We start from the raw sequence: 144,179 nt of genomic DNA on the forward strand, positions 1-144,179 counted from the left end.
GTGAATAGATGATCTGAAGTCGAACATGGGAAGACATCTTCTAATTACCAACCAATGATGTAAGCCATTAACAGACGCAAGAGGAATCACCAATAAAGATAATGACCCTCAAGGTATTATAGTACATTTCGCATGGTGCGAATAAATGATTTGATATCCAACACCATACAAATTCTTTCGGTCGAAGGCCAATGTTGTCAACCTATCGCCGAAAGCGAGAAACCTGCCATTGATGTATGCAAGCCTCAAGGTACTGAAGGGATGTTTCTAAGTCAACTTCTTGGATAATGTGCTGATGTCGAAAAAAGCGACTCGTCGCAGGAGGGCCTTGATGTATCTCACATCAACGACACGAAACAAGGTAAATGATTTTAGAGATGAAAATCGACTAACGACAGAAGGTTCAGGAATGGCGGTCATGAAAATGAAGGTTTACGGTATTGCAAATGATGAAGTTTGAATTGAATGACTTCTCTTGAACATATCGGCGACATTAAAATGAATTGGTAGCATTGACCCAAAACAAAGTAATGGATGGTATGATAGACCAACAATGTGATAACCATCAAGCTGAATGACCCAACCCACATAGTCACGGTGATGAGGTGAAAGTGTCATGTTCAAGAGCGACTTGCTACCATAAAGTGTTCTCCCCTTTTTCCGATTTTCCCAAGTCATGCTGACCAGTACCTCTTTATTTTTATCAAGCTTGAGGAGGATAACATATTCTTGTTGTATAATTCCACCCTTCGGGTGAATCCATCGCTATTTGATGCTTTAACGAGTCTAGCGAAGGTGAAACACGGTCTTGTCTATATAGACAAGTTTGTTGCTATTTTATGTTTTTAACGAGTTTAACGACAAAGATAACTCGGTCCTTTTCATGTTTAGAGAGTTTGAAAATGGACAAAAAGGAAACTCCAAAAGTTCTTTTTCATAAATTTGTCTCTCTAAGTCCGAAAAACATAAAACAATACGAGAGAGAACCTATTGACCATGTTCGATCAACATATTCCTTTTTCATAGTTAATCTATCTCAGCCCGAAAGGGTTAAACTCGTACTGAGTAGATATCAATTCCAATCTATTAATGAGCTGGAAATGATAAGTGCTCAACAATCTTTTCATGTTTAGAGAGTCTAAAAAGAGCTTAAAGAGGACTCCATTTTGAGGAACGAGTGGTGTCTAGGGTAGCAAATGGTTCCGGTGATGTTGGAACTTCTCAAAACATGTTGATTTATGTGAAGAGGCTAGCTAATAAGACCACTCATTGCAATTGTTCCTCAAAAAAGGTAAAACAACCAAGTGAAAGCGTATGATCAGCCAAAGGGATGGTGGCGATGGGATGAAAACAACCAAGGCTTATCTGACAAAAGAGGCTGATAGAATGGCAATCACGAGGGTTAAAAATGGTAACGGGTTCATTTTTACACAAGCTTGAACCATAGGGAACTATGCTTGGATTCAGTTTCATGTTTACACAAGCTTGAAATGAAAAACCATGCTTGGATTTAGTTTCATTTTTACACAAGCTTGAAACAAAGAACTATGCTTGAAATTTTTTTACATGCCCCTAACATGATGAAAAGGAGAGTCTCCTGTAACCAGATGGAAGTTGCTGCGGTGAAGCAGGATGGTTATCCAGCACCTTTTTGGCTTCGTCGAGATAGAGACAAAGGTGAATGGAGTGATTCCCTTCACATAACCTATAGGGAAACTTAACTTTACCATTAGGTGCATTCCCCCCAAGCTTCATTACATTCACCTAAGTATACTACTCGTTTCTATCAAGTGGATGGAATGAAGGTTCATTTACGAGATCAAGTGAAAGACTCGACTGAGATTTTACGAGATCTACTCAAAGACTCGACTTGGAACTTTGCTCCAGGGGTCCTTGTTTCATTTTTTAACGAGCTTGACACAAGACAAAGAACTTTGCTCATAACCTTTGTTTAATTTTTTAACGGAGTTGACATAAAACCAGGAACTATCCTCATATCCTTGGTTTCATTTTTTAATGAAGTTGACACAAGACAAGGAACTATTCTCATGGGAGTTGTTTCATTTTTTAATGAGGTTGACACAAGACAAGGAACTATCCTCATGGGCATGTTTCATTTTTTAATGAGGTTGACACAGTAAAAGAACTATCATCATATCCTTTGATCACAACTCATAAGAGGTCATGAAGGAGAGATTTGGTTCCAATGCCCCCAATACATGATGTACAACATCACTGAGTTGATCGTCAGTTGATGTAGGTATGGAACGGGTTGCCACATAATTAACCCGTGGCAGGGATGATACCATTGGTACAAATGTACCATTTAGGGAAGATGGTTGACTGGAAGCCATATTTGGACCGGGAAATGAAAGCTGGTCAACAGTGATAATTCTGCCTTTATGCGGGAAACAAATCACTTGAAATAGTGTTGAAACAATAGCTCCCATGTCATAAACATAGTCGCACCCAAGACGTAAATTGTAATCTAAAGGGGCTGGCACTACCATCACATTCAGATAAACAATTTTTCCTCACAAAGTAATAGGTAATTGAGGGAGGATCCCTAATGGTTGACTGGTTCCTCTGTTAAAAGCCAATAGATTCTGGGTAACAAGCACAAGTGACGGCGAACTGAGTGCTTGCCAAGAAGTTGAGGAAAGGATACTCATTGATGCACCTTCATCTATAATAGTGCCAGATACAATCATATTACAAACCTGTACTATGATCTGGAAAGGCACATGGGAAGAAAGGCAGAATCCTGCCAGTCGATTCCAATCAAAGGAAGTGACTAGACTACTTGGACGGGGTACCGTAGAAACAGGAGAATTAACCCCTTGAGTTACGAGAACTGGAAGATTTTCCTCCTGTCTTGATGGAACAGGAAGACTTCCCCCAAGCTCATTAGAATCTGAAGAAACAAAAAGAACTTGAGTGGTATCATATTCACTTTCTTCAGGAAATGTACGATTTACTGAAGGTGAAATCGGGTCAACTGTTCTCTCAACCTGTTGATTTGGGTCGGGTATATACTCATAGGATTCACTTTCAGAGAGAGTGGGTTTGATCGATAGTTGATTTTGGTCAGTCAATTCATCAACTAGTGAAGGATTTAGGGAGAGTGTCCTATGACCAGATGGAAGTCGCTGCGGTGAAGCAGGACGGTTATCCAACACTTTTTTGGCTTCATCCAGATAGGGACAAAGGTGACTGGGGTGATTTCCTCCACATAACCTACAAGGAAACTTAACTTTACCCTTCTTTCCATGAACTTTACTACCACTAGTTGAGGGTGTGTCACTAGCATGATCTCCAGAAGTTTATGACACGGGATGATGTGAACGAGAAGATCATTCTTTTAAGATCTGAGGAATATTAGGACAATTTCGAAGAAGATGGTCTCTCGCACAAAGTTTGCATGGATATCAAACTTTGTGAGGCTTGACAGACGGTTTCTCATTAAATGTTGCATTCAAAGCAATGGTTTCTTGGTTCGCCCTCTGCTGAATTTTCTTCTTCTTCTTCTTCTTCCCTTTCTTCTGCTTCTTAGCCACCTGGTTACTAGTACCAATACTTTCACCAGACGAAGAGGAAGAAGGGGAGGAAGAAACAACCGAGGAATAAGGGTCAACTTTAGGATCAAGTGGAGATTGATTTTGTCCAATCCGAGGTGTACTCGATTGCAAAGAAATCACGACATTTTGAACCAAGGAGGTTTAAAAAAACCATACTGGCAAGCCAATGGTAAATCCCGAAAGGGACAATGTAACCATATATGGAGCACCAATATTTCCAAAAGGAGGAAAAGGACTAGGATTCCCATCAAAAGGAATTCCTTGATTGGTGGACTCCAGATTTGTCGCCATATGTTTTAACCTAAGATCAACTAAGGAGTGAGCGTAGAGGACGTTATCCACGGTCAATTAATTTTATTTTAATCTAAGTAACATAATAAAACAAAAGAGGAATAATCTAGGCAAAAGGTTTACCAAGAAACTGTGAACTGTAGAATACCTCCTGGCGAACCAAGAAGTACGGGCAGGCAATCTCCCCGAATGTTATGTTTGGTGTGTCACAGTGTACAAGGTGGCCGACTTGGTTACCTAAGGATGGATAGCAACCTAGTGTTGTCCTCCCATATATACCCGAAGGTACGTGGATGCCTAGTCCGTATAAGCATTGTCTAATGCAAAACCACACAGTGAGAGCATTCCCATATACTTTACGTATTGCAACACCGCCCTATATACCCGAAGGTACGTGGATGAGCTACGATATACTCACGTACGTGGAATGAGGTATCGCACTCGGGATGTATTGTAGGCAAGTTAGTGACACCTGCTTTGTTTTACGACGCCGGAACATGTCTCTAGCCTAGAACCACTAAATGTTTTTCGTTAGGTGACAATGCTCCATTAGGTAAATTTAGATAATTTTAAGTTGATCTTCTTTAAAATTTTCCTTTCAAAGTTCACCACGTGATGTATGTTTGCAATTCCTAAAATGCCACTAATATGATAAGCATTCTTTCCATTCAATTTGACAATGAAAATCCTTAGCTAGTAGGAATAGAGCATTCAGAGTTTTGACAAAGAACAAAGAACACATCTAATGCAATTTCCCTAGCTATACCTATCAGCACACAAACTTTTTCAATGCAACATGTGTGTATTTCTTTTCGATTTTCCTTAATGTGAATGAACAAAAAGGAAAATTAATACACAATCGATCAATAAACTCTTTTCATAAAAATGACGATTTTGTGACAATTTTTTTCAAGGAAAGGAAGACTTTACGACACTTTCGTTTTCAAAGAAATGAGGAATTATGACACTTTCAACGAAAAGACGAATCATATCCACACATCAATCAATCGATCTTTCATGAATGAAGACTTTACGACAATTCAATTTTGGAAGGAAAAGACGATTTTACGACACTTTCTTTCGACAAAGATCAATCGACCAAAAAACTAACTTTCATACTATAGATTGAAAAAGACAAAGTAAATACATAAGAAACATTTATCAATCCAAGTCTAAGTAGAGCCAACTAAGGAGATGAAAAACTATTTTCAGAGACAAGACATCATTGACATTCAGCAAATCATTCAAACAGGAGAAAACTGTCAAAAAACTTCAGCGCTTAGAATGGAAACTGACCCTCAAGGGATTAGCGCAGGCTGCAGTGAGATACAGTGCGCTTCAGTGCACTGGCTCTATGCGGGAAGTGCATTGTAGCGCACTGTGTCCTTCACTGGGATGCATTGGTGACAGTAAGCCATTTTTGAAGGTAATTTGACACAGTTTTGACTCAATTTTCAATGAAATAAGACTGAAATTCAATCAATGACCACAATTACAGTATGTAAAAATGTCTTAAGAGGCTAATAAGCTACTAAGATGAATAATCGATCCCCAGTGGAGTCGCCAATTTGTTTTGGGAAGTTTTAGTGTTTATGAATAAACGCCTAAACCCCTAGACTAGTAGCTAAGTCTAGAACAACAGTGCAAAGAATTCTCTATTTTCTCTATAACCAATAGATTAAATAAGACAATAAAGAAGCCTACCTAAAGCTTTAGCTTACTCCTTATCTCCCTTGACCAATTCTGTCACTCATTTTCGAACTTAATCCGCTTGAAAAGTACCTGCACACAGAGAGAAGACAAAAATTGATCAAAGGATATGATAATGATCTATTAATTAAACATAAAATGGAATCAAGTGCATAATACACATATTAAAGCATCAATAAACAATACAAACATATGAAAAAAACTTTGAACACTTTATTAGTAAAAGGAATATTTACAACCCAATTTGCTTGATTCAGTGCCACTCTTTTAGTTCAATCCCATCCTCTCCTCATAACAAGAAAGATATTTTGACATCATTACAATACTTGAAACCAACTCAAGTCTCATACTAACATCATCTCCCTATAATTCAATGATTTCCATCCCCTGATCACTTAGATGAGTGGTCTTTTTATAGGTGAATGAAGGAAGTTATGCCATAAATGGTGACAATGAATGCCCTCCCAAACTTAGGATTTAGTTCTATGGAGGAAAGGATAAAGGGATTGATGTTCCTTAACTTCTTTCCTCATCCAATTTTGAGCCCAAAGGAGTGAATAGCCTTGGGAAACTTCTAGAAGCATTCTATGGATAAGAATATTCCAAACCCCAATGAATATTTCACTCGAATTCGCCCAGTGTAGGCCAAAGAGGGCTCAAGTGCCCTGCAATGCACCCTGGCAGTGTATTGGGCTGCACTACAGTGCACCCTGATAAAGGCCTGCCTGCGCTGATCTTCTTAGAGGATATTTTTGGATGATTTCAGTCATGGAATCTCTTGGGAAGGAGGCATTCTGATGGTTGAATTCATTAGGGAATATAACAACTGAATTAGGGTTTGATGAGCCCTAATTTTACTGATCTGTAAGTCGGGGTTGATGTGCCCAAATGGATCTGTAACATATGCCAGAAGAGGTCATTCATAAATTGCCTTTGTTCTCGGGCGGTGATTCAACAACTGCTAGAAAGCATCTCTCCAGGGTTACTCATATAATAACTAGATATTTTCTTCCTTCACAATATAATCATGAAGATGTCAAGATGTGTATATTTGTATTTTATTTAGAAGGTGATGCTTTGGATTGGTTTCGTAATTGTTCTGAGGATTATTTTGCTTCTTTAAAATACATCATCAGTGCTTTTAAGATAGATATGGAAATCAAAGTGGCTTGCCTTGTGCCCCTAGTACTATGCAAAAGCATGAAAGTGATATTATAAAGAACCCAACTATCAATGAAATATTTCAAAACAATTCTCCATATCAAAATATGCCATATTGCAGGCATTGTAAATGTTCTCATGATGAATCCAATTGTACCATTGCAAGACAAATCCATGATAATGGAAAACCAGAAACAAGTTATCAAGTCAGTATCGACAATGAAAGGGAAAATGATAAGCATCTTATTAATGAACTAAAGCAGCTGGTAAAAAACATGGAGCTTAATCAAGAAAAATTTATAGCTGATTACACCAAGGATATGAGAACTTTATACACCCAAATAGAAAAATGTGATGAGGAGATAGAAATCATAAAAATTAATCACTCTAGTCACATAGCCACCGAATTAGAAAAGTATGCTCAGAAGATGGAGGCTATGAGGAATGACATGCGGAATCATCATGAGAAAGAAATGAGTACTATACAAGTAAATCATAGCATAATGATGAAGGACATGGAAGCTAGTCAGATTTCTCTTCATAACAGATTGTTAGCCATGGAGGAAAAGCAAGTGCGATTAATGAAAGATATGGAAGCTAGTTAGATATGTTTTCAGAATAAATTATTGACCATGAAGGAAGTTCATGCCAAGGAAATCAATGCTAGGAAGGTTGAACACTTTAACCAGATTGGTGCCATCAGAATCGGAAATACCACTCTTCAAGATAAGTTGCATAGGATGAAAAATGCACAAGTTCCAAGATTTCAGGTTAGACCAAAGCACAAAGGGTTTGTCACGACTCACAAATCTCCTGGTCCACTAAATCATTTCCCATCTCATTACAAGGAGGTTACTTTTCCCATTAAGGAAAGTCGACTTTGGTTAAGGAAGACTGAGCTTATGTATCACCATTAACAGAGTATATTCATAATAAGATTGGGCATACTTCAGATTCTTCAGATCTTTCGTCCAAACATCTTCAAGATCAGGACATGAAATCTATAGTGGTCTCATTGTTGACAACAAAACCCACCTAGAAGAAGAGAAAAAAGGAGAAAAGCATAAGAAAGCGATTTGATGCATTTGATGGCCGAGAGAAACTCGATTTTTGGATAAGACATAGTCTTATGATATGCAGGATTGGGCATGGCACATCCAAAAAGCAACCAATAGATTTTCCAGAAAGCAGGTAAATTCTCAGTATGCGCTATATTGAACACATCTGATGCCATGGGGAATCCTTTGTATTGTATTTCTAACCCTACACCTTGTCATTTTAGCATTTTATTTCTGTTCTTATACTAAGTTTAAATTTCATGTTTATAGAATTGTTACAGAGCTTTTATTTTATATAATGTTATATGATGATTTTTGGATTATATTTGGGGACACTACTTATATCATTATGTGTTTTCTTTGGGTGCAGATTATGGATTCTCACATTCCTTCGATGAAGCAACATGTCCTCAAGTAGAGCCAGATGTTGACCACTCCATGTCAACTACCCATTAGCTATACATCTTTTCGCGCATGGATTTTCACCATGTCCTAGCACTCAGATGATCCACAAAATCATCATTATCAGAGATATGTACACTGAAGTTTTGTAAACCCATTCTACATTTTGTAATGTAAATGATCCTAGTAAGACAAATGTATGTAACAACCTAGGTAAATTTATTTTTCTGATGATAATTTCTATCCTAGGAGGTTTTTAGACTCATTGATTCATGTGTGTTTCTAAACACGGATGATCAGCAGAGTTTTCCCCTCCAACCTCACCCCAAAGCTAGGGTGGATTTTGTCGTCGGGATTTTAAACGAGCCCTAGTGTTATTTATCGAGTCTCTATAAAAGTGATTTGGAAATAATTCTAACTATTTGGTTAAATTATTTTATTACAAGTCACTTAGTCTACTAGATCATATTTTGTGTCACAGAAATGGGTAATTATTGAGGGTCTATAACGAACGAGTGTTCCCCCTTCATGGGTTAGAAATGTAATATTTTATATAAAAAATATTTAGTGCATTGTCCCTCATAGTTAGAAACCATGGCTAAATATTAGAGAGTTGGAAAAATTAATAATCCCCTCCTCAGTTAATTAATTAAAATTTATGGCTAAAATAAATTAAAATGCTAAAACCAGAAATTTAATTAATTTAGGTCTTAAGAAAAATTAAATTTTCCAACATTTAAAATTCTTGGGTTTTAAAGTTTTTAATTTTTGGAAGTCACCGACCAAGGAAATATTGAAAACTTCAAGATATTTTGAACCCTTGGGCCATAGTAGTTAAGTCAAAGTCCACTTTCTTGTGGCAATTAACTCAAAATAATCATTTTTGAGTTAATTAAAAGGAAATTAAAAGTGAAATTTGAATTTCATCAAAAAGTGACTTATTTCAACGGTGATGATTAAAAGATCATTTGATCTTCATCAACAGTTGAGATTGCTTTGACGGGGATCAAGCCAACTAGCCGTTGGAGAATTTTCCTATAAATGAGAGACATCTCTCCCTTATTTGCATCCGATTTTTGAATCGTGTACTTGCTTTAAGAAATCTCTTGTAATTTTTTTATGGTTAATAAAATGCAAATACTTTCGGGTTTCAAACCGTGGTGTTTCTCTTTCAGATTTATGTGGTAATATTGTTCTTAATACTTTGTCATTTTTATTGGCATTCGCTGGTTAATAGTCTTTGAGGATTGATCTGTGTACAAGCATCTTGCACAAATTTCTGGACTTTTTAGAATATCATTTTAATTTGATAGAAGTAGCAGGTATCTCTATTTATTGATAATTTTGTGATCATTTTTTAAAACTCTATTAATCTAACAAGTAGATTTAAGTGTGCAGAAGTTATTATTCAGAATTTGGGCGTTTGGGAAAATCTTCAGCTGGACCAACTAACTCTCAGTTTATAGAATCTAAAAAAGCCCACTATATTTTTAATTTTTGAAAGTCATTTTATAGAATATCTTACTTGCGGGGTTTTTCTTGGGCTTGTGTCTCTTTAAAATTTCAAATTTAATTCTAAATATTGTGCAAAAATTTGTTTAAATCTGGCTAATAGAGGGCTTTGATCTGCATATCTGTTAGATCTGTAGAATATTATTGTAGATTTGTAAATATAATTTTTTTTTATTAATTGGGGTTTTGTGTATGTCATAGTTTTGTATATACATGCTGTGGGGTTTTTTCTATTTTTTATTTGTACAAGAACAGATCTGAAAATTGCAGGTGATTTTTGTAGATTCCGGAGAGAGATCTAAGCCTTAGAGGGCATCTCCATTTTGTTTGCAGGTTGAGGAGAAATTTCAAAAGGATCGTGGGCAAATTTTTTTAGGGCCTTGAGGCCCAACGCTGGGCATATCTAGCCTCATTCTCGATCTCTATCATTCCACTCTCGGGCCTCTCATCTTTGCAGCCTTCTTCAGCACAATTTTCTCACTAAATTTTTCCTAAAATTTCCCAAAAAAAAAACAATTTTTTCTCAAAATTTTCCAAGTTTGGCATTTGCATTGGAGAATTTTCAGTGACTTGGACAACCCATCTTCAAGTGTCTTCAAGCCCCTAGGGATTAAATGGTGCACATCTTCTAAACCCTTACCTTTTTCATTGATTTAATTGAAAGCAAGATTAATCCTAGCATAAAATTTTAGTTATCTGAAATTTAGCAGCAAATTAGTTTGCATCTTTCACTGCATTATATTTCAGAAATATAATTACTTTCAAAAACTTTTGCATGCTATTTTCTGAATATTATTTCATTGTTTTTTTAGTAATTTTCCGAGTTTTTAGATCAAATACATCAATAGATCATAAAGAATTAAACTTGAAAATTTTTTGAATTTAGCAGCAAATTTAATTTATATTTTACTGTTGTATAATTGTTGAAATAGAAGTAAGTTTCAACAACTTTTGCAAACAAATTTCTAAAAAATGTTTCACTGTTGTTCAGTGGTTTATTTATGAGTTTTTTAGATCAAATACTTCAACAAATCAGAAAGAATTAAACTTAGAAATTTTCTAAATTGTAGTTATCAGTTTGTCATTTATAATTTTATGTTGTTATACATAGAAATTTTTTAATATTGCATGGTTACAGGACTGTTGTTTTAAAATATATTGTTGGTTTTAACATTTGATGTAAAAGCATATTACTAGATTGATATTTCATTAATGTGATATGAGTTTAAAACAGTTAGTTTAATTTATGAAGTTCATTTGTTCTTTACATTCTTATTCAAGTAGAACTAATCTAGTTTTACTCATGCATCTAATGATTTTGGTTGAGTATTTCATACAAATGAATTTTTGAATTTAAAGGTGTTTTATTCCATCATTTTACATTTCAGTCCATTGTGCATTTCAGCGATTATGTGTGCAGATTTTACAGTTTGTAGTGCTGGTATAAGTACCTGCTTTCACATTTAGATCACCACTTTTCTGAGCCTTAAGTTAAGTAACATTTAAAACATATTTCAGAAGTAATTTTAGGCTTTCATTTAACTAAAATTAACCAAGCCCTTACATTTCACATAGTTTTAATTTTGCATTTGCATATGAGACAGTCGAGTCTTTTCAGCCGCAGTTTCTCATCCTTTACTTGAACCTTATTTTCTTCGCAAGATTTGCATATGAGACAGTCGAGTCTTTTCAGCGGCAGTTTCTCATCCTTTACTTGAACCTTATTTTCTTCGCAAGATAGTTGACTCCACAAGGCACTGGTATCACTTTCTTCAAATCATTTTGAATCCTTAAAATCTTGTGCAATCTAAAACAAGTATTGGTTGCTTAACTATGTCTCCCAGGTTGGTTGGTTCCCAACTAATCTTTCATTTTTCCATTTCCATAGGGTCTACCCCCCTTAGTCTGCTATTGGGAGACAACTCAAACAGAGTGATTGGGGATTAGTGTGACAGCCCCAATCTGAGTCGTTGTCGCAGTGCCTAGACATTTTGTGCAACAACATGGCCCAACAGCACTTCCGCATAACTTCTTGAAGTTAAGTTCCATTGGAGTAGTCACGGACTTGCAACCCACCATCCCAAATCTTTCAAGGAGCTTCACAACATATTTTCCTTAAGAAAGGAAAATCCCCCCTGGTTGTTGCCAGACCTCCAACCCTAGGAAGTAATGCATCAGTCCTAGGTCCTTCATATCAAATTTGGAAGCCCACTCTCTCTTACATTGATGAAGGTATGCACCTAACAGAAAGAGATCGTCCACATAGAGTACCAAGATGAGAGGTCTATCATTCTCAATCTTAAAGTAAAGATTCAAATCAGCTTCACTTCTTGTAAATCCCAGCTTCATTAGATAGTTATTGATCCTCTCATACCAAGCTCGGGGTGCTTGCTTCAACACATAAGAGGGATTTCTTCAACTTGCATACATGTGTCTGACGATCTTGAACTCCAAACCCTTAAGGTTGTTCCACATAGACTTCCTCCTTAAGTGAACCATGTAAGAAAGAATTCTTGACATTCATCTGATATAGATTCCATCCTTGCGAGGCAGCAAGGGCTATAATCGAACGGATGGTGGTGTAGCAAGCAACGGGTGCAAATATATCATCATAATCTGCACCTCCCTTTTGAGATAAGCCTTGAACAACAAATCTGACCTTGAACTTCTCAGTGCTTCCATCAACGCCATGCTTGATCTTGTATAGCCATTTAAAGGTGACAACAGATTTGTCCTAGGGTCTAGGGACCACATCCGAGACATCATTCTTCATAATTGACTCGTACTCTTCATTCATAGCATCCTTCCATACTTGTTACTTCACAACTTCTTCGAATGAGCAAGGTTCAGACTGCATAATGGTGCTCATGGCAGTTAAGTACCCTTTGTACCTATTAGGCTTGCTTTCACGAAATGCCCCCTTCAGTGCAACATGTCTCTCGACATCTTCGAGAGTTTCCCTCAACCATGAGGGTATCCTTTTGGAGGAGGAGAATCAATGGGATCCATCGGTTCTTCAACCTTGGGCATCGGCCCATCCTGCGAATCTCCATAATTTCCTGCATTTGCTTCTTTATCCTTCTTTGGAATAGGAAGGTTGCTAATCTTCCTTAGGGAAGCATCCTCATCGAAGGTGACACCATGACTTAACTCTACTTCTCTTTGACCAGGCAAATAGATTCTATATGCCTTAGAAGTTTCACTGTAGCCCACAAAATTTCTCTTCATCCCAAATGCCTCCAATTTACTTCTCTTTTCTTTCAACGCATGAAAGTATACGAGACTACCAAAAATTATAAAATGAGAAACATCAGGTTTCTTACGAGTGAAAAATTCTTTGAGAGTTTTGGAGTCCCATGCTTAATGAGGGCATTGATTTTGAACGTACACAACAGTGTTGGCAGCTTCTCCCCATAAGAACTTTGGAGGTCCTTGATCATGAAGCATGGCATGAGTAGCTTTTATAATGGAATGATTCTTCCTTTCAACAACACCATTTTGCTCAGGAGTATATGCAGTAGTAGTCTCCGTCTTAATGCCAGCGTCCATCCAATAGTCATTGAATTCATTTGATTCATACTTGGTTCCATCATGGGTCCTCAATATCTTGATCTTATTCCCTGTTTGATTTTCCACCAAGGCTTTGAAGGCACAGAACCATGAGAATATTTCGTCCTTCCTCTTCAAGAAATATATCCAAGTTTTGCGAGAGAAGCCATCCACAAAGACAACATAATATAAATATCCTCCTAATGATGTCACAAGCAACATACCAGATAGATCAGAATGAACCAATTGCAAAATGTCTGGGATCTTGCTATCAATTGAGGGGAATGGTCCCCTTGTATGTTTTCACTTGGCACATCCCTGACATACACCATTAATGCTATATTTGGAATTCGGGCAGACCTGTAACCATCTTCCTTGCATCGGGTAGAGCCTTGATCCAAAATGGATCCTAAAACCTCTAAGTCTTCATGTATATTAACTATCGGAAACACTATCGCAAAGGAAAACAGTGAAGGAATGGTGGAAAAACCCGAAAATACAAAGGAAAGTGGAAGCACAACCGGGATGCACCAGAGCCATCGGATTGGACAGATCAACGGCTTGGATCAAATCGGAAAATCGCATCGGAGAAAGCAAGTTGAAGTGTTAACGAGCCTTGAACTTGAGAGAATTGCAATGAGCAATCAGCGATACAACGTGAATCGTTTGATCAAGCGCTCAGATCAACGGTCCAGATTAACCACAATATCGCATCGCATGGAAACTAAGGGAGAGGACTTAAACAAGCACAAAGGCTTTCAGCGGACCCGAAGGATTTATGAATAAAACAGCAGAAGATTTGAGTTCCGTGGTAAATGGTATTTTGGGCAGACCTCAGGTGGTAAGTGGTATTGGACGGCCTCCGCTCGATCCCATACACTAGCCGACACGTGGCATGGCGCAAGAGATAGAAAACCACCTTTTTGGGTGGCTAATCCTCGTGCCAATGGGCCAGCCGAAATAACCATTTGCCGTCGGATTAACAATGATAGATCAACGGTCCAGATTAACTACGATATCGCATCGCAACACAGCCAAAGGAAGGACTTACTGGGGACTGAAGACATTGCGATATGCGATCGCCGATCGCAATATCGCATCGGAGAAATATAAAGGAGCGGGGCCTATGCAACATGCGACTTGCAATAGCTGAACCCGAAATGGTTTATAAATGCGGTGCTATATAATTTGAGTTCTGATAAAAGTGTTTTGTTCGGTTTTCAATGTATTCTATGTATTTCCTTGTATTTCCGTTATAAACCCAAATACAAAGGAAACCATGGCATATGGGCACTACGACTTGCGATAGCGATCAAGCACGGACCCGATAGGGATTATGGACGCGATTGGATATTATTGGAAATCTGATAGAAAGTGTTTTGTCGGATTTTTCTATGTTTTCTGTGTATTTCTCTGTGTAAACAGAGAAACGATTTTTTGGGATTTCACCTGCACTGGTGGTCCTTTCTGTTACAAACATGTGGCCACCATACCTTCAGTATTTTACAATGATTGTTTAACGCTCGAAAGGGAGATGAATGGATAGGGGTCGGGAGCCAAAAATCCCAAGAAAGGAATGCAAACCGACAGTGTCGATAGGCTTAAAAGCCATTCAATGGCAGAGACAGAGGAGGCAGTTGCTAAGATAGAGATAAAGCAGGAGACAAAGAGCAAGAGGGAGAGTCTATGTACTCTTATAAACTTGAGGATTTCAAGTAAACCCCTGTTGTTTTGTCACTGTTGTGTTGAGACTCAGTTTGAGCTCACACTTGTAATAATCTGCTCTTGAAGACATAATATAGAGGTCGACACTGAAAGCTGGACTAGGAGACGTAGCCAGAAAGTCTGGTGAACTCCTTGATTATTTGTTGTGTTGATGTGTGTGACTGTTATGTTTTCTAGCTGCTCATTGTCTATATTATTCGCAATCTTTTCGATCTGTTGCACTAAGTAATATAGGCATTCCTTCACATGATTCTGTAATACCTTAATATTGATTTAAGATCTTGTTTCAGATCAAGTGGTATCAGAGCATTTGGTTTTGTTAAGGTTAGACAAGCTTGTGCTGGATTTTGAACGCTAACTAGATTAAAGCTCAAATTAAGAGAATGAGAACTTGTTGAGGCTAATCCAGAGATTGGAAGAGTCTATTCTCAGAGGAGAATGGCAGAAGAAACTCCATTTGGATCAGAGTCTCAGTTTATGGAAGGTTTTAAGGCACTCCAAGCCATGGTGGAAGCGATGTATCTGGAGTTTAAGAAGAGTCGAATTGAAAGCACTTCAACACCCAAACTAGACAAAGAAGCAGAGGAACTTTTTCTAGTTGCCCATCCAAAAGGCAAAGGAAAAGGAGAAATGCCTTCTCCACCATTTCCTCCGTCATCACCTTCATCATCCTCATCATCTTCTTCGCATAAAACTAGCCCTGATAAGAAAAAGAAGAAAACTTCTTTGATTAAATTAGATGTGAAGTTTGATTTGCCAATTTATGATGGAGAACTAAATGCATAGAAACTATATAATTGGATAAGACAGATTAATGTATATTGCAGGGTGAAGAACATTGATTCAGAAAGGAAGAAGATTCAGCTGGCTAGCCTTCGACTTGGAGGAACGACACTAGTATGGTGGGAAGGCAAGACACAATCTGATCTACAAAAACATGGTAAAATCATTTCTACCTGCAATGAATTTGTTTCTGCTATAAAAAAGCAATTCTATCCTTTAGCTTACATGCAGCAGGCAATGATGAGCTGGAAAACTCTTTACCAGTTGAAGGGTCAAAGTGTACAAAGTTATACTCAGGAATTCAGAAAGAGAGCTTTAACTCTAGGAATATCATTAGACTCACCTGAGACTTTATTGAAGTATATTGGTGGTCTTCATAGCTATTTAAAGCATATTATTCTCATGTTTAATCCCACTAGCTTAGATGATGTATCAATTCAAGCCACACATCTATAAGCTAGAGGTAAGAATGTAAACCCTGAGGTTGGGGGAACATCTAAATATTCTGTAAGCAAGAACAAAGAAAAGAAGAAACTGAAATGGAAGGAGAGGAAAGCAAACACTGTAAAGAAGGATAAGCCTTCATGCACTCATTGCAAGAAAGAAGGACATGATGAGGCACAGTGCTGGTCTTGCATCCAGAACGGAGACCTAAAAAGTTCGGTGGTAAGGAGAGAAAGAATGTTGCAGTTGTTCAGCAGGACTTGGAATCAAATTCAGGCGATGAAACAACAGTTAGAGCCACAGGTATTAAAGGTAAAGATTCTAAAGCATCCACAAGTAATTTTGCACAATCTGTTGATAATGAAAATAATGAGAGAGAGAAATGAGCTTTTTCGTATTAGAGTAATTTCCAAGCACAATAAGATTGATACTTTGTTTGATAGTGGATCACAAGTAAATTTGATTTCTGAAACAATTGTAAAGAAGTTGGGATTACAAACAAAACCTCATGAGAAGCCATATCCATTAGGTTGGGTGTGTCATAAAAAAAAGCGACAAGTAACGAGACAATGTAAACTTAGGTTTGCTATTGGATCAACATTTGTAGATGAGGTTGAGTTAGATATAGTTCCATTGGATATATGTGGTATTGTTTTGGGAAGTCCAGACTTGTATGATATGAAAGCTATTTTCTATAAAGCTGAGAATAAGTATCAACTCACTAAAGATGGAATTGAATATATTGTAAGAGTTCATAAACTCAAAAATAACTATTCTCTCATAAACTCAGGACAGATGAAAAGAATTGTGAATTCAAGTAAGCAGTTTTTACTAATGGTTGTAAAGGAAAATGATCTTGAAAAATCCAATGCATTTGAAGGTTGTGATTCTAAACAGAAAGCTGATTTAGTTAAAGTTGTTTTAAAATATGATATCCTATTTCAAGAACCTAAAGGCCTGCCACCCAAAAGGAAAATAGTACATGATATTTGTCTGCAGCAAGATGATCCATTACCTAACATTGGAATGTATAGGTTGTCAGCTTTAGAGAATGCAGAGATAAAGAAGCAGGTACAGGAGTTGCTCAATAAAGGGTTTATATGACCAAGCACATCACCATGTGGATCTCCAATCGTGTTGGTGAGAAAGAAAGATGGATTGTGGAGAATGTGCATTGATTATAAAACACTAAATAAAATAACGATCAAGAATTATTATCATCTTCCTCGTATTGATGATCTATTAGATTGAAAGAAACAATTTACTTTTCTAAGTTAGATTTACGAAGTGGTTCTCATCGGGTCGGATTTGCAAAACGGGATGCATGGAAGACTGCTTTCAAGACAAAGCAAGAATTGTATGAATGGTTGGTTATGTCTTTTGGCTTAACTAATGCGCCTGCTACATTTATGAGAGTTATGAATGATGTACTCAGACCTTTTATTGATGATTTTGTAATTGTTTATTTAGATGACATTCTTGTTTTTAGTAAGACATGGGAAGACCATGTAAAGCATGTAAAACAGACTTTAGATGTTTTAAAAAGAAAAAATCTCTATGTAAAACGATCAAAATGTGAATTTGGCAGAACATCTTTAAATTATTTAGGTCATATTGTAGGGGGTGGTGAATTGAAGATAGATCTCTCTAAGGTTGAAGTCATTGTGAATTGGCCTAAGCCCAAATCTGCTACAGAGGTTAGGAGTTTCCTAGGGGCAGCGCAATACTGGAGAAATTTTATTGCTAACTTTTCTTTGATTGCAGCTCCATTACATGCTTTAACAGGATTGAAACATGTGTTTCAGTGGGGAGGCAAACAACAAAAAGCCTTCGACACCTTAAAAGAGAAAATAAGTACAGCACCAGTACTAGCACTATCAAATCTTCAATATCCATTTGAAATTGAGACAGATGCCAGTGACTATGCCATGGGAGCAGTGTTGATGCAACACAAAAACCCATATGTTATCATTCTGAGACATTTACTTCTACAGTAGTTAATTATCTCACATATGATAAAGAATTGTATGCATTAGTACAAAGTGTGAAAAAGTGGAAACATTACCTAATGGGTAAAAAAACAATCATACATACAGATCATCAACCACTTCAATATTTGCACTCACAAATTAAATTGCAGCAATCAAGACATTATAGGTGGATGGGTTTTCTACAAAAATTTCATCTTTTCATCAGATATAAGAAGGGCATACCCAATAAGGTTGCAGATATGTTGTCAAAACCAATCATAAATGCATCTACTATACTTAAGCATAACTCAGTAATGCATGAAAGTTACATTGAACAATATGCTTAAGATGTAGATTTTAAAGATGTATATGCAACTTTAAGTCATGGCAAACAAGTAGAAGAATTGGATTATTATGTAAAGGACCAACTCTTATATCATTTGGGAAAGTTATGCATTCCACAAACTGAAAGAGTTAACATAATTCGAGAAGCACATACTTCTCTAATATCAGGTCATTTTGGTATAAGTAAAACAGTTGCACAATTGCAGAGGTTTTGTTATTGGCCCAAAATGCATGAGACAGTTTCTAGATATATTAAAGGGTGTACTATGTGTGCTGCAAGCAAGCCCAGTAATAGAAAATTAGGGTTGTACACTCCACTTCCAATTCCTGCTCGTCCTTGGGAAAGTGTTTCCATGGACTTTGTTGGGGGATTGCCAAAATCTAGAAAAGGTTATGATTATTTGTATGTTGTTGTGGATAGGTTCAGTAAATTGTGTATTTTGATACCTTGTAACAAGTAGGTTACAGTTGAACAAACAGCAAATTTGTTCTTTCAGAATGTATGGGTTCATTTTGGTTTACCCACTTCTATTGTATCTGATTGAGATTTTCGATTTGTTGGGAAGTTTTGGTCAAGTTTATGGGAGTTGATTGACAGCAGGTTGAAGAAGAGCACAACATTTCATCCACAAACAGATGATCAGACAGAGGTGGTCAATAGGACAGTGATCCAGTTGCTCAGAGACTATTGCAGCAAGCATTCCAAGCTTTGGGATGAGTATTTGTGTTATGTGCAACATGCTTACAACTGCGCCAAGCACTCTTCTACTCAGAGATCTCCTTTTGAGACTTGTTTTGGTTTTATACCACAGTCTCCCTTGGATTTTGTCTTTGGTAAAGACATAGCAGTTGATGGACACAGTGATGTGGACAAAGCATCCAAGTTCATTGAACAAATCCAGGAAATTCACTAGGCAGTGCAGGAACAGCTGGAAAGAAGTCAAGACAAGTACAAGGCAAGACATGAAAAGCATCGGGCTGAGCATAGTTTTCAAGTTGGTGATCAAGTCTGGCTATACATCAACAAAGATAGAATGGAGGGTGAAGGTAAAAAAGCTAAAACCAATAAGGTATGGACCTTTCAAGATACTTTATAAAATTGGGGAAAATGTTTTTCGCCTTGGTTTACCAGCGTATATGCAGATCTATTCAACTGTCGTTAATGCAGAAAACTTGAGATTGTATGAACCTTCATTGATTGAAGATCCTGAAGAGCAAAGTCAGTTGCCTTCTATTGAGACTCTGTTGCCTGAATATCTAAATGAGTTACAGGAAGATACAGTTCTAGACAGGAAGGTGAGAACTATGTGAGGAGGGAATGTTGAGTACCTGAGAATAGAGCTCAAAGGTTCAAATCCAAGCAAAGCATGATGGATAGAAGTTAAACAGGTGAGGGAGTTGTATCCTCACTTGATCGATGCCTAAAAACCAACTTTTGGTGGTCCAAAATCTTTTCAATCGGAAGGTGTGATCCAAAATGAAACCTAAAACCTCTAAGTCTTCATGTATATTAACTATTGGAAACATTATCGCAAGGGAAAATAGTGAAGGAATGGCGGAAAAACCCAAAAATCTAAAGGAAAGTGGAAGCGCAGTCGGGATGCACCAAAGTCGTTGGATTGGACAGATCAATGGCCCGGATCAAATCGGAAAATCGCATCAGAGAAAGCCAGCGAAAGTGTTAATGGACCTTGACCTTAAAAGAATTGCGATGAGCGATCAGTGATACAATGTGAACCGTTTGATCAAGTGCGCAAATCAACGGTCTAGATTAACCACAATATCGCATCGCATGGAAACTAAGGGAGAGAACTTAAACAGGCGCAAAGGCTTTCAGCCAACCCAAAGGATTTATGAATAAAACAACGAAAGATTTGAGTTTTGAGGTAAATGGTATTTCAGGCAGACCTCAAGCAGTGAGTGGTATTGGACGGGCTCCGCCCGATCCTATACACTAGCCGACACGTGGCATGGCGCAAGAGAGAGAAAATCACCTTTTCAGGTGGCTAATCCTCGTGCAAATGGGCCACCCGAAATAACCGTTTGCCGTCGGATTAACAATGATAGATCAATGATCTAGATTAACTACGATATTGCAGCGCAACATGGCCAAAGAAAGGACTTACCGAGGACTGAAGACATTGCGATATGCGATCGCGATCGCGATATCGCATCGGAGCAATACAAAGGAGCGGGGCCTATGCAACATGCGACTTGCAATAGCTGGACCCAAAAGGGTTTATAAATGCGGCACTATATAATTTGAGTTCCCATAAAAGTGTTTTGTCGGGTTTTTCAATGTATTCTATGTATTTCCTTGTATTTTTGTTATAAACCCAAATACAAAGGAAACCATGGCATATGGGCACTGCGACTTGCGATAACGATCAAGCACGGACCCAATAGGGATTATGGATGCGATTGGATATTATTTGAAGTTCGATAGAAAATGTTTTGTCGGATTTTTCTATGTTTTATGTGTATTTCTCCGTGTAAACAGAGAAACGAATTTTTGGGATTTCACCTGTGCCAATGGTACTTTCCGTTACAAACAGGTGGCCACCATACCTTCAGTATTTTACAATGATTGTTTAACGCTCGAAAGGGAGATGAACGAACAGGGGTCGGGAGCCAGAAAGCCCGAGAAAGGAATGCAAACTGACAACGCCAATAGGCTTAAAAGCAATTCAATGGCAGAGACAGAGGAGGCAGTTGCTGAGACAGAGAGAAAAGCAGGAGACAGAGAGCAAGAGGGAGAGTCTATGTACTCTTGTAGACTTGAAGATTTCAAGTAAATCCCTATTGTTTTATCATTGTTGTGTTGAAACTCGGTTTGAGCTCACACTTGTAATAATCTGCTCTTGAAGACATAATATAGAGGATGACATTGAAAGCTGGACTAGGAGACGTAGCCAGGAAGTCTGGTGAACTCCTTGATTATTTGTTGTGTTGATGTGTGTGACTGTTATGTTTTCTAATTGCTCATTGTCTTTATTATTCGCAATCTTTTTGATTCGTTGCACTAAGTAATATAGGCATTCCTACACATGAGTCTGTAATACCTTAATATTGGTTTAAGATCTCATTTTCAGATCAAGCCTTATAGTAAAGATGAGCAAACCTCTAGTGCCATAGTTCGGATTGAAGAGATATGTCACAAGACATGGCTCCCAGTGGACTTCCTCCAACTTGATATAAATTGTTAACCCTGAATCCAAGAGTAAATGCTTCTTTGAAATTTCTTTTCCACACACATACCTTTCCATCAATGAATGCCACCTTGAATCATTTGTCTTCCATCGCCGAGATAGACACTACATTCTTCTTTAGATCAGGTACATATAGTACTTCTTGAAGATGAATGGTGTTACCTTGATTCAATTGAATGGTAACATTCTCAACTCCCTTCATGGGATAGGTGGCATTGTCTCCAAGGATAATTTCCAAAATTGTATCCTTCTCTATCAGATTTGAAAGAGTTTCCTTGTACCCGATGAAGTGCCTTGAGGCACGACTATCAATCAACCAATTTCCCAAAGTATCAGGAGGATAGGCAGTAGAGAGGGAAGATATAAGATAAAATTCCTTTTGCTTAGAATTTACAACATTAGACTCATCATACCTAGAGTTTCTTGTTCTTTTAGAAGTTCGATCATTTCTGAGTTGAGTAGCAGAAGAATTCATTTTCCCTTTGTTGTCGAATCTGTCATTCCTTTGATTGTTGTTGTTACCCCTGGAATGATTGTGACCATCATCATGAGATGTGTCCCTTCTATTTGGACACTCCCTGGCATAGTGACCAAACTTGTTGCAAATTAAGCATCTTCCCTTCCTTCCATTTTTGAATCTTAGTCTTCCTTAACTTTGCTTCTTTGAACCTGCATTGTTCTTCCTCCTGGCATGAGTAGAGAATGCAATAGGATTATTCCTATTCGAAGGCATATCCAATTCCATCATCCTTGTTTCTTCTTGAGAACATCTAGTCAGCAATTCTTCAAAACCTTGAATTCTGTCGTTATTGAGAATAGTAGTGTTGAACACATGCCATTCGAGAGGAAGACCTTCAAGGACAATGAGAATGAGCTCCCTGCCAGCAATAGCTTCACCAATTGAAAGAAGATCATTTTTTTTATCTTGGTAATCCTCATGAAGTAGGATTGAATATCCTCACCTTTTCCCAATTTTATATCCTTCAGCTTGTTCTTGAGAAAAAGAATTTGATTTGCATTACTAGATTTGAACATGCCAACCAACCTGTCATATATCTCCTTTGATGTATTCAAATCGGAGATGTAAGAAACTAAGTTCTTATGAATAGAATCCCTGATGATCTTCTTGGCTTTGACTTCACCCTTTTTGTACTTTGTCTTCGCAACAACCGATGCATTTGAAGGAGGTTCTAGAATCTTTCCCTACACATAATCCATGACATCTTGCTCTTCGAAAGTCAAATCAAGAGACATCTTCCATGCATGATAATCAAACTTATCATGAAGCTTATCATCAGACTTAAAGTAGGATGTGGAGGCCAGTGAGATTTGTTCTTGATCAGTGATTGCTCTTCTTAGTGATTGTTCTTCACTCTTGCTTGGGCTTTGTCTTCACCTCCGCTATGATATCATGTTAATTTTAAGATAACAATGGTATGTTCTATGCTTAGAGAAATTTTACTTCACTTTTATTTATTAGCCCAATATCATATTCAGTGTAGAAATCACATCAACATAATAGTAAAATGAAAATAGAACATAAACAATAACAATGGAAGACAAGCCAACACAAGAGGCCACAAGATATGGCACCAACCAGTGACAAACCCCAATGTGGGAAAACCCTTGACCAATTCTTCTTATAATTCTTCAAAAGTTCAGCAAAGAAAGAGTACAATTTACAATATTCACTTGCCCAAACTGATCAGTCAAAACAACAGAAACAAAAAGCCCTAACCAGAAAATCAATGTTGGTCAACAGAGCTGAAATTGCCCTCCAAAATAGCTCATTCAACCTTGGTCAACTCGGCCTCCAATAGTAAGATAATGCAGCCCAAAACAGTCCAAAAATAACCAATCAAATATGGTCAACAAAAGTCAACACAACAACTTGAATTAGGGCAATCAATGCTAGTCAATGCAAGGGTCAAACTGCCTTGATTTTTGTGCCCAGAACCGCGCCCTGCCCAAACAGAAGTCTCCCTCACAAAACCGAAGTCAAACAACGTCAACGTTGGTCAAAGACAACCTCCTGAAATTTCGGTCAAATCTGGTGAATGCAGCTGCTAGAAAAGACAATCTTCCTTTCACACGTGTGGAGAGAAAGAGTCCCAGAAATCTATACCCAATCAAGATGAGAGAGAAAGATGAATGGGATGAGATGCCAAAATGAGGAGGAAACACCTTGTATTTATATGCAACGTTAAAGGTTGGAGGAGGCTAATTTGATGGCTGGCCGACCTTGACAATTTGTCCATAATCAAAATAAATTCAAAACTTCATTTGTACATGTCAAAATGGGATGATCTTTAGATCAATCCTACACCTCCCGGAAAGAGGAATCCAAGAAAAATATCAGTTGCCTCATAAGAGTTGTCCAAAGTGATGTTTGGCCCTAGTTGCCAAATTTAACAAAATTGCTTCAAAAATTTAAGCCATCGGCTCCATAAACAATTTGCAGAAATCGAACTACAAAATTCACAACAAAACAAGGAATGCTCCAATACCACTATAATGTCTGAAACAATAAATTTGTTGGATATTGTTTCAGAAATTCTGTCATTAATTTAAATAAACAATGTGAACACTTTGAATCACAAATCAACAACAAAAACTAAAAATATAAGTTGCAACTGAAGAATGGACAAGATAAATGTGCAAAAGAATTTTGCCTTATTTCATTATATGCAACATAGATTATATGCTAATACAATAATATGAAAATGGTTGAAATAATGGCTACTCAAGAAATCTACAACAATACTGCACTAGCCTCCAAAATAAAGCTAAACTAATCAATACCCCTGTGAATTCTGGATGAATCCACCAAGGAGAGAGAAGGCTTCTCACCCACTCTCACTGCATCACCCGAGGGTTTCCGTCCTGGGGCTACAACTGAAGCTAGGAACTCCCGGTTCTCCAAACCTCTCAACGAAAAACAAATACAAAACTCCAAGATGTCTCCAAATGATCTCCTCTTTTATAGATTTGATGGATAGATCACCAAGCCTCTAAAAGCATCTTATTTTATTATTTTACTATTATTCTAGAAGCTCCTCCATTGACTTTATCTTAAGTGAATTTTTATTTTATTTTATTTCGCTTAAGTCACTTTTGGCCTTTTTTCCTCCAATTAATTATATTTCCTTAATTAAATCACTAATTAAAGCCATTTTTAATCAGAGAAAATGGTAAATCTCCCACCATACTCTCTCCAGCCACTAGAAGTCACTTCTCAGCATCTCATCTTGTAGATCTTCTCATTCTGGTTCCAACGAGCTATTACACTGAGGTATTCCATCAAATATTTCTCTCAAAATGCCACCTCAAGCGAAATTAATTAAGTTAGGCTCCATAATAACCTTTGTTTTCCGAAAGTTGTCGAAATGCAACGAAACGAAAGGCAAGTTGTGTAGATGATAGAATATGCCAAACGAATGCCATCGAATCTCGTAAAAATCCCTCAAAGCTCCCCCTAAACCCTTGATGACATTAATCTGCGCCCATGACCTAGCCATCTCGTGCCTTGGAAATCCACCTTAGTTGTACTATAGAGGAAAATAAAAATGGGAACATGACAGTCACTTCTTTCGAAACTTTTAGTAATACTTAATTTGAAAGACACAATTATATTGTGCTTTTTGTCTTCTTATCCAACTTGGTTCGGTGTTTTGTCGACATCCATATCAGTGCAGTACCCAAATCCACAGTGATCCACTTATCTTTCCTACTAAACGATCTTCCATTTTGAGCTTGCACACCTCGAAACTCTATCCATTGAATTTCTCAATCTCTATGCTTGAAATATTCACTATTTCCTTTCCCCGTAAGAATTGATACCACAGATCTCGCACAACAAAGTATACTACAGGCCCACGCTAAAACCCTTACCTATAAATCCATCCTCTTGAATTCAAACTATTCTAATACTGATGTTGGTTTTATCCTTGTACAATTAATTGCTACAAAGAATTCTTAATAAAAATAGAAAAGATGCAATGACACACACCCACACATTTTATAGAGAGATTCTGCCCTTAAAACCTAAAACTGAGAAAACCAAAAGGATTTTTCAATATATTATATCTTTACAATGCTACAACACAATATGTACATCATGTGACATCCATAAAACCCACAATCCATTAATCCTAGATTAGAATACAACCATAGTTCCTAAACTGGAATTACATTACCATGGACCACAATAATTGTGCACCATAAAACCACCAAAAGAAAAAGGACTGTGTGCCGAAACCAGAAAAAATGGACAAAGAATATAATTGCTAGTCATGCCAAGAATATAATATAACACATACCTAATAGTAATATCCCACGCCCAAGAGTGGCAACACTTACTAGAATACATATGATGGCCACCAAAGTGAAACAAAGCAAAAAGCATAACTTCCAAGCATCATGATTCATTAGTTGATTTCAACCCATGATCCTTACTTAAATGCCAAAAACACTAAACTTAAACACTTCGTATGAAACAATGGCTAATGTGTGGTGTGTTGGTTCACCATCATTATCAGAAGGGTGAGTTGAGCATGACATATGAGGCACCTATGGACAATTGTCATTGGAGAATGCTGAAAATCATCTCTGGGACCAGTTTCTACAATATGGATCACCAAAAAAATCTCCTCTAGTTACACCTAAATGTGCTGGGTAGCAGGACAGCATCATACATTTAGCAAATGTAACAGTGATAATCAAATAAAGAGTACATGCATGAGCCATCCATTGGTTTATTCTAGTTACAACTGTTATCATAAAATTAGAACAATGCTTGCTTTCTTAATTTAGTTGTTCCAAATCAACATATTAGCTTCAGTTCTATTTTAACTTGCTTTTCTATTTGTGAATTACTTTTCCAATTTCAGGAAAAGAGCACTAAATAGGTTGACTTCCAGTTTAGAGGACAGGAAATTGATCCCAAAGTAAAGGTGAGGGCAAGGTGCAAGTGTATTCTACTGTGGTCTAGGCTCCGTTACTGAAACTGTCAGGCTTGGGGGCTGGATCCACAAATCCCTGCATTCAGATTCGTTGGGATCTGCGTGTGAAACACTGCTGTGATGTAATCCAAAAATCTTTATGCAATGCAAGATTCTTTATACGGCCCCCATGTAATCCAAAATATTTCACACATGGCAAACTCATTTTAGAAATGTTAGCCTTACACTAAATGGAACGGTAATCTATCACCCTGATAAAATTTGATGCATGGTTCTAGAATATATTAGAAGTAAAGTTTAATGTATAGTTTTGAGATATATTAAAGATAACCATCGTTACAATATTATTTAAGCTTCTCTCCCCAAAAAGGAAGGTGTTGAATCATTGTGTGCCAACTAAAATAACTATATGAATACGAAAGTGGTCTAAACCTGTAACGTCCATCAAAACATCTACTGGTTGCAACTTCGCCAAAGAGAAGATATCATGCCTAGGGCCATAAACTTAGTCCAACCTAGCTTGCACCTTGGTCTTTTCCCTGTTGTTAATTAGTCCATGTGAACGTACTGCCATAATCTACACCTTTTTGTTTCCAATTAGGGTCAGAACCCCCGAAACTCCTCAATGTGTTATGATAAAATATTGTTTAGCGCCCCTCGTTCGTAACTCTAAAGTTTATATAACAAAAGTGAAAGTTTAAGTTCATAATTTAACTTATATAAAATAATTAATGTAGAGTATTTATAAATAATATGTTAGTTATATATATATTAATTATTTCAAATAAGTATTATATTCTTAGCTAGACTCGTGAGGTTTTCAACCATAAACCAGCCACTTTCACAGGAGTGCGTTAACAGTACACTCTACTGGACTCTTGTGCAGCCATGGGCCTGTAAGCATTACATATTATGTATATATGTTTGTTTTATATTTAAAGCCGTGGGCATGTAAGCATTAGATATTACGTATATATGTTTGTCTTATATTTAAAATTTTATATTTTTTTCATAAATTTTAGTTTTTAAATTCATATTTATTTTTTCTGTACTTGCCGTTTCCCTGTCATATCTGGATCCTGGAAGACTGACAGATCTATTATTTAGGAGGCCAATGCATCATGTACATATGCGTGCTGAGCACTCTAACTCTAACCTAGGCAATTAGGGTTAGGTTATTTTTAGTGTACAACTCTAGCCTCCTTAGATATAAAGAAAGGGAGGGTTTCTATTGTTATTCATTTAGTTCAGTAGAGAGGAGTGAGTAATTAGAGTCGGGGTTTTAAGCTTCCAGTTCATTTAGTTCAGTAGAGAGGAGTGAGTAATTAGAGTCGGGGTTTTAAGCTTCCAGTGTTTCCTGTTTTCGGAGTAATAAAACAGTGATGTGATTTGAGTTTCAGATCTATTGTACTCATTGCTCTAGTTTGCTGTGCTTCAATTTCTAGGAAAAATCTGATTGTAGATGATAGTTTTCTGTTGATCCTAGGTATGCTAGATCGATTGCTAGAACTGTTACTCTCTGCTAAGAATTTCAACACTGGTGTTTCGACCAGCAGGGGCATCCATTATAAAGAAAGAAAAACAAAGATTAGTCTGTAAAGGGTAGTGGGTTAATTTTAGGGTCAGTAAGTGGTTAGTGAATTTGTACATTGTTTCGAAATGTATATGATCCCCAAGAGTGTTTGGGGGCATTGAGGGCATTGCTTCAACAATCCTGAGATGAGGGGTCGTAGCCAATGAAAAGGGAATGTTTCTCCCCATCCCCAGTCCCCTGGGGGCACATCGCATATGCAACTGTGGAAAACCATACACTCGGAATTAGATTAAGACTACGAAAAAGTTAAGCATTCATCCAGACTAAATATAAGGAGTTGTATGAGTAAATCCTCCTATAATGCTATTGCAAACATTGTGCTTTTGTTTTACTATCACTTGCACTTAAAGCTGAATTGCCGGTTATGCCAGCAATCTGAACGACTGCAAGAGATTCTCCCATATGAGAACAGCAATTAGGTAGAAAAGGCGAAGGGGCTACTCAACGTAAATGAAAGGCTGAAGAAGCCCAAGTTTGTAAGGACCAGGCACGGAAAAATAGTACTCATATTAACTTTTGTGTCATAGTTTTCATCAGCTTATCTGCAACTCTTCTTCATATCGTAAATCACTATCAAATAAGATTCAGTTCCACATTTTATAGTTATGTAAACTAAAACGGAGCAATTAAAAGGTTACTCTGGGCAGACTTTCTGTCATTTTGCATGTGTGCAGCCATGGAACTTCAATTTTGTGATCTGCTTGGCTGAAGTCTAATCTGAAAACTTCCGATTTAAGCAGAAATCTTATTTTCAAGCGTTCATTCGACAAGACAACAAAAGATAATAACTTGCAACGTTACTAGTTTTCTCTTTGACAAGAGTATAGCTGCTGAATGTCAAATAAACAAGACGCAAGAAAAATGGGCATCTAACCTTTGAAATTCTAGTTAACCACGTATTCATGTCTAAATTCAAAATGAAACCTGCACTATTAAGAAAGCCGTTAGACTAGCAAAGTGCCCTTCAATGTAAATTGGAATTGCGAACAAAAGATTACCATGATGCTGTATCCATTTGATCTTAGCTCTCTTTTGATTAATTACCCCAGGTTGCAGAAAGATATGTCGATTAATTCTCTTCCAATGCTCTTGATCACATGTGTGATATATGGGAGATCAGGTTGATTCAGGTATATCCACATAGCTTGTGAAGTTTGATCTAATAATCTCAAACCTTTACAAGACTATAAAACCAAGCCATCCTTTTATACAAAAGCATATGGATGCTGAATTTATTTCTTCATATACACAACAAAATGTGTACCTAAGACAATGGGTGAGGAATTTCCTCTGCATAGGTTCTATTTTGTACCAGAAAAAACATTGGTGTATTCATGATCCAATAAGTTGGTCCGCTGACATCATTTCAGGACTCTACCAAACTACATCCATGACTGTAGCTTCTTTGGCTGCAGAGACTGACAAGATGTCCAATTGAAAGTGATATATCAAGTGCAGTTCTTTTCTTGAAATGGATCAATTTACTTTAAGGCAATTACCAAAATCACCAGATGCAGACTATGAAATCAGTTGCCTAAGGTTATTGTGGCTCTAACAAGTAATTTTCTCATAAAACAACAGGTAAGCTTCACTCTGGAGAACCTCTGAAAGGGACAATTTACGCACAAATGTGTCGCTGATGCGATACCATGTGCTTTCAGCACAATGGCCATCATTTTCAGCCTTTTGGCAATCTTCAGCTTCTGGACCCCTGATGTAAGCAACATAATGACCACTTCTCATCGTACCGGAGTGTTCAACAACTCCTGTTAGACGATAGATACAGCTTTCTTTGTCTGGACACCTGTAAGCACAAAGTTGAACATAGTTACACACTATGTGACAGTGGACTAAATTTATCTAAACATAAGCAAACAGTTCATCTCATGAACGCATGGTTGCAACCTTCCTAATTATATCAATGTTGAACTGTACTTCAGTCTATCCACATGTAGATAAAAGCTACACTAGATAAGACAATGCCCTTAGCTTTCTCATTGTAAAAAACAACCAAGTAATGAAGTTTGCATCAATCCACAAATTAACTTTTTAGGTTCAAAGTTACAGTACTATATATATATATATATATATATATATTCAAGGGGCAATCAAAGCGTTTTACATTTACAAACAAACTAGTAGTTTTCATATTTATAATTCAGCCTGTTTATTTCATTTTCTTATCTTAATATGCAGGAGAATAAAGATGATTAGAGGGAACATACAGTTTGTGAAGAGAAAGCACAACTATGGATTATGGACATCAATTACAAGTTTGTAACGAACAAAGTTCATATGCGCAGCAGAATACTCAGAAGATCCTGTATATGTAAATATCCGTTTAGGACAAATATATTTTATAAGAAATGTACAGAAGATATGAGATGATTATAAATGAAGGTGAGGGTTTGCTTATATACCTAGGCAAGTACCCCTTCACAAACGGTCATGTCCTTAGAGACATGCCTCTTCAATACTAATCATCTAATTAATTAATCATTATTACAATTATCATCATTATTTATATTTATATTATTTTTATATATATTTTATTCATAACATTGTCTTCCTCTTCAAAAAGCTTTGTTCTCAAAGCTTATTGCTGACAAGGCATATCATTTGTTCTTTGTCTTGTAATTCTTCAATTTGTCATCTTCATTGATACAAGGTGATAAGAACTTCTGAGTGGTAGGCAAAATAGTCAAACTGAGAAGGAATCTGACCATCCTAAATCAATCCTTTGTGGAATCTTGCAGTTGCTGGAAATTTGTGATGAATTGTTATAAGAGGATTGGATTGTGCAAACTTCAGTATTCTTTGGAACATAAGTTTGTTGTTTATGTCCCTAGTGATACAGATTTGTAGATTGATTGAGATGTTTGTTCTTGTGATTCGGATGTAGATAAAGAGTTCTTTTGATTTGTCTTTCCCTTATCATGTGTGTGGTAATATTCTGATTTACTTCAAGTTCTGATGTTGTTGAGTTAGTTACAAAATCTTCACTTGGAATTTTCATTCTCTGAACTGCAACATTTGAGTGTGTTTTTTCTTCAATTGGATTTGGATTTGTCAGAACTATAAAATTAATGGAATCTATATTTGTTCCATTTTCAACTTACACTGCTAAGTCTGGAGATTTTGATGCTTCTTTTGCAACAAGTTCTTCAAATTTATTCTTTAATGATTTCTTATCATCCTTAAGTTTCTTAATCTGATTAAGCAAATTTTGGCTATGATTTTTTAAACGTGAAAGTTTTTCATATTCTAGATTGTTGACTTTATTCTTAGTGTCTTTCTCTTCTTTAAAATTTTTTATTTGTTTTAATAACCTTTGATTAAGGGTTTTTAAGCACAAATTTTCTTCTTCTTTCTCTGATAGATTCTCATTGAAATTTTTTCTTTTGACTTTCGTTTTCTTGTTCTAATTTTTGTTTTGTAGCCTTGGCCTTCTTGATCTTTGTAAGTAATTTTTGACTATGGTCCCTTAGACGCAAAATTTCTCTGTTATTTTCCATTGATGCTTCATAAAACTGAGCTTCGAGATCTTTATATTTCTTTTCTGATGCCTCATTTTTTTGTTGAAATTCTATGAGCTCTTCTTTTAATCTTTTAATTTGTGTATGTGGATTACTTTGATATTCTTCCAAAGTAAACAATTTCCTACATGTTGGACAAAATATTGTGCGATTTTTAAAAATAAATGAATACTCATATTCTATTCGACAAAACAGACATTTGGTCCAAAACATAAAATTATGTATGGAATCCACAACTCCTTCATTCATCTTCGAATTAGACTCCATTTTGCTTGACCTTAGGGTTTTATGGTAACCTTTTTCTAACTACTATTATTATTATTATTATTATTTATCTTTGTAATAATATATATATTTTTGTCTATAATATTATTCTTTTTAATATATTTCCTTTTTAGTATACTTGATATAATATCTTCCACACTTATAATTTTTATTTATTTATTTTTTTTATTTCTGAAATGTCCTTCTAAAAATTTTATATTGCAATGTGCCCCTTTGGAACACTTCTTTTTCTTTTCTATTCTTTTTTAATTATACACATTATATATGTGTCCCTCTGTCTTTTGTATATTACTTTAAACCTTTCAATCTAATGCCGATCAACTTGAAATTTAATTGATTATTATTTTTTTTAATTCGATCTATAAGGGTCGATCATCATACCCCTTCAGTCAACTCTTTATCTAACCTTTTTGTTCGTGATCAAATACAGTCGCAATGTAATCTGTAATGCATAAGGATCTTTTCTTAAACAAAATTTGACTGGTATGGTATGGGGACAGTCGCAACAGGATGATTTGATAGGCGGAATAGAAATATGCACAGTTGAGATGTTGAATTAAACTAATCAGATATCGACCACGAGAATTTACATTTTTTGGAGTGCACAAATTCAATCAAAAATGCCCACTAACTACCTACCTTGTGAGTAGAGGAGACACTGGTTCGACTCTTTCAAGGTTTCGAGTTTTGAATTAGCAAATGTGCCTATGCACTTTTGTTTAGATTAACTTTAGTTTCTTTGATCACATCAAATTACTTGCATGCATATCAATCTTGTAACGACTTCCCTTTGTCCGTTGTGGAGATCTCGGCCGAGTTTGCAAGGCATTCCCGAGGCCGAGTTTGTAGGGCGTTATGCACCTATGGTTGTCCGTCAATTGCAGTCCCAGCAGTGGTTTCAACAACGTTGGTGACTCCCTATGCAGCAGAATTGATGTTGTGTTTGACTAACCACAGGTATATTATTTATCCCTCTCCTTTGTTCTTTTAATTTTTTTTAATTTTTTATTTATTTTTTATTTTCTAAATAATTTATTTTTTTTTTAATTTAATTTTCTTCTTTTCTTTTCTTTTTTTCCAATTTTTTTTTACTTTTTTTTTTCTAATTTTCTATATATATTCTGAATGACAAAACTAGCGAAACAGAGAAACTCCAAAACTTGTGTAGTGAAACACTTGAATCACAGCGGCACAGAAGTTGATGACAGGTTAATGGCCAAAGGTCGATAATCGGAGGATGTGGCTCTGATACCAATGTAACGAACAAAGTTCATATATGCAGCAGAATACTCAAAAAATCTAAGGCATGTAAATATCCATTATAGGACATATACTATATAAGAAATATACAAAAGATTTGAGATGATTACAAATGAGGGTGAGGGCCTGCTTATATACCTAGGCTACCCCTTCACAAACGGTCATGTCGTTAGAGACACACCTCTTCAATACTAATCACTAATTAATTAATCATTATTACAATTATCATCATTATTTATATTTATATTATTTTTATATATATTTTATTCATAACTTCAATTCAAACCAATGTTGCAAACATCAACATCAAGATAAAATTGGCAACAGTTTGGAAAACCAAAAGATCATAAAAATCAAGAAAATATCAGTAAAAATCAACAAACATCGGGAAAATTAAGATACCACCAAAATATTGGTAAAAAATGGCAAACATCGGCTAGGCCAAAAAATTGTGATTTCGCGATTTTTTCACGATAAAATCAGGATGTTCGCAACATTGGTTCAAACAACTATGTAGATCGACCTCATTGCAAAAAATAATTGTATCCTACTTTATTCAATACTAGATCTAACAAAGTTGCACGCATAGCAGCAATGTCAAAAGATACTCGTCATTTTTAAATATACAATTTTTCCATAAACCTCTGATTCTCAGCTTGTAACCCAAATGTCTTGTATATATCAATCAATGACTGCATTATTTGTAGTTTTCATTATTTGAAAATGTTGTAAGGAACTAAACTCTCCAGCGAAGGAAGGTTATGAAAATAAAGATACCAATCAGGCATGCACTAACAAGTATAATCCATGAGAGAATTATCACAAGAATGTATTTTCATGTAGTAATAAATGATCTCCAATGCATTTATCTATTACTATAACATTTCTTAACTGGATTGGTTTATAACTTTCAAATTGAAACAAAAAATCTGCTTTGGGTCGATTCCAGAACTCAAGTCTCAAGAACACGGTAACATGATAATGCTTAAATATAGTATGATCCCAATTAGAGTGCATTGTTAGTGCCAATCGTGACATAGCAACACTTAGCGGCCAGTGGTATAATAACATTGATGTATTATTAGTATGTGACCCCAGATGTCAATTGGGTCTAGCCCAAGTAGTTGTGTGACGTAGTGTTATTCACCCCACCCAGGTTCTACTCCTTTAAGTGATGTGACAAAGATTCAAGCCCCTATAGAATCCAATTTATCCTCATTACCATTCTCAGAAGGAGAAGAGCCCGGTAAGTTCCCCAGAAATGCATCACATGGAGTATGTGTGTGTGTGAGACCTTAGGGTTATGTCTTTTAGAGTTAGATCCAGTTGACCTAGAGCTGATTCTATTTAAATGGGTCTTCTATCCCATTGTACTTGCAACACAGAACATGATTAAATATATTTGCTCATTTGAATAATTATTGTTTATAACATGGTATCAATGTAGGCTTTAGCACCTTGGCATTTTATGATATACCTAGGGTATATTACCACCAATATAATAATAATTCATACCAAGGATATATTGTACAATATAATTATAAGACTCGTAAATGCATATTTATTATTCTTTTGTAAGTATGATAAGACAACAAGCATGACTTATAAGTTATCATCCTTCACATGTACTTACACACCAATGCAATTGTATCACTATCCATTCTATATATCAATGTTGCACGACTCGTACTCGTATAAGACTCGTCACACTATTGACTCGTCGCCTCGTATAAGACTTCTATATATCAATGTTGCACGACTCGTACTCGTATAAGACTCGTCACGCTATTGACTCGTTGCCTTGTATAAGACTCGAGAACGACCCATATAAGACTCGTCAAAATACAAAAAAAAAAAAGTTAAAATATGGTAAATTTTAAGCACAAAAAAGAAACTAACGACAATTCCAATCCCCATAAGTTATAAAAACCACAATATATGCAATAATTCATAACATCATCTCATATCTATAAAAGTATGAAAAAAGTATGACATAACATATTCGATTTTTATAAGCAAAACATTTAGATACTAAATAAGAAAAGGACTAATGATTCCATAATTAAAATAAAAAATGTCAGCAAGTTCAAAATTCAAATACTTGTCATAAATGATAAATGATTCTCATACCAATCTTTCTAGCATTTAGGATCACTGGCCATCTAAAAACCAGCAAACAAATCAATGTGAAAAGTGCCCAAAATGCTTTTGGAACACTCAAAATTGTTACTATACAAAACCCAAAAAACACCAAGTGAAATGATAGAATGAAAGATATCAATTTCTACACTATGCAACTAAGGAAAAGCCAAGGTAACTTAGCTTTTTCATAGCTGATTTTATTGCTATTAGGACAACAGCTAATTTAACCTTCAAATACTAGATTTAGCAATGAAATTCAAAATCAAACCACGAGATATTGAACAAAATTTTATGTGCAAGAACAGAAGGAAATATCTTAGAGAAATCTTCGAAGGATTGGAGGTGAAACTTGGTGCAAGGTGGTAATGAGCTTCTTTTGTATTTGAAGATGGGTACTCCAGCCGAGGAGGATCCCAAGACTTCAAATTTTGAGGCATCTACTATTCCTTGAGATCTTTGCCAAGAAAAATTATTAGAAAATAGGTGCCCCCTACACATGAAACCTTGAAAATAAGTCAGCCAACCGAGATAAACATATAATTTAGGATTTCTAACTATAAGAAAAAGAAATAGACTAATCAAATAACCAAATTTGAAAAGTCTATTCTTACTAGGTGACAACACCCCTTCAAAGGCCTATTACAACAATAATAAAGCATTTTCTTCCCTCCAATTTCCCTTTCCCTCCACCTCATTTCCAAAAAAGAAAAGAAAAATAAAAATAAATTAAAAAAAAAAGTGCCTTTTGAGGGTCAACGGGTCTTATGGCAAACCTGCGGGTTTTACACGGGTAGATGGGTTTAATAAAGTACCCGCCGAGTTCGGGTCTTAAGCGCGGGTTCTATGTGAGTAACCCGGCTTGCTACTCGCGGGTCTTATATGGGTGGTGCTTCACTGCTATATCTATATATATATATATATATATATATATATATATATATTCTTATTCTTGTGTGCTATGTGTACCATGATTTCTGTGCTTTGTGTGTAAACTGGATTATGAACCACCCAATTCATAACATATTGTGTTTGCATGAAGCACGTGGAAAGTCGTGCAGCGTTTGCTGAGGTTGCAAAGAAAATCAATTAGCTCAACAGGGGAGAAGACTTAATGTATGTCTGAAGTTTCAAAAGACACTCACATGGTTCATAGGCATAACCTTCTGCGTACATTTGTTTAAGGGTGAATTGTGGTAAACATAAATGACATTACCAACAGCTCAATGCAATTGATAATGTATGGACCCCAAGGTAAAGAGAATGACATGTCACATGTCAGTGCTCTTGATTCTGGAGACCTGTTCTCAAAGCATGAGAGGCACTGCATGTGAAATTCACATCCTTTAGTTAATAAAATGAAGTTGTTTAGATGTTTTTTTTCATGTGGTCTTGCATCATCCTCAATAAACTATGAATCAACTAAGCATTCATTCTTCAAGGAGGGTGTGAAAACATATATCTAGGATTTTGTAGCATCCTGTGATGCTTGCCAAAGAAACAAGGGAGAATCAATAGAGATACTAGGGGCATTGCAACTTCTACCAAACCCAAAGCAGATTTGGACGAACATTTCAATGGATTCTATTGAAGGACTCCCAAAAGCGAGCAAAAAATCATTCATCGTGGTGGTGGTAGACCATCTTTTAAAAGCTTCTCATTTTGTGCCTTACCTCATCCTTTCACTCCTTCCTCAGTTGCCCAAGTTTTCATGGCTTAGATCTTTAAGCTACATGGTATGCCCACTTCCAATGTTCCAGATTGGGACCCCACGTTCACCAGAAAATTTCAGCAGGACGTATTTAAACTTCAAGATACACAGTTAAATATGAACATCGCATATGTTGCTCAAATTGAATGACTATGATATGATGTTTGAAAAATAGGGTATATCCACACAAATCGAACACCTTAAGACAAATTCACTCACACAAATATATGAAATATTAGTACATTGTTGTTTACATGACTAAAACCCTAGAGGGAAACATCCCATGGCCCTGTTACCCACCCATGTGGGTGACTCCTAGGAGAAAAAAAATCTCCTGATGTTTCGGCTTGCCAGCCAGCAGCCCTATCATGAGCCATAATGTTAAAATGCAAAAGATTGGCAGACATAAATGAAAGTGCATGGACAAAAGCCTATCCTAAGCTCTACTCCCCTCATTAGCCCTCACCTAGTTCTAAGCTAAAGCATGAGCTAAAATAAAGGGAACTTTGATATCCCAACCTCAATGAGCAATGAAACACTTCATTTATAAGGGATCAAAGATGATCAATGAATGCTTGTAACCCAAGCCATATCACCATATCTATAAAAGAAAAAGAAAATCAATGAAGAAAAAGGCGCACAAGCGGGGTGGTAAAAATAGGCCAAGGAAAGGGGTAACTTAGGTCCCACAATGGCTCCCTCTTCACATCATAACGCTCAAGGATGTTGGAATTTCGTAGTGGATACAAGACAGTGGCATCCTCCACGAAGTAAACCCTGTACCATGTTATTGATCATTTGCACCTATTGATAAATGGGTTAGCATAGGAACCATTCCTCCCCTTAGGGATGGAAGCACCTAATAGAGCCTTATAATGACCCGCCCATATCTAAACGTGGTAACTTGTTTACAAATCATAAGCTAGAAATACATTTGAAGATGACGCTTGTGTAAAGTACTTTGATGCCTTTTTCATTAAATATGGTCCACTCTTGACACTTTTAGGGTTTGTGCATCGGCGATGTTGATCTCACTTGATTCTATGAATTTTGTTAGATGTTTTTGCTCACATGTACAACTCTTATCCTTGACGGATGGTATGATGTTTCTCCAACACTTCAAAGAGGATGTCCAACTCCACTTAATGAGTTCACTAAGCACTAGTGTTGAATTTTCTATAAGATGCACAGTAGAAACCAATCTTTTGATCTAATAATTACTACGTAATGATCTTCAAACAATTTATCTTATGCCACTGATATCATTGAGAAATTATACACAAAAAATATCAATAGGAAATGAAGCAGAAATAGTAAAGATCATAAAGAGACAACGATGCACAATATAGAGTGTTTTCAACCTGGGAATCCCAAACTTGGGAGAAAACACAACTTTTCTTAGGAGAAATTATTCTTCAACAAGGTTTACAAATCAATAATTTGTCTAGAAGTCTATGCCAATACCCAAGTCAAAATACCAAACAAATGTAGTCAAAATACAAGTCAAGGTTGGTCAAACTGCCCAAAATAATCAAAAGTCAACACTGGTCAAACTACACAAAATCTATGGTCAAACCAGCTTGTTCAAACTCAGACCTGCAGTCAACTCTATGAACAAATTTGGCCCTATGGTCAACTGCAATTGACTGCAGTCAAATTCGGCCCTGCGGCTCATGTGGTCAACTACGATCAAATTTGACCCTACTGGTCCTGCAGTCAAATTCGGCCCTGCGACTCCTGCGGTTGACTGCAGTCAAATTCGTGCCTTTTCCACAATCAATTCCCAATCAAATAATTTGGTCAAACAGCCAATAAACTCGATCAACAGAACAGTCAATGCTTGGTCAAACATAGTCAAAAGTGTCATCCTCCACATGTGCGACTGTGAAAGAGAGAGAAATAGGCCTCAAAAAACATATCAGACTTGCTTCCTCGTTGGTGGTGAAAATGAGACATCATATCTTCTATTTATACTTGTTGAAATGGGTGTGACACCCCTAGGGACACGTCCCTTCACTCGACAGGCCAAGTTGACTTTTCTAGGCTGACTTGCACTCAAAAATAGATTTTTATTTTAATTTTCGTAGGTTGACTAGGAGACCTCTTTAGCATGTAGGACTACCTCCCAATGCTACACAAAAATCACACTCCCTCTTAGCAAGGGAGGTATTCTTCTTCTTCTTACCTGCAATGCATTTCCCCTTGGCTGAAATTTCTCCTCCACAAGAAAAGTTCATGTTGATGCATGTCTATGGATTACTCCATCCTGGAGTAGGAAATGTGACTCCTCACATGCATGTTTATAGATCACTCCATCCAATAGTAGGCAATGTGACTCTTCACATGCACGTATATCGATCACTCCATCCCGGAGTAGGCAATGTGAGTATCCTTGGATAAGTCACCTGACACAAGGATTCGGGATTCGACAAATACGGGGATTCGAGTGTCGGATACGGACATGTTTACCCCCCCGAACAGGACACGTTCAGATACGTTATATATTATTTTATTAAATATATATATATATATATAAAAATTAGATATTTCTTACACAAATTCTCATTCATGATACAAATTCATTGATTCAAACTAGATCTTCATCTAGATGTAAGCTTTACAAAGTAACATTATGCATACAAAATTACAAATACAATTACATAAATGATAAATAATAAATTATAAATTTATAATACATATTCAATTCATCAGTGATCCAATAGGAGAAAGACAAGACAGTAAGATAAAGATATTGTAGTTTTCTCAAAAGCCATCAAAATCAAAATGTGTTACTGTTTACATAGGTAGTGCAATGCCAATGGCAAATATAAATAGAAAATACAAAACAACTACAACTACAAGTCTACAAGTATAAAAGCCTCAAGGCAGTAGGTAGCTCATGACTCATGAGTCATCATCAAAATCAGCGTCACTGTCCTCATCATCATGGTCACCACTGCTCTCTATTGCATCATCCTCCTCTGTATCCAAAGTCATCTCTGCATCTACTGGTGTGGAGGATGAACACTCTACAGTATCACCATCATCAAATCTAACAACTCTAGCACTTACCTGTTGCTTGAATCTCCTTGAAAATGCTCCCACACCCTTTGCTCCTTGCTCCCAAACACCACAACAAACTAAACAAGTGAATGTGCAAATAGAATGGGGAAATACGCCTTCATAACGTCGCACGGGTTCTTGATTTCTAGATTCGAAGTGCCCTGATCGGGACACGTTTTGGATTCGATGTGTCTTGATCGGGACACGTTCCAGATTCGAAGTGCCCTGATAGGGACACATTCCGGATTCGAAGTGTCCCAATCAAACATGACGTGTCCTGATTTTCGGACACGAATCCGCCCGAATCGTGTCCGATTCGCCGAATTCAGGACATGTAGGGCCTAGGGGATGAATCCGGTTTCATAGATCATGGGCCATTTACCACTGGACAAATCAGCATGACACAACCAAAGTCCTTTATGGCTCCTCGAGTGAATGTATCAATCTCCTCTAGTCAAATTAGCACAACCCAACCAAGGTCCTTTATGGCTTCTTAGGAGAGGATCTGCCCCTAGACCATTCACCCCCTGGCCAAATAAGCTTGGCCTAGCCAAAGTCCTTTATGGATTCTCATGTGAATTTCATCTATCTCCTCTGGTCAAATTATGACCCAACCAAGTCCTCCTAGTTTCTCAAGAGAAGATTTGTCCAATCCTGCAATTGCTCTGGGCAATTCACCCCTGGTCAAATCAGCATGACCCAGCCAAGTCTATATCACTTCTCAGGAAATGGTCTGCCTAATCTTGCAAAGACATCAACACTCCCTCTTAACCAGGCAAACATCCTGCATCATGCCAAGCTTGTCTCTAAAGTATACAAACTTCGTTCTAAATAGAGGCTTGGTGAGAATGTCTGCAATATGCTCGTCTGTGGATATGTACTAGAGCTTCACTGCTCCCTTCTGCACCATGTCTCGAATGAAGTGACCTGATCAAATAGTCTTGCAAGAAGCTTCCAAAGCCACACTGCTTCACGACTTGCAACACTGGTTGTGATATACTATGCCTCTGTTGTACTGAGTGTGACAAAAATTTTCTTCTTGCTAAACCAAGATATCATAACCGATCCCAAGCTAAAGCAACACCCTGAGGTGTTCTTTCTATCCACTCCACTACTGGCCCACTGAATCTATATGTCCCTGCACCCTCACTTCACCACCTGAGACATATCTCAAACCATATCCAACTGCACCACACAGGTACCTCAACACATGTTTTGTTGCAACCCAATGTATTTGCCTCGACTCAACCATATTCTAGCTTAGGGTGTTCACTACAAATCAAATATCCATCCTAGTGTTAACCAGGTACATCAAGGATCCAATCAACTGTCTGTACATCATGGGATCCACCAAATATGAATCTGAAGCAGAATCATTCAGCTTCTTTAAATTAGTCACCATAGGTGTAGTCGTGGACTTGCAGTTCATCATATAGAATCTTCTCAAAATTTGGACAATGTACTTTCATTGAGGAAGATCTCATTTGCTCTCTGCTACACCTCCAATCCCCAAGAAATAGTGTATTTGGCCAAGATCCTTTATTTCAAACTCTAAGGCTAACTCCCTTTGACACTGAAGTAGATCTTCTTGAGGTAATTTTGGTTGCTCCCTCTATCATGGAGGCAAATCCTCTTGCCACTGTTGCTCCCTTTATCACGTCAGCAAGTCCTTTTGCCATTGTTGCTACCCTTTGTCACGTAGGCAAGTCCTTCTGCCACTGTTGCTCCCTCTTTCAGGAAGCATATCCTGTTGTCTAACATGGTCCCTTCATAGAAGACATACAGCTCCTAGAGACCTCTTGTTTCTGAGCATCTGACAAATTCATGACGTCCTCTCGAAAGGCTACTCCTTCCATTTTGCCTCACTGTCTACTCCTTCAAAACTAGAAGCTCTTCCAGTCATCTGGCATTGTCATGGATGTCCGAACAATCTATACAATCCTCCCTCTCAAACATCAATCGCTCATACTGAGTCTATGCTCAAACCCAAGAATATGACCATCTGGGAACTAGACCAAAAATCTTCTCGTAGTCCACTCCGTCTTTCTGGGAGAACCCTCTTGTCTCAAAACTTGCTTCTATGTTGTCATTTGTTGTGTGCATCATTGCCTTGGCAATCTCCATAATGGATCTATTTTTCCTTTCTGCAAACTCCATCCAGGGGGCCATGGAAGGAAAAGCCATAACCAAGCCAAATACAAGGGCAAGAGGTTGAACAAAGAATAGAAACAATGATAATAATCAAGGGAATATATATATATATATATATATATATATATATATATATATTCTGTGTGCGTGTGTGTGTGTGTGTAAAGTACTTATCTCTTGATCAAGGAAGAAATTTGTTGAGGCTTGTAGGGAACTGTCAACTCCTTCTTGATCCTTGCCTCCTTGTAGAAATCACTGAAGTCCATCTGCAATCTCATCATGCTTAGATTCCTTTGTCTTCTTTTGTAGTGGATGTTGATCCTCAACATCAATTGTTGATGCATGTTGCTTTCCTTCCCCTTTTCATGCATGAACTGTAAGGGTTGGGGTTTCTTCATCATGTGGATTCATCGAGCTATCTAGCCACATCAAAGGCTCAATAACAAGCTAGCATCAACACCAAGTCATTCCACATGCTATCAAGGAGATAAACCAAGTATGCATCATACAAACTTGCATCCAGTGTTCGAATTCTTGCTCTAGGGTTTCATTCCATAAACCCTAGGACTTTCTCATCGAAGACTTCAATACAAGTCGTAACCTCCAAGTCTTCTCTAGGTTTTACAAACCCTAAGCCTTCTAACTCTTGTACCACACAAGCATAAAGACTCCAAGACGAATACATCAATATTATAAACACATACTTTAACATAAGTGTTATGATAGCCTCTCTTCTCGCTTTATATAAAATTGGGTGAGGGAGGCTTTCTCCTCAACTCCCTCTGGCTTTGAAGTAACTTCCTTCTAAAGATTTGTAACACTATCTTCCATTCTGAGACTTGGCACCAATTGACAAGAAATCAAAATCTAGTCAAGTTGTTGAACACTTGTCTCTTAGGCTGACTTCAATGGTTGCTCTTTCAACAAAGCTCTGATACCATGTTGAATTTTCTACAAGATGCACAATAGAAACCAATCTTTTGATCTGATAATTACTACCTAATGATCTTCAAACAATTTATCTCATGCCACTAATATCATTGAGCAATTATACACAACAAATCTCAACAGTAAATATAGCGAAAATTGTAAGTATCATAAAGAGACAACCATGAACAATAGAAAATATTTCTACCCTGGGAAACCCAAACTAGGGAGAAAACCCAACAAAATTTCTTAGGATAAATTATTCTTCAGTAAGATTTACAAATCAATGATCTGTCTAGAAATTTGTGGCAATACCCAAGTCAAAATACTAGACAAATCTGATCAAACTCTAGTAAGTCAAGGCTGGTCAAACTTGTTGATTTTCTAAGTGCAATAGAGACTAGTACAAGATTTCTAAAAAACTGATAATTACTTTTGATATTGATATTCTTTTAATTATTCCATTATATCATTCAACAATTATACTTCAGAAATTCAACCATACAAGAACAGTAGAACAGTAGAGATCACAATGCACAAAAAGAAGACAAGATTTACACTGGGAAAACCCACTAAGGGAAAAACCTAACAACCTTTTCAATAGAGAAATTCTTTTGTTCAACAAGAGACACACCTAGACCTTCTAGTCATTAATTAGGTCACACCTAGTCAAAACCTCTGAGTCAAGCCTCCCAATCTGATCCAGGACTTCACTCTATTAATCTGCCCCAGAATTTCAGCCCCTCCTACAACTACCAGAATCCCAAAATTTTGGCCCCCAGTAACTAACCAAAAAATTTGGCTCCCGTAACAAAAACTGCTCAAAAATATGTGAACTCCACACAGAGAGAGACTATCCACATGGGTAAGCTTGAGAGAGAGAAAGAGATGTAATTCGTCCTTCTTTTTGTCCTTCTTGTTCTTCTTGATCTTTGCTAGGATACCCAAAAACTGTCTTCTTGAGAGAGTGTGAATTGGTGCTTTTGAGGAGAAGGTCGAGCTGCCTTTATATGGTGTTATGCTTGGGTTGCATGGGTGTGACTCTGCCCGAGCCGACTTCACTTGAAGGGAGGCCAACTTGACAAACTTGGAGCCAAAGATTTCAAATTCAAATTTTCTTCTTTCAAAAGTCCAAATGGGACATGACTCAAAATATAATTTTCTTTTGACTCTAGTATTTAAAACATGGTTTACAATAATCAATATAAATACATCAAGGGCCAAATATATATTATCAAGACCAACCATAGTTACAAAATTCAACACTCCCTCTTAACTAGGGAGGTATTCATAATGAATATCATAGATGTGCTCAAGTTGACAAATTTCTCTAAGAAAGGTTATATCAAATCATCATCAACATCATCATCATTAGCATCATCATCTACCATCGACATCCGCTAGTAGCCATACCCTGGTTGGTGCCTAACCCATGGCTTATCATCAACACATCAGGGTTCACTCTTCCAAAGTGATAGGTCCTCAAATCTCAAAGCCTCTCACTAGGCCAAAAATGTTGAGATACTTACTCAACTAGCAGGCACTCACTCACCCCTCTTGGTGAGCACTTTGGGTCGAGACCTCATTCAACCATCCATGGTGAGTGATTGGGTCTAGATGCTGAAAGACCTCACTCCACCCTTCCCTGGAGCGTGATTGGGTGCAAATGTTGAAAGACCTCACTCCATCCTTCCCTGATGTATGATCGAGTCCTGATAATGGAAGACCTCACTCCATCCTTCCCTGATGTATGATAGAGTCCTGATAATGGAAGAGCTCACTCCACCCTTCCTTGGGGTGTGATTGGGTCCAAACCTTACTCAACCCTTCATGGTGAGTAATCGGGTCTCCTCACCAAGAGGCACTCACTCCATCCTACCTAAGGAGCACTCTAGGCCTCTCAGACCATTCTCCCTATTGGGAGAATGTCCATCCATGTTGTTATCAGAGCAACACTCCCTCTCAGTGAGGGGTAATCTCCACAAGCCCTAGCTTATCTCTTAAATACACAAACTTCTCTCTAGGAAACGGCTTCATCAAAATATCAGTTGTTTGTTCATCAATGGAGATGTACTCGAGCCTTATTACTCTCCTCTGTACCATGTCATGGATGTAGTGGTACTTGATCTCCATATGCTTCAACCTATCATGGAACATGGGATTCTCTAAAAGCTTCACACAACTTTGATTATCACGGTGAATCACGGTTGGTTCTAGCTCTTGGTCAAATAGTCTTGCAAACAACTTTCGAAGCCACACTGCTTTTGTACATGCTTCATTCGCTGCAATATATTCTTCTTCTACAATGTTGAGTGCGACAGATCTCTGCTTCCTACTAATCCAATATATCATAGCGGAGCCAAAGATGAAGCATACCCCCAATGTGCTCTTCCTATCATCAACACTTCTTGCCCAGTCAGCATTTGTATATCCTTGAAGTTGTACATCCTTGTTTGCGACATATCTCAAGCCATAGTTCACAATACCATGTAGATATCTCAAAATGTGCTTTGCTGCAATCCAATGCTCATGCCTTGGTTCAACTTGGAACTGGCTCAAAGTGTTCACAACAAAGCAAATGTCTGGCCTGGTGTTAACCACATACATCAATGGGCCAATCAATCGGCGGTACATAGATGGATCTACCAATATAGATTGAGAGCGTCTTAACTTCTTCAAGTTATTTGAAGAATTTGTTTTCGGAGTTTTATCCACAGTGATCACTTTCAATCGACATTTCAAGTCTAGACCAGGACCATCATCAGGATGTAAACTGTTGAGGAGAGGAGAGGGGAAAAAGGAATAAATAAATAATAAAAAGGAAATAAGAAAATAAGTCGACAGGAGGTAAAGCCCAAAAATGAAAGGGGCAAATCTAATAGATGAAAGAAAAAATTATTAATTAATAATATATCATGATAATATATTAAAAGAATTAGAAGCATTTGTAATAATTATTACAGAAATAATAATATATTAGGACATCAATTAAAGAACAATTAATAAATTATTAATAGTTTTAGCATAATCTTAATACAATGATAATGTAGATGTAATTATATTAATATATTATAGATAACATATAGCATTAGAGAAATAGATTAATGTACTTTTTATTATTAATGAATTAGTACAACAAAAGTATTAATTCATTAATAATAATACAATACCTTGATCTATTGGTAAATATGTTAATAGATTATTGCTTTATATATCATTTACTAATAGATTCATTTATTATTATGCTAATAAATTAATATACTAGTATTCATGTACTATGTTAATAAAATTAGTTATATATTTTAATGTAAAATGGATAAATACCTAAGAGAGTTGAGAGAGTACCAGGAGCCAACTCTTACTAACTTTGAGTCCGCCATCCCAATTGAGGTTGTTTGGATGTCTTAATATCTCTACAGCCTCTCTGGATCTTCTTTTGAAGTAGTGATTTTCCTTTGCAATGATAGCAGTGTCTTCCACGCAGATGTGATGCTTAGTGTGGAGGGAATGCTCTGCAAGAGTGTTGATTTTTAATGTCAACACAATGCTCCTTTATTCTTGTTTTAAATGATCTCCCAGTTTCACCAATGTAGATTTTTCCACGGGAGCAATTAATTTTATAGACTCCTTTTAGCTTATGCTAATTAATGTTGTCCTTAATAGATTTCATTTTTTGTTTTATAGTTTCTAATGGTTTGAAAATAGAACCAATATTCCTTTTTCTGAGTACTTTAGCTAATCTGTCAGTTACACTACGTATATAAGGAAGTTGTGCTTTTTTGCTAGAAGGAAACAAATTAGTTGATTTTTGTGAGGGGTTCATCTTTTCTTTTTCTCTCTTGATGGCTTTAGAAATGTCTCTATCCTTGTATCCAATCCCTCTGAAGACCTTACTAAGGTGGTCCAACTCTTGATCCAAGTGATCTTTATCAAATATCCTAACAACTCTTACGGTCAACATATCCCAAATTTCTGAGCTAGATAATGGTGAGTGTCTGCATGAAGGTAACTGACAGAATGAGTCTTTTTTCTGAATACTTGATGCCCCAAGGTCCCATCCTCATTTCTAGTAATTATAATGTCCGGGAAGGGAATACAATTATTGTCTTCCAGTTCCATTGTGAATTTTATGTCATTTGATATTCCATTTAGATGTTCTAGGAATTTATTGAGTTCTTCTTTACCATGCTTCCATTTTACATTAGTATCATCAACGTACCTTTTCCATCTTCTAGGTTTCAACGGGTAGGAGTCAATTGCTTTCTGCTCAAATTTTTCCATGTAGAGGTTAGCTACAATAGGAGAAAGGGGGAAGCCCATTGCAACACCTTTGACTTGTTTATAGTATTCTGCTTGGAAGCTAAGGAATGTTGAGCGTAGGAAAATTTCTACAAGATTAGTTGTTTTAGTGTTAGTTGTTTTAGTGTTTGTTACTTCATAGAGGAGTCACCATGGGAGTAAGCATGGATTTACAGTTCATCATGCCAAATTTCTGAAGGATCTCAATAACACACTTTCCTTGACCAAGGAAGACTTCGCCAAGTTTCTGCCATATTTCTAATCCCAAGTAATAATGCATCAAACCAAGATCCATCATATCAAATTCTGAAGCCAACTTCTTTTTACACTGAATGATGAGAGGCTCAGCACCTGTCAGAAACAAGTCATCAACATATGGCAATAGAATCACAAGTGCATACTTCACATCCTTGAAATAGAGGTTTGGATTGACATCACTCTTGGTAAATCCCAGTCTTGTCAGATAGCTACCAATTCGAGCATGCCAAGCTCTTGGAGCTTACTTGAGTCCATACAAAGCCTTCTTTAACCTGCAAACATGAGATTCTTTTTCATGCACCTAAAAATCTTGAGGCTACTCTATGTAAATCTCTTCCTCAATCACACCACTAAGGAAAGTTGTCTTCACATCATTGATGTAAATTCCATCCCAATGAAGCAGCAAGAGAAATAATAGATCTAATGGAGGTGTACCTGACAACTGGAGCAAAGGTCTCATCATAATATTCTCCCTCTTTCTGGGAGAACCCTCTAGCCACAAATCGCACCTTGTATTTGTCAATAATTCCATTTGCAACATGCTTGATCTTGTATATCCACTTGGAAGTCACCACTGACTTCCCTTCTGACCTTGGCACAATCTCCTAGACATCATCCTTCATGATAGATTGGTATTCTTTATTCATGGCTTCCTTCCATACTTGCTAGTTGGTTACTTCTTCATAAGTGGAAGGCTCTACATCAATAATGTTAGTCATAAGAGTTGCATAGCTAGAAACCATTTTAGGTTTCTTAATTTTTATGGATGTGCCATCAGGAGCTGCATGTCCTTCTGCTTCTTCCAATGTAGATCTAAGCCATGCTGGTCTCTTTTTTATTTCAGGAACAAATTCTACTAGTTCACAAGGACCTTCTGGCTCTTTAGGACATTCTGTAGAACTCGAGCGCTCTTCTTTCGAAGCCTCATGCTTGTGACTTCATCATAGGAATCTATGGAGACTTCCTTAGACTTCCAATATGCAACTTTCTCAACAAGTGACATCCCCCCTGACCTCAATTCGTCATTGCTCTGAATGTAGACCATATAGGCCTTTGATGATTCACTATAACCAACAAATATGCCTTTCTTTCCTGAAGGTTCTAGCTTGTTCCTTTTATCCTTAGGAACATGAATGTAAACAAGGCAACCAAAGATTCTCATATGTCCAACCTTTGGTTTTCATCTAGATAACGCTTCTTCAGGAGTCATATCTTCCAGAATTCGATGAGGACTTCTATTCTAAATGTATACATCTGCCAATGATGTTTCTCCTCATAAGAACATCAGCAAATCCTAATCATGCATCATAGCCTTGACAGATTCTTCAATGGACATGTTCTTTCGTTCTGCCACACCATTTTGTTGTGGATTATAGGGAACAATCAGCTCCCTCTTAATCCCAACTTTCTTATAGAAAACAACAAGTTCTTTCGAGGTGTACTCTCCTCCATTGTCAGATCTCAAAATCTTGATCTTCTTACCTGTCAAGTTTTCCACTTCAGCTTTGAATTCTTGAAACTTAGTGAAGACTTCATCCTTGGTCTTCATGAGATAGATCCATGTCTTATGAGAGAAGTCATCAATAAACGTCACATAGTATAATGAACCTCCAAGTGATCTCACAGGCATCGGACCACATACATCAGAGTGAATCAAATCTAAAACTTCTTTAGATCTATTGTCATTACTTGGAAATGGTTTCTTGATGTTCTTTCCAAGTGCACAACCTTTACAAACACCCTCATGATCTATCTGTAATTCAGGAACACCTGAAACTATTTGATTCAATTCAAGTAATGCTCTATAATGAAGGTGACCATATCTTCTATGCCATAGCTCACTTGGATTGATTTCATCATGTACTAGGGCTTGAGCTAGTTGATTCGCTAGCCTATACAATCTTCCTTCACAACTTCCAATGACTCTAGCATCATCCATACTAGAACCTTTGGGCCATACATGTACTTTTCCATCCACAAAAGCTACTATATCTCCTTTATCTTCTAAACATGAAATAGAGATTAGATTCTTTTTCAAACCTGGTACATACAGAATATTGTTGAGATGTACATTGTTACTAGATTCCAGCGCGAAAGATGCCTTTGCAACTCCTTTGGCTGCGTTGTTTTGGTTGTCTCCAAGCTCTACCCTTTGAGATAGTCACTCTTCCATCATGCTAGTGAGATTGCCACGATCTCCTGTCATGTCCCTTGAAGCACCGCTATCTACCAGCCACATATTATCATCATCTGCAATATAACCTATTAGAGCAGAAAAGAAAAAGAAATATTTGTCACCTTTAGGCTTCTTTGGATGTTCATCTTCAGTGTCAGTTGCGGAAGCATCTTTTCCCTTTCTCTTTTTGTTATTATTCATCTTAGGACAATCCCTTTTATAATGTTCAAATTTTTGACAACCATAACATTGAATCTTTGACATGTCATTCTTCCCTTAGGGAGGAGGTGATCTTCTTCTTAACTTCTTGTGTTGAAAGCCAAACTTCTTCTTTCCTTTATTCTTGAAGTGAGTTGCAAGTGCTTGAGAAGCTTCATCCTTTCTATCTCTCGATATAAGCTTTGATTCTTCTTGAGCACATGAGGCCCACAATTTTTCAAACAAGGACATTTCCTTTCTGTTGCTTATACTTGCTGCAAATGCATCCCATCATCTAGGTAGACCATTGAGTGCTATAGTCATAAGCTCTTGATCAGAAACAGTTTCTCCAATTGCTTCAATTTGGTCTCTTATTTGTGAAATCCTTACGAAATATGAAGCTATAGTGTCATCATTCGTCATTGTTACATCACGAAGCTCATTCTTCAAGCTCATGGCTTGACCAACATTCTTGATAGTAAATAGATTAGTTACGGCATCGTACATCTTCTTGGAAGTATCGAGCTTTGCAATATAGGAGATTAAATGATCTCTGATGGAGTCCATAATAAGACTCATGGCAGTGATGTCATCCTCCTTAAACTTCTCCTTTCTTGCAGTATCTACTAGTTCTATAACCTTCCCTGTCACAATATCCAAAACTTTGTTCTTTGCAAGAATAAGATCAATCCTAAGTTTCCAAGCTCTAAAGTTTGAGGCTCCTTCCAACTTGTTCTCAAATTTCATAGAAGAAGCCATGGATGCAAAACAACAAGGACTTCAACAATATGATCTCAATGTAGGGTTTCTTCAAAGGTGATCTCAATGTTCCTTCACTAAAGCTCTGATACCATGTTGATTTTCTAAGTGCAATAGAGACTAGCACAATATTTCTAAAAAAATTGATAATTACTTTTGATAATAATCTTCTTTTAATTATTCCAATATATCATTAAGCAATTATACTTCAGAAATTCAACCATACAAGAATAGTAGAACAATAAAGATCACAATGCACAAAGAGAAGACAAGATTTACCGTGGAAAAACCACTAAGGGGAAAAACCCAGCAACCTTTTCAATATAGAAATTCTTTTGTTCAACAAGAGACACACCTAGACCTTCTAATCATTAACTAGGTCACAACTAGTCAAACCCTCCAAGTCAAGCCTCCCAATCTGATCCAACACTTCGTTCTGCTGATCTGCCCCAGAATTTCGGCCCTCCTGCAACTGCCAGAATTCCAGCCCCCAGTAATTGCCCAGAAATTTTGGCCCATACAACAAAAACTACCCAAAAATATGCAAACTGCAGAAAGAGAGAGACTATCCACCCGTGCGAGATTGAGAGAGAAAGAGAGATGTAATTTGTCCTTCTTTACGTCCTCCTTGTTCTTCTTGATCTTCACTAGGATGCCCAGAAACTGTCTTCTTGAGAGAGTGTGAATTGGTGCCTTTAAGGAGGAGGGTCAAGCTGTCTTTATATAGTGTCCTGCCTGGGTCGAATGGGTGTGACTCTGCCTGGGCCGGCTTCACCTAGAGGGAGGCCGACTTGACAAACTTGGAGCCAAAGGTTTCAAATTCAAAAATTCAAATTTTCTTCTTTCAAAAGTCCAAATGGGACTTGACTCAAAATATAATTTTCATTTCACTCTAGCATTTAAAATATGCTTTACAATAGTCAATATAAATACATCAAGGGCCAAATATACATTATGAAGACCAACTATAATTACAAAATTCAACAAAATTGCCCAAAAAAATCAGAAGTCAACATTGGTCAAATTGCCCAAAATCTGCTGTCAAACTGGCCTAGTCAAACTTAGACCTGTGGTCAACTTTTTAGTCGAATTCGACCCTGTGGCTCCTATGGTCAATTGTGGTTGACTATAGTCAAATTTAGCCTTGTAGCTCCTGAGGTCAACTGCAGTTGATTGTGGTCAAATTCGACCTTGTGGCTCTTACGATCAACTAAGGTCAATTGTAGTTGACTACAGTCAAATTCAGCCATGCGGCTCCTACAATCCACTGTGGTCAAATTTGGCCTTACAACTCTTGCAGTCAAATGTTGTGTTCACTGCGGTCAAATTCGGCCCTATGGCTCTTGTGGTTGACTGCGATCGAATTTGTGCCTATTCTGCGGTCAATGTTCAATCAAATAGTTCGATCAAATAGCAAATAAACTCAGTGAACAAAATAGTCAATGATTGGTCAAACATCTCGGTCAATGATAGTCAAAAGCATCCTCCTCCATACGTGTGGTTGTCCAAGAGAGAGAAATAGACCTTAGAAAACAGATAAGACTTGCTTCTTCGTTGGTGGTGAAAATGAGACATTATATCTTCTATTTATACCTGTTGAAATGGGTGTGACACCCCAAAGGACACGTCCTAGTTTCCATACATAAATGAATAAAATAATTAATTAATAAGCAATAGACAATAAAAAAAAATTAATTAATTAATAACAAATTATTAGTAATGAAGGGAAAAGTCATTAAACATCACAATTCAAACCTTCGTGACCACTCAATGCCTATTTAGGCACACCATCACAAAGGCATGTAATCACCAATTCATTCATTGAATAAAAAATAAAATTTATATATTTATATTTGTTCTACACAATTGTCTTCTGCTACAGTGGTATCAGAGCCATTTGACCTTCGGCTAGACACGTTGCATAGTCTGTACTTCTTGCTACATACAATCTTCTCATCCGTTGCATTTGATTTCCCGTTTCCCCTAATGCCACGCCCCCCTCCACTCCCTACATTACCACTATCTTCATCATCACAAAACAGAGATAGAATCATAGAAAGGTTAATTCGAGATTAGCTAAAATGTAGAGTTATTACAAGATAGAATCATAGAAAGGCTAATTTGATATTTGCTGGAGTTTTTACAAAAAGAAGAATCTTGTATGTAGCCCCAATGGTATTGGTTCGAAAGAAGGATGGTTCTTTTAGACTATGTATAGACTATCGAGGGTTAAACAAAATAACTATAAAAAACAAATTTCCCATTCTATTCATAGATGAGTTGTTAGACGAACTCCATGGTGTAGAGTACTTTTCAAAGTTAGATCTGAGGTCAAGTTATTATCAAATATGAGTAAGGCTAGAAGATATTGAAAAAAACTTTGTTCAAAACTCATGAAGGACATTATGAATTCAAGGTGATGCCATTCAGATTAACAAATGCCCCAACTACATTCCAAACAACTATGAATGAGCTTTTTCATCCATACTTACAGAAATTTGTATTAGTTTTCTTTAACGATATCCTTATCTACAACAAAACCTGGAAGGAGCACCTAGAGGATGTTTTTTCCTTACTAGAAAAGAATCAGTTTTATGCAAAATTATCGAAGTGTACTTTTGGTAAAAAGGAAGTCGAATACCTCGATCACATCGTATCCAAGGAAGAAGTCAAGGTAGACCCTAGTAAAATAAAGCAATCAAAGAGTAGCCTAAACCAAAAAATATATCGAAACTAAGAGGGTTTCTAGGATTAACATGGTATTATAGAAGATTATCAAAAACTATGCGCACTTGACTACACCCCCATCAAACTTGTTAAAGAAGAATGTCTTTCATTGGATAGCAAAGCAGAAGAGTGTAATGTCATCTACTCCAGCACTAGCAAACCTAGATTTTAATGTGATGCTTCAGGCTTCGAAATTGATGCAATATTAATGCAAGACAATCATCCCATAGCTTTTGAAAGTCGCAAACTCAACAAAAGGGAAAGCCCGAAGTCTACTTATCATAAAGAAATGATTGTCAGCATACATGCATTGAATAAATGGCGCCAATAACTATTGGGAAGCAAATTCTCGATTCATACAGATCACAATAGTCTCCAATTCTTGTTACAACAAAAGACATTATCTACGGAACAACAGAAATGGATGGAGAAACTCTCCACGTTTGACATGGAAATATTACATAAAAGAGGAAAGAATTACGTAGTCACTGACGCACTTTCCCGAAAAGATGACACAACAACATGTGCAGCATTAGTAGTAGTTCCTGACTGGTTAGATGAGATTCAAATTGAATATGCCAAAGATCTGAACGCTTGCTCTATAATAAAAAATGTGGATCAAAATCCAAACTTTGAATGGAAAAATGATATATTATGGTATAAAGGTAGAATTTATTTAATATCTTCCTTCAAATTTGAAATGGAGACTTTAAGGATAACGCACAGTTCGCCAGCAGCAGTGCTGAAGAATGTAACTAGTGTCGGTCTTCATAATTGTACGTGAGTCATGATGTAATGTATTTATCAAAAGAAAGAAAAATAAGTTTTATTATTAAATAAATTAACTTATTGAAGCATGGGTTTCATGCTTAGGTCAATTATTTTTAGGTCAAAGCCTCCATTGCAGGCTTCTAGGATTTATGTCAAGTGTCCTTGTCCATGTCATATTGTAAAAGAAACTTCCTGGGATTTGTTTTTCAAAGAAGAAATTTATTTTACTGTATTTTCGATCCTCTAGGCCTCCACCAAGTCAGCCTCAAACAGGGAAATTCAACCTCACAAGAAGCCTATATATTGGAGCAACTCGACGTCATTTGTAGCACCAACTCAGACTGTTCGATCAGCAGTTTATGGGCAAAGAAAAAGTGTGAGCTTCTAAGGAAGAAGAGGAAAAGAATAGCGAAGGAGGTCTCTCACAAGCATTAGAAGTTGAAATTTCTCTCCCCTAGTTCACACGTACGAAGATCTAGAGTGTCGCAGGGGGCCGAAAATCTGCAGTAGCTGGGAGACTGAAATTTTGCAGCAATAGCAGTAGCTGGGGCTGAAATTTCTAGGTTTTTGTTGGGCTAAAGCTGCTGGACAAGAAGAGATTATTGAAGGTTGTTGTTTCTTATTAGAAGGTTGACTTGGTGGAGGAGGTAGGTCTGTTAGTTTAGGGTCTGGGTCTTTCTCATTTGAATTACTGAAGGAAGAGTTCTTGACTGGGTTTTCCCCTATATAGGGGTTTTAGCCCTCGCGAAGTGCCTATATAGGGGTTTTATCCCTCCTTGAGTGCCTATATCTAGTGTTCTTGATCTTTGCATTTTGATTTTGGTAATTGCTTGATGAACTAAAATAAAGAGGAACATAAGAAAGATAATAAGAATTCAAAGATATCACAAGTAATTATCAACAAGAGAAAATATTTCTGCCTTTCTGATTTTCTAAATGGAATTAGAACTGAGGTGAAGGAAGAAAAAGGTAGATTAAAAGATCTATTGAACAAATGTAGAATGCATGCGGTCAAGAAGAAACTCCAGTATTGTTAGTAGACAACAAGGAGGATGAAGAAGAAAATACCTCTAATGCTTACTCCAGTCATCATAAAAAGAAAGGAACCTTCTGTTGATCTAAACTGTCATTGATGTCAATATGGCAATATTCTGGATAGTAAATAATGATGTGAAGCCAAGCAGAGCAGATCCATGAAGCAACAGGAGTAGGAAGAGTTCATCGGAAGCCATCAAAGAAGAGCTACTGGAAGAAGAGCTATCGGAGCAGAGAAGAGCTAATCAGAAGAAGAGCAATTGGAGCAGTGTATCGGAAGTCATAGGAGTAAAGAGAAACCACATGAGCGACGAGCCAAGACAATGCAGATCTATCGCATATGCCAAGAGTAAGAGCCATATCGGAGGAAGTAATAAACCATGGGAACCCTTTCGACAGTATATAATATCGACAAAAATCTTATCGGCAGTTCTATTATATTAAGTTATGTAAACAGTGATAAAACCCCCAATTGCGATATAATATGCGGACCCGATAGCTCCATAGAATATGCCTTTATGTAATATTGCATCCAACTAAGTCGCCTGACACAGGGATACGGGACACGTAGGATTCGAGATTCGTGGTGTCGAATTCGGACACGCTGACCCCCCAGAACAGGACACGTTATATATTATTTTATTAAATATATATATATATAATATACATATATATATATAATATATATATATATATAATATATATATATATATATTAAAAATTAGATATTATCATATTTCTTACACAAATTTTAATTAATGATACAAATTTATTGATTTCAAACATAGATCTTCATCTATAGCTATTAGCATGCATAGTACATACAAAATTCAAATACATGTCAATCTATTATCTATTTCTTATGCTTGGCCCTCTTGCCACCACGAGAAATGTCTAATTTTTTAGTCTTGTTGGAAAATCAGGATCTTTGTCATTAATATCACCCTCTAAGCATTAATATCCAGAGTTATCTTTGTCATTACCTCTGTATCTGTATAGGGATCTTTGTCATTAATATCACCCTTTAAGCATTAACATAAGATAGAACAAGCATAACATGTCAAGTCAAGATTTTGTTTGAGTGATGCGTACATTTTTAGGAGGGTCATGATACAGGAGTTCGACAACCAATGTCACTAACATCAAGGTACATAGAGGGATTGGTGCTCTTGATTAAATACAAGTTCCATACCCTAATACATGACAAAATTCAATGGAAACATTGCAATCCCCCAATCCTAAAACCCTGAAAAACTGATAAGTTTGCTGGATTTTGAATGAAATCTAAAATTCTACTTTCTCCATATGAAATCCAATGAGGTCGGAACCACTCTCAAACATCCTGAGTCATTTCATGGTAATGTTAAAAATTTAAGTAAAAGGATGAAAATGAAGATTAAGGAGAATGTCATTTTTACTTTAAGAATTTAACATTACCATGAACAGGACACGTTTCCCAAAATCGTGACACGCTTTTGAAAATCGTGACACGACCTCAAATTCGACATGTCAAAAAAGGACACGACGTGTCATATGATTTGGACATGAATCCGGACTGAATCGTGTCGGATTCGCTGGATTCGGGATTTGTAGGGGGTTTAGGACGAATCCGGTGACTTATATATATATATATATCTATATCGTGTCGGATTCGCTGGATTCGGGATTTGTAGGGGGTTTAGGACGAATCCGGTGACTTATATATATATATATATATATATATATATATATATATATATATTCTTTTTTAAAGGCAGAGGGAGCATTCGCTGCACCAACAACCATCAAACCAGATGTATCAGAAAGATGTTTTATGAAGGCATCTTTAGACGTTGGACAATGGTATAACTTCAAACGGTGTCCGTTCACAAGAAAGGAAGTACAATTTTCATCTACTGTAACCAATCTAACTGTGTTATTGGCAAATACAGCGTCCACTTCATAGGGTCTCATCCAACAAGTGCGAAGCTTTCCTTTAAAATCTTTGAACCGAGTGTCATAACAATGCCCAGTCCCCTGTACGAAACACTTGGTTCTTGATAAATTTATCGTGCCATTTCATTCTCTGTTGTTGAACAGCAGTAGTTTTCTGGACAGCTTCTGAATGAATCTCGTCTAACTCATTGAGTTGTTCCAGCCGGTGTTTCTGGGCCTCTGATAAGTCCAATCCTACTTCCAACGCTGTTTTGAGCATACTGATCTCAAATTCAACCGGAAACAAGGGAGATTTCCCGTAGACTAGCTCAAATGGAGAAAACTCGATTGTATTTCGCCATATCGTCCTATACGCCCAAAGAGCCTCTGGCAGTTTCTGTGACCAATCCTGACGATGACTTGCTACAATTTTTGTCAAAATATTTTCCAACACCTTGTTTGTACTTTCTACTTGTCCATTCGCTTAGGGATGGTAAGGAGTTGTAAGGAGTTGTCACTCTGTATTTGACCCCATATCTCTGCATAAGCCTCTCTATCATGTGGGAAGTGCACTGTGCTCCTCCATTTGAAACAATTTCTCTCGGGGTATCATATCGGGCAAAAATCTCTTCAAAAAGGAAGTCTGCCACCACCTATTCTGTTGCTTTCGTAACCGCTCTGGCTTCCACCAACTTAGTCACATAATCAGTACAAACCAGCATGTGAACCTTTTGATGGGAAGGTGGGTTGATGGGTCCAACAAAATCGATAGCCCATTTCTCAAAAGGTTCCAGGACTATCTGGGGCTGTAATGGCATTTCGTCTAATTTCTCAGGTTGTCCCATACGTTGACAGTTGTCACATCTTCGGACATAATCTCTAGCATCTCGAAAGATAGAAGGCCAATAGTATCCCATTTGCAGCACCTTGTGGCCTGTTCTTTTATCTGCAAAATGTCCTCCACAAGGCCCACTATGGGCGGCCTTCAATATCTCATAGATATCATCCTCTGATACACAGCACCGAATCTGTTGATCCACCCCCGTATGAAAGAGGTATCTTGCCATCCATGAATATCGGGTATTATGATGAATAATTTTCCGTTGGTCCTTGTATGACAAATGACGAGGTACCTTTCTTGTAGCAAGATAGTTAGCAATATCTGCATACCACGAAGTGTTAACGAAAATTGCAAAAAGATATTCATCTGGAAAGCTATCTTCGATAGGTGTACCTTCGGTATTGTTTTCTAATTTAGACAGAAAATCTGCAACCACGTTGTCCTTTCCTGGTTTATCTACTATGGTATTATCAAATTATTGAAGTAGCAAAGGCCATCTTGTAATACGACCAGAAGTAATGGGTTCATCATCAGATACCTGATAGCTGCATGATCCGTGTGTGCAAAGGTGGGGTAACCAGTGATATAGTGCCGGAACTTGTTGATGGCGTAGACGACAGCAAGGAATTCTTTTTCAGTCACTGTGTAGTTTAACTCGGCAGAAGCCAAGTTCTTACTAACATAGTAAACTGCATATGGTACCTTATCCACCTGTTGCCCTAAAACTGCCCCAATTGTTGTTTGGGAAGCATCAGCATGAATATGGAATGGTAATGCCCAGTCTGGTCCTCTAAGGATCGGAGCACCACAGACCAGTTTCTTGATCTTCACAAAGGCTGCATCACAGTGATCTATCCACACAAAGTCTGCATCTTTTGTCAGTAATTGAAAAAGCGGATGTGTTGTTTTAGCAAAATTTTCTATAAAGCGTCTGTAATAACCAGCACAATCGATAAAGCTACGTACCTGAGTGGGTGTTCTGGGTAATGGAAAATGTTGTATTACCTTTATCTTGGTTGGATCCATCCGGATTCCTGCAACCGAAAGTAAGTGTCCCAGGACTATTCCTTCATTCATCATCATATGGCATTTTTCTGTACTTAAGGAGACATGTGTCTGCTTGCATCTTTCGAGAACTTTTTCTAGCTTTCCTAATGCTTCTTCGAATGAATCCCCATATGCCGTGAAATCATCCATGTAGATTTCAACACTATCATCCATCAGATCAGAGAAAATCCCCAAAATTGCCCTCTGAAACGTTCTAGGTGCATTACAGAGACCAAATGGGAGGACTCTGTATGCAAATGTTCCCCAGGGGCATGTAAATGTGGTCTTATCCTGATCTTCAGGAACTATCTGGATCTGGTTGTACCCAATAAATCCGTCTAGGAAGGAAAAAACTTCTTCCCTGCTAATGTATCCAAGACTTGGTCAATGAATGGTAACAGAAAATGGTCTTTTTGAGTTGCCTTGTTTAATTCTCTGTAGTACACGCATATTCGCCATTTACCATTTTTCTTAGGGACCATTACCAATGGGGAAACCCATTGGCTATCTAAAATGGGGTAGATAAATCCCACGTCCAGCAGCTTCTTGAGCTTTTCCTTAATGATGTTTTTCAGGGCAGGGTTCATTCTTCTCTGGGGTTGCCTTACAGGACGATAGTCTTCTTTAATGTATATGTGATGAGTGCACAGACTAGCAGGAATTCCCTTCATATCTGAGTAGTCCCAAGCGAAGTCTTCTTTCTGTTTCCAAAGAACATGTAGGAGTTGTTTTTTCTGGGTATCTAATAGCTCTGGATTGATATTCAAGGCTTTTCCTAGTTTTATTTCCATGGAAACACTGTCATGGGGCGTAGCTGTAGGTAGCTCCTCAAATCCATCTACTACTCCAATACTTTCCTGAGTCTCACAGCTCAAGACGAATTCCAGGATTTGCTGATTCAAATCTGAAATAGAACAAGGATCACTGATAAAGGTAGTAATTGTGTCATCTTTTGTTTCATCTTTCAACTGGAGGGCCTGCCCAATAGTGAGAACTGGTCTTAACTCCTCATTCTCTGATTCGAACTCTTTCTTGTGTATAGATTTCTTATGGCCTGCTGGTTTTGTTGATGGGTTAGGTTCTGCGGGAGGATATAACACTAGATTCTTAGTGTTTTGCCCATTTGAGATGATCATATGCCCAAACCGACACCCAATATAAGCATCTGCGGTTGCCAACCACAGTCTTCCCAGAATCAAGGGATGGCCTCTAGCTGGAAAGTGCATTTGGAGTACTAGGAAGTCCACAGGGTAGTGCCATGAATCCACTAAAATCGTGATATCTTCTAATTTCCCTACTGGTTTGACTGTAGATCGATCTGCCAGTTCTAACACCGTAGGTGTATGTTTCAGGTTACGAAGTCCTAATGCATGCATGGTTTCCGCGGTGATGACATTTATGGCAGCGCCCAAATCTACCAGTACATTTGGAATTTCTACCCCATTAACGTGCACAGTCAAAATTGGGTTCCCAGGATCCCCATACTTTACAGGCATGGACCTTCCCATCATGAAATCTAATAGTTTCCCCATTACATGAATGGTGAGCGGATCTCTCGATTTCTTTTTAGGCTTCTTAGCACAATATTCCCTAAGGGTCTTTGAATATATAGGTATGTCCTTCATGGCTTGCAGCCAGGAATCTTGACAAATAAATTATGTAACTCCCCTAACAAGTCAAACTCAGTTTGAGGGGTTGGTTTACTCACAGCCAACCTTTCTGGGTATGGCGGTTTAGCTTAGTGTTTTTGAGTAGCTAACGGTTGAGGAGGTGTATGATTTTTGTTAACTCGGTTTGGTTCTTCTTCGACCGTCTCTGGTTCTTTCTCCTCACTGTCAATCTGCTCAATGATAACTGGTGAGGGCTGAGCGCCTATGGGCCACCCAGATCGTAAATGCATCTCATAAAATTCCGCGGTGGAGATGCTGTATGAAGGCAGGTTGAGGGTGTCAGCTTGCTGAACCCCTTTATTGTTAGGATTCGGATTGGGTTGGATAGGGAGTTGAGGACGAATAGGCTGATTGCCAGGGGGTACATTAGAGGGCAACTGAAGTTGCTGTTGTGGCATTGACTGAGAAAACTGACCAGGAGGAGAAGGTCCTCGCCAGTTCGAAGCCCCACGAGGAGCTTGAGGAGCCCACTGCTGCCAAGGTGGAAACTGGTATTGGGGCCATACAGGCGGATAAGACATAGTCTAGGGAACTATATTAAAATTTCTAAAATATTGAGATGGATCTGGAAACATACCTTGATTTCCCATCGACAGCGAGGTTGCCATGGCTTTTTAGGTCCCATAAAGTACAGCTGCTCCATATCTTCTCCTGTCCCTTGAAAAACCGCTTTTAGCCCTGGCAAAGATGGGCATGAACTTGTCACGTGCTTCAGTTCACAGATTGCACACTCCTCTACAGAGTTCAACAGACATTCCCTCTGTGGATGTTTCTTTCTGCATGTGGGGCAAAATACAACCATAGTTCTTTCTAATTCTAGCTGTTTCTATTTTACCTGCAGTGTGTCTATCTATTCAGACAAGGTACTCAGGATATCAGTCCTCAGGCTGTCCAGCAGGTTCCCAATTTCTACTTTTGTAACACCTCCACCAGATACCTTTGTTGATCGAATCCCTTGTTTATTTCTTGCAACCCCTCTTGAGCACTAAATACACAAATCACAGATGGTATCAAAGTCCTCCTTTGATATATCCCCCTTTCCAACTATATTCAACAATTCCAAAGAATCTTCTCGGAAGGCCCGGAGAAGGATAATTTTCAAAATGTTTTTATCCAGGTCAGAGTGACTTGACCTCTGCAATGTGTATTTAAAGTGTTCCACACAGTCTTCCATATTTTCGTCCTCTTTCTGTATAAATTTAAAAAGCTCTTCTTTAATATCTCGTGATTTACAGTAGTCTTGGTATTTCTCCAAGAAAGCAGTTCTCATTGCTTCCCATGTGGTGATAGACCTTCCCCCAAGACCCATAAACCACTGTAGGGTTGTTCCTTTTAGCGTAGCAGGGAAAATTTTCAATTTCTGAGCATCCGTTATGTAATCATACCCTCGACACACAATGTCAAATTCAAACAAAAACGTGTTAGGGTCTTCTGAAGTAAGCCCATGGAAACTAGGTAAAGCTGTTAAAGGGATGGGCTTTGTTGGTGCACCAGTCCCCAAATCCCCAATTGGGAAGTCAATGGTAGAGGTTGTAGGTGCCATGAATATCCTCCAATACTCACTAGGGATTTCAGCTGGCTCCGCAGGAAGGGCTTTTATCACAGGGGTTCGAGTTGCCTTAATAGCACTTCCTCTATCCTTTGGTGATAGAAATGTTTCTACAATCTCTTCCCCCTGTCACCATGGCTGGACCCTTCAGATATCCTCTCTGCAATTTCTTCTGCCCTACTGGGATGGACAGTTCCTCTGGATGCTTTACTTGTAACTTCTTCTTCTTCTGTTGCAAGCAATAGGACTCCTGTAGCAGGCGTACTGTTGCTTGTCTCACCATCTGCTGGGACAGTCTGTTGTATCGAACCGGCAGGGGGTGTTGTGAACAGCACTAGTTGATCTACAGATTGTCCCTCCGATTTTGTTCGTGCACCTGGCCTCACGACTGCACCAGAAGATGCCTCTGACTCAGCTTTTGCAATGATTTGTTGAATGTAGGTGTTCCTTCCCAAATCCTATCTTCCCTTCTTTGGGGCTCTCCCTCTACCGCTTTTATTTGGCTCTTTGTTCATACAAGTTGGTGTGGTGGAAAAAATCAAACCACAATGCTCAAGGCCTGGAGTAGGGTGTCAGAGGACCATTCCCTCCCCAGGACGAGAGATCACTTTGAAGAGAGGGCAGTTGACGATAGAACAAAAAAAAAATAACACAAGAACCTAGGGTTCAGGACCTGGAGCAGGGCGTCAAAAGACTCCTCCCTCCCCGGAACAGACCCTAATCAAGAAATAACACACACACGAGAAACCTTAACACTTCAAGACCTGAAGTAGGGCGTTAAAGGACCCTTCCCTCCTCAGGGCGAGAGATTGGGTTTCTCGAAATCAAAACAAGAATGCTAGGGAAAAATCTAAGCTCAAAGCCTGGAGCAGGGCATCAAAAGACTCCTCCCTCCCCAGGGCAAGAGATCGGCCCTACTAAACAAACAAACAAACAAACAAAAACAATAAGAGCTCAAAATAAACGAAATACCTGCGCTCAGGACCTAGAGCAGAGTGAGAAAGCTCGTTCTCCCCCCAAGACGAGAGATTGACCCTCTGGTTAACACAGATCGTGTCTTGCACCTCATTAGCCTCCCTGGCAACGGCGCCAAAATGTTGGTGTCCAGGTATGAACGGATTATCCACTCATTTCCCTACATTAATGTATCAATCCAGGTGCGTATTCTTTTCAAGGCAACACGCAAGGTATATGCAGGGGCAAGGTTACGATCTGCCCTCAACCAAGGGTTCGTGATTGGCAATCAAAACATTGTTGAGACAAAAGTAAAACTCAACTCTAGAATGTAAAAAGGTATTCACAGTTATCTAAGAGATCTGTAGCAGCAACAAGAAATAACACAGCAAATATAAAATACACAAAACACAAGGAAACACGTAGCACCTGATCAGAAGAACAGGCCCAGCTCTTTGATCAGGGCTGCGTTACTCACAGCGAACAATAGATCAGCAAAGGGTTTATCTTATTAATCTAGATAATGCTATTACAATATCATACTGAGGTCCCCTTGATACAGGAATGACCCGTCTTTTATACAATACAAAGGAGAATAATTCTCCCTGAAACCTGGCAACTATATGCCCAAAGATATACATCAGTTGTATCACAGCACTGGAGCCGAGAGAACCAAGAACAGGAATGGTCAAAAACAGGTTGAGAGCAGCTACAATCAATTAGGCTGCTTTGTCGTGGTCGATCAACTGCTATGAATTGCGGAACTACTGCGAAATGCTACACGGTCAACACCTGTGCTCCATAATCTGCGGTCATCACAAGTTTTAGTGGTTTGTGTAGGTAAAAACTTTCATGACTCTACTTCATTAATTAAATATCCCAAGAGATGATAAAGGGGAATTACCTCATAATGTTACACAGCGAATGAATGCAAAAAGGGTGAAAAGAGGAGTGGAAAGGTAGGGAAAAGATATGCCAATTTGGTGCCCAACAAGAAGAAGGAGAGAAGATAGAAGAAGAAAATCGAGTTTTTGGGCTACCTTTCTCTCACACGTGCGAAGGTATTGAGCTGAAGCTAGGGCCGAAATTCTGTCTCCATTGCAGGATCGAAATTCTGAAGCTGGGGGTCGAAATTTCTATAGTAGTTGCAGTAATTGGATTGAAGTTTCTGAGATGTTGATGGGCTGAAGTTGTTGAACAGGAAGGGAAGATTGAAGGTTGTTACATAATAGAAGGTTGACTTGGTAGAGGAGGAAGGTCTGTTGGTCTAGGGTCTTGGTTGTCTCTCCGTCATATGAATCTACTAAAGGAAGAGTTCTTGACTGGATTTTCCCCTATATAGGGGTTTTTCCCTAGTTGTCCGCCTATATTTGGTGTCCCTAATCTTCATGTTTTGTTTTTGATAATTGCTTGATGAAACAAAGATAAAAGAAGAACACAAGAAAGTTAATAAGAACATAAGAATATCACAAGTAATTATCAACATAAGAAAATCTTTCTGCCTTTCTGATTTTCCAACATGGTAACGGAGCTAAGATAAAGGAGGAGGAAAAAGGCAACTTGAAGATCTATTGAAAGGAGAATAAGGAGCCTTAAGAAGTTAAATAAGGGTTATCAGGAAAAAGGAATCATATAAGGGAATAAGCCTACTATCTTCAAGAACCATGTCTAACTCATTGAAGGGAGAAAACAAACTAGAAGGAGCCTCCAACTACAGGGCATGGAAAAAGAGGATAGATCTCATCCTCGAGAAGAATAAAGTTTTGGATCTAGTCAAAGGAAAAGTAAAGAAGCCTACAGATGAATCAAGTGAAGCAGAGAAAGCAAAGTTTAGAGAAACAGAAATATTGGCCATGAGCCTAATAGTGGATGGAATAAAGGACAACCTCATTCCATATATATCCAACATAGATTCTGCTCAAGAAATGTATGAGGCCCTATCCAAATTATTCACAATCAAGAACATTGGTCAAATTGCAAGCCTCAAGAATGAACTAAGAACTATGAAGATGAAAAAGATGATATTGTGGCATCCTTCTTTGTAAAGATAGCTAGAATCAGAGATGAACTCCAGGCAATAGATGAAATAGTACCTGAAAAGGAGCTCGTGATTACTGCCCTTCTAGGATTACCAACATCTTGGAGTGCCTTTGCATCAGGAATCAACAGTTGGAAGGATACTCCTACATTCGAACAATTATGGAATGCATGTAGTCAAGAAGAAGCCAGAATATCATTAGTAAGCAACAAGGAGAATGAAGAGGAGAACATCTCAAATGCCTATTCCGCTCATCACAAGAATAAGAGAAGCTTCAAGAAGTTCAAAGAACCAAGGAAGCAAATAGCCCTATCTAAGATTGAATGTTACAATTGTCATAAAATTTGGTCATTATAGAAACAATTGTTCTGAGAATCCAAGGATCGATAAAGATAAAGCAAATGTTGTCGATAGGGATCAAGCAAATGTTGTCGATGAAGGTTCACCAAAGAAGAACAAGATGGAAGAATTTGAAGTCAAAGACTTATTTGCTAGGGACTCCATCCCTTACATATACCTCTATTCTAAGTTTTGAATTGTATTCCTTTATGTTTTGATTTCTAGTACTCATAGGTCTACCATGCTTTTGTAGAACATTTTTGAATTGTTTTGATAAAGTTATAGGTATCCCTCGAGATTGGATTAAGAGGAAGCCCTTACCATTTTACCAAAGATAAGTATCTTACTCCTTGTACTATCTTTTTATGTTTGGTTTCCTCTCTTATCAAGATGTGTTTGTATTATATGCTAATAACCTTTCTTTTTATATTTTCCTTGTTTAGGAAAGCTTGTTGAATACACAAGGGTTATGGAAGACAAAGCATGGTAGAATTTCGGTTGCAAAGGAAGCTCTTCAAGAATCGATGTCCTACATGAAGAAACAACTCAAAGGTATGTCTTATAGACGATAAGCTTTGATCTCTTCATAATAAAGGTATATTCATTCATTTTTAAATTTGCTTTAAATTACTAACATCGTTATGTCTAGAACATTGAATCACAACGATTCTTGTTAAGGTGATTAATCATTATATTGAATCTACCCTCATTAAAATCATAATTTTTGTGGAGCCATAGAAGGTTCTCTGTAAAACCCTAATCTAAGGGTGTGTCAATATTGATTATGAAACCCTAGTCTACTTAGGGTTATTGATGAAATCTAGAAAATATTATTCTTTTGATGTTTAGGGTTTTGGTATTATTATAGAAACCCTAGTCCTTTAGGGTTTGTTGTGTTATGTATTGAAATCCTAGACCTTTAGGGTTTATGAGCAAAACCCTTATAATATCTATAGTAAGCTCCTAGGAATGAAACCCTAGGTGTATATTTGTCTGTCTGATCCAAACCCTAGCCTGATCAGAATTGTTATATGTCTAACTTTAAATGTATTGATATTTATGTCTTAGGTTTGCCTAATAGATATTGATATGCTTGTGCGTGATTATGAAATCCTAGATATGTATATATGCTAACCTAATTGTTGATGCTCATAGTTCTAGGGTTTGTAACAAAGCCCTGGTAGAAGTTTGATATTCTAGGATATGGTGATATTGTTTCCAACGTAATGATAAAATCAAATGTAGAAGTTGGTCATATTGTTGAAACCTTAGAGTGTGCTATGATTGGTTTTGATTGTTGATATCTAAGGCTTAATGTCTCAAACATGGACTCAGGGTTTACAATATATCATAGAAGAGTTTGTCATATCTTTTAAAGTAATATTGAAGCCCTAGATATAATGAGACTGATATCTTGATTGAGTTACTTTAAAGTTTTAACGATGTGATCTAGGGTTTATAACAAAACCCTAGCAAGAAGTTGAAGTACGTGTCTCTTGATTATGAACCAAACTATGTTTAGGTATTTGATGTCTAAAGTCTAATGCTTTCGTTATTGTATTAACATAATTCTGATATAGTTAACTTTTTTGAGAGATCAATGCTTAGTGGAATTAGGGTTTGATTCCTCTTTCTTGATAATTGCTTGTGAATTATGTTGGCTTCTTTTACTTCTTTATTATATTATCTTTCATCAAACAATTACCAAATTATGTGTGTATGAAGATCAAGAAACAAGAGACACGAGATGTAGACACTCAACCAAGGCAAAACCCCTATCTAGGGGAAAACCCAGTGAAACCTCTTCCTTCAATAGTTTTCACAAGATAATCCAAGACTCTTTGACCTAGACACGAACTTCCTCCAATCACCAAGACAGCGCTTCCTTCCAGCATCTTCGATCTAGACCTTCGACCTTGTAGCAACAAAACTTTGATCTCTGCAGTAGTAGAACTTTGACCCTTGCAACTTCGACCCCTGAAACTGCAAAATTTCAATCCCTACAACAATAGCACTTCAGTCCTGCAATTACCCAGTAAATTCGTAGGAAAGAGAGAGAGAGATAACCCAAAAACTTCAATCCTGCAATTCTCCTTCTTCTCCTTGAACTTCGCACTTTTTCCTGCACTGCTTCTTGTGTATATCGAACTTGTTGAGTGGATGAGCAAATAGATCGAACTGCACTTCTATATATAGCCTTCTTATGGGTCGAATTGCTCTCATGTAGGTTAACTTCATCAAGCAAAGGCCAACTTGGTGTGGAGGTGACAAATTACATATTTAACTTAAAAATAATTCTTTTTACATCATTCAAAAGCCTAAGAAGGGTCTCATAAAATGTACAATGACTCTAATGACTCAATATAAATCCTACAAGTCCTCAATGGTGACTTTGACCTATATAATGATGACCCAAACATGAAACCCATGCTTTAATAAGTCATTGTAATAATAATAATAATAAAAAAAATCATTATTTTGATAAATATGACTTAGATACAAATATGAAGACGAAACCTAATTACATTCTTCAACAAACTTCATGCTTCTCTATATGTATTTGGTTGTACTTGCTATTAAGTTTTGCAAGTACACAATCTTCAAGATAATGAAGATCTCTATATAAGCATGATGAAGAAAGCTATAAGATCAAGATGACTTTGATAACAAGTAATGAAGCCTTGAAAGACTCTCTGATGTTATAGAAAGTAGTTGATCTCCCTAAGTTAAGAGGGAGCCTGGATAGAAGCAAGGATATATCTCCCCAGTTGAGAGGGAGGGCATATCATGATAGTCATGATGGACACTTTGAAGTAAAATCAAAGAATGAATGCACTACAAAGTATTGAGAATGTCTTGGTGTTGTGACGAAAGAAGAAAAGCTTTCAACTAGTTGCATATGAATAAAGTGGCATCAAGATGATTGAAGACCCTGAAGGTTTGTGTTTACTTATATGTATTTGAAATTTTGTTACGGATTGGGATTGTTTATGTATAGGTAAATCTCTCCTCAAAAGGTCGAAGTTTTGGAAGCATGTTTGGACTTGTAATTTAGTCTATAAGCATGCTTGATTTATTTGTTGTTACTGATCTAATTGATCGGGAGAGATTTGATGTTACCGATTTGAATAATCAAGAGTGTTGAGGCATCATGTGTAATACAAAATGCCTGGGAGGACATGTACATGTGTCTGATGTCTAGATCTCGAAGTAGGGAGGGTGGCGTTGGTCATAGAGCTTTGACCTTGAATTACGCACCTAGATCCCTGGGTTGATGGTTAATAAGTAAGCTTGATGGTAGCTATAGTGGTTGAAAGCTCTAGTCCATCTTAGTCCCACCCGATTAGATTACCCTGGTTAGGAATCTAGTTTGTGACACTAACTGTGCCTAAACTCTTCATAGTTCATATGTTTTGAGATCTTCCATGCACTTGTATATATATGTAAATTATGAATACCTCCCTAGTTAAGAGGGAGTGTTGAAGAATGTAACTAGGTTCAGTCTTCATAATTGTATTTGAGTCATAATGAAATATATTTATCAAAAGAAAGAAAAAGAAATTTTATTATTATATAAATTGACTTATTAAAGCATGGGTTTCATGCTTGGGTCAATTGTTTTTAGGTCAAGGTCTCCATTGTAGACCTCTAGGGTTTATGTCAAGTGTCCTTGTCCATGTCATATTGTAAAGAACCCTTCTTGGGAATTATTTGTCAAAGAAGAAAATTATTTTATTGTAAATTAGGTCAATTAGGCCTCCTCCACCAAGTTGGCCTCAAAGAAGATCAAGTTGGCCTCAAACAGGGTAATTCGACCTCACCAAAAGCCTATATATTAGAGCAACTCAACCTCATTTGTCACACTCTCTCATCAAGTTCGATTTGCAGTAAAAGTTGCAGTAAACTAGTTGCAGAAAAGAGTGTGAAGTTGTAGCAGGAGAGAAGCTGGAAGAAGAAAATCGAGTTTTTGGGCTACCTTTCTCTCACACGTGCCAAGATATTGAGCTGAAGCTAGGGCCGAAATTCTGTCTCCATTGCAGGATCGAAATTCTGAAGCTGGAGGTCGAAATTGCTGCAATAGTTGTGTTGACCCTGCCGCCTACAACTACCTACAAGTCAGTGAGAAAAACCCTCAACCCCACAAGGTGTGGTTGGTGGCAGGGAACTCAGAGAAGGGGTTGTCACACTAATCCCGACTCTCTCTGTTTGAGCTATCTCCTAGGTTAGCTAAGGGGGGTGGTCCCTAAAGAAAAGTTAAGTTAAAAAGATGTGAGTTTCTAGAAGAATTGTTAGAGTTACATAGATTATTTTTTTAAGATTTATAAGAAAAACTGATATGAGCAATAACCATAAATACATAAGATAGGCATGAAATACATAAACAACCAGTGCCTTCAAAGTATTTCTATTTAGGAAATGAAATTGTATTTGCTTAGAATGAAGTGAAATGCTTTCAAATGGAAAGCCAAAATAATCCAAAAAAGTTAAACAATAAATTGTTAGCACAAGATATTATAAACGTTTTCAAGATGAATAAGTCTACAAATCAAAGCATGGAAACTATCTTGCTCAAAAGGATAAAAATAACTCAAATGTTAGACCAAGTTGACAACATGCAATTAAGTATGCAACCAAAAATAATAGTACTTGAAAGTGAAATCAACCATTTATGACAATAATTAAACCACAAGATGAGTCAATTTCCAAGTACAAGGAAAATTAGACTTGTTGCAAAATTAAAAGGAATTACAATGCTTGCATCCAAAGTGCCTCTTGAAATAAGATTTGCATGTGAGACTTTAAACCACCAAGATAGCAAGAAATTTAAGAACTTTGCAAACAAAGCAAATATGATGGAATGAGTTCTTGGTTTATTTTATTAATTAGTGCTAAGGCACAGTTATAATTGAACTCTAGTCCTCAGACCTCATCCTCGCCCAAATGTTTGGATCTCACAATGAGTGAATAGAGGTAGAGGGTCCCTAAAAGTCTATTCAACCAACTTAAGTTGGAGATAAATTTTAATGAGGTTTGGGGTCTTTCTATACTAAAATACCTAGATTAAGTAGTGCAAATTGTGTTAGTTCCCCAAATTAAACTAATGCTTCATGCAACTGCTTTAAAAAGAAATAGTTTGCAAAACTTGAGAGCGTATGCATGTGGGAATTTAAATACAAGATTAGTAAAAATTTGCATGTGGAGTGAAATGTATTGATTTTAAGCATGCACAATATGAAATTTAAAAGCTAGAAAACCAAGAAAAAAACTAAAAGCAAGATTAGGCCACCCACAAGAATCCCTCCTCTAAATGAGGAAGGGGGATGCCATAGAAAAAATCCCAAGCTCCCTCCAACAATTTTTTTTAATCTTTTATTAACGCTTAAACTGGGTAAAAATGCCTCTAAGAGCGCAGCCCACAATACGAGAGAGATCTTTACAAAGATGAGACTCTAACAAAACTAGACTCTCTCCCCAAAAAATATAACAACAACAAACTTGAAGATGGAAAAAACTCTCCAAAAGAGATTTACAAGGCTCAAAAGGCCCATGGCCTCGATGATTTTGCAACTCTCTCCCAAGTGCTTATGGCCTCCCCATAAATCAGTCTTTGGATAGCATGAGGGGGTCCTGCATACACACGAGTGAGTAGTTTTCCAAAGCTTTTCCTCAAGCTCCTTGTTGCCCAATGCTCAAGCCTATGGGCTACAAAACACAAAAAATACCAATTGTCAGTGTAAAATTAGGAAAAAGAAACCAAAACTAAATTTAGAATTTAATTTACGAAGTACTAGCTCAAGTAATGGGAGTGAACCCCCATACTTGCCTAGCATTAGAAATGACTCTTGAATAGGAAAAATAACTCTGAAAGAACTAGAACCAAAAAAGTATTTTGAATTTTAAATGGATGATCAAGTAGCTATAGACTAAGAAAACTCCATTTTGCTCTTCATTGGATGGCAAACTTGTAGCGAAAAAAATAGCTGAGTCTTAGATCACTGTGAATCTAAAAGTGAGTTGATCTAATTGAGATTTCTTCCACTTCCAGATAGATTCCTACACACAACACAAAAAAATCTTTCCTACACACTTGAACACGTATTAGTTTGCACAAGATTAGAGCAATATAATGAATAAGATAAACCAAGCATTTATCTTAAAATGAATTGGCAAGCTTATCCCTAGAATACTACTCTAAATCAATGATATATGCAAGATAACTTGCACACATCAATCCAAGCAAAACGGCAAGCATAAACTAATATTAATTCAACATACGAAAGCTAAACACAATAGCGGTAGTATGAAAGGACATCACCTCATAATGCCAAAAGAACACCAGCCAAATAGCCCCAAAGTCTTGATTATATTAAGAAAGTATGCAAGTACAAAATGGCAGAATTTCCTCAAGCAAAATAACTTATTACATGATTATCATATGAGAGCCCATGGCTCTATTATATAGACAGTTGGGAGAAAATCCCAATGAAGAATGACAATGACAAATGGCATTAGAGCCAATCCCAATGTAAAAGTGATTAAACAAGTGGCATGAGGTGACAATCACAAAGAGAATTGTTGAATGGTGTAAAAATCGAATTTTGGCAAGTGGACATCATTTTCTTCTTCCCTTATGTGCCAAATTCGAATTTTATGATAGAATGACAAGTGTATATGGGTGGTAACCCATGTGGGGAAAATTTCTCACAAAAATCTCCACCAAATATTTTCTAAAATCCTAACAAATGTGCATTAACTTCAGAAATTCGAATTTCCAAATAAGCAGCTTTCTCCTTTAATGCCAAAAATTCGATTTTATTTGAGCACATGTCCTTTCCTTGATTTTAGGAGTCCACATCACCTTGGGACTTCACTTTAACTCCCCCATAATTGTCCACCTCATTTCCACAACATTTAGCATGAGTGGATATTTATTTTTCTCCATTTATTTAATTTCTGACTTAATTAATTGTCAGATTTCCCACTAAACTTGGGAAAAGTGGGTTTTGAGGGTTCAAAACACATTTTTAACCCATCAAAGTGTGTCATAGTAAAAAGTTGATGGTGAGAGGTGCAAATTTCATTACTCATACCCCATACAACTTCTCTAGACATCACTTATTACATTACAAGTATAATTTTATTAGCAATTTCCACAGTGCGAAAAATCTAAAAAATTAAAATATAACTACCTAGACCTAACTAAATTCCACGAAATTTTTTTTGTTATCTAGTATGGTAATATACATCGACTCTAGACACTAAGATTTGTTATGGACTCAACCTTCAAACTGTCACCCCAGTTTTGGGGTATAACGTGAGTGAAGAAACCCACAAAATTATCTGCCTCTGAAAAATAAGGGATAATTAACCAAATAAAAAAACACTCCAAGGTGTACTCGTTTGTTGATCGAATCCCAACATCCTAGGCCTGTTACAGACTCAAAAAATCATCATTATTAGTATCACTTATTACAATTCCCCACAGGGTTGTAATCTGGATACAAGAAAGATGATGAGAAAATAGAAGTAGAGTTAAAAACTTTGTTGCCTAATGATATATGATGGTACAAATGTCCTCTAGATCATCCTTGGGCATGGGGTCTTTATATAATCATCAGGTGCCACTCCGATGGTCAACAAGTTGTAGTAACTGGATCGAAGTTTCTGAGATGTTGCGCTGACGCTTTTGAATAGGAAGGAAAGATTGAAGGTTGTTGCATCATAGAAGGTTGACTTGGTGGAGGAGGAAGGTATGTTGGTCTAGGGTCTTGGTTGTCTCTCTGTCATATGAATCTACTGAAGAAAGAGTTCATGACTGAGTTTTCCCCTATATAGGGGTTTTGCCCTGGTTGTCCGCATACATCTGGTGTCCCTGATCTTTATGTTTTGATTTTGATAATTGCTTGATAAAACAAAGATAAAATAAGAACACAAGAAGGTTAATAAGAACATAAGAATATCACAAGCAATTATCAACATAAGAAAATGTTTCTGCCTTTCTTATTTTCCAACGGGAGCATCATTGAACATTATTTGGCATTGGTTCATAATCATTGAATAAAAGAATTTGTGTTTATTTGGCTAACGCTTGGTTTTGCAAATTAACTAGCCTCTTGGGCCAGGGTTTCAAGGGCCAAAGTTGCCAAGCAAGGCCTCGACCAACCATTAGTGCCCTAGTTTCAGTCATAAGAGGGCTGATCCATTCATTTTCCGCTGACAATTTGTGTTGCAGGTCATTGGCCCAAGTCTCAAGACATTTGAAGGACTAGTCACCAAACTAGGCCATTAGGCCTAAGGATCTGCTATTTTCCCTCACATTTTCCTTCTTGTTTTGTTCTTCAGTTCTGAGTCATTTTATTACAGCAGTGTATTCAGTACTAAAACACTCTAAATCTAAGCCTAAATCCACTAATCAATCACATAAGACATTAAAAAAATAACCTCAAGTCACTAAAGATCAAATCTCGAGATCATATTGACTGCATGCAAGTGAATTTAGTGAATTGTTTGATTAGTTTTCAGACCTGATTTATATGCTACAGCCATCTACATTTAGCCTACAGCAGTAACTAAGTAGCTAAATTCATAACAGTGGCATAAGAACTCATTTGCAATCATATTCCATCATTATATTGTGGGTTTGCATTTGTTGGCATAATTCATTGATTTCTGAAGGATGTAATATTAATTTAAGATTTGATATAAACAATTGCAGCAGTGTTAAAAGGGTTGAAGCTCATCTAATTTTCGATTGGTTATCATTCCTTATACTTTGTGAAACTTGGATAATCATTTAAGAATGTGATTGGGTGATTTTTCTACTGCTGCAATCTTATGTTTATTGGATGATCTATAGTTCTCTTTTGCACTATTGGCATCTAATTTCACTCTTGCATCTTCACACGAGTGCTCTAATCAAGTTAATAAGTGTTCGATCTAATTGGCTAAATTTCTCTAAGTGATATTGTGGATTAATTGCTATTATCATTGTTGGATAAGTAGACACATTGCTCATTGGTAAATTGGATATCTCTTGTGGATTTCATTCAAGTGTAATCATAAGTGTGATAAGAGAATCTATTTGTGCATTTTGGCATATTGGTAACATTGATCTTGTCTTTTAAAGCAATTGTCCATTGATATTACTTGTCGCATTTTATGGCACTGTTAAGCTTAAGCACTTTCTCTTGTGGTTGAGATTGTTATTCATTTATTTTTTAAGTACTCCATTGTTATAATTGAAGATCATTTGTAATTTAGTACTTAAAAGCATTAAGTAATCTCACCTTAAGAGCACTCACATACTTCTTGCACTTGCATACTAGGATTAGTATCTCGCATTAATTAATTTACTTCCAAGCATATGCTTGGTCGATAGAGAGATAGGCCCACCTTTCCCAGCTAGCTTGAGGAGTCTAGAAACTCTTTAGTGGTTAACACGGTCACCTTGCAGTCATCAGAGCCACAGTCCCTATAGTGTCAGAGGCATCGGGTGGTTAGAACCCCAAGGGAGGTATCATTAACCAAGCCTCAGCTTGCTTCCCCTTGGTTTCTCTCTCACAACCTACTCTAGAGACTAGCTTCAAAACAGTTAAGGGAAAGGAAACACTTAGAATAGGCATATAATCTAAAATTAACCAAGATTTTGCATCTCACCTAGTTTGTAGGATTTGCATCTCATTTAAGATAGTGAAACATCCTTTAAGCAACAACTGTTCATCTGGTTACTTGGTAATAAATTGTAAAAGCAAATATTTGACTCCATCTAAGGCACTGGTCTTTCAAAATAAATCTAATATAATCTTTAAAACTTGCTAATTCAACCAAGTGGCTAGGCCATTCAATTGTGTCTCCCAGATTTGTTGGTTACCAACAAATCTTTCATCTTCACATTTCATAGGGACTGTTGTTGAGAAATCTAGGGCATCATGAATTAGGTGATTTATCTTAATTAGTAACTGCTTGTGAGTGCCTCTTACTTTATTAGATTAGGATCTTCTTTTGCTTAAGTTATTAGTGTTATTCTTCATCAAACAGCTACCAATGCATGAACATAAATAGACAAGAGACACAGGATGTAGGCTATCTGCTAGGGCCAAAACCTCTCACTCTTTGAGAGGAAAACCCGCACAAATTCTTCTTATAGAGATTCCAATTGACAAATACCAAGACCAAGACCCTTGACCTATTTTCCACTCCAAGACCAAGACACAAGTCCTCTTCCACCTTCTCGTTTACTCTCTCTCGGTTCCTTCTACTTCAAATTTCGCACCACATGAGATCACTATGGTCATGTGATGACACTGAACTGAGGTCACTGTAATGGTACTGAATTTTGTGGTCAATGAGTTTATCAAGGATACCGAACCTCTCCTTCAGCAGTAGCACTGAATCCTGAAGTCACACCACTGAACCATAGTCATTGTTCTTTGAGGTAGCACCGAGACCTTCTTCATGTAATAGCATCGAGACCCTCTGTGATATATGTGATTGAAACTGTGTCTAACTTCTCTGCTCCAATCCGTACTATGGTCTCTGCAATTAAACCGAGATTTTGTGTACCCTTACCCGAGCTTCTTTCCTGAAATGATATCTGAACTAGTCACTGCAACTATCCAAACTTGCCTCTACAGTTGACATCCAAATTTCAGAGAGATCTGAACTTGCTTCTGTGGAATAGGCCGAGCTGCCTATTTATAGTAGTCTGCCCATGAATATTAGCCAACATGATCTTATGAAGGGTTGTGTCTCCAAATTAGGTGAGCCGACATGAGTTTCCTACTTCATCTTGAAGCCGACTTGAAGAGGAGTAACTTGTGCTTGTCTTGGAGGGCTATTTGACAATCCTATAGACTTATATACATTTGTAACATGCCCAAGAAGGGTTCTTCATACATGACATTGACTCTTTTTTACTTTTATGATAAATCCTAAAGGCTCTCAATGGGAGCCATCTAAAAATAAAATCTCTTGCTCATGGAACCCACGAAGAAAGCATAATAATAATTTTATTTTTCTTCTTTACAAAAATCACAATTACATGTCATTATGAAGACCGAACCTAGTTACACTTTCCAACAACTATCCCCCATAGTTTGTTGTAGGGAGACAACTAGAACAGAGAGGGCAGGGATCAGAGTGACATCCCCCGTCCTGAGTGTTGTCACATCTTGCTTATACAGTTTGGGCGCCGACAACAGGATGATCAGGGACAATAGGGTAGAGTGTGATCCTTACCTCCAATAAGTTGATCTCACCTATTGTCAGGGACTTTGGGATAGTGTGATCCCTATGCATTGGGGTAGGTTGGTTTCGCCCATTGTCTTTGGTTCTGAGTGGTAGCCATGGCTCCCCGATGATGACGATGATATTAATGATGATGATGATGATGATGATTCCAGGTGGTAGCAGAGTCTCCCTGATGGTGATAGAGACAGGGTGGTAGTTGGAGCTCCCCTATAACAATTCTTCTTCTTTAGATTCGAGAATGTTCAACATGAGACGAGCAAGGATGTACATGACATAATGACGAAATACATATGACGATCACATGATTTGGTTGGAATTTCTCCCAAGCTAAGAGGGAGTGTTAATTTGGTAGCTCAATGACAAATTCCAACCATTGCATCAAATTCCTCTTTTCGAGAAGACCAAAATTAACTTTTGAAGCACTCAATTTGGATAAGGGAAAGTGGATTTTTGAGGTCAAGCCCACAATTGCTCAATTTATCAAGGTCAGCTTGAGGTCAATTAGAACAAATTAGCCCTCCATCTCATATAAATACAAGACAAGTCCTCCTCATTTGGCACCTCATCAACTCACAACATATCTTCTCTCTCCTCATTCTATTGGTTCGTACAACTCAAAATTGCAAGGTATCTCTCACACGTGTGAAGGACAAAAGTCATTTTCTGATTGGGTTAAATTTCAAGACTGTTTCTAGGCGTTGACTAGCGTTGACAAAGGCTTATTTGACCATCTTTGATTGCATTTTTGGGTGGAATATCTCTGTTTCTCTAGGTTGCATTGGAGGACGCACATATCGAGGAGATCTGGGTAGGTTTACTGGTGTTGACTTCAGGGCTGACAGCAGGTTTGACCGCAGAAGCAAGTGCAGAGTTTGACTTAATTTGACTAGTTGTTTTGGGTCTGTTTTGGGTTGACTTTGACTAGCATTCTAGGCTGCATTTATTGTTGCCTTAACCAAGCCCTTTTGGAAGGTTGACCATTGACTTTGTGGACTGGTTAGGGCTGACTTCATTGTTGTTGACTGTTGTTGAATTGCACAGAAATACGGTTGACTTTTGTTGACTCTCTCTCTTGTCTCTAATTTGACATATAGCATGACATTTTGACTTGATTGAATGTTAGATATTGGTTGTGGATATTGGCCAGTCAAAGTTTAACTTTGACTCTTGGATGATGTACTCTCTCTTTGCTGAACATTTGAAGACAATCTAATAGAAGAAGAATTGCAAAGGATTTCCCCCTTGGGTTTTTCCCTAGTCATTGATCAAATATTGTGTCTCTTGTCTCTTGGTTGTTTTTCATTGTGCATTTGAATAATTTTTCTATCTACTATTGCTCTACTATCATAAGTTAATTGAAGAGCTGGAAATTATTAAATTGGATGCTATTGGATATTATTGAAGTAATAGTTGCAGCATAGAACAATTGATGAACAATTAACACTTCTTGTCTTAATTGAACTTGTTGGATGTCATGCAAATGACGTCGACTACCTCTTATATATATGCTTTCCTTGAAGCCGAATTGTAATCATGAGGCTGACTTGTCCTCTCTTGTAGGCCGACTTGTTGATGGCTAGGTTGACTTGATCTTGGAGGGTCCTTATGACATAAATAAATTTCTTTAACTTGATACATGAATCCCAATAGGGTCTTTACATATTACAATGACTTCTTTGACTCCTAGATTTTATGACAAAGCCCTAGAAGCACTCAATGGGTGCTTGACCTATAAATAAAATGACCTTGAGCATGAAGCCCATGCTACAAAATAACAATAATAATTTTTCTTCTCTCTTTTCATCAAATACATAAAATTAAGATTACATTGGCATTATGAAAATCTGAACCTAGTTACATTTTCCAACAGAAGATGGATAGGAGGCCTCTTCCAGATTTGTCGGAACCAATTGGTATGAGCTAACATTGATGGATGCTCAGAGCAGCCTCCCAGGAGCATGGTTGGGAGAAACAGGCCTTCAGTGCAAATTCCAAGGCAGGTAGCAGGGAAGCCTTCCAATTCAAAGGGAGTAGCTACAACAGTGTATGATGTGGTGGGATTGGATACAGATCTAGGTGGAGAAGGTTCTTCCAAAAGTACCTCCCTTGCTAAGAGGGAGTGTTCATTTTTGTAGCTTGGGAAAGTACTTATACATAGGCCTTGTGTCCAGGCATGTAGAAGTCGCCCACATTCTCCTTAGAACACTTGCTCTAGTGTGAGCAAGTTGCCTTATTAATATGTTGCCTTTTTGAGCTGATAGAAACTTAGGAAAAGAAAATTAATTTACTTTAGTGATTTTATTTAGTTGTTGATCTCAAGTGAGGCAAGATCTAATCTAGGTAGTTAATCACTTTGAGATTAAATTTAGGGTTAGGTATTTAGCTCAATGTAAATTTATAAAAGAAAGGTTGGAGAGAGGAGAAAGAAACACTATAGTAGCACAAGATTGAGAGAAGCATCTCAATGAGCGTTGTGTTGGGTCCAAGGGAGTGCAGAGAGACTGGAGATCTAGACCTGTAGGAGAGATCGAGCATCGATCTAGGGCAGATCTACTGGATCAGATACAGGTTATTGTATTATGTATCTCCTCAAGTGGGCCATTATCCCAGGACAGGAGCTCACATAAGTTTGGATTTGTTAATGAAAAACTTGTAGGGCAAAAATCTGTGTGTTTCATTGTGATTGAGATTGTTATATTTGCTTACGTTGAATATTGTGTTAGGAACCTAGCTATGTGTTTATTAAATAAGTTTTCTGCTAGGAATTAAATACTAGGTGCTAGGTTTGCATAAATTTAACAAGGTGTTCATGGATGAAGGTCTTGCAAAACCCATGTATAAGACTATGAGACCTCTCATGAAGTCCACCCCCGACCATATCACTTATCACTTCTATTTATTAAAGGGTCCTAAGAATTGTTCCTCCCTTGCTAGGAGCACCTAATAGGGATAATTGATGAACCTCCCATACCTAAATCTGGCAACTTGTATAAGGTCTTAAGGTAGTGTGAAGCTTGAAGAAGATACTTAATGAGATGTACATGTGTGGCTTTGACATTAGATATGATCCACTTTTTATGCTTCATTGACTCTTGTATGCATGTTGACCTTACTTGATTCCTTAAGCCTATGCTTGATGATGATCCATACATGGTTATGCTCATTTATAGGACATTGACGATGTTTATCCTACACTTGATAGATGATGCTACACACCCTTTGGAGGATGTTCCACTTGATGATGGACATTGGACACTTGCATGATGAGTCTTGATGATGACTTGGCACACTTCCAAAGACACTCCTTCATCCTTTGGACTTTGTACATTACCTTCTTGAGCTAGGCCATTGCACATATGAGATGATGCAATACTTTTTGCATGACATGAAGGCTTGGGTGGATGATGTTAGCCTTGAGGAGGCACCTTTTGACGATAAGACGTGTCTTTTGGAGTTGATGAGCCCTGCCTTGTGGAGATGATGTCACCCTTCCTAAGGCATTACACTCACATGTGTGACCTTTTAAGGGCACTTTTCATTGTATTTTCATCTTTGAGGCTACTTTAGGGATCGACTTAATGAAGCACTCACCTCGTTTTGGATCATTACACACTTCAGAGATATCACTTTTCTTATATTTGTCTTTTCTCTCTAAGTTGACTATGGAGCACTAATTGAGTGACTTTTCTCTTAGGAGATCATGTGATTTAGATGGTTCTCTTTTCATGGACGATTATTGGTGAATTATATGTGCTATTCAATGTGAATTATCTTCTTCCAATCTTGTTTATTGTTGATGGATAAAGTTTATTAAATATTCACCATAGTTTTCTGGTATTTTTATCTCTTCATTCTCCTTGAACAAGATTTTTCATTGAGTTCTCTTGAGGTGACCTAAGTTAGGCTCCCTCCCTTACTTGTCTAAGAAAATAGAAGGATGCTATGGTTAGAGGATTAAGGGACACAAGTTAGGCTACCTTAGTTTCTTTGAATCCACATCCATCTCCTTTCTTCCAAAGATTGTTACTCCTGGACTCCATTAGCCCTAGATTGAGAAAGGAATTAGTCATATCTCTTCTGTCAATCCTTTAACTCTCTAAAACACATTTTTCTTTTTGTTCTAAGGTAAATTAGGGTTTCATTACAGTAAAATCATATATTTTCAGCAGTTATTATCTTCGATGTTATTGTCCCAAGGTTTGAAATGTTTTGAACTATATTGGGAAATCAAAAGTGTCATTTTAAGTGTATTTTTCAGCCATAAATTAGGGATGATGTCTAGGGTTTTAATTGTTGTTATATGTCTTTTCATCGCTGTAAATTGTTTTAATTTTTTCTCTTGTTTACTCATATATTTAGCCCTCCTTTTCCGCTTTATTATCATAGTTTCTAGGGCTAAATTTGCTATTGCTATAAACTAGTTGATTGCTGTAATTTCTGAATTTATATGCTAGTTTACTTCAGCCAAAGGTGATTTTTTGATTATGTGTGTTTGGGGGCCTTCTTTGAAACTTTTTTTGGTTTCCATAAGCCTCTAGAAAAGTCATAGGACCTTTTGAACTCAAATCTGGAAATTACAAATTAGACCCTGATCTATTAACCTTATTCCTTGGTGGTAAATCATTGTAAAACTCTTAGGGGGCACCTAGCTTAATTTGATTGGTTATTTGATCCACAAGATCTATTAGGGAAGCCTCCCTTGTATTAGACTATGTCCATCACTAAAACAAGAGGAGTTGTTGCTAAGGTGACAGTGGTGACACTTCCATCGTTGCACATTGTCTAGGTCACCTAGTGAGGCTTTCCACTAGAGTGCTAGATTTTGTTGTAAAAGGGGCCGCATACAATATAAGTTGTAACATAGCCTATCTTAGATTTATCTCTCATGAGATCTTATTGATGGTGATGTAGCTCTTCTTTTGTTAGATTTGTTAGGTACTTTTCTCCATATATTTCAATAAGGGTTGGTAGATCAACCTCTTGCCTTTTTGAATTTTCTATAGGCTCTTGATATTTCTCCTCTAAGCGAAGTTTGTCCTACTCATTTTCTTCCATTTCTAAGTTATCAAAGCATACATTTTCTCCTTCTAGAGATTGGGTAGTTGTTTCTTTTTTCCTTCTTTTTCACTCTCTAGAGTAGGTTTGGGAGAACACATGACTATACCTTCAATTGTAGCTTCCATTGATTTGCTCTTTGTGGGTTCCTACTCTAATGTCAATGCCTGAAAGCTATTGACCACTTTATGGCCATCGGTGGTTGCTCAATTGGGATCTTTCTTACCTAACTTTCTTTTGCTTGAAACCTTAACAAAGCCTTCCTCATCTAGTCCCACTTCGTGTTTTTTGCCATTGGCTACACCATTAGAAGACAGTGTGAGAACATAAGTCCATGTTCATGGCATTTCCTACATCTAAAGAAAATATGTTCATAATCTAGAATTTGTGTCCACGCTAAATCTTGGAAATAATGCAGATAGATTCAAGAATGGCTCCCAAAACATTCATATAGATGCAAATTCGATCATATGCCATATACCTACATGCTCTGCTGATTTCAGAGGTTTTGACAGAGCTTATCAATTTATTTCCAAATCCTGCAAATGTTTCTCCATACCAAAGTTCTTGAGGTATAAAATACATTCGTATCCATACCAGTGCTACTATAAAATCCTTCTTTTTAGGGCTGAACTTTTTTGTCCATAATTTCAAATGCAAACCTTGCTGAGTTGAAGAAGTAGGGATTGTCCTCGAAGACATGTTCTCTATTCTCTATGCTTGCAAAGATAGCTGTAAAAAAGCCCTATGAGCCAAATCTTCTGGCCCTTACACTTCCATTGTGAATTTATCCACCAAATTAATGTTTTCTCTACAAACCAAATCCCCATGAACTTCCATATCACCACATGATCCTTCATGCATTGTATGCCATTGCCAATTTTCAGTGAGATGGCTTCATATCTAGGCTTTTTAACTATTTTGTCTAGGCAATCTCTAGGGCAATTATAGGCCATTTTGTTAAATCTGCGAATTGGACGGTGCTTTCTTGCCTTTTTGCTTCCATACTCAAAGCATTTGAGCTTCCTTTTCCTGCATCACCCACTTCCTTCGTCTTACTCGATTCCCTTGTGTTGGAAAAAGTAACTATGTTCAGTCTTCAATAATTTACTTAAGTCATTATGTAATGTAATTGTCAAAAGAATAAAGAAAAGAATTTTTGTTATTGTAACAATGACTTATTAAAGCATGGGTTTCATGCTTGGGTCATCATTATATTAGTCAAAGTCCCCATTGTGGACTCCTAGGATTAATATTGAGTTTATAGAGTCATTGTATATTCGAAGAGACCCTTCTTGGGCTTTTGAATCATGTAAAAAGGTTTTGTATCAAGTCAAATATGAATTATGTGTCCTCCACATCATGTCGGCCTAAGGACCCCCATTCGACCCACTAGAAGCCTATATATTGAAGGAGGTCGAAGTCATTTGAAGCACTCACTCTCAAGCAAGTTCGATATCTCAAGAAGAGCTAGAGAAGTGCAAAGTCTGTTGTCGGGAGGACGAAAGAAGTGCGAGTTTGGGGGAGTCTCTAGAGAAGAAGAAAATAAAACTTTTGGTGCCTCTCTCTCTCTCTCTCTCTCTCTCTCTCTCTCGTGGTTTGGATTGGAAGATCGAAGTCTCCTAAGATTTCATTGTTGTCGTACGCTGCATGTTGCTGAAAACTGCTGCCTAGTCGAAGTTGCTGGAAGGGGTTGAAGATCTTAGAGGCTGACATGGTGTGGAGGGAAAGTCTGGTCTTGATCTAGGGTAAAGAGTCTCAAAGAATACTATTGAAAGGAAGAATTATCTTGACTGGGTTTTCCCCTCGAGGGGGGTTTTGCCCTGGCATGTGCCTATATCTTGTGTCTCTTGTTTTGTGATCTTCATATATGTATAATTGCTTGATGAAAGATAAGATAATAAAGAAGTAAAAGAAACCAACACACTCACAAGTAATTATCAAGAAAGGAGAATCAAACCCTAATATAATATCCTTGATTTTCCAACATGGTATCAGAGCTAAGGTCAAGAGAAGTCGAAGATCACTTTGTTGGCATAGATTCTCCCTCTATGGTAAACTACATAAGATTGGGTTTCAACTCTGCTGGAAGATGGATCAAGAAGATCATCTACTACCTATTCAACAAAGTCAAGAGTCACGGATTCTTCGCTGCCCTTACAGGCTCTTTTACTGATGACAATGCATGGATCATTGATAGTGGAGCATCAAGACACATGACAAGTGAAAGCAGACAACTACACACACTATCAAAGGAGTCATCCTCTCATGCAGTGGAATTGGGTGACAACAAAAGCTATGATGTTAGAGGCCTGGGATCTACATCATTAAAGTTGGACAATGGATCGAAGATCTCAACAACATTCTCTATGTTCCAGGTTTGAAAAAGAATTTACTTTCTATTTCTTGTTTAGAAGATAAAGGGGAAAGGATTGCTTTTGTTGATGGAAAAGTATTGGTTTGGGGAAAGAACTCTAGTATTGACAAAGTTAGGGTTATTGGAGTTCATGAAGGAAGTCTTTACCGGGTTATCACTCCATCTCCTCAAGCTCTGGTTCATATGGAAATAAGTCCCATTGAACTATGGCATTGAAGGTATGGCCATCTTCATTATAGGGTCATCCCTACTCTTAGTCAATTGGTTCATGGTATTCCTGATATGAAGTTAGACCATGAAGGTGTGTGCAAGGGATGTTCTCTGGGGAAGCATACTAGAAAGCCATTTCATCATAGTGAATCTAGATCTAAAGAAATATTAGATCTCATCCATTCCAATGTATGTGGGCCCATGTCTGACAAAACACTTGGAGGTCATCTCTACTATGTAACATTCATTGATGACCATTCGAGGAAGACATGGCTCTACTTACTCAAAACTAAAGATGAAGTATTTGATAAGTTCAAGGAGTTCAAGGCTGAGGTGGAAACCCTAACCGAAAAGAAGATAAAGACTCTAAGGTCTGACAATGGTGGGGAATACACCTCTAAAGAGTTAATTGCATATTGTAAAGATGCAGGTATTAAGAGGGAGCTCATTGTTCCCTACTATCCCGAACAAAATGGATTGGCCAAAAGAAAGAATAGGTCAATTGAAGAAGGCATTCGAACTATGCTCCTTAATCAAGATCTACTGAAGTTCTTATGGGGTGAAGCAGCGATGACTGTTGTGTACGTTCAAAATAGAAGTCCTCATAAGAGTCTTGATAATACTACACCCGAAGAAGTATTCACAGGAAAGAAGCCAAGTGTGGATCATTTCCGCATATTTGGAAGTCCAGCATATGTCCATATTCCGAAAGAAAAGCGAAAGAAATTGGACTCGACAAGCATCAAGGGAATATTCATTGGTTATAGTCTTTCCTTAAAAGCATATAGAATCCACATAAAGGCGGGAAGATACATTGAAGTAAGCAGGGACGTCATAATTGATGAGAATCAAGCTTACAAGAAATCGAAGGATATTCCTATTGATTCTGATGACGAAAAAGTTCCCATATTTGAAGAAGATAAAGTTCATGAGAATTCCACTGCAAATGATGAAGAAGATGGACCAAGGGAGCCTATTCAATCAGTGGTTATCCCAACCACAAGGAAGAGGCCAAATTGATTAAAAGCTTCATTAGAAGATGTTGAAGGACACGATGCAAGGAAAGTAAGCAACCGAAAAGGTATTTTGGTTATGATGCATATATGACAAAGTTGATTGAAGCCGAACCATCTACATTCTAGGAAGTTGAGCATGAAGAGGTTTGGAAGAAAGCCATGCATGAAAAATATCAATCCATCATGAAGAATGGGGTTTGGGAAATCGTTCCTAGACCTAGTGACAAATCGATTGTCACATCAAAGTGGATCTATAAGATCAAACATGTTGTTGATGGAAGTATAGACAAGTATAAAGCAAGGTTCGTCGCAAGGGGTTTCTCTCAAAAGGAAGGCATTGACTATGAAGAAACATTTGCACCTACTACAAGGTACACTACCATTAGATCGTTGGTTTCATTGGCTGCTACAATGGGGTGGAATATCCATCAAATGGATGTTAAGACCGCATTTCTAAATGGGACCATTAATGAGGAAGTGTACATCGAACAACCTGAAGGATTTGAAGTGAATAGTAGGGACTCTCATGTTTGCAGACTCAAGAAGGCTCTATATGGTTTGAAGCAAGCACCAAGGGCATGGTATGCAAGAATGGATGCATATCTTCTCAAGATTGGGTTCGTGAAGAGTACTGCTGATCCGAATCTATATATCAAGGTCGTGAATAATGAGCCAGTCATTATTCTACTATATGTGGATGATCTATTCATCACTGGTGTAGAATGAAGGATTCAAGAATGAAAGAAGATGTTGGCAGTTGAATTTGAAATGAAGGATCTAGGACTGATGCATTACTACCTAGGTCTAGAAGTATGGCAAAGACCTGGGGAGATATATTTGGGGCAAGGAAAGTACATCATCAAGTTATTGCAGAAATTTGGGATGATGGACTCCAAGCCGATGATTACTCCTATGATCACCAACCTCAAGAAGTTGAGGAGATCCAACTCTAGTCTCATGGATCCTACCTTATATTGTTAGCTGGTGGGTTCCCTGATGTATCTGGTAAATACTAGGCCAAATATATGTTTTGCAGTAAACATTCTTAGTCAATTTCAGTTGGAGCCTCGTCATGATCACTGAATAGCTACCAAACATATATTGAGGTATCTTCGTGGCACTATATATCACTGCCTAAAGTATGATAGTAAGGAAGTCAAGCTAATTGGCTTCACGGACTCTGATTGGGGTGGCAATGAGACCGATGGAAGGAGCACTATCGGAGGATGCTAGTGTGGGAGTTGTTATGATCTCATGGATGAGTAGGAAGCAAGATCTCGTTGCATTGAGTAGTGTCGAGGCAGAATATGTGGCTACATGTGAAGTAGGAAAAGAGGTTGTTTGGTTAAGGAAGCTTCTGATAGATTTGTTCGAGAAGTCTCTGGGTCCTACTGTGATTAATTGTGATAATCAAAGTTGTATCAAGATGTCTGGAGATCTCGTGTTTCATTCGAGGACAAAACATATCAATAATAAGTTCCACTTTATTAGGAACTTGGTGCAGGATGGGATCGTGAAGTTAGAGTATGTTCTGACAGATGAACAGGTAGCAGACATATTGACAAAGGCTCTTCCTAATAAGAAGTTTGAATATCTAAGGAACCTGTTGGGTTTGGTAGATATTGGTGATTGTATTGATGATAAGGAAATGGAAGAGATTTGTTGAGGATTTGCGAGTGAAGCATTGCCTGGGGAGACATCAAGCCGACACTCTATGTTGATGTCTGGAATCCCGGAATTGAAAAGGTGGTGTTGTTTATTGAGCTCTGTTTTGGATACACACCTGTATGTTTGGGTTGGTGGTTAGCAAGTAAGCCTGATGGTACCTAGAGGGGCTGAAAGCTTGAGTCCACCTTAGTCCCACTTGGATAGATTGCCCTGGTCAGGAATCTAGTCCATGGCATTGTGGTGCCTAAATTATTGAGTGACTAGTAGGATAGATTGCTCCTGGTCAGGAATCTAGTCCATGTCATTGCAGTGCCTAAAGGTTCTTCATGTTTTCATATAGTTTGATATCTTCCATTGTATTTGTACATTATGAATACCTCCCTAGTTAAGAGGGAGTGTTGGAAAAAGTAACTATGTTTGGTCTTCAATAATGTACTTGAGTCGTTATGTAATGTACTTGTCAAAAGAATAAAGAAAAGAATTTTTATTATTGTAACAATGACTTATTAAAGCATGGGTTTCATGCTTGGGTCATCAATATATTAGTCAAAGTCCCCATTGTGGACTCCTAGGATTAATATTGCGTTTATCGAGTCACTGTATATTCGAAGACCCTTCTTGAGCTTTCAAATCATGTAAAAAGGTTTTGTATCAAGTCAAATATGAATTGTGTCCTCCACATCATGTCGGCCTAAGGACCCCCATTCTACCCACTAGAAGCCTATATATTGAAGGAGTTCGAAGTCATTTGAAGCACTCACTCTCAAGCAAGTTTGATATCTCAAGAAGAGATGGAGAAGTGCGAAGTCTGTTGCCCGGAGGGCGAAAGAAGTGCGAGTTTGGGGGAGTCTCTAGAGAAGAAGAAAATCAAACTTTTGGTGCCTCTCTCTCTGTTTCGTGGTCTGGATTGGGAGATCGAAGTCTCCTAATATTTCGTTGTTGCCATAAGCTGCATGTTGTCGGAAACTGCTGCCAAGTCGAAGTTGCTGGAAGGGGTTGGAGATCTTGGAGGATGCCATGTTGTGTTGGGGAAGTCTGGTCTTGGTCTAGGGTAAAGTCTCAAAGAATACTATTGAAAAGAAGAATTATCTTGACTGGGTTTTTCCATTGAGGGGGGTTTTTCCCTAGCATGTGCCTATATCTTGTGTCTCTTGTTTTGTGATCTTCATATATGTATAATTGCTTGATGAAAGATAAGATAATAAAGAAGTAAAAGAAGCCAACACACTCAAGTAATTATCAAGAAAGGAGAATCAAACCCTAATATAATGTCCTTGATTTTCCAACACCTTGATAGTACAAGAATGTATCTCCATGTAGCCTGTGAGACCCATGACTACCTCTACTTCCACCAGTAATACTCTACGAACCAGTAATGTTGACCATGCAAAACAGCTCCACCAGCAAACCCTAAACCTCCTGCTCCCACCATGGAGATAAACTACTTCATTTTCTTAACCATGTTTGATCCATAGGAACTTAAGGTTCTTGGGAAAGACTGTCCCCTAACTCTCTCACTCCCACAATGGAGATTCACTACTTCGTTTTCTTAATCATGTTTGATCTATAGGAACACTTAAGGTTTTTGGGAAAGCCTGTCAATAAAATAAAAATATTACTTTTAGCAACCTAAAATTGTAGATAATTACAGCTGTATCTGTATCTATATCAAGGAAAGAATAGTCATGAAAGCCTAAAAGCGCAGAAAAGGCAGACAAAACAAAGAATATGGAATAAACAGCCTATCATCAAATTTATACTTTAAATAGTTGGACTTATCACAATACAGAAAAACACCATATTATAACAATCCAGACACCTATGGCTGTCTGCATATACCATAGAACATAAACAACAAGTATTTCTAACTAATAAGGGTTCAGTTACTCTATGAGAGAAGTAAATTATAACAAATGGGCAAGTAAATTAAAAACCCAGAAAATTTTCAAGAAATAGCCTGAAACCAAAAGGTCCCAAAGGACTCAGAGAAACATACCTCGGGTCTAGGAATGGCCTCAAGTCAAGCCTCTCTTGAAAAGTAACATGGCCGTTCAATTTGACAAGGCCATGGGTGAACCTCTTTAAATGAATAGTTAGAATGTGTGGTGCCTTGCTAATAAGAAGTACTTTCGTTGCACAACGCTTTAATCCCTTCATCCCGTGATTCTTTTCCTTGGAATTACTTCCCTGTAGTCTTGCTTTTCCCCAAGATGATCTCAAAGCTTCATTTTGAAGCTCATCAACCTTGAGGACAGAATCTTTGAAATCAAATACATCTCTGCCCGAGACTCCACAAGTTTGTTTACCCTTCAACATGTTGCTACAGATAGCAGGGTCTATATGTGGGACTGCTTTGTCATTTTTTGGACGTGTCTCAGCCTTGGTAGCTAGTTGATCTTTAGCATCGAAAATCCTTCCTGTTTTCACAGTAAATTCCCCTTGACCAGAAAAATTATTTGAATTATTGTCACAAGAGTTAATTACACCAATGTCTCTACTTGGAAAAATATAACTTCTTTGATTGTCTGTATGACTAACATCCAAATCATTGAACCTATCAACATACTGAAGCATTTTACCTTCCTTTTCTGCGAGCTCCTGGGCATCAGAATTCAAATTAGACATTAATCTTTTATTGAAATATGCTGAATGAAGCTGTTCATAGATATCTCCTTCAAAATCTAGTATTCCATCATACCGTAATGAAGCCAGTACTTTATCATACCTTACAGTAGTTGGATCTCCTGAATTTATCAACTGTTTCTCAGGCAAATTACTAAAGTTGCTGTCCATTACTCCCTCAATATTTCCCCTGCCAGCTGCTAAATGCACTTGTTCCTTGTATGTACCTCTACCATACCTCGCTGATATAAAAGTTTGTTTATACTGAATTTTCCTGTCTTGCTCTGGCTTTGCCTCTAGCTTGAAAGAACTCTTGGAACTCCTAGAAAAACAATTTTCACATTGCCATGCATTTTCACCCCAAAGGATCTCTGGCCTTGTAAAAGCAGCCAAACAACCATCAATGGACATTGGAAGAATACCTTCAGGCTCAGCCTTCTTTGTTTCATTGTCTTCTTGAGTGGCAATGGCCAAACCTGTTGCCAATGTACCATCTCCACCATGTTTTTCATTTAACTGAAAACCCTCAGATTCACCAGCTTCTGTTCCTGTGTTCCGAACAAGGGAAGTTTTTTCTTCATCAAACTCTCCATCAATAACCTTGGGATCTATTTCAGATTCAGTTGAAGAGAGTTTGCCTGAAGTCTCAACAATGCTTCCTACACATAACTTTTGAAAACGTTCCGTTGTTTGAATACATTCCTCTGCCACGTTAAGATCCTTGTCAGGATGTGGCAGAACATCTGAGTCCCCAATTATTGAAAGAGGCTCATTCTGTTGTCGAAGTTCATTACGAGCTTTCAAGTTAGGCATGGGCAGCACACCCTGGCTATTGTAAGCACCCAAATCCTTTTCAGCAGATGGCACATGTTTCTTCAGAATCCCTGGCATTTCTAGTGGAGAAAATGCAGTTCCCTGATTTAGAAGACCTTTAGTCTGGAAAGCAGATTTAAAATCAGAGACTCTCATGGTTGATGCCCTTTCAGACACACATCGAGATATTCCATTGTGGTCAGAAGTCCCCATTATTTCCGATTCATCCAAAGTCCCACCAAGCACAAAATTTCCAGATCCTGCTGCAACATCCAAATACCCTTTCAATCCTAAATCTTCTGCAAGATCAGATGTGTTTGGGGTTGATGCATCTTCTCCACAGCCCATGTTTCCAACTAGAAAAGAGCTTGACATATTTTCAGTGCATAGAGGCACCTCTGTGTTTACCTCTGATTTATTTATCGATGAATCCCAACTGCAATTTATCTTTCCCTTGCCTTCCTTCCTACTTTTATCATCGTTGTATGAATCTGTCTTTATTGATCCCTTTCCCAACCCTGATGAGAAATCACGATTACTATATACTTGAGAGAAAGGATTTTTCTGTCGTTCTCGTTTTGATGGAATAGGTAAAGACAGATCAAGATATGACTCAAAAACTACTGAAGAATGTCCACACTCACAGCAGCATATAGTGCTAGACAATTCACTGCAGAATACACTTTCTACCAAGGTCACAAATTCACAGGAATTATTCTTCTGGTTTGCATCCATATCTATGTGCTTTTGCATACTGTCATCCCCTTTTCCAGATGAAATCTCAGAACTTCTACTTTCAGCTTTTCTTGCATTCAATTCCTCTATATGTAGGCAGTCAAGTAAGAACCGCAACAACTCATGGCTATCCTGTTGCCGATATCCTCTGAAGCGTGGAACCTTATCACAAATAGCAGTAAAAAGTGTTCTAGGATCTATGACTCCATCACTGCTCTTTTGTAATGCCCTTCCCTTTCCGCTCCTTTTGAAATGAGCACTTGTGTCGCTTTGTCCTACATCCTTGGCTGCTTGCCCCTCAGCTGCCATTTCGAGATACAATTTTCTCAAACAGGCAGTCAGATGCCCTTCAGTAACTTGCGCTGGTTTAGCAAAATGATCGTTAAGCACATTTATAGCAAGCAAATTCTGCAAAACTGCATTGAAAAAGCAAGTGTTTCCCAGATTTAGTAGACCCTTGACCATACACCTGCTACTAACTGCACCCTCTTGGGCCTCTACAACTGCTGCTTCCTTGACTTCCTCCTTATCTGGCTTCTTCTCAACAACCGCATCAATAAGCCGAATCTGCTCAAACTTTGCAGACTCCTTAATGAGCTTCTCCTGGACAATTTTCAAGGCCTGCAACATCAATGGACTTGCTGAAGGACCCACCATCACCAATCCTTTCTTGTCCTGTTCTGCATCAGGAGACCTCTTGATAAAACGAAATTCCAGATAAGACCTACAAGGAAAACACCAGCACGAAAGCTTGTGGCCACACTGCAACACATAGGGATGGAATACATAAAGCCAGTGCTTCCAAGCATGACCAGTGCCTATGCTCTCTTTCACTCCTCCACCACCTTCGTCAGAAGAAGGGCTAGAAAAAGAAATGCTTCCACAACCCACAAGACCACAGGCCAGACACACCCACGTCCTGGGCCACCCATCATCATTACACGAATCTGAAGCAGAAACTCCCTTCTTCTTGGATTGTTTCGATGACTTTCCCTTCTTGTCTTTCGAGTTTCTACTGTTCTTGGTGGCCTGTCCACATCCCTGGCACTGCAAAAGCGAAACTCGTGCAATCTGCGCTGTAAGCTTCTCTATGTCGATGCCCTTTGCTAAATGCTTGCAAGGCTTCCCTTTCCATTTTTCTTGGCTTTCGCTAATTTCAGCGTTGGTTATAGGAATCTCCACGGCAGGTAATGAATCCCCCTTCATTTTGGTTTTCTTGGTAAATAGGCTCTGCCTCTGATTACATTCCACGAGCTAAAGATCTCTATTCTGTCAAAATCATCCTAGAATTGTACCTACCCTGTTTCTTCACAATCACTGCCTAGGACAGCTCCTAATCTCAACTAACTTGGGGCATTACAAGAAACACTTTGGTTGCAATATTAGGGCATCATGTGTGCTGGGGATTGAAGAGGGTCTCTGTAAACAGAGATCACTTGATTTGCCACTTGATCACAACCCGTTTGACACCGTTCTGTTTGTTTTTAATTCTCGGTTTTCAATCCTGATTCTTACTTCCAATTAAAACTGCATTGGTTGTTTTTGCAATTTATCAATTCCAATTCCTACTGCATTCATTGTACACGAGATTCACCCTACATCATGAAAACCCATTCTGCCAACCTTGTGTAAACCCCAAGGGTAGAGGACGAGTTACCTGTAGGACGGCCCAAGGCTGTGATAAGTACCGACTTCTTGCAGTAAAACACCATCACCAACTGTTCACAACATCAGCCTGTAATTGCTATTGCCGGAAGATGATCGTGGATCTGTTAACAACAACAACAAAAAAATAATTTCCTCACACCTGAACGTCGAAATCATTTTGACTCCGCAGTCTCAGTTTGAAGTTCCGAAGCTTGGTTAGTTAGACCAGGCATACACGTGTGCATACTCCATGGATTTCTCACAGCGCATACACCTGTGGACAGTCCATGGGTTCGTAGTGGGGCACGAGTGCAAGCCACGTTCGCGAACCCAAAAATATCAATCAATTTTCTCATATACCTAAGGCGGTGACACTAGAAAGCAACATGTCTTCAAGATTTAGTGGAGAGAGATGGCCTATGGGACCAAGCTAACTTTGGGGTTTTGCCGTGCAGATTGTCACATGGGCTATCAACTCTTTTCGCAAAAGGAGTGGAACGCACATGATAGGTGCAGGCGAGTGTTGATGTGTCATTAAAGGTCCCTTATTTAATATTATTTATGTCTAGTATAAAATTTATTTATTTATTTATTTTTGAGTTAATTTTGTTAAAAAATTAATAGGGTTTTGTTAAAATTATGAAAGGAGTTTTTAAAGATATGGAATTTATTTATAATTTTAAATAATAATAAAAAACTATAATTTTATTAAAAATGAAATTAAAGGAAATAGTTTAAATATTTTATGTATTTTTAAATAAAATTATAAATTTGATTTATAATATAATTCCAAGCCGATCATAGCCAGACAGGAGGTCATAGCTTATAGCCGGTTGTCATTGCCGATAGCCACACATAGACACGGCCCCTACAAGCCAAACATAGCCAAGAGGTCATAGCCATTCAGTACCGAGAGAGAAGGAACACACGTTACCACCAGACAAGAGGGAAGTTCACTAGCCGAGAGGAGAAGGAAGTATCACATCACAGGATATTCGATAGAGAGAGAAGGCCTTACCCTCGTCAAACAATAGGGAAGGACTTACCGACAGACAACGATAGAGCCAGGTTGACCATACGATAGAGTTCAACATCACACAATAATCGAGGGAGTAAAGTAGGTGCCCCCATATCCGAACTTACCGCTTATGATCTTCAAATTTTGAATCAATTGGTTTTCGCGTTCAAACCCTTGCCCCTCTCTGCACGTCCCTGCCTGGGGCCTTTTCATTACTTAGTGGGGGCTGCTGGTCATGAATTATATACGTAATTACTGCTATAATTCATCTATGTAATGACGTAATTCCTTATATATGTCATTACGCATCAAAACCTCCGCCTCCTCAAATGGCAAAACGAATAGTGTATTCTGCTAAAACCTCCGCCAAGGATGCGTAAGCAGGCTCGACTGATAAGGAGAGGACCTTTAGGTGCTCGACCATAAGGACCTTTAGGTGCTCGACCATAGGGAGAGGATGCGTAAGCAGGCTCGACTGTTAAGGAGAGGACCTTTAGGTACTCGACTGTTAAGGATGCGTAAGCAGGCTCGACTGTTAAGGACCCTTTAGGGTGCGTTAGCACACTCGACTAATAAGGATGCGTAAGCAGGCTCGACTGTTAAGGAGAGGACCTTTAGGTACTCGACCCCAAGGATGCGTAAGCAGGCTCGACTGTTAAGGAGAGGACCTTTAGGTACTCGACCATAAGGACCGGAGGGGCTCGACTGATAAGGACCCTCACCATATGAATAGTGAGTGACTCCGTCCCTTTAGGGGGCTCGACTGTTAAGGACCTTTAGGTACTCGACCCCAAGGGAGAGGAGAGGAGAGGGCTAGGAAATTGAATTCATATATATATATAAATACAATTTACCCAAAAAAAAAAAACTTTATTGAAAAATGACAAAGCTTAAAAATAATTAAACTACAATATTATTTTTATTTATGGTTCAGTGGAATTTAACTTTATATATATTGGTGTATTATATTATATTATATTATATTATATTATGTATATATATTGGTGTATTATATTATATTATATTATATTATATTATCTATTTTTAATTGAATTATTGTTGTGAAATTATTGCTTTTATGATTATATAAAAATATTTTTGAATAATAAATTTATTTTATTTAAATTATATTATTTAATTTTAATTATAAAAATTAAGTTAAATTATGAATCATAAGTTTTTAATTTCAAAATTATATTTAATATTATATTATTTATGATGATGGTGGTGGTGGTTAACACTGAGACCAAATTTTGGTCTATCAGATCTAAAGAAATGAATTATTTAATTTTATTTAAAATTTTATTCCTATGCTCACAAAGCTTGGAGAGAAACCTCCCGAGCTCACTATAATTTTGACATCATAAAAGGCTAGGAAGGTCAGTATTGCAACAAAGATTATGAAACTGAGATCTAATGTGGTTGTACGCGCGGCACTCTAAGAGGAAGTGATTTTCATCCTCGATGTTCATATTCTCACAGAGATGGCATATCCTTTCCATCCATGGTGTTTTCGGAACTACCCATCCTTTCCATCGATGGTGTTTTAGGGATTGCCCAACCACCCGTTTCACTCTGGAGCTCAAGAGAGTTTGTTCTAATCTTGGCTATATTAATTTTCTTCTTTGAGCTAGTTAAAACAGAGAGATATTTTGATCTTCTAGGGTGGGGTTGATGACCTCCTTATAATATCTTAATTTTCTTTTAGCTACTAAATCTTTCTCACACCACATTTTTTCTTTGAACTTAGAAGTAACAATATGCTTAATGTTATTAATGTTTTGCGATGCAACATTCTCGTCGAACTCCCAATGGTTTAACCAGGCCCTGGTGTCTTTATACCAACCTCGTTTGAGCCTTAGGTGATTTTAGCTAGAATTTAAAGCTAGCTTAGGAAGTCTATGGTCTCCTATGTTATTGAGTTTGTGCTTGTATAATAGAAGCCTAGTCATAGCTAGGCTCTCGATAAGGGAAAGATCCACTTCTATACTCAAAAAAAGATAGGGTGTATTGCTTTTAATTTTGAGGTTATACATTATAAAACGCTTTTGGATTTGCTCAATCTTTCTCCAAGATTCTCTAGAGATGCTGCAACCCCAAACCTCACATCCATATAAGATATCAGGAGTGACTAAAGTTTCAAAGAGGAACTTCTTTCAGGTCTACCGCTCTACAATTATTTTCAAAACCAAAATAAGTTTTCCACCCCATTAATCATTTTCTCATTACTATATAAAATGTATATATAATTGTATTTATAATTTAGTAGGAAGAAGATGTTTTTCATAATATTATATCTATAGATAATAAACCAATTATTACAATAATAAATTTTAAAAAAATGATATTTACAATAATAAATTAAAAAATATTAATAATGAAAAAAAAAAAAAGTGGGCTATAAGTAAAATACTTCAATGTTCACTTTGAGTAAAATATTTTAATGTCTATTTGACTTTAAATCAAGTGGCAGTGGTGTGAACATTCCTCAACATTTTGGGTTCAAGTCTTTCTAGGGTGAACAATGTAATGATATGTAATATAGTATCATCTTACAAAAAAAACTTGATAGAGAGCAGTGTTGCGGGGGAGCGCCCCCCCCCCCCGCTCCCGCTCCCGATCCGCGCTCCGGGCGGGAGCGACTTGGGAGCGGGTCGGGAGCGCGCTCCCTAAAAAAAATTTCGCTCCCTGTCTTTTCGGGAGCGTTTTGCCTTTTTTGCATTTTTTTTTGTAGTAATGTTCGAAATGCAATTTTTTTTGAAAGAAACAAATAGTTTTTGAGTGGGGCAACTTAATGATCAAGTCTAGGCCCTAGTATTGATATGCTATTCATGGTAATGTTAAATTCTTAAAGTAAAAGTGACATTTTTTTTAATTTTCATTTTCATCCTTTTACTTAAATTTTTAACATTACCATGAAATGACTCAGGATGTTTGAGAGTGGTTTCGTCCTCATTGGATTTCATATGGAGAAAGTAGAATTTTAGATTTCATTCAAAATCCAGCAGACTTATCAGTTTTTCAGGATTTCAGGATTGGGGGATTGCAATGTTTCCATTGAATTTTGTCATGTATTAGGGTATGGAACTCATATTTAATCAAGAGTACCAATCCCTCTATGTACCTTGATGTTAGTGACATTGGTTGTCGAACTCCTCTATCATGACCCTTCTAAAAATGTACGCATCACTCAAACAAAATCTTGACTTGACATGCTATGCTTTTTCTATCTTATGTTAATGCTTAGAGGGTGATATTAATGACAAAGAGCCCTATACAGATACAAAGGTAATGACAAAGATACCTCTGGATATTAATGCTTGGAGGGTGATATTAATGACAAAGATCCTGATTTTGCAACAAGACTAAAAAATTAGACATTTCTCGTGGTGGCAAGAGGCCCAAGCATAAGAAATAGATAGTAGATTTACTTCTCTTTTCTAGTTTCTAGTAGCTTTTATAACTATTGACTCTTTCATATTTATTATGATATTTTTTTAAACAATATATGACAATTTAAGTTTGAAGTTGGCAATTATAACTCATTAGTAATGAATTATGAATATGATGCTTCATGAAAGTTGAAAGTTGTTTCATTTCATTTCATTTCATGTTAGATATTATTTGTTGTAATGGTTACACTTAGCTTACAAGTACAACTTTGGTGATCAATGATGATAAATGTTATATATTGAATTTTGAAAGCTTGAAACTTTAAGATTGATGAATCATGAGACTCAATATGTTGTATGTTACTATGTTACTAACTTGCGGACGTGGTTGATGAAGATTATAACTTCTAGATGATTGTTGTTATATGGTTCAATCTATGCTTTTTTATGTTTTTTATATCTAATTCATCATTCTACATGTTTTTGTTGACATATATGTATCAAAAATTAAAAAATATAAAAAATATATATATTTTTTAAAAATCGCTCCGGGATTCGCTCCCAAACCGGGAGCTTCTGAAAATGGTCGCTCCCGCTCCCACTTCCGCTCCCGCTCCCAAGTAACATTGATAGAGAGACATAAAATTCATTTATTATATATTTATTTTTTACTTCTTAGCTAGAGGTAGATGTCCTTTTAGATCTATAATCTTTTACTACTCAATATGGAGTTGACACATGACATCTAAAATAATATTTATATTATAATTGTGTATGAAAGAGTTGCGAAATTCATTAATCTAAATTCAACATATTGGTAACATATGTTATTTTAAAAAAATATTAATAAAAAATATATATATTTCAATATCATTAAGTAACACGATTTTATATTAACTTTATCCAAAAAAATAAAATAATTGAAAATAAAATATATGTTAATATCAATATCACCTTTAAATAAAATGTTTTATTATCCATATTAATTAATATATTTTAATATCTCTATTAAAAAAAAATTAATTAATTAATTAATATGGATAGAGAGAAAAAAATTGTGAATAAAAATATTTCAATGGAGCTTTTATATATAAAGAAGAGATGGACTTTTTACTTTCCATTATAATGGAGACATGTATTTAAAAATATAGTAATAAAAAAACTCATCTTAATCTGAAATTTATTGAGATGATAGTAATCAAATCTCTAGAGGTGAACTTATTTTTCAAGTTTTGCACTAGAAATGAGGTTTTGATCCTTTTTCCTGCCTGATAGATTCGGGTTTAAGATGGATGCATGCTAGTTGTAAAATTTGAGAATGAATGATTATATAAGTATGTTATATTTTAAGTATTTGAGTTGAGCTTTATTTTAGGTTATGCAATTTATAAGTTTAAAATAATAGTCTAATTATGTCCATATCCCTATTTATTTTGGAATAGAATTTCTAGAATTTTAATTCAATTATTAATAATTAATAAATAGGTAGTAGGGGTTTAACTTCTACAGAATATCTTCATAATAAATTAGTAATATTCATAATAAAATTTATCCTCATAATATTTAGTAATAATCTGAATAAAGAATCTGTAATCAAACAAAACATCTCATTCTAAAAATAATGATTACACTTTGAAGACTGGTTCTGGCTCCCGCGCGCGCTCGGCAACCCTAGCTGCTGCTGCGTGCGTTCCCTCAGCGTGCCTGCGCCTGGCAGCGCTGCTGCTGGGCTGCTTTCCCCCTCTGCTCGTTCCCTTTCCCACCCTGGGGCCTCCTGCCCGTCTCATTGGGGGCCTGCGACCCTTCCCCTTAGCCTTTTGCTGGAGCGCCCCCTGCGCTTCTGTCCTCTCCTGCAATGGATTCGCCAATCCATGATCAGGATGATTTGGAGAAGATGTTTGCCTCTCTCACAAAAGAGATCTCCTCAGAGAAAATCTGCCCTACAGCCACAAAGTTCATTAAGAAGCTCGATGAAATCCCGGAAGTTTCGCTCCCTCCTGCCCTCCCGAGGAGAGCTGCAGTTGCCTTGGCAGATCGTGGCCTGGTTGGCCAGTTCACCGGACTATGGCCCTCACCCCGCACAGTTCAACGCTGGGTGGAAAGAAACTGGAACTCAATGGTCCAAGGTAAGATAGCAATAAGGTTTTGCGAGAGGGGATTCTTCACCTTCCTCTTCGAAACGGTGGAAGACCGTAATCTCATCTTCAGGAATGGTCCTTACTTCATGGACACAAGAGGCCTGTATCTCAACAGATGGACCCCCGACTTTGATCCCGAGATGGATGTCCCCAGTGCTGTCCCGGTCTGGGTCCGCCTTCCCCATCTGCCTCTCCACTGCTGGGGAGATGAATCGGTGAAAGCTATAGGAAACGCTGTGGGGAAATATATTGATAGATCGGAACCAAGGGAGAACATGCATGCATGTGCTCGGATATGTGTAGAAGTGGATTTGGGGAAAGGATTACCGGAAGCGATCAAACTCAAGGTAGACCAGTGGACGCACATACAGCGAGTGGACTACGAGCAGCTGCCGTTCAAATGCAAGGTATGTCATGAATACGGGCATTTTGCTAATAGATGTAGTAAAAATAAACCAATGGACTCTGATAATGTTGAAGCTCTGGAAGAAACATGGGAAAAAGTCAAGAAGAAGAAGTCAAAGCCACCCCCTGGAACTGTCTCAAAACCCCTAAATGAAACCCCAACCCCCCCCTCCCATCCATCCAGATCTGGCCCTTCTATTCCCTCTTCCTCCAACCCTTTCGAATCCCTATCGGCAGAGGATCCCCCATCCCCCCCCCCCTCTCTCGAGAGGCCCTACAGCAACCCCTCCCTCTCCCCCCCGGCCTCCCCTCCCCCAACGGTTGAGAGAATCCTAACAAGGAACAAGACAAAGGAAAATATCACATCCACCGACCCACCCAGAAAAGTAGGAAGAAAGTCAAACAAAGAGATAAGGGATGAGAACGCAGCAAAGGAAATGGCTACAGGTACCCAGCAGCCAATGGATACATATCTAGACAAGACCAAGGGGAGCGGGGAGAAGACGAAGGAGAAAAGTGGAATACACAATAAACAAAGTAAATGATGAATCTGGTCTCTTGGAATTGTAGGGGGATGGGCTCCTCCCTAAAAATTAATGCAGTCCGAGACCTTCTCAAATCGGAACACCCAGACTTTCTACTACTCCAGGAGACCAAAATCAATGATCAGGATTTTCAAAACACTGTTAAGCGAAGCAAAAGCTATGAAGGAATAGGATTGAGTGCAATAGGCGCCTCAGGTGGAATAGGAACAATATGGGACAAAAGTAAATGGAAACTCCAAGATAGCAGACAGAATAAATGGTGGCTAAGAACAGATATGCAAAACATATCAAAGACTGAAGAATACACAATATACAATGTCTACGCACCCCCCCACTATAGAGAAAAAGCCTCTTGCTGGGAGTCAATCATCATGGATTTAATGAATGCTCAGGACAGAAATATCTTCCTGGGAGGAGACCTGAACTTAATAAGAAATGCGGAAGAGAAGATGGGGGGAAATTTTTTTGCAGATCCCTCAAGGGACGCATTAGAAAAAATCATCCAAACTCACAGCCTCGTGGATATTCCCCCTCAGAACGGGCGCTTCACATGGTCAAACAAGAGAACTGGTAAAAACAACATCAAAGAGAGGCTGGACCGTATTTTGGTTCAAGAAAGAATTGTGGCCAGCTTTTCTAGGATCCAAAGCACAGTAATACAAGGATATATATCAGATCATAAACCAGTGGCACTGCATCTGGTTAAAGGAGAAAATATGGGACCAATACCCTTTAAATATAACAGAGCGTGGGAAAACAGTGAAGACTTTAGGAACCTGGTAAAGGAGAAATGGGCAACAGAAATTATGGGCTCCCCGCACTATATATGGGAGACAAAGATCAAAATTCTACGGACAGCCATCAAGCAATGGGCCAGAACTTTCGCAACAGAGGAAGGAAAAAGGAAAATCGACCTCCAAATGAAACTTGAGGAGTGGAATCAAGAAACAGAGAAGGGCCAAGACACAGAAGAAGACTTAAGGAAAGAAAACGAATTGTACATGGAACTATATAAGCAGAATCGAGCGGAAGAGGAAGAGCAAAGACAAAAATCGAGGTGCCTCTGGCTCAAATCAGGCGATAAGAACACCTCTTTCTTCCATAACAGTATCAAACTCAGGAGAGCAGGGAACAATATTGGGAAAATTGCAATGGAGGGCAGAGTTCTAACAGAGCAAGGGGAGATCAAGGAAGCAGCGTCTCGTCACCTTCAAAATCTTCTATCTGCTGATCCCCATTACAAAGAAAATCCGGATTTCCTAAATATAATAGAGAACAAAATCTCAGAGGAACAAAACGCAGAATTAGAAAAGGAGATCACGAAGGAGGAAATAGAAAGGACTATCCACAGCATGCCATTGGATAAGGCTCCAGGCCCTGATGGATTTACAGTGGCCTTTTACAAAACCCATTGGGAAGTTATTAAGAAAGATTATATTAGAATGGCAAAAAACTTCTTTACAAAATGCAAACTGGGCAGCAGCATTAAGTCCTCTCATTTAGCTCTTATCCCCAAAGAACCAAATCCCCAATCTTTTGATAGATTCCGCCCTATTTCCCTGTGTAACGTTTCCTACAAAATCATCACTAAAATCTTGGCGCACAGGCTAAAAAAAATCCTTCCCTCCCTCATATCCGAGAATCAAGGAGGTTTTGTTCCTAGGCGACACATAACGGACAATGTCATTCTCATCCAGGAGGCAATTCACAGCAGTTTATCCAGGAAGGAGAGGGGTATGATCATCAAGCTGGACATGGCGAACGCCTTCGACCGGGTAAACCACTCATTCCTTCAGGCAGTCCTATTGAAATTTGGCATCTCAGAGTCCTTTACAAGCAGGGTCATGGAATGCATTTCCCACAATTGGACAGCTCCACTCATTAATGGAAGGCCCTGCACTGCCTTCAAGAGTTCAAGAGGATTGAGGCAGGGATGCCCGTTGTCACCCTTTCTTTACATTATTATGGCTGAAACCCTCAACTTACATTTGGAGAATAAGCGCAAATTAAAAGAAATTACAGGGGTGGATATAGTTAGAGGATCTAAGGGAATCAATCACTCCCTTTTCGCAAATGACACTCTGCTAATAGGGGGAGCCTCTAGCATCATGGCCCGAAGATTCAAAAAAATTCTGGAACTCTTCCTTCAAGCTTCAGGAGGCAAACTAAACAACAACAAGTGTATGATATACACCTGGAATGTCCCAAGAAACATAACCCAGAGAATCTCCATAATCATGGAAATCCCTGCCCAAGGGAATTGGACCCACTTCATGTACTTAGGGCTTCCCTTAGCCAAGGAAACAATCAAAGCTGAGATCTGGGCAAAACTAATCGAGAAATTGAGAGGGAAACTTCAGAGTTGGGGAGTGTATTGGCTAAACTTGGCAGGTAGAACCATTCTCATAAAGGCCATACTATCAGCCCTCCCAATCTATCAATTTGCTACCACACTCGCCCCGGCAGGCATCCACAAGCACATGGAGTTGATCATCAAAAGTTTCCTGTGGCAAGGAGGAAAGCAAGATACAAAAAAGTTCAGCTTGGTGAAGTGGGACAAGGTCACTCTTCCCCTAGAAAAAGGAGGGCTCAGAATCAGGATACCAAGACTAGCAAACATGGCAATGGGTTATAAATTGGTCTGGAGAATTCTCAATGAGAAAGGGACCTGGTGGACAGAGGTCATCAAGAGGAAGTACTTAAATGGGATCAAAAGCAACATCCTTGCAGGAAACATCATTGAAAGACATTGTACCCCTGTTTGGAAGCTGATAAAAAAGACTCTTCCTCAACTTAATTCATGCATATCAAGAGCTCCGGGTAATGGCAAGGATATCAATATATGGGAGGACAGGATAATGGGCAAGGAGGCAAGGGCAACGATCATTAACTACAGGCCACTGCAAAGATGGATGGCAGAGGCAAAGATCAAAACTCTTTATGACATCTCTCTTTGGGATCAGAACTGCTGGACTGGTTGGAGACCTCTTCCCCTCCCTGATGACCTGAAGAACCTATGGGTTGAGCTCAAGAATTCGCTTATAGGCTCTGCCCCCACAAACAGAAGGGAGGAAGACAAATTTGTTTGGGACCCTAATGGGGGTAACTACACAGTCCAAGAGGGCTACAAAGTTTTGCAAAACGCCTCAGCAATTAACAATTGGCCACTCCAGAAAGCAATATGGAAAACTGAGTGTATACCAAAGGTGAAGCTTTTTAATTGGAACCTTCTGCATGGTAAAATTCTTACTGCTGAAAATCTCCGGAAGAAAGGCATTCAAGGCCCATCAATTTGCTGCATGTGTAAGGATGCAGAGGAAAGTATTAACCACCTCTTTATAGACTGCCACTTTGCAAGAGCATGCTGGAATCTTATCACTAACCCACTAAGCATCAGCGATCTTCCCAACCAAATCACTATCCTACAGAAACAATGGGGAAATAGCTACCCTCATCCCGGCAAATGCAAGGGTCTAGTCAAAAGGATATGGATCAGCATCCCAGCCAATCTCTGCTGGCAAATATGGATTGCCAGAAACAAGTGTATTTTTAAGAGCAAAAAGCCAAGCATCTCCAGCGTTCTAGCCAAAACGATGGCACTTATCACCGAGACCATTGAGGCAAATGGCATTAACCAGGCAGAACTGGAACCAACGGATACAAGAGTCAAAGAGTGGATCAGCAAATTCAAATGTGGAAGGAGAACTCAGAAGAAAGAAAATACAGGGAAGAGGAACACGGACTGGAAACTAAGAGGGACTAGGGAAGAAGTTAAAAACTGGATTCATAATCAAAACTGCCCTACCCTCCACTTTGATGGGGCATCAAAGAACAACCCGGGCCAAGCGGGAGCAGGTGGAGTTATCAAGGACTGTCAAGGGAGAAACATAGTTACTTTTGAATGGGGACTAGGCATCATGACAAACAATAAGGCAGAGGCATACAACCTCTTTCTTGGGACCTCCATTGCCAGGAAACTTGGCCTGAGAAACCTTTTAATTCTTGGCGATTCTGCTATCATCATAGCAGCACTAACCTCTGGGAAAGACTTCAGACAAACAGCATTAAACAACATCAGAGTAAGGATAATGGAAAATATCAGGTCTCTTGGCGATGTCACCTTCAAACACATCCTCAGAGCAAACAATGTGGAAGCAGATGAACAAGCGAACAAGGCTACAGGAAGGCAAACATGTATAGTCAAGGAGAATGACACAGTTTATGAGAAAGATATCCCCTAAGTGGGCCTCTCCCATCGCCTCTCCCAAGAAACTTAGTCACCACAGGTATAATCCCCTCCGTATTTGGCCCTTCCCCAAATCTCTTTTCTGCTCTACCTGGTACCATCGAAATTCGAATCGCCCTCATGACCTGAATCTAATCATAGATTCATATCTCTTTGGGATTCATTATCTGATCCACGCAGCCATTCTCAGGGTATGGGTTAGTGTCTTTTTCCTTCGCACACTCCTTGTCAGCAGCCAAATCAAATCATCTGACCTCTCCTCTCCCAAGAGTAGATCCTTTCGGAATCGACCCAAGCATATGCGGATCCTCCATGATATTATATATTGCAGTCAGGCTCCAAGGAATCGCACTGCTCTGGGGAAAGCTCCGCATCAGCATTTCGACTCCAGCATCAGAAGGCAGCCCGTGGACGACCTCCTCCTTCACCAGGAGATAGAGCTCTGCAGCGCGCTCTTGGTAACTATAGTTTTATTCTATGTTGGCTTATATTCGCTAACTTCTTTGTTTCTGGACCGCAACAGTGTCTCAGGCATATCCCCGAAGCTCACTCTCGGCCCTCTGAGCATGTCGCTCCTCTATCTTCTGAGTCAGCATCTCAGTGTCATCCCCTCTCCTCCCTCTATAGGCCCGATCACAGCTCCTCACGGGTCTTCCCAGCCCTCAAGCTCCGATCCTCTGTTTGACAGAATGGCTGAACAACAGAATCCTCCAGCGGATCAGGCACAACCCGGTAACTTTTTGGACAACATTTTCAACAACAGGGACTGCAACATGTGTAAGGCCCACACGATCATGATCAACAGCCTGACCAAGCAGCTGAAAGAGCTACAAGAGGATTATCATGCAGACAGGAACTCAAAGCGCAAAAAATTGGACAAAAGCAAGAATGAGATTGAAGCATTGAAAGAGAGATGCAGCCACTTGGAGGCGGCTATGGAGCACATCCGCTCCCTTACCCAGAGTTACCAGGCGGAAGCTTCAACCATGGCAAGTGTCAGGAATCCGGATGATTCAGTCACACAACATTTTCCATAAGGAATGCATTGTAAATTTAGCTGGTTAGGGGGTTCCTATGTTAGGCAATATAGTCGCCTTTGTTTTGTTTTCTGTTTAAATCAAAAGAAGCAACGAGGAATATGGGTCTGCGAACCCACTTTTGATCCTCAGACTTCAGAAACATCTCCCGTATGTAATTGGAACTCTGTAATGCTGGTTTTATAATACATAAGTACCCGACTTTGTTAAAAAAAAAAATAATCTGAATAAAGGGTTGATATTTATCTCAAAATGGTTATACCCTTTTCGCATTTTAATTTAATTAAAAAAAGTTATAAAACTAGATTAAAATAAAATTTATATAAAATATTTTGACTATGAAAGCCTATTTACAAATCTTCATTCTTAAAAAACTTTGTTACATGTTTTTTAATGTTTATGTTTTTAGCTCATATTTTATTTTTTTTATAATTAATAATAATAAGTTAAAGTAAAGTTATAATTTTGTTAATTTCTAAGATTTGTTTTTAATCTTAACAACTCGAAATATTTTTACTATGAAAGCTTATTTACAAATCTTCATTCTTAAAAAACTTGTTACATGTTTTTTAAATGTTTATGTTTTTAGCTCATATTTTATTTTTTTTATAATTAATAATAATAAGTTAAAGTAAAGTTATAGTTTAGTTAATTTCTAAGATTTGTTTTTAATCTTAACAACTCGAGATGTATGATAACGTAAGTGTTTTAAGAGTTATCATGGATTAATCCCTATAAGTGTTTATCAGCCATTAATTTATATGGTTGTCTTAGGTTTAAGGTTATGGTCACGTTACTTATTGAATTGTTGTATGAGACCTCTTTATTTGTGGAACAAGGGATCCACCTCCTACTACCAAAGATTACAAAGTTACTTTATACCAAGTGGTTAGGATAATGATTTGTGATATGCTCCCTTTGGTTTCGGTTCCAATGAGGTACATGTTGAATAATTGCTATAAAGCTCTACTAGTAGGCAACATTGGAATAGGAATCCTTTGTAAAATTAGAATCACAAGTTATTGACATATCTTATAGGTTATTAAATATACTCTCGATGTTAAAATAATAACCTTATAATAATAAATTTGATTTATAAAATTTGTATAATTCAAAGATTATAAAATATTTAGAAAATTGAATTCATATATATTATACATTTCATTTTAGAATGTGAGGCCTAGCTTTTGGGATAATCTATTTAGCAAGGGGTTTATCTAGAAACTTGGAGCATTTATTTTGAAACTTCACAGAAAAAAACCCAAAGCATATGAATCCTATAAATTATCTTTAACCTAGTGAACGTTAAAATAATTTCTTCTTCTATAAATACATTTAAAAAAAAAATATTGAAAATGGACAAAACCTAAAAAGAATTAAACTACAATTTTATTGTTTCGTAAAATTCAACTCTCATATGTATTATTTATTATATTGTATTATGTATTTTTAATTGAATTTTTGTTTTCAAACCATTGCTTTTATGATTATATAAAAATACTTTTGATTTATTTTATGTAAATTACATTATTATATGTTATATAATTTTAATTATAAAAATTATGTTTAATATTATATTATTTATATAAAATGTATATATAGTTTAGGATTATATAAAAATACTTTTGATTTATTTTATAAAATTATATTATTATATGTTATATAATTTTAATTATAAAAATTAGGTTTAATATTATAGTATATATAGTTGTATCTATAATTTAGTACTGTCTTCCATGGGTTCAAGTTTTTTCAAAGTGAACAATGTAATCATATGTAATAGAGTATGAGCCTATATTTTGATATTGAGAAATAAAATCCATTTATTACATATTTACTTTTTATACTTTAGTTAGATGTAAATGTCTTTTTAGATTTATAATTCTTTCATACTCAATATTTGGCACATAACATCTAAAAATAATTTGATATAGAGAGATAAAATTCAATTATTACATATTTACTTTTTACTTTTTAGTTAGACGTAGATGTCTTTTTAGATTTATAATTCCTTCACTACTCAGTATGGAGTTGACACATAACAACTAAAAAAATATTGATATTATCACTATGTATGAAAGAGTTGTGTAATTCATTAAAATTCAACATATTTTTGACATATGTTATTTAAAACCAGCATATATCCATCTTAATACTCATCTAACATGGGCTAAGAATTATATATCTTAAATACTCATCTAACATGAAGAATTATATATATATATAGATATATATATTTCAATATTATTAAGTAACATAGAAATATTATTAAGTAACATAATTTTATATTAAATTTATTCAAAGAAATATAATAATGGAAAATAAAAGATATGTTAATATCAATATCACTTTTAAATAAAATATTTGAATATCCATATTAATTAATATATTGGATTGTAGATTTCTGTGGTCAGGTTTTTTAGAATTTATACTCGGATATTCCACAGTTTCCATTTTTGCTTTGTCCAGACTCATCATCGGGACTTGATTTACAAAGGAGAGAGACAGAATAGATAAATAGGGTTCAGTTGTCAAGTATGTGAGCCGACACCCTACTAATTTGAATTAACTAGTTTTATAATATTTTTATAATTTTTGATATGAATAAACTAGTTTTATAATATTTATTTATTTTTATTTTTATTTATTTTTTTAATTAATAATTTTTTTATTTTTATTTTAGTAGGGAGGTTTATGTAGTATAAAAGTTTTTTATAGTTAGGATAATATTCATGTTTTAATATTCCATAATTTTTATTTTATATTTATTATTATTTTTTTTTTTTTGAGTTAAATTGTTTATGCATTAAGTTTTATATTGTATTATATTTAATAAAATAATTATTTATTCCTAATGATTTTGGTTTAAGGGATTGTATTTTTAAGGTGATTATGTTTATCTTATTTTTATTTATTTATTTTAATTAATAATTTTGTTTATGTTTTAGTTTAATTTTTTTTTTTTTACTAGGGAGGTTTATGTAGTATAAAAGTTTTTTTTATAGTTAGGATAATATTCATGTTTTAATATTCCATAATTTTTATTTTATATTTATTATTATTTTATTTTATTTATTTATTTTTTTGAGTTAAATTGTTTATGCATTAAGTTTTATATTGTATTATATTTAATAAAATAATTCTTTATTCCTAATGATTTTGATTTCAGTGATTGTATTTTTAAGGTGATTATGTTTATCTTATTTTTTATTTTTTTATTTTTTTATTTTTATCTTTTATTTATTTATTTATTTATTTTTATTTTTATTTTTTTAATTTTTTTAATTAATAATTTTGTTTATGTTTTAGTTTTTTTTTTTTTTACTAGGGAGGTTTATGTAGTATAAAAGTTTTTTTATAGTTAGGATAATATTCATGTTCTGATATTCCAGAAGAAGACCTCTGGACAGTCATAGATGCCTACGCAGCGCTCAAAGCTGACAAGGAAAGGCAAACAGCCCAAACAAAACATAAAGCCAAACTACAGACGCTGGAGGGATTGCGAATAGACAAAAATGAAAGAACTGAACCACGCAGGAACACGCGATCAAATAACACACTTATAAAACATGCGGTCAAGGAAAAGAACGTTGTACAACAAATGGACAGCGTAGGAACTAAATCAAGAAATCGTTGCATAAAACCTTTAGACACAGACAACATGAAATCGGAATGTAGCTCCAGTCTGCAAACTCGGAGAACGTTGGATTGCACGCCCAGCGAATCAGGGCTTTGTGTAGATAATAGCCACAGCATCGAAACGTTGAATAGCGATTCCAGAACCAGAGAACCACGCAGAGAAACTCTGGCCAACTAAGCGACGGAATCAGAAAATCGATGCATAAATGCATCAGACACAAACTCCACGCTGGAAAATAACATAACGCTAGTATGGACACCCAGCAGCAAACCGCGCAGCAAGGAAACTCTAGACAACGATGTTGGGACCAGAGACGATGGAGAACCGGGTATAAATGAAACCTTGGACAACGAAGTAATCTCATTCAACTCCAACCAATATTTGGGCGTAAATATTCATAACATCAACAACAGTAATGAGGTAAGCTTAAATAACATTAACTCAATCAACATAGATTATAAATTAAATAAAAACAATAAAACTAGTAATGAGGGTGAGGATAACAAATGTAACATAAAAAATAGAGGTAAACACAATAATATTAATAGATTAGATAATAATAAAAAGAAAACAAATAGTGCATCTGAAAACCACAATAACCCAATTAACAAGAAAGTTATAAATATTTCTTCTTATGCGCTTAAAAAAGAAGAAATTGAAGTCCTAGACAAAGGGCTCAATTTTGCCTTAGCTCCTAAACAAATCCCAAATGAAGAAATTATCTGTAGCCTGGAGGAAGGAATCAAGACGCTCAAGGAGGAAGGAATCAAGACGCTCAAGGAGGAAGGCAAAGAACTTGTTAGACAAGAATGTGCGGTTATCCTTAAGAAAGCAAGACCTCCTAAAAAGAATCTAAACCAAGAACAACTCAGAGCCCTAAAAAACCTAAGAAATAACAATGACATTGTCATTCTAAAAGCGGACAAGGGAGGTGCCACTGTTGTAATGAATCATGAAGATTACATAAACAAAATGAAAGACCACTTATACAACAGTGGTAGCTACAAAAAACTGGAAAAGAACCCCATCTCGAAAATCACAAGACTGGTCAAAAAAGCTATAAAAGAAACCAATCTAGATGAAAAACTGAAAAGACACCTTACTCCTGACAGTGAAATTACATCTCGTATTTATGGAGCCCCAAAAATTCACAAAACAGATGTCCCCTTGAGACCTATAGGCAATACTATAGGATCACCCACTTACGAATTAGCAAAATATGTCACTATGAAATTAGCTCCGCTAGTTGGTAAGACCAATTCTTACATAAAACATTCCTACCAATATGTTGAATTCATTAAAAATGCTAAGATAGATCCGGGTGATAAAATCGTCAGTGTTGATGTTGCCCAGTTGTTCACTAAAATTCCCTTAGATGAAGCAGTTCAAGTAGTAAAAGAGGTAGCAGACCCGCAAACTGCAAGATTAGCTGAAATCTGTCTGCGATCCACCTTCTTCACCTTCCAAGGGGAGATTTTTGAGCAAACATCAGGAGTGGCTATGGGATCACCCCTTTCACCTATTGTAGCCAACCTCTACATGGAAAAGTTTGAAAAGAAGGCGCTTGACACCTACCCTTTAAAACGTAAATTTTGGATCAGATTTGTGGATGACACCAGTGTGGATTGGCCCCATGGAGAAGATGAGCTTAAAAACTTTTTAAACCATCTCAAAGCATTTTCAATGACATCAAATTTACTATGGAAACTGAAGAGAATAATTGCATCTCTTTCCTGGACATCCTCCTCATCAGAAACAAGGATGGTTCTATAGGTCACAAAGTGTTCAGGAAAGAGGCGCATACTGATAACTATCTCCACGCGGATTCCCACCACCACCCAGCCCAAAAAATGGGAGTTCTTCAAACCCTCTTCACTAGAGCTTGTAGAATTTCTGATGAAAGCCACACCGAGGAAGAAATCACGTACTTGAAAAGAGCTTTTTCAAAACTTGGATACAATAATAAAGATATCTTCAGAGCCTTTCAAAAAGCCAAGTCTGGAAACAATAAAAACAAAACCAACAATTCCTCAAGCACTAATGCCTACCTTCCATATATTCATGGTGTAACTGAAAAACTAGCCAAAATTCTCTTAAAAAAGAATATCAAAACCTCATTCAAACCCTTGACAACTATTAGACAAAGAATGAAATCTGTTAAAGACAACCCAAAACATCTCCAACAAAAAGGTGTTTATATTATTAACTGTTCCTGTGGAGAACAATATATCGGGGAAACTGGTAGATCGGTCAGTATCAAGCTAAAAGAACATAGTGCAGATATCCGTAGGGAAAGAACCCGTTCCTCAGCCTTGGCGGAACATGTAGGTAAGACAAACCACCATATATGCCTTGAAAACACAAAATTCATTGCAAATGAAAAACACTATTACAAGCGTAAAATCAGAGAAGCTCTTGAGATCATAAAACACCCACACAATCTCGACAAGGATGGAGGCTTGGAAATTAGTAGCAATTGGACCTCACTCCTCACCCATGGATTAAATTTACCCCCTCTTTCTCTTCCTTCCCTCCTGCCTTTTGATCTAGCCAGCGCCCCTCCTAACCAATAGCTTTGTATAATAGACTAGCTAGTAAGCTGTGAAACTCATCATTAACTATTCATTAACCTCCTAAATAATTAAAAACTTGCAAGGATTGAATAAGATAAACATAATCACCTTAAAAATACAATCAGTTAAATCAAAATCATTAGGAATAAATAATTATTTTATTAAATATAATACAATATAAAACTTAATGCATAAACAATTTAACTCAAAAAATAAATAAATAAAATAAAATAATAATAAATATAAAATAAAAACTATGGAATATCATAACATGAATATTATCCTAACTATAAAAAAACTTTTATACTACATAAACCTCCCCAGTAAATAAAAAATTAAACTAAAACATAAACAAACTTATTAATTAAAAAAAAATTAAAAAATAAATAAATAAATAAAAGATAAAAATAAAAAAATAAAAAATAAGATAAACATAATCACCTTAAAAATACAATCAGTGAAATCAAAATCATTAGGAATAAATAATTATTTTATTAAATATAATACAATATAAAACTTAATGCATAAACAATTTAACTCAAAAAAATAAATAAATAAAATAAAATAAATATAAATATAAAATAAAAATTATGGAATATTAAAACATGAATATTATCCTAACTATAAAAAACTTTTATACTACATAAACCTCCCTAGTAAATTAAAAAAATTAAACTAAAACATAAACAAAATTATTAATTAAAATAAATAAATAAATAAATAAATAAAATAAAATAAAAATAAGATAAACATAATCATCTTAAAAATACAATCAGTTAAACCAAAATCATTAAGAATAAATAATTATTTTATTAAATATAATACAATATAAAACTTAATGCATAAACAATTTAACTCAAAAAATAAATGAATAAAATAAAATAATAATAAATATAAAATAAAAATTATGGAATATTAAAACATGAATATTATCCTAACTATAAAAAACTTTTATACTACAAAAACCTCCCTAGTAAATAAATAAATAAATTATTAATTAACATAAATAAATAAATAAATATTATAAAACTAGTTTATTCATATCAAAAATTATAAAAATATTATAAAACTAGTTAATTCAAATTAGTAGGCTGTCGGCTCACATACTTGACAACTGAACCCTATTTATCTATTCTGTCTCTCTCCTTTGTAAATCAAGTCCTGATGATGAGTCTGGGTCTAGACTCGAAACGTCGACAAAGCAAAAATGGAAACTGTGGAATATTCGAGTATAAATTCTAAAAATTAATATATTTTAATATCTTAAAAAATATACTATTGATAGAGAGAAGAAATTGTGAATAAAAATATTTCAATGCAACTTTTATATAGAGAGAAAGAGAAAGACTTTTTACTTTCCAATATAATAGAGACATGTATTTAAAAATATAGTAATAAAAAAATCCATCTTAATCTCAAATTTATTGAACGAGTAATCAAATCTTTAGAGGTGTGAACATTTTTTCAAGTTTTGCATTCAAAATGAGGTTTGTGCCTCAACAAATTTGATCCTTCTGGATGTTTTATAGATTGAGTTTAAGATGGATTCATGCTAGTTGTAAAATTTGTGAATGAATGATTATATAAGTAAGTTATATTTTAAGTATTGAGTTATGTTTTATTTTAGGTTATTCAATTTATAAGTTTATAATAATAGTCTAATTATGTCTATATGCATGTTTATTTTGGAATAGAATTTCTAGAATTTTAATTCAATTATTAATAATTAATAAATAAGTAGTAGGATTTAACTTCTACAAAATATTCTCATAATATTTTAGTAATAATTGGAATGAAGGGTTGAGATTTATCTCAAAATAGTTATACCTTTTTTGTATTTGAATTTAATTAAAAAAAGTTATAAAATTAGATTAAAATAAAAGCTGTGTAGAATATTTTGACTTTTAAATGACTAACCATGATGAGGGAAAATTTTAAGAACCGCCCTAAATTTATATGTATAATAAATGGGTGAATCCCCATGATACATAGGAAAAATGGAAGGTGATTTTATCAATATTATAGTATGTATATATGGTCCAGGACTCACTCGATGAAGCTTTGAAGTTCTCCGAAAGTGCCCTAATTTGTCGGTTCAATGGTTTTTGGCCGCGGCTGATAGCACTCCACAATTGGATCTCGGAGGTATGGAAGCCTATCATTTCTGATGAAATTAATATCTACCCCTGTGCTAGAGGTTTCTTTATAATAGATTTCGAAAATCCTGAAAGCAGACAATGTATTCTAGATTCCAGCCCTTGGTTTTGTGAAAAATCAGGGCTATTCATGAAGCCATGGAACCCATCATTCGATCCCTCTACAGCAGTGATAACCTCAGCACCAGTTTGGGTGAGATTGCCAAGCCTACCCTTGCATCTCTGGAATCTCTCCTCGCTAAAAGCCATCGGAAATGCAATTGGGAAATTTTACTGCAGGTGCCCAGAAACAGAGGAATATGCCAGAACCACCTATGCACGCATCTGTGTGGAAATGGATTTCAGCGCCGGATTCCCAGCTGAAATAAACCTAACAAGTAAAGACTATGTGTGGAACCAGAAGCTTGATTATGAAAGTGTCCTCTTCAGATGTCGATCATGCTTTGAGACGGGGCATCTAGCCAAAAATTGCCCAAAAGCCTCTGAGAAAAATTTTGCTAGAAAAAACCACCACAGATCTACATGGTGGGAAGGAGCACAAAAAGAACACTACACTGTCATCAAAGAAGAAGAATATTCTAGAGAAAATGAGTCACAAGAAATCAAGGAAGAAGGAAACAACTCTCAAAACAAGCAAGGAGAAAGCCCGCCCCAACAAATCAACAGTTATGAGGATTTGAATACCGCGGAAAATAAATCTTCATTTAACAACAAAGCAGATCTCCTAAACCAAACTTCTTCTCCGACTATAGATCGCGAAGCTAAGACACCAATGTCCCAAGAACCAAAAGAGATGAAGGAGATGCAAGACAAAGGAAGTTGGAAGACCATAGAGAAAAGAAAGAAAGCTACAACACCAATCTCGCCAAGAAAGACGAGGAGCCAGACAAGTAAAAATTAAGAAAATTGTAGGTCCGATAGACCAATTTGGTCTCAGTGGACGTTAACCATCATCATCATCATCATTAATTTTTTTGGTGAATCTCTCACCATATTATATTATCTTGTAAAATCATGGCGAATATTTCACTGAATTAGAAAATTTTGTAAGAACTCAGTGAATATTTCGGTGAATAATAATTGTATCATCCACAAATATGGTGGTGTCACTTGGATATGTTCATGTGAATTTCCTCAAAAAATAAAAAATCAAATATATATCCAATTCCAAATTAAAAAACACTTGTATGCATCCACTATTCATCATTGATGCCATGATTCTTTCTAATGTTTAACCCATTTTAATATTTCTTCTCTTGGCTTTTTTGTCTAAGCTTTAAATTGCATTGTGATTCATCTAAAACAATATTATTTCCCACTTCAATATCATTAAGAAAATACTTCACTATAAAAGTAATGAGATTACTACCATTGCATTTTATATTTTTTAAGAAAATAAACATGCATGGCCAACATACGCAGACACTTGGTCCTTAAAGAATACAATTGTTCCATAAGTTCTCATTCCTTTATTTAGCATATAGTCGTCCAAAAATACCCTCACCACACAAAAAGGTGAACACAGGTGTGGTGAGAATGCGCTTTTGTGTTGCAATGCTTGCCTTCTCTTGAGCTTTAGAGGACCCATGCTTTTTAGCTTTTGTGATATGGAAGGTTCATTTTGTTTGAACCTTCCACAAAAATAAGGTCTTTCACAAAGAGACGATTAAATTATTTTAGTTAAACTTTTAAGTAAAAATTGTATTACTCTTTCATAGGCTTGCACATGGTCATTTTTCTCCCTCCTTTTGAAAATGATCTACCATCCCAATTTTAAGCCTTTTTATTAAGATGTTAAAATTTATAACCTTAGTTGAGAATGATATTTTAATAGAATAAGAGTACAAGTGAAATCAGTGTTAGCTCTATTTTCCTCTTTAATAGAATAAGAATACAAGTGAAATACGAGCTAGTATATCTTGGACCTATGACATTCTGCGATATTCTTTTTGTTGATAAGGAGAGCTACTGTACTTTTGCCTTTATATGCTCATGACGTTATTTTAACTTGCAATGTGGAATGAGCAAGCTTTTGCTGTAGTCGGCCATACTCCCATGACAGATGCAAGTAACTAGTATATGTATGTTGAATTCCACACAGTAATAGTTCAAGTTTTATGCTCAAACTACTTTGGTCATTCCATAACTATGATAAACCACATCTACCTTGATACTTGGCTTATTTAGAAACAGATATCCGCTTACATTTAAGGGAGGGCATGAACATATATCAATCAAAAGAAGTTGAGTTGAGTTCAGTTAGACCTTAAAACCTCCTTCGCTAGCTCTTTTAATAATTGACAACAAAAATAGAACCTTAGAATTGAACCCTCTGAAAGAGTCGAAATTGTAGCATCTTCAAGGAGTCGAGACCTTAGAGAATTAGATTTGAATTTTAGACTTGTTCCTTTCAAGCTCAATCACCGCAAGATAATATTTGTAACTGATCCAAAGCTTCTCACTATATGAGGATAAATTGAGGGTCAAATCCAACGGAAGCTCAAAAATAGTACCATAGTAAGGGCCTAACAGAAGTTCAAAACAATGATCAATTCTTCTGAAGATTCTTGAGTCAATATGTTTTAGGCAAGGTGCAAATCAGAATTGTATTCATGTTTCTTTTCATGTGCCCAACATGGAGGAGGATAAGCACTAATGTACAAGCCACTATGTAAACATCAATTCCAAGGAAATTTATTTTTCTAGAAAACAATTTTATAACTAACCATAAATAGTCAGCGCACTCCATGCAAAAAAAATCATGTAGGCCAATTTTACTAGTGTACTATGTGCTGAAAAGGAATAAACTATTTTCCTAGTACACGATTACTATGTAACTCTCATTTAATCCCCTTCCCATTATAGAATATATAAAAATTCTTGATCTACATAGAAATTCTCGAACTGCTTTTCTATGTATTATACCCCAGCAATTACACTACTCTTTGACTTTTAACAAATACCAATATATCACTAGGTGGAAAAAATTTTAGCTTATTTTTAAACATGGTTCTAGATTGCATTAATAAAGAAGTAGCAAGAAAAAAGAGAAGGTTTTGAGTAGCAACATAACATAGGGAAACATAGTTTATATAGTCATCTAAAAATATATATAGCCAAAGACTTATTCTTTCCGGTATTATCTATAGGTGGAATGACATCCAATTGGGGAAATACTAGTTCCAAATCCTTTGCTCATTCCAGCTAAAAAGAACTATAGTTGTTTCATGTCATTAGTATTTCCACTGGAGACTTCCAATGAGAATCCAGTGACAAAATATTTCTCCAAAGAATGATCTCCTTATTGGATGAATTGCAGGGGGCATTTACAGTCCATGACAACGAGATCTCTAGGAGTTTTTTTCATTCCAATATAACAAAGTCAACCATCATATATAGCCTCCTACAGTCTTACTGACTCATACAAAATCATCAGCCTCCTAAAAATCCAGAGAATTATATAGGGATAACATTGCAAGTAGTTGTGATGTATTTCTATCTTAATATAAAATGCTGATTTACACAAAAAAAACATTGCAAGTAGTTGTGAGACTGAAATCATTTCACTTTCTCTAGTAAAAGACGTGTCTAGTGGGAAGCTTGAGTCAATATGTTTTAGGCAAGGTGCAAATCAGAATTGTAGTATGCCCAACTACTATAAGGAATAATGGCAATGAAGTATTGAGCTAGTATATCTTAGAGCTATGACATTATGCAATCTTCCTTTTGATGATAAGGAGAGCTATTGTACCTTTGCCTTTATCTGCTCATGACGTTATTTTAACTTGCAATGTGGAATGAGAAGGATTTTTCTATAGTCGGCCACACTCCCACGACAAATGCAAGTAACTAGTATATGTTTATTGAATTCCACACATTAATAGTTCAAGTTGTATGCTAAAACTTCTTTGGTCATTCCAGAACTATGATAAATCTTGTCTACCTTGATACTTGGCCTATTTAAAAACATATATCCGCATACATTTAAGGGAGGGAAGAAATAGATATCAATTAAAACAAGATGAGTTGAGTTCAATTAGACCTTAAAACCTCCTTCGCTAGCTCTTTTAATAATTGACAACAAAAATACAACCTCAGGACTGAACACTTTGAAAGAGCAGAATCTGTAGCATCTTCAAGGAATCGAGACCTTAGAGAATTAGCTCTGAATTTTAGACTTGTTCCTTTCAAGCTCAATCACCACAGGATAGTATTTGTAACTGATCCGAAGCTTACGACTGTGAGGACAGATTGAAGGTCAAATCCAATGGAAGCTCAAAAATAGTACCATAATAAGGGTTGAACAGAAGTTCAAAACAATGATCAATTCTTCTGAAGGTTCTTGAGTCAATATGTTTTAAGCGGGGTGCAAATCAGAATTATATTCATGTTTCTTTTCATGTGCCCAACATGGAGGAGGATAAGTACTGATATACAAGCCATTGTGTAAACATCAATTCCAAGAAAATTTATTTTTCTAGAGAACAATTTTATAACTAACCATAAACAGTCAGTGCACTCCATGCAGAAAAAGTTGTGGAGGCCAATTTTACTAGTTTTCTATGTGTTGACAAGGAAAAAAACTACTTGCCTAGTACATGATGACTATGTAACTCTCATTTAATCCCCTTCCCACTATAGAATATATAACAATTCTTAATCAACATAGAAATTATTGAACTGCTTTTCTATTTATTATACGCCAGCAATTCCACTACTCATTGACTTTTAACAAATATCAATATATCACCAGGTGGAAACTTCTTCAGTTTATTTTTTCCTTAGAGATAAAGCTACTTCCTTTCACTATCTCAATTCATATTACGATTGACACAAGGTACATTCTCATCAAGTTTAAACATGGTTCCAGATTGCATTAATAAATAAGCAGTAAGAAGACAAAGAAGGTTTTGAGTAGCAGCATAACATAGGGAAACATAGTTTTTATAGTAATCCCAAAATATATATAGCCAAAAACCTATTCTTTCTAGTATTATCTATAGGTGGAATGACATCCAATTGGAGAAATACTAGTTCCAAAGCCTTAGCTCATTCAAGCTAAAAAGAACTACAAATTTCATGTCATTAGTACTTCCACTAGAGACTTCCAATGAGAATCTAGTGACAAAAGCTTTCACCAAAGAATGATATCCTTATTGGATGAATTGCAAAGGGAATTTACAATCCATGACAATGGGATCTCTAGGAGTTTTTTTCATTCCAATATAATAAAGTCCGCCATCATATATAACCTCCTAGCCTCCTACGGTCTTACTGACTCATACAAAATCATTAGCCTCCTATAAATCCATAGAATTATATAGGCATAACATTGCAAGTAGATGTGAAACCGAAAGAATTTCACTCTCTAGTAAAATACGTGTCTAGTGGGAATCTTGAGTCAATTTGTTTTAGGCAAGGTGCAAATCAGAATTGTATTCTAATGGTTCAAAGTGACAAAATTGTCAATTATGGAGCATTTAGAATGTCAATGGTTGGATTGTACACAGCTAAGGACTCTAGGGACAACAACTCAGAATATAGAGTTGTACAAAGGTAGCTCACAAATATATAGCAACTGATACAAATCTACCACCAATTGTCTCTTTTAAAACACAATCATACACATGACAACAAGTTATCTCAAAAGTATCAGCAACATGTAGATCAAGGGAATGGATGGTTTTTTGTATTGGACTTTAAAGGGAGTTACAATAGAACTAATTATCCACAGGCCTCAAACTACTCAGAATCATACACAATTATTGACACTTCCATCTAATATGTTAAAATATGTTGTACATAACCAACCTAACTAGTTTGCCTACAACAACAATGGGATCAACTTTCTTGAACACCAAGGACTAAATTACAAACATGCTAATATACATATGGGTGATTGAAACTTTTAAGTGAAATTTTGAAAGAAGTATACATTGAAATTTTATTTTCTAGAGGAATATCAAGAGTTGGGTGAGTCCTGGGAAAATTGTCCCGTATGGTTTGTAATCTCACTTGTGTTTGATTCATTATCCCACCACTCCCCAGCTCTAGATTTTTCCTCTGGCCCTTGCATACTAGTCCCCAGAAATTTACCTACTCCTTCAACCCCTAATTAAATAGACTAAGGTTTGACACCGAAAAGTTGATCGTAAAATGGATCATTACTCACCTCACAACCCAGGGTTGATTTGAGTTCCTCTTTGATACTTCCTTTTCAAGATGAAGACATATTATATCTAAAGGAAAATTAACTCCATCCCCCATGTATAACTTGGATCCAACTCTCATTAGCATAGAACAAACTTCTGTTATGCCACCTCTAGTATCACTTAAGAATTCCTCACTAGCACTACAATATTCAAAATATGATGCGTTTAACAATATCCCTAATTGTCTGTCACTATGGAAGGATTAACAGGAATAAAGACGGTGTCTTCTCTCCATTAGGTTAACTTTGCTGACAAAATTAACATCCTTAATTTTATCAATGCTTTGATCTAGAAAACTCTAGATGTTTTCCTTTCGTGTCTGAGGGTGATGTATTCATCAAAGGAAAATATTATATTAAATTCCATTCTACAAATGCTTTCTTCATCGAATATATCTGAGTATTCAAGCACAATTTTGGAAAGCACTTTTAAGGTTTCCAGATCCTTAAGAATATTTCTTTTCTTGTTGGTAACAAGTAGCAAATATAGAGCTTTCATTGGCTGGTACACATGAGAAACATTTTTTGTATCATGTATGTATGTTGATGCTAGCTTGTTTTTGTTAGGTCCCTATACTACTAGTGTAGCCCCTTATTGTTATTAGTGCAACCCCCTTATTGTATTTTTGTGCCCATGTAGTCCCCATACTGTTATTATTGTGCCCCATAGAAGCCCGCTATTGTTATTTTTTGGCCCTTATATTATTATTGTTATGTCGGCTCTGATTATATTGTGACCCCTTAGACTCCTATATATAGAAAGGAGGTCTTGTCATTTGTATCATCAAAGAATTTTTCATTTGTGTAATGCAAAGGAGGTTTCCCCTTGAAGAGGCTGATTAGATGTCATTGATCTATCTTTTTTCTATTTTGTGAGCTCGTTGCATAACATTTGGTATCAAAGCTTTGGATTCTAGGGTTTCGTAGCTTCAAACAGGCCATCATGGAATTTTCGCTATAACGTTTTTCTACGAAGCTTCAGAAGCTAAAAAAACCCATTTGAGACAAAATCATGATGAATGTTGCGACTTAATTTTAGATTGTTTCTCGCTATATTTTTGGAGATATGAACCAAGGAAGTTAGGGTTTGTTCAAGATCCCGAATTTCATCTCAAATAGGTGGCCTTGGGAAAATCGTCATAACTTTCTCTCTAAGCATCGGATTCAAATTTTGTAAAAAGGCACAGAAAGAGGATGAACTCTAGTTTTTTTGGTATTGTGTTTAGGGCCTAAGGTCAAAACAATGACACATGGCACTTCATACAAGTTCTCTCTACTAAACCAATATATAATTAGGTCATTGTGGGAGATTGGGCATAACTCTTTCTTAGAAAATCCAATCTTGATCAGACTTGTGGAGTTAGAAAGAGGACTCAGACAGTTAGCGCAGGACGAAATTTCAGAACTTAGAGACCTGAAATTACAGAGTTACAATCGTTTAAATATCGAGCTCCTAAAAGAAAGAAAAAAATGACTCGGATCAAGAAAATAGAAACACCTAGTAAGAAAAATTGGATGGATGATTTGAAGAATGTGATAGAAGCTAAGATAAATAGTTTTATCTATGCCATGGAAGCTAATATCAGTGGTATGGAAGCATATTTGAAGAAAGGCATGGAATATTTGAAGAAAGACATGGAAGGTTTGAAGGAAGGTGGGACAAAGTTGGTACAATAAAGGCCACCTAATGACGAAAAGGTAGTAGAGGACACTCATGATGAGAACAAAAAATATGTTAATCATGATTTTATATAATCTAACATTGGATTGAAGGCCCACCATATTCCAAAGATAGATATGAGGAAGTTTGATGGCAAGGGTCTGATAACTTGGATACTACAGATGGAGAAATATTTTGATCTACATGATGTGCAACCGTTACAAAAGGTACGTACTGCATCTTTATATTTAGAACCAAATTAGTTTGTATGGTATAGAGGGCTTTGTTCTCGTAAACCACTTGTCTCCTTGCCAATTTTCACGGAGGAAATGGTAGCACATTATGAGGATACAAAGAGAAACACCTCCTTTAGCCAATTGATAAGTCTCAAACAAAAGGATTCAATGGTAGAGCACATTGACGAATTCCAAGGGTAAATGATATTCCAGAGAAGTAGAGGATTGATGTCTTCATAAGGACTTTAAAGGATAACATTCAACATGAGGTTCGTCTTTGGGAACTTGATTTATTGGAGAAGGCATTCAGGTTGACAAGAAAAAATGAAAGCAAAATTATGGAAACAAGGAAGCCTACCACTCATAACTATAAAGATGAAAGTGTTATTGCTCCTAACCTTTCACCACCTACAAGGTTGACACCACAAAAATTGGAAGAAAAAAGAGCAAAAGGGCTTTGTTACAATTGTGATAGAAAATACACTAAAGGTCATAAGTGTTCTGAGAAGAAATTAGTTTACATAGATGGGGAAGAGGAGGAAGAAAAGGATCAAGACATATCAAAAGAAGAGGATATACACCAGGAACCAGCCCTAGAGAAAGAAGAAATGAATCCGACCATATCTTATAGTGCATTGGTAGGAATTACCACTCCTCAAACTCTCAATATAGATGGACAAATGGAGATAGGAACAAATGTTTGGAAGGATATCTTCGTTGCTTTGTATATGATAAACAAACACAATAGGTCAAGTGGTTACCTCTGGTTGAATGGTGGTATAACGCTTCAGCAAAAATGACTCCATTTATGACACTTTATGGATATCATACACCATCCATCCCATTATCTTTAAGAGAAAATTCTAAGGTTCAAGTAATGGAAGATCACATCAAACATCAACAAAAATTTCTCCAACTCTTAAAGGATAACCTCAATTTGGCGCATAATCAAATGAAACAACAGGCAGATTAAAATCACAGTGAAAGAAGTTTTGATGTAGGCGACTAGGTACTTTTACGGCTACAACCATATAAACAAATGTCCCTCAAGCAATCTAAGAAGGATAATAAATTATCACCAAAGTATTATTGTCCTTACAAGGTGTTGCAAAAGATTGGTACTATGGCATACAAATTGGAGCTTCCTGCATCTTCCCGAGTGTACCTAGTTTTCCATGTTTCATGCTTAAACAAGGTTATAGGTGACAAGTTCCCAGTTCAAACAATATTGTCGGAACTTGACAAGGAAGGAAAAATCATATTTGAACCTGAAGCATTCATGGAAATAAGAACCTGACAACCACGAAATCGATCAATTTCAGAGTATCTCATCAAGTGGAAGAACTTAACCCCTGAATATTCTGCATGGGAGGATGAGAATTTTATACATAAGCGTCCAGAACTACTCAAGTGTTGAGGACAATGCTTTTTGAAGGAGAGGGGCATGTTAGGTCCCTATACTACTAGTGTAGCTCCTTATTGTTATTAGTGCAACCCCCTTATTGTATTGTTCTACCCATGTAGTCCCCATATTGTTATTATTGTGCCCCATAGAAGCCCACTAGTGTTATTGTTATGCCTTTACATTATTATTGTTATGTTGGATTTGATTATATTGTGACCCCTTAGACTCCTATATATAGAAAGGAGGTCTTTTCATTTTTATCATCGAATAATTGTTCATTTGTGTAATGTGAAGGAGGTTGCCCCCTCGAAGAGGCTGATTTGAAGTTGTTGATCTATATTTTATTCTATTTTGTGAGCTGGTTGCATAACAATTTTAGTGCAATTTTATCAAGTGATTCTTTTATGAGGCAAAGAGCTTCAATGATAGTTCGCTACACTTTATTATCCATGTCAAATTCCTTAGCAAAAACATCGTTGCAATATCATGCTCCAAAGTTTGACATTCACTGTCCATTGCTCTTTCTTGTGCATCTATGTTTTTAAAGTGTAGGGATGTTGCATAATTTCCTTTGACTATCCATTCCCATGACAATGAAAACACTTCATGTTTCTTTTCATGTGCCCAAAATGGAGGAGGATAGGCACTAATGTACAAGAAATTGTGTAAATATCAATTGCAAGGAAATTTATTTTTCTAGAAAACAAATTTATAACTAACCATAAACAGTCAGTGCACTCCATGCAGAAAATTTCTTGTAGGCCAATTTTACTAATTTGCTATGTGCTGACAAGGAAAAAACTACTTGTCTAGTAGATGATGACTATATAACTCTCATTTAATCCCCTTCCCACTATAGAATATATAAAACTTCTTGATCAACATAGAAATTCTTGAACTGCTTTTCTATGTATTATACCCCAACAATTCCATTACCCTTTGACTTTTAACAAATATCAATATATCACTAGGTGGAAACTCCTTTAGTTGATTTTTTCCTTAGAGATAAAGCTACTTCCTTTTTCTATCTCAATTCATATTACGATTGACACAAGGTACATTCTCATCAGGTTTAAACATAGTCCCAGATTGCATTAATAAAGAAGCAACAAGAAAAAAGAGAAGGTTTTGAGTAGCATCATAACATAGGGAAACATAGTTCATATAGTCATCTAAAAATATATATAGACAAAGACTTATTATTTCAAGTATTATCTATAGGTGGAATGACATCCAATTGGGGAAATACTAGTTCCAAAGCCTTAACTCATTCTAGCTAAAAAGAACTACAGTTGTTTCATGTCATTAGTGCTTCCACTGGAGACTTCCAATGAGAATCTAGTGACAAGTGCTTTCTCCAAAGAATGATCTCCTTATTGGATGAATTTCAGGGGGCATTTAAAGTCCATGACAATGGGATCTCTAGGGGTTTTTTTCATTCCAATATAATAAAGTTAGTTGTCATATATATCCTCCTAGCCTCCTACAGTCTTACTAACTCATACAAAATCACCAGCCTCAAAAAAATCCAGAGAATTATATATGGATAACTTTGCAAGTAGTTGTGAGACCAAAAGCATTTCACTTTTTCTAGTAAAAGGCGTGTTTAGTGGGAAGATTGAGTTAGCTTGTTTTAGGCAGGGTGCAAATAAAAATTATATTATAATGGTTCAAAGTGACAAAATAGTCATGATGGAGCATTTAGAATGTCAATGGTTAGATTGTACGCAACAATTGATACAATTTTTCCACCATTTATCTCTTTTAAAACACAATCATACACAAGACAACATATTATCTCAAAAGCATCAATAACATGTAGATCAAAGGAATGGATGGTTTTTTATATTAGACTTTAAAGGGAGTTACGATAGAACTAATTATCCACAGACCTAAAACTACTCAGAATCATACACAATTATTGACACTTCCATTTAATATGTCAAAATATGTTGTACATAACCAACCTAACTAGTTTTCTTACAACAACAATGGGATCGACTTTCTCAAACACCTAGGACTAAATTACAAACATGTTAATATACTTAGGGGTGATTGAAGCTTTTAAGTGAAATTTTGAAAGAAGTCTGCATGGAAATTTTCTTTTCCAAAGGAATATCAAGAGTTGGCTGAGTCCTGGGAAAGTTGTCCCATATGGTTTGTAATCTCACTCATGTTTGATTCATTATCCCACCACTCCCGAGCTCTAGGTTTTTCCTTTGGCCCCCGCATACTAGTCCCTAGAAATTACCTACTCCTTCAACCCCTGATTAAATAGACGAAGGTTTGACACCGAAAAGCTGATCATAAAATGGATCATTACTCACCTCACAACCCAGGGTTGATTTGAGTTCCTCCTTGATACTTACTTTTCAATATGAAGACATATTATATCTAAAGGAAAATTAACTCCATCCCCCATTTATACCTTGGATCCAACTCTCGTTAGCATAGAACAAACTTATGTTATTCCACCTCTAGTATCACTTAATAATTCCTCACTAGAACTACAATCTTCAAAATATTATGCATTTAACAATGTCCCTGATTGTCTAGTCACTATGGAAGGATTAACATGAATGAAGACAGTGTCTTCTCTCCATCTGGTTAACTTTGCTGACAAAATTAACATCCTTATTTTTATCAATTCTTTGATTTAGAAAACTCTAGATGTTTTCCTTTCGTGTCTGAGGGAGATGTATTCATCAAAGAAAAAGATTATCTTAAAGGCCATTCTACAAATGCTTTCTTCATCAAATGTAGCTGAGTATTCAAGCACAATTTTGGAAAGCACATTTAAGGTTTCCAGATCCTTAAGAATATTTCTTTTCTTGTTGGTAACAAGCAACAAATACAGAGCTTTCATTGGTTGGTACACATGAGAAACATTTTTTGTATCATGTATGTATGCTGATGCTAGTTTGTTTTAGTGCAATTTTATCAAGTGATTCTTTTTTGAGGCAATGAGCTTCAATGACAGCTGACTTCACTTTATTATCCATGTCAAAGTCCTTTGGAAAACACATTGTTACAATATCATGCTCCAAAGTTTGAGATTCACTATCCATTTCCCTTTCTTGTGCATCTGTGTTTTTAAAGTGTAGGGATGTTGCATAATTTCCTTTGACTATCCATTCCCATGACAATGAAAACCCTTCATGTTTATTTTCATGTGCCCAAAATGGAGGAGGATAAGCACCAATGTACAAGCCACTGTGTAAACATCAATTGCAAGGAAATTTATTTTTCTAGAAAACAATTTTATAACTAACCATAAACTAACAAGCCAGACAAGGATTCAAGAGAAATGATGCTTGAAACTCAGCAAGGTGAGAGTTCAAGAAAAATAAAAAGAATATTAAGTAGAACTAGCAAGTGCCCAATTCGATGCCCAAATTTATGATATACTACAAATTTCATTGCAGATTACAATGCACATATAAAATTAAAATGACAGAATGGATGAAAAACGATACCATGAAAAATAAAACAAAGTGGAAAGACTAAACAAATGAATAATGTCACCATGAGAAAACAAAACAAAGAAAGAATCACTATTGCAACAGTTACCAATATGACATCCTAGGAAACTTTGGATTGTATTTTAGTATAGATAACTTTAGATTTACACACATCAACCTACATGAAAACCTCAACTTTCCTGATATGTCAACATTTCATTAAAATCCATCTCTAGTTATAAATGAAATTAGTATAAGAAGACATATTAAAATATTGGGAGCAAAAACTTCATCTGTAGGGATTCTAAATTGATCAAGACCATAGATTTTGCATAAAATGGTGGAGAAACAGATTTTATGTATCAATACTTCACTGGTAAATATATTTTACAGATATAACTATATGTGTTAAGGAATTATCAGTTACTCCCATAGTTTAGTGCATTGTCGGATCATGCTCAAGGATGTTATGCCTCATGTCTCGAGGTGTTAAGTTTATCATTTTGGTATGAAAACTTGCTCTTTCCTGGCCTCCAATAGGCAAAGGGCATGGATCAAGCCAACCCCAAAGTATTTGATGCAATGTTGACCTTGGTTTCAAGTAGTTCTAGCTGACGCTCCAATGTACTCAGTTTGTCATTCAGTGTTGCTAACTTGATTTTAGTCGAGGCCTCTAAACAAAGGGTAAATATCAAGTAGCATTCTTTCATAAAATTACACTACAAACAAAAGAAAAACTATTGTATATCTAACAATTCCAAATGAGTTTTTTATTCTCATACCTCGGTGCTAGAAAAATGGAGAAACTATTTATATGAAACCCTTATTATTGCATTGGGAAAAGCTAGGTGCTAAATAGTCTAGGATAAGGTAGGGAATATAACAACACATTATGTGTTTGTATGTGAAATGATTTAGTGAATCTAGATGATGAATTATGTGAATTGAACACAAACACTAATACAAACCATCTAAACCAGGGTGTGATATACACACCGAGGTTGCGCATTTTCCAGCTATATAATGCACATCTGCATTCACACAACTGTGCAATATATCATATATTGAAATTCAGGAGATATGTAATAAAAAACTCCACTACCTTGAGATGCATAAAAGGGAGGTTTAGATGGGTATGTGTTAGATTTTGGAACTAAGAGCTGGAAGACCATATCGGAGATCATCATAGAAAGTTGTCATATATAAATTAAGACAAAGATGGGATTGTTTAAAAGTATGCCCTTTCATTGGAAAATATAGGTTTTTGTATTTACAGTACACAAGATTTCTACGGATCCATTACATAATTGTCTTCATAGATAAAAATTATTGGTACATTTAATAATAAACATATGAAACCCAGATCCATTCCAAGCTAGATGCAGCCTAAAAAAAATCCCCAAAATTTCAAAGCTAAAAGTGTGAGATAATAATAGAAACCCACATACCAAATTGTAGCAGAAATTCGAAAAGATGACGAACATTGAGAGCCATTGAAGAGGAGAACTCCTGGTTGTCCCAATCCGTTTGTACTGCTATGCCCGCATTCACTGTGTTGGTAATGCCCCTTGTTTTTTCCATTCTGTTGCTTTTCTTAATCATTGATGCTAGAGGATGAACATTAAGAGCTAGTGAAGATGATATCTCCTAGTTGTCCCAATCCATTTGTACTACTATGCCCGCATTCACTGTGTTGGTAATGCCCTCATTTTTTTCCATTATGTTGGTTTTCTTAATCATTGATGCTAGAGGGAGAAATAGTCAGTGCCTATAAATCAGGGTGTCTAGAAACAAATCCCATGTGCATACCATATTTTCAAGGCGAATTGCACTTGGAATGAAATTTCGAGAGGCGAAATTGTGTTTTATCATCTTTATCTTTCATAATATTGTGGCTAAATTATAATATTTATTTAGTTTTTAAATAATTTTTGGGCGAACTATATACAAAGAGTGTAAAATAAAAAATCTGCTCCTCTAAAATATAAAACCCCTTAAATTTCACCCAGGGGCTAAAATTCGTCCCTAAAATTTTCACTGACCATGATATTGTAACAAAACCTATTTACAACTTAAAAATCTCCATGATAAAATTGGGGTAAATCTCCATTCTTAAAATACTTGTTACATGTTTTTTTAAATGTTTATATGTTTTTAACTCATATATTCATTATTTTTATTAGTAATAATAATAAGTTAAAATAAAGTCATAATTTAGTTAATTTCTACGATTTTTTTTTTAATCTTAACAACTTGAGATGTATCATGAGGTAAGTGTTTTGATATTTGTCATAGATTAATCCCTATAAGTGTTTATCAACCATTAATTTATATGGTTGCGTTAGGTTTAAGGTCATGGTCACGTTAGGTATTGAATTGTTGTATGAGACCTCTTTATTTGGGGGACAAGGGATCCACCTCCTAATACCAAAGTTTACAGAACTACTTTATACCAAGTGGTTAGGATAATGGTTTGTTATCCGCTCCCCTTAGTTTCAGTTCCAGTTCCAGTAAGGTACATATTGAACAATTGCTATAAGGCTCCACTAATAAACAACCTTGAAATATAGCTCCCTTGTAGGATTAGGAACATGTAGACTCTTGCTAAATCACAAATTATTGACATTTATAAATTATTAAATAAACCCTCAATATTATAATGATAGCCAATAAATTTGACAACTAATTAACTATAAATTTATAAAAATATATATACTCTGCTCTTTAAAAATATATACTCAACCTTTATTTTAAATAATTCAATTTGTAAATTATATTTTAAATTGTCAAATTTATAAATTTATATTTTTATATTATAATATTGTAGGTAATGTAAACTATATTATTTAATATTAATCATAAAAATGGTGTCAACTATTATATTATATAATTATTATATAATATGGAATCTGAGGATTGGCCATTGCATATACGCATATGCCATATTTAAGGGTATTCCAATAAGTTTTATTTTAGGTTATACAATTTATACGTTCATAATATATAAATTTATATTTAAAAATATTTATATGCTCATCTAAGTTTATATTTAAGATATTATATTTAAAATTTAAGTTTTGTTTGTAGTAGTTTTTAATTTTTTTTTTGATAAATTGTATTTTTTTTTAATTGGGGATTAAAAAAAATGTTGGAGAATTTTAAATTAATCTTTTATTAGGAGATTTGACTACTACCAAAAGTAGATTCTTCGTAAAGAGATACAAGATAGTGATTGCAAAATCAAAATAAGACATTCAATACAAAATAGCAGGCTTATTCGGCCGAAAAGGAAACAATGAGGTGTGGTTGTGGCAAAATAACAATATCTCTTTTTTAATTTATTATTTTCATAGTAATAATGGGACCTTTCATATAAATTTTGGCTAAATCACTTTTTTTTTTGCTTAGTTTGGTTAACTTTGTGGGATTTTCACTTTTTTTGGATTTGTGTTTTGATTGCTCCATTGTGTGTGTTTCATCGTCAGCTACCCAACAACTCTAATTTTGCAGTTTGGGCTTACAGTTTGCAAATGACGCTTATTTAAAGTTGGGTTAATTTTCACTACCCAAACTTAAAATTGTACAAAATATATTCTACTTTTATTTGTAATTAATTAATTTTAAATATGTAAATAAATTTATTTGATTAAGTTTAATTAATTAAACTAATTTTAATATGTAAATATTATTATTTTTAATCATTTTTTATTAATTATGTGGAAAAGCGTTATATTATGAGGTTCTTCCCCATGATATTATAGTAGATTCATCATCCCAAAAAGAATATACCAATTCGACAGTTGTCAAAAAGGACATCAATTTGATGATTGTAAAAGAAGACAGATTCTAGTGAGGGCGCTCAGAATCCTCATTGTTGCGGGTGCCACTGAGGTTGGAACACATCATAACGATGGTCGTGTGTTGAAAATTGAAGGGTCTGGCAAGAGAGATGAGATAGAGAAATACTTGAAGGATGTTCGTGAGAACAGAGGTTGGTGTCCCTTCCTCTCTGTGCATCAGATGGGAAGTCGCAAGATGGGAATGTATCCTGCAACTTCTTATATCGATACTAATGGAAAAACATGGGAAGTTAAAGGTTCGTTTGTTAGCGATGCCAGTGTTTTCCCTACTACACTCGGTGTAAATCTTGTGATTACTGTGGAGGCCATTGCTCTTTGCATTACTTAACAAGTCTTTTAAAATCAAAATAAGACATTCAATACAAAATAGCAAGCTTATCTGGCTTAGCAAACTTATTGGATTTGTGTTTTGATTGCTCCATTGTGTGTGTTTCATCGTCAACTACCCAACAACTCTAATTTCGCTGAGTTTGGGCTTACAGTTTGCAAATGACGTTTATTTAAACTTGAGTTAATTTTCACACCCAAAATTAAAATTGTACAAAATATATTTTACAATTCTTTGTAAATTAATTAATTTTAAATATGTAAATAAATTTATTTGACTAATTTTAATATGTAAATATTAATTTTTTTAATCATTTTTTTTATTAATTATCAATAAAGGCGTTATATTATGAGGTTCTTCCCCATGATATTGTAGCAGATTCATCGTCCTAAAAAAATATACCAATTCGACAGTTGTCAAAGAGGACACCAATTTGATGATTGTCAAAGAGGACACGATTTTGGTGAGGGCGCTCAGAGTCCTCATTGTTGCGGGTGCCACCAAGGTTGGAATGCATCATAACGATGGTTGTGTGTTGAAGATTGAAGGGTCTGGCGAGAGAGATGAGATAGAGAAATACGTGAAGGATGTGCGTGACAACAGAGGTTGGTGTCCCTTCCTCTCTACGCATCAGATGGGAAGTCGCAAGATGGGAATGTATCTTGCAACTTTTTATGTTGATATTAATAGAAAAACGTGAGAAGTTGAAGGTTCGTTTGTTAGCGATACCAATGTTTTCCCTACTGCACTCGATGTAAATCTCGTGATTACTGTGGAAACCATTGCTCTTTGCATTACTTAAGAAGTCTTTGAATTCCTGCAACAAAACAAACGCCTTTGCTCAACTTCATGATAAAGTTTATATGAAATATTTTAACAATAAGAGAATATTTATTTAAATAAGTACCCAACTCTATAAGCTATTAAATTTGTTCAATCACTGTGGCAACCATCAATCATTCTTCCCATAGGAGTCGAATAACAAAAAAGACTTCTGACCTAAATTTTATTTTATTAGAATATTCCAATAATAAATTTATTTTGTAATAACTTCCATGTAAATTGCTCCTTGAAAAATAAATATGATATATCAGAGATAGTATTAAAGTGGAACAAATCGTGATTACCCTTGCTTGTAATTAAGGCAAAAGAGGTTGAAACATCCATCAAGTTGATAGCATTTACTCTTAAAGACTAAATACAGAAAGCGTCGCATTTACTACTAGTGTGTGGAGTGTCTATAACTACAATATTACTTGTAAATGTGAAGTTCGGAAATTAGGTGTAGCAAAATAAAAACAAATGGTTTTTATGGATTTTTTTACTTAGTTGTTATAAATATCATACCTAATGAGAAAAACAACAATTTAATATAAGTAGAAAATGGTGGGTAAACAACAATTTAATATAAGTAGAAAATGGTAGGTAGGGTTAAAACCAATTGTAGAAAGTGGTATTTAGGATTAACTATTAAATTTCATTTAAAATTAATATAAATGAATTTAAGAAATAGTTTGGCAACATTAACAATATAGAAAATAATTTGAAGTATAAATATAAAATAATTAGAATTATAAATAATCATATTTACAGTAAAGAATAACAAAAATTTACATTTACATTTTCATGTCTCATATTTTTTAATTTTTAATATATTTTTTAATTTGAAAATATTTTGAATATAATTATTTTTTTATTATTATTTTAAAATTTTTAATCATAATAATTTTTTAATTTAAAAATATTTTTAATATAACAAAAAATTGATGATGATGGTGATGATGACGGTTAACGTTCGTTGAGACCAAATAATGGTCTATTGGACCTAAACAAACAAATTATCTATTTTGATTTAAGATTTTATTCCTATGCTCAAAAAGCTTGGAGAGAAGCCTCCCGAGCTCACTATAATTTTGACATTGTAAAAGGCTAGGAAGGTCAGTATTGTAACAAAGATTGTGAAACTGAGATCTAATGTGGTTATACGTGGGGCACTCTAAGAGGAAGTGGTTTTCATCCTCGATGTTCCTATTCTCACATATATAGCAGATCCTTTCCGTCCATGGCATTTTAGGAACTGCCCAACGACCTGTTTCACTATAGAGCTCATGAGAATTCGTTCTAATCTTTGCTATATTAATTTTCTTCTTTGAGCTAGTTAAAATAGAGAGATACTTTTGATCTTCTAGGGTGGGGTTGATGACCTTCTTATAATAACTTAATTTTCTTTTAGCCGCTAAGTCTTTCTCACACCACATTTTTTCTTTGAACTTAGAAGTAACAATATCTTTAATGTTATTTATGTTTTGCAATGCATCATTTTCGTTGATCTCCCAATAGTTTAACCAGGCCCTTGTGTCTTTATGCCACCCTCGATTGAGCCTTAGGTGGTTTTGGCTAGAATTTAAAGCTAGCTTAGGAAGTCTATGATCGTCTATGTTACTGATTTTGTGCTTGTACAACAGAAACCTAAGCATAGCTAGGCTCTCAATAGGGGAAAGACCTGCTTCTATAAGGAGAATAGGATAGGGTGTATTACTTTTAATTTTTAGGTTATAAGTTATAAAACGCTTCTGGATTTGCTCAATCTTTCTCCATGATTCTCTGGAGATGCTGCAACCCCAAACCTCACAGCCATATAAGATAACAGGAGTGACTAAAGTTTCAAAGAGGAACTTCTTTTTATCCCACATTACAAGGTTTGCTATTTTACAATTATTTTCAAGACCAAAGTAAGCTTTCCACCCCCCATTAATCATTTTCTCAATGCTATGGTTCCAGTTGAGCTTGTGATGAATATCAATTCCTAGGTACTTGTAAGAATACACTTCCTCCAAGTTATTATTGTCATACATAAAATTAACGTAAGTGTCCTTCTTGGATTTGATAATCATAACTTTTGTTTTGTCAGTGTTAACAGTCATACCCATGGTAGAGCAGAAATCCTTAAGAAGCCTGAGTTGCTTATTAAGATCAGATGGGCACCTTGCCAAAAGAACAATATCGTCAGCATAAAGAAGAAGGATGATGACTATCCCAGCTAAGATCGTGCCATCACATCCTGCTTCCTCTAAATAGCCTTCGAGCTTATCGATGTAAATGCCAAATAGGGTAGGGGAGAGGGGGCAACCTTGTTTAACTCTGATGTTACACTTAATATCTTTCGACCACCCTTCATCGCTCTTTAGCTTGGCAATTACATTCTCGTATAACCTTATAGCAGCAGCTCTCAACTCGAGAGGAACCTTTAGCTCTTCTAATCTATTCCAAAGGTTGTATCTAGGAACCGTATCGAAAGCCTGTCTAAAGTCCACAAAGCAACAAAATAAATTGGATTTATCATTACGCCATTCCTCCGCAATGATCCTAAGCGTAACAAGGTGGTCTGTTGTTGAGTGATGCCTTCTGAAACCTGCTTGGCCTTTAGCCTGCTTAACTTCACTTTCAAGCCATATGCTTAACTTCTTTTCCAAAATACTACCATATAACTTGGCTAAGAGAGGGCTGATCATAATTGTTCGATAATTAGAGGGGTTATTTGTATCCCCACTTTTAAAAATAGGGATAATGAGGCTATCAGTCCAAGGTTTATGGAACCCTTGCTTGACTGCTTGATTGAAAAGCTTGTGGATATGGGGGATGAGGACAGGACCTCCAATTTTTAAGATTTCCGCTTGGTAACCTTCAATGTCCTTAGCTTTCCCATTAGCGAGGCGATTAACCCCAAACTTAATGTCTTCTAAAGAGAAAACTTCTTTCGTTGTGAGAATGGTTTCCAAATTATCCATGACATTTGGAGATTCATAAAGCTTTTTAAGATAGGAATTCCAATCGTGAAGAGCAATTTTATTATTATCCTTAGTCTTCCTAGTTAGAATCTGCCTCCAAAATTTCTTAGGAGCTACCTTAGAGAGGTGTAAGAGATTCTCCTGTCTTTGACGAATGTACTGCCTCTTTTTCCTTTTAGTTAGGGCTTTGTATATTTTTATCTTGTCCATTTTAAGATATTCATCAACAGCTTCCTTAATTGCTCTCCTTGCACTTTTACAATCTTTGTCATACCATGGATTGGTTTTGCTATTTCTTTTATTATTTGAAACTTCAATTGAGAACTTGTTAATAGAATATGAGAGGGTTGTAGTAAAATTATGATAGAGGTCGTCTATGTTGTCTATATTAGATAAAGGAAGCAAACTAGTTTTTAATTCATTTAGAAAAAGATCATTTTTATTTCTATCAAATATTAAGTTCTTTTGGCTATAAGTATTATTTTCTATGGGAACTCTATGCATGACAAAATTGAGAGTTATAAGTAAAGGCCTATGATCAGAGTCAGGTTCGTGGTCGTTTAAGATGTCAAAATTTATTATTTCGTTGTATAATGGGAGATCGGAAATAACGTAGTCTACCACGCTGCTACCAAGTCCATGGATGCAGGTCATCTTGCTAGAATTGGGCCACTTCTTTAGACCGTTGCAAATTATGAGATCCTGAGCACTACAGAGCTTGACTAGCTCCGACCCAAACAAATTTTCCCTGAGATCTTCAGAGTTCCTTTTGTACCTGCTAGCCAGAGTAGGGTCTTCGTCTAACCAAAGAGGATTAGGGTTGGAATGATTGCTTAGAATAATAGCTTGGTTTTTGAAGTTCGAGCATTAAAGTCACCTATTAAAAGGATATTACCGTCATTCCTTAGGCTAGAAATATCATTCTCTAAACCATTGTAAGGGTTAGTTTTATCTAGATTCTTCTTCTTATAGAAGTTAGAATTAATGGGGGAAAATAACATATTGCTATGTAGGACTTTTTATTATTAATGTCTTTGATCTCTATCCAACTATATTGGTTGTGAGGGTCGTTTTTATAAATCCTAACATGGGGGGAGATATATTACATTTACATCTTCATGTTTCATTTTTTTTAAATTTTTAATATATTTTTAAATTTGAAAATATTTTGAATATAATTATTTTTTATTATTATTATTTTAAATTTTTTAATTAATAATAATTTTTTCATTTAAAAATATTTTTAATATAAATATATTTTTTATTTGAGAAATTTAAGAAGATATGTAAATTACTTAAATATTTTTATTTAATTAAATGTTGGTTTAAAATAATAATAAAAATGAACTTAAATTAACAAATAAATGTTTTTAGACATTCTTCTTACAGTTGATAAGTTGTTAGTCACAAATCCCCAAGAAGAGTTGGAGCGAAGACTCAAAGAATCTTTGTTGCTTCCCAATCAATGGATGTGAGGATTCCTCATAGAATTACTCTATTGTTTTCAGTTGGAAAGGTAATTATTCAAGTTAATTTAATTGACATTCTTTGGAAATGAGATTATATTGTTGTAACATAATTTAAATGTAAAGTCATATGGAATACAAAGTAATATGGGCTCTCATATATGTCAAATTCACGTCCCCTCAAAGAAATGCAAAGTCTTACCGGAATGTTATTTGAGAAGAAAAATATAACAATTATATTGTATCAAAGTTGGTAAGCAACTTGCCACAAAACTCCGAGAACAATTGAGGTGTATGAGTCTTTGGATTCTTATAAGGGGTGTTTAGATCCTTTTTGGTAGCAATTGAAGTGTTTGTTTCAATATTGGGGTTATTTAGCAGGTCTAACAAGTTCTTGGAATTTTAAGGTATATGGAATTGTTAGGAATTAGTGTTGCGACTAGCCAACCTCCGAGCTCATTCCACTAGTCGATCCCTGACCTCTAATAAAATATTGAAATCCCTTCTATTTCTAATGTTATATATATATAGATACACAAAAAGACAAAATAAAATAAAACACTTTTGACGTGCCTTTACAATATTAGATGCAAATACTAGTTATTATTTTATTAACAAACTACTCTACAAAACTACCACATCGAAAATTATATAATAATTAACTATATAATAAAAAATATATTATAAATACTATATTATAATAAAATAATAAAATAAAAAATAATTATAAAAAAATTTAAAAATAACCCAATGTCGAGAACATAATGTTTAGCAATTTCTAATAATCCCTTAGCCTCTGAGCATTCTCCATAACATAACTCAAGACCTTCCGGGCTCTCACGAGGTTATATTATGAGAGGTTTTTTTGGTTTGAAGAGGTGAAAGTCAATATTAGAACTTCAGTGGGCATTTCTGAAAGTCTTAGAAGCTATATTGGGGTCAAGCAAGGTTGCCCACTGTCTCCTACCCTTTTTGGTTTATATATCGACAAGCTTGAGGAGTGGTTAAATTCGCAAGGGGGTGATGGTATCTATTTGGACAAGTTTGTTATAAGGCTTCTTTTGTATGAAGATGACCTTATTCTGATTACTAAATCGGCTCTTGGTTGGCAAGAGAATTTACTATCCCTTGAGAATTTTTGTAGAAGTGTGCGGATGCAAGTCAATATCAGCAAAATGAAAGTAGTGGTCTTCTCTAAGAAAAGAAAACATAACCAACATAAGTTCTACTTTGAAGGCAACATTCTGGAAGAAGTCGCGGATTACAAATACCTCGGAATTAACTTCAACAAAAATTTAAGCTGGAATGGTTGTAGAAATAAAAGAACTTTGGGGGGTTGGAATGCATTTTATGCTTTTCAAAATACGTGTAGAGATGCAGAGTTATGGGACTGGAAAACCAATCAAACTCTTTTTGGGCTTCTAGTGATTCCGATGATTCTCTATGGTTGTGAACTATTGGCCAGTAGCACATCCGACATGCAATGGAGACAAATTGATAAAATTTAGAAGTGTTTGATTACAAACAAATCTAAGATTAAAAGTGCAGTTCCTTATGATATCTTGTTAAGTGAAATAGAGACTGCTCCTATTGAAGCAACTGCTATGGTGCGAGTCATAAGGTATTTAAAAAAAATTGAGCAAATGGAAGAGGGTAGATGGCCTAACGTTGTCTTTAATGATAGATTGTGCAAGAGCAAAAAAACTTGGATGCAGAAAAATAATGAATGGTTTAGTAAATGGGGTATTCGCTTGAACGTGTGTCCCAGAAACAACAAAGAGATAAAAGCTTTTGTTATGGAAAAGTTCCACAAGCGTACTTGGGATAGGGAGCTAGGAAGAAAGAAAAATTACTATATTGAAGTGTTTAAACCCACTCATAGTCATCAACCAAAAACATACATAGAGGCCAATATCTCTTGGAGAGCCAAAATTCTTATTGCTCAGTTAAGGACTAATTCTCATCAACTTCGATGTGAAATAGGGCGCTGGAAAAGGCCAAAGGAAGTGTGGGAGGAAAGAGTATGCATTTTTTGTTCTTCTGGAAAAGTGGAAACAGAAAAACATTTCATTTTAGAATATGAGGCCTTCAAAGACAATAGGGAAAGTTATGGAGATATGTTGGCAGTTAGCTCTCGGGATAATCTATTTAGCGAGGGGTTCGTCGAGAAGCTTGGAGCATTTATTTTGAAGCTTCACAGAGAAAGGGCCAAATACATCAAGAAGATGAAGAAGCAATCTATCTCATAAGCTGTCTTTAGCCTCGTGGACATTAGAATAATTTCTTTTTCTTCTATAATATAAGAGGAGGGCCCACTCCATGTGGAGCCCGGCTCCTCCCTCCCATTCTCCTCCTTTGTAAAACCTCCGGGTTTATTAAACGAGCACTCCAAATCCACCTACGTTGACTAATTTTTCTTAATTTAGGTTTTTCTTTATTATAATTAAATTTCATTGTTTAGTTATTATATAATTCAATTTTGTTTTTCTTAATAATTTATCGTATATATTAAATAATTTTGTTTAGCTTAATTTTAAAGCCTTAGATTATTTAATTTAAATATATATATTTTTAATTGCTATAATTTAAATATATTTTTTTTTAATTTATATATTTATTTAAAATTAGGAATGTAGGTAAAATTAGAATTTTTAATAAATGCTTAGATTTTTTATTTAGGTATGTATTTTCTAGAATTTTAGTGGTTTTGATATCTTGATTTTGGAAAACTCTATTTTGAGTTTTATTTGGCTAAATGAGGCTCATGACACTTGTTGGAAAACTAAGATCTTGAGAATAATCTCGCAACATTAACTCAACCAAATCTGCACATTTACTATGCCTAAAATTTAACATAAAATAGAGCTCCGAATTTGCACCCAAAAACCAATTTCTAATTTTGTTTTGGGAGAATTTGGTTGGTTCAAGCTTTTGGTTGATGCAAATCCATTAGAAGTTTGTCCTCTAGGGCCTTAGAGATCATAACAAAGAACAATGGGAGGCATCAATTTCATTTATTTTATTAGAATTTAGTTGGAGAGTTTGTTTTCCTAGATTTTGGTATTTTGATGTTAATGACAAATCAATTTATTTTATTTTCAATTTTGATTGGTTTTTGTAAGAGATTTGTTGGAGAGGATGAAGATAAGAGATCTTGGAGCAATGAGATTGCACCAGCAAAGGAAAAGAAGATGAATGATAACTCTCAATTTGAGAAATCTAAACTACTTCTAACAACTCTCCAATTTTTTATTCCTTCTTGTAAATTATAATATTAGTTTTGAGAACAAGGATAGGGTTCCTCTTCTCTGCAACTAAGAGACCAAAACACTTTTGTAAAGAGATTTTAAGCTATAGAGAATGGGGAAAACTCAGATTTGAGGTTATTTGGGCATTTTCTTTTCAAATTTCAACCTCTATTAATGGAACAAAACTTGCACTTTTGTAATTCTTCCTTTTACTAACAAAGCTAGTCATTTTGAGGAGATTGCTGAAGATCTATTAGGAAACAGAGCAAAGGGATCTAGGTTTACCAATTTGTATTTAAGTACTTTTATTTAATGCAAAATCATTTTTGATGGAAGATTTATGTAAATTACTTCATGTTGTGCACTTTTGTTAAATATGGTTATTATTGTCTTATAGATCAGCTATCTGATCTATTAGTCTCATAGATATGTTGTTGATATTTGCTTTGCTCATATGCTTAAATTAAATTTATGAGTAACTATTTACTCAGAAATTTGCTATCTTAAATTCATTTAATTGTCATTAAAATTTGAACTATTTCCTAGTTTTAATGGCTAATCATTCATTGTTTTAAATCTCCAAACAAAGCATGTATGTTTGTAATAATATCAGTTGTTAAAACTCCTTCAATAGTTCAAAATTCATCATTAAAAATGTGCTAAATCCCCAATTTATTTAAGTCTTGCACTTGATATTTGGGAGCTATCTCCTAAGTATCGAGTTAGGTTAGTTGCTTTTATTTTTTTGCACTTCATTTAGAATTAGATTCATACTTAGATTAAATAATTTCACTCTTAAGAATCCCCTCACATAGGGGCAAACCTTAGGTGTGGCTTGGTTGAGCTCTCAATTCATCTTAAGGGTTGCTTTACTGTAAGAGCTTTACAAGAGAGTAGATCTCATATCTCTCTTCTTGTTGGTAAGTAATAGAAATACCACAAGTCAGTGAGGAGAGAGAGGGGTTAACTAGACCCAATAGAACTAGTCAAAGCCATCATTTAAACAAATAAGAGTATGATTTGACACTCTGACCATATGGCCTTCCCAAATGTTGATGAGGTCATTTTTTTTCCATCAACATTTTTAGTGCTAGAAGGAGGGCCAACAATAAATTGTTTCTTTAAATATTTTATGTTCTAAGGTTTTATCTGATTGGAATGGCTCCTTCTAAACGACCTCTTTGGAGTTTCTTCACTAGACTTCCACTTACCACTACTCTAATTCAAGTAGTAAATCTCTTTTCAAAGACGAAGTTTAATGGTAAGAATAATGTCTCTACTTTTGATCATGTTCTTCAATTCATTTTAAATTGTAATAATTTTGATATTGAGGAAGATGTGATGTGCAGGATGTTCACTCTCACTTTGACAGGATTGGCTAAAGACTAGTGTAAATTATTACCATTTGCCTCCATTTGCACTTGGGATGAGTTTGTAAAAAAATTCCTACATGATTTCCAGGATTACGACTATGAGGAGGTTTATGATCAACTTGAGACACTTCGTCGATTTGAAGGTGAATCTTTAGCAGATTTTGTTATTAGATTTAAATTAGTTTGTTTTCAATTTCAATTTGAAGATTTACCCCTAGAGTTTCAATTAATATGATGGTTTAGAAATTTAGTTTCTCTTCCTTGTATTCTGTTGAAGCCCTGAAAATTGGGTCTACAACAAGGGGGATACCCACCCGGTCCAGACCTTGGTTAGAAGCTCCTTTTCCGTTTGGTATAGTGGGTTCGATTGAGGATATGGGACCAGTTTCCCAATTTATGTGTGTGTGTTGAGATTTGATATTTCCTTTCTAAAAGTTCCTAAGTGAAATTTTTTTACTTTAACTCTAATCTAATAACATGCAATTGTATTCTAATAAACAGAAATATCTAATTCTACACTAACCCGGGGTGTAATCTTTCCATTATGCGATCTAAAATGATTTCAAATAACAATTGGTAATAAAGATCATTCAACTGTTATGAGAAAAGAATTCAATAGAGATAAACCACTTCATATAAAAAGTTAGACGAAACAGTTGTGAAAAACATATCGCATAATAAGCTACTCATACATTAAGCATAAATAAATAGCTATCACCATACAAAAGTGCCAAATGATAACTCAAGCATTCACACATCAATATATAAACAACTGAACATAAATATCACTTTAACACAAAAGCAGAAAGAGTTAAGAGATAGAAGTACCATTTATAACTAGTTCTACTCATGAGCTTCAAGCAATAATGATTTATCTTTTATTAATCCAACATCCACTAAGAGTACATAAGTGCAACATTAGTAGTAGATATTAAATGCAGATATCAATAAATCCTGTTCCATTCATTCATCAAAACCTCCTCGGAGGGTGCAAAAGTGCATGTTCTGAGGACAAGTTTTTGACAAATTTCAGGACCCTTCTCTAAATGCATGAGAAGGGTTTAAATACTACTAACTAAATCTAAAAATAACTTATTACAAAAATGTAGGATACGGTTTAAATGACCATCCTCATTTCAGGCAAAAATAAAACAAAATCAATACTAACATTGAATCTAAAATTAAAACTAACAACTAACTATTTTTGTATCTGTTCCTTGAAATCGCAAGCGTTCAACATTTGTTTGAGAAGAGTTGGCTGGCCGACTTCCGACTTTAACTGTCCTGCAAAAACGACATCGGCAAGAGCTGGCACCATCTTCTCGACAGAATTGATGATACATTTGAGAGTCATGCACTGGCTGTGTGGTTTTACCAAATGTGCCCAGTAAGAATCCCAATTCAACTTAGTTAATCTTTTGATCGATTCTGCCTTTTCTTGAGCTTTCTGTCTCCAGCCTGTCTGCAATTGCTGTGCATATATACATACCATTTTGAAGATATTTATGACAAATACCACTGGTTTTAGGATTCAAGTTTTACTTTTTTTTTTTTTTATACCTCTAGCATTGCTTTCTTACAAATTTCTGGCCTTACAGGTGACTTGAGCAATTAGAGGCTTTCCCTTTTAAGAGGTTTTGCTCAGCGATGCGTGATTATGCTAATCGCGCATCGGAAATTGCCTCCGTTTCTTCATCGGGCTTCCCTGATGCAATTTTTTGCCTCTTGCACGCTTTTTGTTAGTAGATATAAAGCTTAAATTTTGTGAAAATAACGATTCCATAAGTTTTTGACACCGAGTCTTAAATTTTCTGTTTGTGATGTCAGCGCTATCCAATACCCATTTAACCATGTCTGTGTAAGGAAGAATTTTGGGCTTCGCCGCTATTCCGTGTAAGAATGAGCAAGCTAGCTCAAAGTATGATGGGTTGATAGTAGTAGATGAATTCTTTACCAAGTTTGAAAGTGTGGTTCTAGAGCACGAACGGTTTGATGCGTTGCAATGGGCATTGCACGCGACACTTGCGCATTAGTGGGGCACACATGAAGGAACTTTCGACGATTGGCGCAGCTGCAGGTGCATGATGCAGATAATATTTGGGAACCCAGAACTACGGATAACTGAGAAATATGATGGACGTGATGACCCGCGCATGCACCTTACTAGGTGGATCCAAGCCTATGGAGAAGAGCCTCAACTAGAGTGGGTACACTTATTTTATCATACCCTGGATGTCATTCCAAGGAACTGGTATACAGAAACCGAACTCCGGCATGGTATAGGCGAGTGGGATATCTTGCGCGAAGGCTTTTTGTTAACATTCCTCTTTGAAGATCAATGGATGGATACGGTGGACGACGCACTGCAGGTGGTCAAGGCTGCTATTTTCAAAGTCCCCCTGGAACCAGAAGAAATCGTGCAGCCATACTGGTCGCGAAAGTTGAGCCAGGCCCTGGAATGTTATAATGTACAGGTAGAAGATGATGAGGACGACCCTAGAAACACCAATATTCCAGAAACAGAGGGGAGTTGCGAGGTTCGCGGACCAACAATTGAAGATCTAGACATCACCGCTCCACTGAAAACGAAACAAGTAAACATCGGAACGGAGGAAGGGCCAAAGTACGCAATGCTTGGGGACTATTGGGACGATGCCACGG

At 36.4% G+C, this 144,179-nt stretch overlaps 2 protein-coding genes across 3 annotated transcripts; both read right to left on the bottom strand.

Moving 5' to 3' along the window:
* Window positions 1-29,467: 29,467 nt before the first annotated feature.
* On the bottom strand, window positions 29,468-93,660 carry LOC149233681 (ubiquitin carboxyl-terminal hydrolase 2-like). Of its 2 annotated transcripts, none has more exons than XM_089379827.1 (2): window positions 89,512-93,660; window positions 29,468-30,096 (listed from the first exon to the last, which is right to left on the bottom strand). In XM_089379827.1, exons 1-2 carry the CDS (start codon window positions 92,889-92,891, stop codon window positions 29,844-29,846), a joined length of 3,633 nt encoding a protein of 1,210 aa, XP_089235953.1. In that variant the 5' UTR covers window positions 92,892-93,660; the 3' UTR covers window positions 29,468-29,843. The 2 variants fall into 2 exon arrangements, with proteins under 2 accessions (XP_089235953.1, XP_089235954.1); XM_089379828.1 differs by lacking the exon at window positions 29,468-30,096 and adding an exon at window positions 71,394-71,642.
* Window positions 93,661-128,009: 34,349 nt separating this feature from the next.
* On the bottom strand, window positions 128,010-129,036 carry LOC149233682 (protein BRICK 1-like). Its single transcript, XM_089376799.1, has 2 exons — window positions 128,904-129,036; window positions 128,010-128,128 (listed from the first exon to the last, which is right to left on the bottom strand). Exons 1-2 carry the CDS (start codon window positions 129,034-129,036, stop codon window positions 128,010-128,012), a joined length of 252 nt encoding a protein of 83 aa, XP_089232925.1.
* Window positions 129,037-144,179: the final 15,143 nt, after the last annotated feature.

Source organism: Pinus tabuliformis, chromosome J, assembly GCF_031772625.1.
Source record: "Pinus tabuliformis cultivar Carrire ecotype Pingquan chromosome J, CPIR1, whole genome shotgun sequence".
In the NCBI taxonomy this organism is placed as follows: domain Eukaryota; kingdom Viridiplantae; phylum Streptophyta; class Pinopsida; order Pinales; family Pinaceae; genus Pinus; species Pinus tabuliformis.

Excerpts from the sequence above, each read along its gene's own strand:
- LOC149233682 (XM_089376799.1), bottom strand. The coding sequence starts at position 129,036 with ATGGAAAAAACAAGGGGCATTACCAACACAGTGAATGCGGGCATAGCA. Across the intron at positions 128,129-128,903 it reads CGAATTTCTGCTACAATTTG|AGGCCTCGACTAAAATCAAG; the intron begins GTATGTGGGTTT and ends CCCTTTGTTTAG.
- LOC149233681 (XM_089379827.1), bottom strand. The coding sequence starts at position 92,891 with ATGAAGGGGGATTCATTACCTGCCGTGGAGATTCCTATAACCAACGCT. Across the intron at positions 30,097-89,511 it reads AGGCCATTCCTAGACCCGAG|GTGTCCAGACAAAGAAAGCT; the intron begins GTATGTTTCTCT and ends TTGTGCTTACAG.